General features: G+C 43.8%; 4 protein-coding genes across 5 annotated transcripts; 2 read left to right on the top strand and 2 right to left on the bottom strand.

The window, feature by feature from the left end:
- The first annotated feature begins 33,834 nt into the window (after positions 1–33,834).
- LOC120058106 (synaptotagmin-like protein 5) lies at positions 33,835–78,567 on the top strand. The gene is made up of 16 exons (XM_039006581.1): positions 33,835–33,953; positions 35,698–35,913; positions 36,224–36,457; positions 36,882–37,046; positions 37,718–37,829; positions 46,323–46,461; positions 56,947–57,044; positions 64,127–64,222; positions 72,551–72,619; positions 73,011–73,189; positions 76,504–76,606; positions 77,202–77,363; positions 77,466–77,574; positions 77,698–77,833; positions 77,972–78,180; positions 78,425–78,567. The coding sequence occupies exons 1-16, from the start codon at positions 33,835–33,837 to the stop codon at positions 78,565–78,567; spliced, it is 2,289 nt and encodes a 762-aa protein (XP_038862509.1).
- A 6,115-nt stretch (positions 78,568–84,682) lies between these two features.
- On the bottom strand, positions 84,683–107,370 carry LOC120058465 (sushi-repeat-containing protein SRPX-like). Of its 2 annotated transcripts, XM_039007139.1 has the most exons (10): positions 107,158–107,369; positions 93,285–93,341; positions 90,525–90,719; positions 90,186–90,362; positions 88,781–88,907; positions 88,265–88,383; positions 87,954–88,133; positions 86,766–86,899; positions 85,865–85,986; positions 84,683–85,734 (listed from the first exon to the last, which is right to left on the bottom strand). In XM_039007139.1, the coding sequence occupies exons 1-10, from the start codon at positions 107,276–107,278 to the stop codon at positions 85,551–85,553; spliced, it is 1,416 nt and encodes a 471-aa protein (XP_038863067.1). In that variant the 5' UTR covers positions 107,279–107,369; the 3' UTR covers positions 84,683–85,550. The 2 variants fall into 2 exon arrangements, with proteins under 2 accessions (XP_038863067.1, XP_038863068.1); XM_039007140.1 differs by lacking the exon at positions 93,285–93,341 and having other exon boundaries at positions 107,158–107,370.
- Positions 107,371–110,019: 2,649 nt separating this feature from the next.
- LOC120058105 (transcriptional regulator ATRX-like) lies at positions 110,020–129,650 on the bottom strand. The gene is made up of 15 exons (XM_039006580.1): positions 129,557–129,650; positions 129,134–129,259; positions 128,767–128,865; positions 128,619–128,681; positions 128,362–128,520; positions 128,101–128,250; positions 127,829–127,987; positions 126,810–126,983; positions 126,585–126,709; positions 126,293–126,511; positions 124,301–124,802; positions 124,088–124,176; positions 115,347–115,412; positions 114,714–115,017; positions 110,020–113,852 (listed from the first exon to the last, which is right to left on the bottom strand). The coding sequence occupies exons 1-15, from the start codon at positions 129,585–129,587 to the stop codon at positions 110,656–110,658; spliced, it is 5,463 nt and encodes a 1,820-aa protein (XP_038862508.1). The 5' UTR covers positions 129,588–129,650; the 3' UTR covers positions 110,020–110,655.
- Positions 129,651–132,284: 2,634 nt separating this feature from the next.
- Positions 132,285–143,603, top strand: otc (ornithine transcarbamylase). The gene is made up of 10 exons (XM_039006454.1): positions 132,285–132,578; positions 132,807–132,945; positions 133,053–133,134; positions 133,680–133,767; positions 133,872–134,025; positions 138,403–138,525; positions 141,579–141,632; positions 141,768–141,917; positions 142,089–142,226; positions 143,297–143,603. Exons 1-10 carry the CDS (start codon positions 132,496–132,498, stop codon positions 143,354–143,356), a joined length of 1,071 nt encoding a protein of 356 aa, XP_038862382.1. The 5' UTR covers positions 132,285–132,495; the 3' UTR covers positions 143,357–143,603.
- Positions 143,604–144,179: the final 576 nt, after the last annotated feature.

The following is a 144,179-nucleotide window of genomic DNA, read 5'->3' as shown; positions in this document are numbered from 1 at the left end:
ACCTGTGGATGTATTTCAAGGCCGACCTTCAAACTCAGTGCCTCTTTGCTTGACATCATGGGAAAATCAAAAGAAATCAGCCAAGACCTTAGAAAATAAATTGTAGACCTCCACAAGTCTGGATCATCCTTGGGAGCAATTTCCAAATGCCTGAAGGTACCACGTTCATCTGTACAAACAATAGTACGCAAGTATAAACACCATGGGACCACGCAGCCGTCATACCGCTCAAGAAGGAGACGCGTTCTGTCTCCTAGAGATGAACGTACTTTGGGGTGAAAAGTGCAAATCAATCCCAGAACAACAGCAAAGGACCTTGTGAAGATGCTGGAGGAAACCGGTACAAAAGTATCTATATCCACAGTAAAACGAGTCCTATATCGACATAACCTGAAAGGTGTAAAAGCCAAACTACGGTTTGACACTGTACATGGGGACAAAGATCGTACTTTTGAGAAATGTCCTCTGGTCTGATGAAACAAAAATAGAACTGTTTGGCCATGATGACCATCGTTATGTTTGGAGGAAAAAGGGGGAGGCTTGCAAGCCGAAGAACACCATCCCAACCGTGAAGCACGGGGGTGGCAGCATCATGTTGTGGTGGTGCTTTGCTGCAGGAGGGACTGGTGCACTTCACAAAATAGATGGCATAGTGAGGAAGGAAAATTATCTGGATATATTGAAGCAACATCTCAAGACATCAGTCAGGAAGTTAAAGCTTGGTCGCAAATGGGTCTTCCAAATGGACAATGACCCCAAGCATACTTCCAAAGTTGTGGCAAAATGGGTTAAGGACAACTAAGTCAAGGTATTGGAGTGGTCATCACAAAGCACTGACCTCAATCCTATAGAAAATTTGTGGGCAGAACTGAAAAAGCATGTGTGAGCAAGGAGGCCTACAAACCTGATTCTTTTACACCAGCTCTGTCAGGAGGAATGGTCCAAAATTCACCCAACTTATTGTGGGAAGCTTGTGGAAGGCTACCAGAAACGTGACCCAAGTGAAACAATTTAAAGGCAATGCTACCAAATACTAATTGAGTGTATGTAAACTTCTGACCCACTGGGTGTCACGAACGTCGTCAGGGAAATGACCGGACCAAGGTGCAGCGTTGTGAGCGTACATTTTCTTTTCATGTTATAAATGTCTCCAACAAAACAAGAAACGACAAAAACGAACGTGAAGCTGACTAGGGCTATACAGGCCACTAACAGGCAACTACCCACAACTAAGGTGGAAAAACAGGCTACCTAAGTATGATTCCCAATCAGAGACAACAATAGACAGCTGTCCCTGATTGAGAACCATACCCGGCCAAAACATAGAAACAGAAAACATAGAAATAAAGACTGTAACGGCAGTCTAGCTCTTCCTCCTCCTCGGACGAGGAGAGGAGAGAAGGATCGGAGGACCAATGTGCAGCGTGGTAATTTTCCATGAATTTAATAAACACAAAGACAAGATACTGACAAACTAATACAAAACAACAAACGACCGTGAAGCTACAAACGAAAGTGCAATACACAAGCTACTAACGTTAGACATAGACACGATACAAAATAACCGTCACAGTCCTGTGTGGCACAAACACTGACACAGGAAACAACCACCCACAATCCCCAACACAAAACAAGCCACCTATATATGATTCTCAATCAGGGACAACGATTGACAGCTGTCTCTGATTGAGAACCATATTAGGCTGAACACAGAAACAGACGAACTAGACACACAACATAGAATTCCCACCCAGCTCACGTCCTGACCAACACTAAACAAGCAAAACACATAAGAACTCTGGTCAGGACGTTACAAAGACATTAGAATGCCCACCCTAGTCACACCTAGTCACACACACGTGACACTGGGAATGTGATGAAATAAATAAAAGCTGAAATATATCATTCTCTCAACTATTATTCTGACATTTCACATTCTTAAAATAAAGTGTTGATCCTAACTGACCTAAGACAGAGAATGTTTACTAGGATTAAATGTCAGGAATTGTGAATAACTGAGTTTAAATGTATTTGGCTAAAGTGTACGTAAACTTCCGACTTCAACTGTATTTAGCAGATGTTATTGCATATGTAGCGAAATGCTTGTGTTCCTGGCTCCAACAGTGCAGTAGCATCTAACAAGTCACAACAATACACACAAATCTAAAAGTAAACGAATAGAATTAAGAAATATATCGATATTTGGACGAGCAATGTCAGAACGTTATTGACTAGATTACACTAGAATACAGTATATACTGTACATTTGAAATTAGTAAAACCCTATGTAAACATTATTAAAGTGACTGGTGTTAAATTATTAAAGTGACCGTTGATTCCATGTCTATGTACATAGGGCAGCAGCCTCTAAGGTGCAGGGTTGAGTAACCGGGTGGTAGCTGGCTAGTGACAGTGACTAAGTTCAGGGCAGGGTACTAGGTGGTAGCCGGCTAGTGATGGCTATTTAAAAGTCTGATGGCCTTGAGATGGAAGCTGTTTTTCAGTCCCTTGGTCCTAGCTTTGAACTGTACTGACCTTGCCTTCTGGATGATAGCGGGGTGAACAGGCCGTGGCTCAGGTGGTTGATGTCTTTCATAATCTTTTTGGCCTTCCTGTGGCATCGAGTGCTGTAGTTGTCCTGGACGGCAGGCATTAAGCCTGTCCCTCCTTCTAGTCTGCCAAGTAGACTTGTAGATTCAACTCAGGCATTTCCCAGTCTTACACATAGAGAGATCCCAGAGGATGACAAATACATTCCTTCCTCTCCCTTCATTAATAATAGTGTATATATTTAGACGTTAGGGGTTAAACAGCTCAGCCAGCATCTCCCTTCATTAATAGTTGTGTATATATTTAGACACTAAGGGTTAAACAGCTCAGCCAGCTTGTCCCTTCATTAATACTAGTGTATATATTTAGACACTAAGGGTTAAACAGCTCAGCCAGCATCTCCCTTCATTAATAATAGTGTATATATTTAGACACTAAGGGTTAAACAGCTCAGCCAGCTTGTCCCTTCATTAATAATAGTGTATATATTTAGACACTAAGGGTTAAACAGCTCAGCCAGCATCTCCCTTCATTAATAATAGTGTATATATTTAGACACTAAGGGTTAAACAGCTCAGCCAGCTTGTCCCTTCATTAATAATAGTGTATATATTTAGACACTAAGGGTTAAACAGCTCAGCCAGCATCTCCCTTCATTAATACTAGTGTATATATTTAGACACTACGGGTTAAACAGCTCAGCCAGCTCAGACCTCTAGCCCCTAGGTACAAGATACCCAAACCTTGAGACCTAGCTGGATATACTAGTCTAATTATTTTCATATCACTGGGGGTGGGGTGAAAGAGATAACTTCTTACAATTCTACACATTTTGCCATGGGGCAGAGAGAGAAAAATGTGCAGTTTTATAGTGAATCATGCTATTCTACATATTTTTCAATGAGGCTGACAGTATTTTGCATTTTTAAAGCTAATTTCCTGATATTCTACACATTTTGCCATTATGACATGTTCATATGCTATCTAGGGAGAGGGGGGGGCACCTCCTTTTTTGGGGTTCGGGGCCCTCATTTTTTATAAAAAATGTAACATAATGTGATTTCTGTCACTACTCTGAGCTGAGGTTGTGTGCTTCTCTGGCTTTTTCCGACAGGATTAGAATATCTGACATAGAACTCTATGGATCTATCCTTAAACCAGAAAGAATTGAGTAGGAAATTGTAATGCTGCGCAATTAACTTACACTCTAACCATTGTTGCGCATGATTCCAAATCTCTCTTTGTGTAGTAGTCTGTGGTACCATCTACTGTTGCAGGAGATTCCATCCGTACAGAATGCTGTTTTCTCTGCAGTGTAATGTAGTGTCGGTTAAGTGGGGGCCCTCTGCTGTTTATTACTCTCCTGGGGTGTCGCTGGGTCAAGATGCTCTGACATTCACCATTCATCTGTGTCCTTGTCAGTTTGGCATAAAACCTTTCAGAGACACCGCCTGGATGGACATTCACACCACAAACACAGAGGATGTACTGCATAATAACAGCACAGAATGCAACGGAGCTGAGCAGTACATTATTGTGACACTACACATCACAGTAGAACTGGGTGAAATATATCATATTTTAAGGTATACTGGCATAGATCCACATACCGGGTGGATCTTTACAATACTGTCGATATTATAAAAATATTTTGATGCAGTGCTAAATAAAGCAAAACTTCTACAAATTCGACTACTTAACTGTCAGGTTTGTTCTAGTCTGGGTAAGTATAAAACCATCAGAATTGAGAAAGCCCATTAAAACCACTTAGAATTCATTTGTTGCAATCCTAGGGTCATGCACTACTCGTAAAACATGCTGTATTTAAAACATGTATCATTAAAAAATATAAAATACTGTCAAATACCACCATACTGCTAAAATTGAGAAAGATATTGTGTTATGACTTTATAGCCCTTCAATTATGCCAGAAAAGCTGGTGTTTGGAGGATATATTGGCACGGGTGTTGTTAGGCCCAGTAGCTGCATTTGCATAAGCTGTTTTCTAGTGCCATTTATTTGGATACATCCATATCAATGAACTAATGAGGCGTGATTTCGCCTGGCATAGAAAATGTGCTCACTCGTCAGGACACTGTTGTTCAGAGGAGCTAACCAACAACACAGCTAACACAATCACATCAAACTGAAGCTGGAAAGACTGCAAACTAGCTGCACTTCTTTTCATTTGACCTTTTTTCAAATGACATTTCTTTGTATATATCCATAAAAATTATGCCAGCTGATTCATGATTTCAACTGGCTAAGAAACGTTGCCTGCCTGTCTGTCTCGTCCAGACTCCCGACACTTTCATTACTATGGGACAGCTGCAGATGGAATTTGAATACTGAAACAATGTTGCAAATGTCAGAGAGACAGACAGCAAGGTTCATACAAATCTCTGCTGTTGAAAACTAAGTGTTAGTCTAAAAGAAATGTGAGATGTCTAGATGCTTTTTATAGTGGAGATCAAGTTTATAAATTGCCTGGCAGGGCTGATGAGACAGTGGTTTGCGCAGTCAGATGGAACAGAGTAAAAATAGGCATTTTAACGTCATAGATTTAGCCGGTGGTAAATTGTGGAATAGACACTGGCTGGAATGCAGTTTTAACTAATCAGCATTCAGGATTCGAACCACCCTTTGTATAATACAGTACAGCCATACAGTCAGACAATAATTGTCTTACAAATAAAATAGAGTTATGACAGTTATACATTTAGAACATAAGCTAATAACAATAGAACAACAATAGAATCCACCAATAAGAACATAATCCAGTCATATTTGAGGTATAAAATAGACCTACTACATTAAGAACTGAGTACAGTATACATCAACCACAGTCCATCTACATGAATAGATTCCAGCTTTGCATTATTAGCAGAATCCATCTATACATTAACAGCGGGAAAGAGTAGACTTGTTCAAGGACAGAGTTCTGCATTAAGAAGAGAAGAATGAGACAGACAGCATGGCCCCCAAACTGCTTGTCACAAACCCTTAAGCACAGGCCGTACCCCCGAGAATTACGTTACATCTCAGTGTGTCCACGGTAAAATTATCTTGTAAGATACTGTATACCTGCTTCTCTAGAGATGAATGGAGAAAGATCTGTGAACTGAAATTTATTTTATTTATGATGAAAGTCCCACTGATTTGAGGCCAAAGAAATACTCCAAAGTCTGAGAAATATGTGCTGATCTTAGCTGAAATAATGAGGCTGAGACACTAAGGCCTCTGGGAGATCTGCTGTGGTTTCCATGGGATGACGATACAGGGTGGTCCACATACACGCATATACTGTAGAGGGGCATTTCCATGTAAAAGGACCCATGAGCACCAACATCTGAAGTTCAAAGGAGCATATCCAATTGGGTGTCAAATGAAAGCTAATAGTCTATATTTTGAGGGAATTAAGGCGTACAGTGCCTTTGGAAAGTATTCAGACCCCTTGACTTTTTCCGAAAAAAATAATAATCAGCAATCTACACACATTACCCCATAATGACAAAGCAAAAACAAGTTTTTAGATTTTTTTTGCAAATGTATAAAATAAAATTTAAAAAATACCTTATTTACATAAGTATTCAGACCCTTTGCTATGAGACTAGATATTGAGCTCAGGTGCATCCTGTTTCCATTGATCATCCTTGAGATGTTTCTACAACTTGATTGGAGTCCACCTGTGGTAAATTCATTTGATTGGACATGATTTGGAAAGGCACACACCTGTCTATATAAGGTCCCACAGTTGACAGTGCATGTCAGAGTAAAAACCAAGCCATGAGGTCGAAGGAATTGATTGTGTTGCGGCACAGATCTGGGGAAGGGTACTAAAACATGTCTGCAGCATTGAAAGTCCTCAAGAACACAGTGGCCTCCATCAAATGCAAATTAATTACTTAAAAATCATACAATGTGATTTTCTGGATTTTTGTTTTAGATTCCGTCTCTCACAGTTGAAGTGTACCTATGATAAAAAATTACAGACCTCTACATGCTTTGTAAGTAGGAAAACCTGCAAAATCGGCAGTGTATCAAATACTTGTTCTCCCCACTGTATATCCATAAAAAATATGCCAGCTGATTCATGATTTCAACTGGCTGAGAAAGTTGCCTGCCTGTCTGTCTCGCCCAGACTCCCGACACTTTCATTACTATGGGACAGCTGCAGATGGAATTTGAATACTGAAACAATGTTGCAAATGTCAGAGAGACAGACAGCAAGGTTCATACAAATCTCTGCTGTTGAAAACTAAGTGTTAGTCTAAAAGAAATGTGAGATGTCTAGATGCTTTTTATAGTGGAGATCAAGTTTATAAATTGCCTGGCAGGGCTGATGAGACAGTGGTTTGCGCAGTCAGATGGAACAGAGTAAAAATAGTCATTTTAACGTCATAGATTTAGCCGGTGGTAAATTGTGGAATAGACACTGGCTGGAATGCAGTTTTAACTAATCAGCATTCAGGATTCGAACCACCCTTTGTATAATACAGTACAGCCATACAGTCAGACAATAATTGTCTTACAAATAAAATAGAGTTATGACAGTTATACATTTAGAACATAAGCTAATAACAATAGAACAACAATAGAATCCACCAATAAGAACATAATCCAGTCATATTTGAGGTATAAAATAGACCTACTACATTAAGAACTGAGTACAGTATACATCAACCACAGTCCATCTACATGAATAGATTCCAGCTTTGCATTATTAGCAGAATCCATCTATACATTAACAGCGGGAAAGAGTAGACTTGTTCAAGGACAGAGTTCTGCATTAAGAAGAGAAGAATGAGACAGACAGCATGGCCCCCAAACTGCTTGTCACAAACCCTTAAGCACAGGCCGTACCCCCGAGAATTACGTTACATCTCAGTGTGTCCACTGTGAAATTATCTTGTAAGATACTGTATACCTGCTTCTCTAGAGATGAATGGAGAAAGGTCTGTGAACTGAAATATATTTTATTTATGATGAAAGTCCCACTGATTTAAGGCCAAAGAAATACTCCAAAGTCTGAGAAATATGTGCTGATCTTAGTTGAAATAATGAGGCTGAGACACTAAGGCCTCTGGGAGATCTGCTGTGTTTTCCATGGGATGACGATACAGGGTGGTCCACATACACACATATACTGTAGAGTGGCATTTCCATGTAAAATGACCCATGAGCACCAACAATGTGAAGTTAATAGGAGCATATCTAATTGGGTGTCAAATGAAAGCTAATAGTCTATATTTTGAGGGAATTAAGGCGTACAGTGCCTTTGGAAAGTATTCAGACCCCTTGACTTTTTCCGCAAAAAAAATCATCAGCAATCTACACACATTACCCCATAATGACAAAGCAAAAACAGGTTTTTAGATTTTTTTGCAAATGTATAAAATAAAATTTAAAAAATACCTTATTTACATAAGTATTCAGACCCTTTGCTATGAGACTAGATATTGAGCTCAGGTGCATCCTGTTTCCATTGATCATCCTTGAGATGTATCTACAACTTGATTGGAGTCCACCTGTGGTAAATTCAATTGATTGGACATGATTTGGAAAGGCACACACCTGTCTATATAAGGTCCCACAGTTGACAGTGCATGTCAGAGCAAAAACCAAGCCATGAGGTCGAAGGAATTGATTGTGTTGCGGCACAGATCTGGGGAAGGGTACTAAAACATGTCTGCAGCATTGAAGGTCCTCAAGAACACAGTGGCCTCCATCATTCTTAAATGGAAGAAGTTTGGAACCACCAAGACTCTTCCTAGAGCTGGCCGCCCGGCCAAACTGAGCAATCGGGGGAGAAGGGCCTTGGTCAGGGAGGTGACAAAGAACCCGACAGTCACTCTGAACATCTCCAGGCTGTGTAAGGTCTATTTGACCAAGAAGGAGAGTGATGGAGTGCTGCATCCGATGACCTGGCCTCCACAATCATCCGACCTCAACCGAATTGAGATTGTTTGAGATGAGTTGGACCGCAGAGTGAAAGAAAAGCAGCCAACAAGTGCTCAGCATATATGGGAACTCCTTCAAGACTGTTGGAAAAGCATTCCCGGTGAAGCTTGTTAAAAGAATGTCAAGAGTGTGCAAAGCTGTCATCAAGGCAATGGGTGGCTACTTTGTAGAATATAAAATACATTTAGATTTCTTTAACACTTTTTTGGTTACTACATGATTCCACATGTGTTATTTTATAGTTTTGTTGTCTTCACTATTATTCTACAATGTAGAAAATTGTAAAAATAAAGACAAACCCTTGAATGAGTAGAAGTGTCCAAACTTTTGACTGGTACTGAACATCAAAACACAATAATGTTGACATAAAGACCTATGCCAACTAATAGCAACACATATTTATTTTTGGAGAAATTGTTTACATCTTCTAAGTTTAAGAAATACTGCCTTGTACCATGTAATTCCATTACCAAAAACTCATTTATTTTATAAGGTGTCCAATCAAAAACACATCTTTTGACCATTGGGTAAAATATTAATTGTGTAGATACTCTTAAAAAAAAAACCTATGGGCCAAACCTCATGTCTCTATCATAATCCGTTCAAAAGTTATTGGAGTTTTTACCCTTGTTATGAATGTCAGAATTAGGGTGACTAAATCAATGGAGGCCAGAGGAAAAAAAGCAGAAAGAAATCTCCGTGGGTAGAGACCCTATATCTTTAAGATATTTTCTAATTTCTCTCCCTCATGAGAAAGGAAGATAATGAAAGTTCACAGAAGTAACAAGTAATCACCAATTAGTTATAGTGATTTTACTGATATCAATATTGTTTCTGAATTATTAAGGGATTAAAACTCAGAATTCCATTACCAAATTGGTAACGGAATTACCCAAAAATCTGTACTGGAATTACTGCAACTGAAATGGTAACAATGGGTGATTCATAATCGACACAAACCACAGTTGGGTCACCTGTTGCTGTCCTCCCTTCCACTGGCATGCTGTTATGTTCAGCTCATAACTGTTTTTTTGTCTTTCTGTCATCTGGTAGTCAAACCAAGAGTGTTAAAACAGTCTGGACAACCTCTCCCTCTCTCTCTTCTTCTCTCTCTTCCTCTTCCTCTTGCTGCCTTTCTCAATATCCAGTTAATGTCACCTCTCCCAGATCTTACTGACAACTACCCTGGAGCCCCCTCTCTTTCCATTTACTTTAACCAGCATCCTCACCCACTGAGAACCGACCAACACTGGACATCTTTGGATGTTGGAAAGTAGTTGAAATTTGGTCAGTCCACCCTGGCCTTGATGTTAATGTCCACAGATAAACCAGACTAGATCAAATCTGAACCTATCATAGACATATGTTTCACAAGTTTGGATAGCACAGTACAGCACAGTGAGTACAGCATAGTAGAGTACGGACCAATAAGTACAATACAGTACAGTACTGAGTACAGTACAGTAAAGAAAAGTAGAATATAGTAGAGTAGAGTATAGTATATTGTACTATATCGTATGTTTCACAAGTGTGGATAGCACAGTATAGTACTGTGTACAGTACAGTAAAGAAAAGTAGAATATAGTAGAGTATAGTATATTGTACTATATCGTATGTTTCACAAGTGTGGATAGCACAGTACTGTGTACAGTACAGTAAAGAAATGTAGAGTATAGTACAGTACTGTACAGTGAGTAGAGCACAGTAGAGTACAGTACAATGCAATACAGCACAGTAAAGAAAAGTAGAGTACAGTATATTGTACTGTATTCTACTGTGGTGAACTATACTCTACTTTACTGTACTGAACTCTACTGTACTCTACTGTACTCTACTCTACTGCACTGTACTGAACTCTACTCTACCCTACTCTGCTCTGCTGTGTTGTACTCTACTGCACTGTACTGAACTCTACTCTACCCTACTCTGCTCTGCTGTGTTGTACTCTACTGCACTGTACTGAACTCTACTCTGCCCTACTCTGCTCTGCTGTGTTGTACTCTACTGCACTGTACTGAACTCTACTCTACCCTACTCTGCTCTACTGTACTCTACTCTACTGCACTGTACTGAACTCTACTCTACCCTACTCTGCTCTGCTGTGTTGTACTCTACTGCACTGTACTGAACTCTACTCTACCCTACTCTGCTCTGCTGTGTTGTACTCTACTGTGCTGCGCTGGGATGTCCAAACTTGTGAAACATGGAGAATGACTTTCATATCCTTAATTATGCATTTCTGTGTAGTCAGTGTTGGAAAGCTACTCTGAAAAAATAGTTTACCAAGCTACCAATTACTTCACATAGGAAGAGGTTAGTCTACACTACAGCTACCCTTATTAAGAAACGTATAGTTTACTTACCTAAAGAATAAGTAGTTTACTACATCCAAACTACTTTGTGAAAAATGATCATATCTAAATCAGAAATATCATAGACTACACATTCCAAGAACAGATCACTCTGCAGTCAGATGTTAACATAATGTGAAATGTATCCTATTAAACACAAAAACTATGTTTCAAGTGAGAATTAGGCTGGTTTGATACAGAAAAAGAAAGGAAATCTTTCCTACTTTTCCCATGTAGTTAGTTACACCACTACATGGCAAAAAAAGGATTAAAGATGCAGTATGCATAAATCTATCCTCCATTTCCTGGTTGCTAAAACGAAATGGACAACGCTTTCTAAGGTGATGATTCATTCAAAGCACCCATATGCATATTAGAGCTTATGCATAAGCTTATGAGCCCAAGCCCCCTAAAAAAACGGTATTTTAATTATGATTGTGCCATTTTTGTCACGTCTGCTCCCGCTCCCCCTCTGGCGCTCGAGGTCGCCAGGCTGCTTATCATTACGTACACCTGTCATCATTGTTACGCGCATCAGCGCTTCATCGGACTCACCTGAACTCCATCACGTTATTAATTACCTCCCCTATATCTGTCTATTCCTCAGTTTCTATCCCGAGTCAGCATGTTTCTCAGTCGACCAGACAGGTACTACAGGACTACTGCCCAGCTGTGTGGTCATGTGCAGCAAAGAGGGACATAGGTAAATTGCAGTTAGTCCAGAACAAAGCAGCACGTATCGTACGCTGTTCATGTTTTGATTCCTGTCTGTTTATTCATTAAATATTCACTCCCTGTACTTGCTTCTAGTCACCCAGCGTCTGTCCTTACAGAATTCTGACTCCACAATTTGAAGCATCAGGGAGTTATTTGTTTTTTGTTTTTGTTGGTGACGTCAAGTCCGGTTGGCGCTGCCAAAGCAACCGGAGATGCCTCAGCCGGCTCCTACACCTCGGCCGGCCTGTCAGGCTCGCCCAGGTGGGACGCCAGGTGGTGCCCCTGGAGGGGGGGTACCGTCATGTCTGCTCCTGCTCCACCTCTCATGCGCTTGAGGTCACCAGGCTGCTTATCATTACGCACACCTGTCACCATCGTTACGCGCATCAGCGCTTCATCGGACTCACCTGGACTCACCTCCATCACCTTATTAATTACCTCCCCTATATCTGTCACTTCCTCAGTTTCTTTCCCGAGTCAGCATTAATGTCATTATGTGTCCCTTGTCCAGACGCTATTCGTGTTTTGTTTCCTGTCTGTTTATTCATTAAATATTCACTCCTTGTACTTGCGTCTCGTCTCCCAGCGTCTGTCCTTACAATTATACAATACATAGCCTACCACATTACCATGGCTGAAAAAAATACAACAAAACTGATTTAAGTTGTCTTTGATATATAATTGGTCTAGGTTTTGAGTGTGGACTGTATTATTATACATACTGGATGGACCTTATGCTACACTCCAAAATGTACTGTATATCCATTAGTCTGGGAGAGAACGTATAACCCTAGGCGATGTTGTTGGTTCATTGATTGTTCAGTTAGCCTACAATTAGTGAATATGTATTTGAATAGCCTAGTAACAGGGAATTACCTTTAGCTATACAGAATATCTCACCACCATGCGTTTTCTTATCCTCCTCTCTATCCTTTACTATTTTCTCCAGCGCGCAGATGGGCTGTTAACAGTTTCGTGAAATATATTTGATTGCAATGTTTTCAAACAGATTTTACATGTGTTTCCCAAATTAACTACTGGGTAGCTGCCTGAACATGATCGGAGAGCCCATGGATACAGAGTTTGGGCGGAATATCACCTGTCGGGCAGCGCGAGCATGTTCAAACAGTGGTTGATGCGTGGCTGAAATAAGTGTTGTTATATTTATCTCTCAGCAGCTCATATTAAACACAGATCCACTATAAACCCGAAGTAGCCTACAAAACGGACCGGCGGGAAAGTGCAATGCCTCCTTTCGCTATTCAAGTGCATACAGATTACATGTTTTTCCCCTGCCCCTGTTCCTGCCCATTTGATAATGGGCCATTATAAATTAGTAAAAACGAGATTAAATTGAGAATAGTCTGATACACTCACATTAACATCTGCTAACCATGTGTATGTGACCAATACAATTTTATTTTATTTGACTTGATAGGTGAAAATATGATCACTTGATGAGAGAACAGTTGTGCAGTCTGAGGCAAAGAACTGAGCGAGCTTTTTTTTGCACTTTCTCAAAAAATATGTTAAGTTCAATTATATTCTTAATATAAAATCATCTAAAACAAAATAATGAAACGGGACTTATAAGCATATATTGTCAGCTAATTGAACATCCTATGGCATGGTAGCATAGCCAGAGAACATACAGTAGGCCAACTCATATTCTGTTCTTCTGAAATACATAATGTTTCTTTAGAACAGACTAAAATAAATAACTGATTTATTGTGATGGTGTATAAGAAATTGATTTATTAGACTTTCTTAAATGTAGACGTTCCAAAGGCATGCATCAGCAGCTTGTGTGCTGGAGGCCTGGAGATGCTGAACGTGTTTATGTTAATTAACGGTCAATTACCGTGAGACCGGCAGACTTTTGCATGACAATAACCAGCTGATAAAATTTCATGACCACCACAGCCCTAGTACCGACAACCTGGATGGTAAATTGCTAAGGTTGGTAGCAGAATACATTGTGACTCCTGTTTGCCACATCTTCAATTTAAGCCTAGAAGACGGTGTGCCCTCAGACATGGAGGGAGGCAAAGGTCATTCCACTAGCACCATTTAATGGTTCAAACAGCTGACCAATCAGCCTGTTACAAGTGCTTAGCAAATTTCTGGGGAAAAATGTGTTTGATCAAATACTAAGTTATTTCACAGAAAACAAATTAACAACAGACTTTCAGCATGCTTATAGGGAAGGGCACTAAACATGCTCAGCATTGACACAAATGACTGATGATTGGCTGAAAGAAATCGATAATAAGAAGATTGTGGGAGCTGTTCTGTTAGACTTCAGTGCAGCTTTTTATGTCATTGATCATAACCTATTGCTGACAAAATGTAGGTGTTATGGATTTGCATCCTCTGACTTATTATGGATTGAGAGTTACCTATCTAATAGAACACAGAGGGTTTTCGTTAACGGACGCCTCTCATGCAAATTCAGTTGAATGTGGTGTACCGCAGGGCAGCCGGCCAGGGCCATTATTGTTTTCTGTTTTTACTAATGACCTCCCACTGACCTTGAATAAAGCCTGTGTGTCTAATTACGCTGACGACTCAACAGTATACACATCGCTGCAACAGTAAAATAAATAACTGACAGCCTTAACATAGAGCTCCAGTCAATTTTAGAATGGGTAACTAGCAATAGGCTGGTGCTAAATATCTCAAAAACTAAAAGCATAGGTTTTGGGACAAATCACTAACGCCAAACCTCATTTAGATCTATTATTGAATAATGTAGCAATTGAGCAAGTTGAAGAGACTAAACTGCTGGGTGTAACCCTAGATAGCAAGCTGTCATGGTCAAAACATATAGACTCAATGGTTACTAAAATGGTAAGAGGTCTGTCCATGATAAGGTGTTGCTCTGCTTTCTCAGTCGACCAGACATGTACTACAGGCTCTAGTTTTGTCACACCTGTACTACTGCCCAGCTGTGTGGTCATGTGCAGCAAAGAGGGACATAGGTAAATTGCAGTTAGTCCAGAACAAAGCAGCACGTACGGTACTTAGATGTACATGCATGTCAATCTCTCCTGGCTCAAAGTTGAGGAGAGATTAAGTGCATCACTATTGGTCTTTGTGTGAGGTGTTGATGTGTTGAAGGTACCGAACTGTCTGTTCAAGCAGTTGGCACACAGTTTGGACACTCATTGGTACAACACAAGACATGCAACTAGAGGTCTCTTCACAGTCCCCTGGTCCAGAACGGAGGCTGGGAAACGCACAGTATTAAATAGAGCCATAACTACATGGAACTCTCTGCCCCCCCAGGTAACTCAAGCTAGCAGTAAAACCAGATTAAAAAAGGATAAAATAAGGATAAGAACACCTTACTGCACAAAGGGGACTTTGAAGAGACACAAGACATTTTATATAGCTTGTATTGTAATTTGCACTGTACTGTGTATTAGACCTAGATATTGTGTGTATGTACTGACGTGTAGGCTGTGTGACGTTGTAAATGTATGTATTTCAGTCCTTGACTAATAATGTTCTGTACTATGTATGATGTCATGTTTTATGTGGAACCGAGGAAGAGTACCTGCTGCTTTTGCGGCGGCTAATGGGGATCCTAATAAATACCAAAACTACTGAAAACCCTACCAAGATTTTAATTTAGTTGAACTACCACCAAGCTACTGCAAAATGTAATTAAATGATTAGTTGAACTACATGTAGTTCACTACTTCCCGTAACCGTGTGTAGTACAGATAAGGGACGCATGATGTAATTCCATTACCTTAATTTAATTCTGTTACCGGGTGTAAATCCACTTCACTTACTGTAGTTTAAATAACCAAACTCAAGGCTGACAACCCATTCTTTCTGCCTTTTTTACATTTAATTCGGCGCAAATACACTGTATATACAGAAGTATGTGGACACCCCTTCAAATTAGTGGATTTGGCTAATTCAGCCACACCCGTTACTGCCAGGTTTATAACATTGAGCACACAGCCATGCAATCTCCAAAGACTAACATTGGCATTAGAATGGCTTTACTAAACAGCTCAGTGACTTTTAACGTGGCACCGTCATAGGATGACACCTTTCCAAAAAGTCAGTTTGTGAAATTTCTGCCCTGCTAGAACTGCCCCAGTCAACTGTAAGTGCTGTTGTTGTGAAGTGGAAAAGGCTGAGCTGCGAAGTGGTAGGCCACACAAGCTCACAGAATGGGACTGTGCTGAAGCGCAGTGTAGAAATCAGCTGTCTTTGGATGCAACATCAGCACAAGAAGTGTTCGTCTGGAGCTTCATGAAGCAGCCGCACACAAGCCTAAGATCACCATGCACAATGCCAAGCGTTGGCTGGAGTGGTGTAAAGCTCGTCACCATTGGACTCTGGAGCAGTAGAAACGCATTCTCTGGAGTGATGAATCACACTTCACCATCTGGCAGTCCGACGGCTGAATCTGGATTTGGCGGATGCCAGGAGAATGTTACCTGCCACAATGCATAGCACCAGCTGTAAAGTTTGGTGGAGGAGGAATAATGGTCTGGTGCTGTTTTTAACGGTTCGGGCTAGGCCCCTTAGTTCCAGTGAAGAGAGAGACAGTCTAGACGATTCTGTGCTTCTAACTTTGTGGCAACAGTTTGGGGAGTTTTTAGAAAACGTGGTCGCATAAAAACCTGAGAGATTTTACCTTCATTCCGGTACCAAAGTTTGCATCTACACAGTTCTTCCACTAAATTAGTTTTTGCACATTTTTCAATGTAAATTGTTAAAATAAGTCATTGTGCAAAGAGTTTCATGGTTTGTTCAACTGTGAAATCATTGATTTTTGTTTGACATACATTTTAGAGTAAAATAAATTAATCAAAACGTAATTCAGTTACCATGGATTGTCCAGAGTTCACACACAGGCACACAGTTGCATTGCACACATGCACATGCATGTATGCACGAACACACAGGCACACATACACGTACACAAACACATGCACACACAAAGAGAAGAGTGTGTTACTGTTATCTGTAACGCTGCTCCTTGCTCTAGATCTCTACAGTACAGCGCTGTGCCCAGAGGCTGTCTGTAACGCTGCTCCTCGCTCTAGATCTCTACAGTACAGCGCTGTGCCCAGAGGCTGTCTGTAACGCTGCTCCTCGCTCTAGATCTCTACAGTACAGCGCTGTGCCCAGAGGCTGTCTGTAACGCTGCTCCTCGCTCTAGATCTCTACAGTACAGCGCTGTGCCCAGAGGCTGTCTGTAACGCTGCTCCTCGCTCTAGATCTCTACAGTACAGCGCTGTGCCCAGAGGCTGTCTGTAACGCTGCTCCTCGCTCTAGATCTCTACAGTACAGCGCTTTGCCCAGAGGCTGTCTGTAACGCTGCTCCTCGCTCTAGATCTCTACAGTACAGCGCTGTGCCCAGAGGCTGTCTGTAACGCTGCTCCTCGCTCTAGATCTCTACAGTACAGCGCTGTGCCCAGAGGCTGTCTGTAACGCTGCTCCTCGCTCTAGATCTCTACAGTACAGCGCTGTGCCCAGAGGCTGTCTGTAACGCTGCTCCTCGCTCTAGATCTCTACAGTACAGCGCTGTGCCCAGAGGCTGTCTGTAACGCTGCTCCTCGCTCTAGATCTCTACAGTACAGCGCTGTGCCCAGAGGCTGTCTGTAACGCTGCTCCTCGCTCTAGATCTCTACAGTACAGCGCTGTGCCCAGAGGCTGTCTGTAACGCTGCTCCTCGCTCTAGATCTCTACAGTACAGCGCTGTGCCCAGAGGCTGTCTGTAACGCTGCTCCTCGCTCTAGATCTCTACAGTACAGCGCTGTGCCCAGAGGCTGTCTGTAACGCTGCTCCTCGCTCTAGATCTCTACAGTACAGCGCTGTGCCCAGAGGCTGTCTGTAACGCTGCTCCTCGCTCTAGATCTCTACAGTACAGCGCTGTGCCCAGAGGCTGTCTGTAACGCTGCTCCTCGCTCTAGATCTCTACAGTACAGCGCTGTGCCCAGAGGCTGTCTGTAACGCTGCTCCTCGCTCTAGATCTCTACAGTACAGCGCTGTGCCCAGAGGCTGTCTGTAACGCTGCTCCTCGCTCTAGATCTCTACAGTACAGCGCTGTGCCCAGAGGCTGTCTGTAACGCTGCTCCTCGCTCTAGATCTCTACAGTACAGCGCTGTGCCCAGAGGCTGTCTGTAACGCTGCTCCTCACTCTAGAGCTCTACAGTACAGGCTGTCAAGGGATATCAAAGTAGAAATGAGAGCTGAGAGAGTGGGAGAAAGAGGGTGTGGGGGAGAAATGCTCTTCGAAAAGCTCATTACATTTGTAGGGGAATTGTTTGTCTACCATAATGGGTTTTAATAATTTTTGTGTTGTTTTAGTCGTGTGTGTGTGTGGTTCGTGTTTGCTATAAAGTACTAGATGTCTCATTTATCTCCTGTTCTCATTGATAGTCGGCGTGTTATCACTCTACACATACTTTAATTTGTTTTTTGTGCTTCTTGCCAACTGGGACATGGCCACTCTCCCTCGCTCTCCTGTAGGGGGTAATAGGTAGATAGATGCACCTGTCTGCACTTGCACCTGCTGCAGTGAGCCAAAACGTCTCCTGGGTATCCACAGTCCATTCTCTCAGGTAGAAATGTAGTTGTAAACCATATGGAACCAAAGGAACGAAAACTCCATACCCTTGGCTCAAAGTCACACTGTGATGGGCCCAGCTGATAGTTGATATGTGGTGGGTGAGCAGTCTGGCGCTCACAAGGCTGCCGTGCGTCACCTAGGCAGATGAGATGCTTCACATTGGTAGCGGAGGAGGTGACCCACCTTTAAATGTAAATGGCAGAGGCCTCCGAAATCTGCTACATGAATCCAGTCCATCAGCAGCTGCCCAGTCACCCAGGTATCAACAGGCCTTTCCCTATGATGTAAATGCAGTCGTAACACACATAATGAAACAAGCGAGACAGGACACCTCCCTTCCACATACTGAAGTATGTTAACATAGATTGCCATTCAAGAAGCCACAGACTTTGTGGTGACTCATGCCTTTCTGCCTACCCACCGTGGTATGGAAGCTATATTGACAAACCATTAGTCAGACCATGAACTGTAGCCTTGTGCTACATAATGCTGTAACAAGGGACGAAACTCCCTCCACTTCCTCTCCCACACTGAACCAAGACATCTCTGTATTTATCATATGGTTTGACTCATGACCAAGAGGTATTTAGATCCTGGCCTGCTGGTTTCTATCCTTCACCTCTAATCAGGTACTGATTCAGACCTGGGACCTTGGGTGAGTGGACAGTGAATGGTCAATCAATGACATTAAGCAATTAGTTAATGATCAGAGAGAGAAGTCCGAGAAACAGAACTGAAGAAAACAAAGATGAGGAGACAAGGAAAGAAACAGTAAGTCAAGAACCGGATTTGAAAGGCTTTGTCCTAACCCTTTATTGGTTGAGTGCAGAGTGCGATGCCTCTGGTTAGAGGCTGAGGTTAGACCTTTCTGGACATTGTATTTGCTCAGGGCAGAGACGACTTCAGAGAGGCTGTTACAGATGTAGGATCTTCATTTGAGCCAGTTTTCTACAGCAGGAAAATGATCCTGCAGCAACAGGAAATGTGAATTATTATGTGAATTATAGTTAATGGACATTTTTGTAGGTGTTGAATTTGATTTTTGTATGGAAAATTGTCTGAAATTTCTAAGTGGAAATTACAAACTTTAGAAGCTGTTTTAAACCTCAAATACACTAGAAGTTTTACATTTCCTGCATTTCATGAAAATTCTCCTACAGCAGGGTGATCAAATTAAGATACTACATCTGTAGTGTGTGTAACTGTGTACTGAAGGAGGGCTCCCACTCCCACACAATACCATAGCAGCTGCTGTATCAACAGTCTGGTGTAAAGAGACAGGTACTGTAGACACAGGAGTGCACCACAGCACCAAAATGAATGGCACGAAGTCAAATCAAATAAAAACATGTATTGAATCAATAGACATTGTTGTTCAAGGCTGCTAAAATGAGTCACCTCTCACACGCCATAGATCAAATCAAAAGGTATTGGTCGCATATGCATATTTAGCAGATGTTAACGCAGGTGTAGCGAAATGCTTATGTTTCTAGAATCAACGGTGCGGTAATACCTGACCGTACAAAACAATACACGTAAAAAAAAAATACATCTAAAGAAAGGGATTAAGAAATATAAAATATTAGAACGAGCAATGTCATCATCCGGTATATAAATATATATGTATATAATGGTGTGTATACTCTAGAAATTATGGGCAGTATATGAATAGAAAAGGTGTGTACAGCAGCAGTTATATAGAATAGGCCTTGACTAGAATACAGTATATACATATGAAGTGAGTAAAACAGTATGTAAACATTATTAAAGTGTACATAGGGAAGCAGTCTCTAATGGGCAGGGTTGAGTATCGGGTGGTAGCCGGCTAGAACAGTGACTAAGGTTCAGGGCAGGGTACTGGGCGGAGGTCGCCTAGTGGTGACTGTTTCACAGTCTGATGGCCTGGAGATTGAAGCTGTTTTTCAGTCTCTCGTTCCCAGCTTTGATGCACCTGTACTGTCCCCGCCTTCTAGATGGTAGCGGGGTGAACAGGCCGTGGCTCAGGTGGTTGTTGTCCTTGATGATCTTCTTGGCCTTCCTGTGACACCGGGTGCTGTCGGTGTCCTGGAGGGCAGGCAGTGTGCCCCAGATAATGCGTTGGGCAGACCGCACCACTCTCTGGAGAGCCCTGCGGTTGAGGGCGGTGCAGTTGCCGTACCAGACGGTGATACAGCCTGACAGGATTTTCCTAATGGTGCATCGTAGAAGTTTGTGGGGGTCTTAGGGGCCAAGCCAAATTTCTTCAGCCTCCTGAGTTTGAAGAGGTGCTGTTGTACCTTCTTCACCACACTGTCTGTGTGAATGGACCGTTTCAGGTTGTCAGTGATGTGCACGCCAAGGAACTTGAAGATTTTCACCCTCTCCAATGCGGCCCCGTCAATGTGGATAGGGGTGTGCTCCTACCTTGTGTTGTTGCCTACCTTCACCACCTGGGGACGGCCTATCAGGAAGTCTAGGACCCAGTTGCAGAGGGCGGGGTTCTGACCCAGGGCCCCAAGCTTAGTGATGAGCTTGGAGGGCACTATGGTATTGAAGGCTGAGCTGTAGTCTGAACAGCATTCTTACATAGGTATATATCTTGTCCAGATGGGATAGGGCACTGTGCAGTACGATGGCGATTGCATCTGTGGATTTTTCACCTTTATTTAACTAGACATCTGTTGGGGCAGTATGCAAGTTGTAATCAAATCAAATCAAATTTATTTATATAGCCCTTCTTACATCAGCTGATATCTCAAAGTGCTGTTCAGAAACCCAGCCTAAAACCCCAAACAGCAAGCAATGCAGGTGTAGAAGCACGGTGGCTAGGAAAAACTCCCTAGAAAGGCCAAAACCTAGGAAGAAACCTAGAGAGGAACCAGGCTATGAGGGGTGGCCAGTCCTCTTCTGGCTGTGCCGGGTGGAGATTATAACAGAACATGGCCAAGATGTTCAAATGTTCATAAATGACCAGCATGGTCAAATAATAATAATAATATAATAATACTAATAATCACAGTGGTTGTCGAGGGTGCAGCAAGTCAGCACCTCAGGAGTAAATGTCAGTTGGCTTTTCATAGCCGATCATTAAGAGTATCTCTACCGCTCCTGCTGTCTCTAGAGAGTTGAAAATAGCAGGTCTGGGACAGGTAGCACATCCGGTGAACAGGTCAGGGTTCCATAGCCGCAGGCAGAACAGTTGAAACTGGAGCAGCAGCATGGCCAGGTGGACTGGGGACAGCAAGGAGTCATCATGCCAGGTAGTCCTGAGGCATGGTCCTAGGTCCTCCGAGAGAGAGAAAGAAAGAGAGAAAAAGAGAATTAGAGAGAGCATACTTAAATTCACACAGGACACCGGATAAGACAGGAGAAGTACTCCAGATATAACAAACTGACCCTAGCCCCCCGACACATAAACTACTGCAGCATAAATACTGGAGGCTGAGACAGGAGGGGTCAGGAGACACTGTGGCCCCATCCGATGATACCCCCGGACAGGATCAAACAGGAAGGATATGACCCCACCCACTTTGCCAAAGCACAGTCCCCACACCACTAGAGGGCTATCTTCAACTTACCATCCAACTTACACCAACTTACCATCCTGAGACAAGGCCGAGTATAGCCCACAAAGATCTCCGCCACGGCACAACCTAAGGGGGGGCGCCAACCCAGACAGGAAGACCACGTCAGTGACTCAACCCACTCAAGTGACGCACCCCTCCTAGGGACGGCATGAAAGAGCACCAGTAAGCCAGTGACTCAGCCCCTGTAATAGGGTTAGAGGCAGAGAATCCCAGTGGAGAGAGGGGAACTGGCCAGGCAGAGACAGCAAGGGTGGTTCCTTGCTCCAGAGCCTTTCCGTTCACCTTCACACTCCTGGGCCAGACTATACTCAATCATATGACCCACTGAAGAGATGAGTCTTCAGTAAAGATAAAAGTTGAGACCGAGTCTGCGTCTCTCACATGGGTAGGCAGACCATTCCATAAAAATGGAGCTCTATAGGAGAAAGCCCTGCCTCCAGCTGTTTGCTTAGAAATTCTATGGACAATTAGGAGGCCTGCGTCTTGTGACCGTAGCGTACGTGTAGGTATGTACGGCAGGACCAAATCGGAAAGATAGGTAGGAGCAAGCCCATGTAATGCTTTGTAGGTTAGCAGTAAAACCTTGAAATCAGCCCTTGCCTTAACAGGAAGCCAGTGTAGGGAGGCTGCACTGGAGTAATATGATCACATCTTTTGGTTCTAGTCAGGATTCTAGCAGCCGTATTTAGCACTAACTGAAGTTTATTTAGTGCTTTATCCGGGTAGCCGGAAAGTAGAGCATTGCAGTAGTCTAACCTAGAAGTAACAAAAGATTGGGTTAATTTTTCTGCATCATTTTTGGACAGAAAGTTTCTGATTTTTGCAATGTTACGTAGATGGAAAAAAGCTGTCGTTGAAACAGTCTTGATATGTTCGTCAAAAGAGAGATCAGGGTCCAGAGTAACGCCGAGGTCCTTCACAGTTTTATTTGAGACGACTTTACAACCATCAAGATTAATTCTCAGATTCAATAGAGGATCTCTTTGTTTCTTGGGACCTAGAACAAGCATCTCTGTTTTGTCCGAGTTTAAAAGTAGAAAGTTTGCAGCCATCCACTTCCTTATGTCTGAAACACAGGCTTCGAGCGAGGTCAATTTTGGGGCTTCACCATGTTTCATTGAAATGTACAGCTGTGTGTCATCCGCATAGTAATTGGTCTAGGGTGTCGGGTAAGGTGGAGGTGATATGATCCTTAAAACCTTTTGTCAATATGCAATATGCAATATGCACTTTGTAATAATTTCGTTCCCAAATTAAACTGCCTCATACTCAATTCTTGCTCGTACAATATGCATATTATTATTACTATTGGATAGAAAACACTCTCTAGTTTCTAAAACCGTTTGAATTATATCTGTGAGTGAAACAGAACTGGAGCTGGAGGAATTTTCCTATGAGGATGTGAGAATGCTGAAATCTGCTTGCTGTTCTGAGATCTGTTTATAAATCTGCCTGTCTTCTATTGGTTGAGATGCACTGCATACGTCTTCCCCTGGGTGTCAGCGAATAGTGAGAATTGAAATGGAGTTGCTAGGCAGAACTGGGAGGTTATAAATAGCCTGGGAACTTAGGGTCCGGTCTTTGTTCACTTCGCTCTGACGCAGGAAGGAGCTCTGGCTGTGGCTGTAGAACGCTCCGGTTATAGGCCTTAGATATATCCGGCTGTGTTTTTATTCGTTATAGGTGTTAGAGACATCATAATGTTGTTATATTAAACCGAGTTATATCAGTTTATATCGGTATATTGCGGTTTTCGGATATTCATTTGTACTGCGTTTTAGTGAGTCAGACACGTCTTGCCACATGGCTAATGTTTACAGCTTATTCCAACGTTGAAGGCGACAATCTACAACCGAGCAACGATTCTTTTGGACTAAGGACACCTTGCCCAAGATTCTGATGGGAGTTCATCAAAAAGTAAGAACTATATATGATGTTAATTCGTTGTTCTGTTGAAAAAAGTAGAACTATTATTCTGCTATGAATCTAGTCGCGGTCTCGCTTTAACGCACGCTGTATGTCGTAGTAACGTTAATTTTAAAAATCTAACACAGCGATTGCATTAAGAACTAATGTATCTTTCATTTGCTGTCCAACCTGTATTTTTTAGTCAAGTTTATGATTAGTTATCGATTAGAATAGGTGCCTCTCCCAAGATTTCTCCCGACATTTTCTTTGCAGCTTGGCTACTTTTCTCATTGTATAACCACGATTTGTGCCGCTAAATATGCACATTTTCAAACAAACTCTATATGTATTGTGTAATATGATGTTATAGGAATGTCAACGAAAGAAGTTTGAGAAGGTTAGTGAAAAAATGTATATATTTTGCTGGTTTATACGTTATCGCTATTTTTGGCTTGAATCAATGCTGTTGTGTGTTTGGCTATTGTAGTAAGCTAATATAATGCTATATTGTGTTTTCGCTGTAAAACACTTAAAAAATCTGAAATATTGTCACGATCGTCATAATAAGCGGACCAAGGCACAGCGGGATATGAAGACATCTTCTTTTATTAAAGATGACGAAACACGAAACGAACACTTTTACAAAACAACAAACGTGAAGCTATAGACGTAAGTGCAAACACAAGCTACAAACGTACAACATAGACAATTACCCACATTAACCTAATGCCTATGGCTGCCTTAAATATGGCTCCCAATCAGAGACAATGAATGACAGCTGTCTCTGATTGAGAACCCTTCAGGCAACCATAGACTTACCTAGACAACTACACTAGACACTGCCCCATACACATACAACACCCCTAGACACTACAAAAACACATACCTTCCCCATGTCACACCCTGACCTAACTAAAATAATAACAAAAACAAAGATAACTAAGGCCAGGGCGTGACAAATATTGGCTGGATTCACAAGATGTTTGTCTTTCATTTGCTGTACGCTGTGTATTTTTCAGAAATGTTTTATGATGAGTATTTAGGTAATTCACGTTGCTCTCTGTAGTTATTCTAGTCGCTTTGGTGAGAGTTGTGATGGTGGCTGCAATGGTAAACTATGATTTATACCTGAAATATGCACATTTTTCTAACAAAACATATGCTATACAATAAATATGTTATCAGACTGTCATCTGATGAAGTTGTTTCTTGGTTAGTGACTATTTATATATTTATTTGGTCGAAATTGTGATAGCTACCTATGCAGGAAAAATATGGTGGAAAAAAAAAGTTGTGTCTTTTGCTATCGTGGTTAGCTAATAGAAATACATATTGTGTCTTCCCTGTAAAACATTTTAAAAATCAGAAATGATGGCTGGATTCACAAGATGTGTATCTTTCATCTGGTGTCTTGGACTTGTGATTTAATGATATTTAGATGCTAGTATTTACTTGTGACGCTATGCTAGGCTATGCTAGTCAGCTTTTTTACTGATGGGGGTGCTCCCGGATCCGGGTTTGGGAGGAACTAGAAGTTAACTAGCCTCTCAAAGCACTTTATGATGACAGAAATGTTCTGCTACGGGGCAATAGTACTTTAGTTCTGTAACGGCTGTCATATTCGTTCTCCTCAGACGAGGAGGAGCATGGATCGGACCAACACGCAGCGAGGTATGTAGACATAATGATTTATTAAATGAAGACGAAACACGAAGAACACTTGAATAAACTACAAAACAACAAACGACGTTAAACAGACCTGAACTTGTGAACATAAAAAACAATGAACGCACGAACAGGAAAGAACGAACGAACGAGACGAGACAGTACCGTGTGGTGTAACAAACACAGACACAGCAACAATCACCCACAAACAAACAGTGTGAACAACCTACCTTAATATGGTTCTCAATCAGAGGAAACGTCAAACACCTGCCCCTAATTGAGAACCATATCAGGCAAGACATTGAACCCAACATAGAAACACATAACATAGACTACCCACCCAGCTCATGTCCTGACCAACTAAACAAAGTTAAACAAAGGAAAATAAGGTGAGGAACGTGACAGTACCCCCCCCCCAAGATGCGGACTCCGGCCGCAAAACTGAACCTCAAGGGGAGGGTCTGGGTGGGCATCTGTCCACGGTGGCGGCTCCGGCTCCGGACGTGGTCCCCACCTTAACAATGTCTTTGTCCGCCTCCCTACTCGCCCCCGTGGCCTCCTCCTAACAACCACCCTCCATGTACGCAGCACCGGACTAAGGGGCAGCTCCGGACTGAGGGGCAGCTCCGGACTGAGGGGCAGCTCCGGACTGAGGGGCAGCACCGGACTGAGGGGCAGCACCGGACTGACAGATGGTTCTGGCAGCTCCAGCTCCTGGCTGGCTGGACGGCTCTGGCGGATCCTGGCTGGACGGCTCTGGCTGGTCCTGGCTGGACGGCTCTGGCGGATCCTGGCTGGACGGCTCTGGCGGAGCCTGGCTGGACGGCTCTGGCGGAGCCTGGCTGGACGGCTCTGGCTGGTCCTGGCTGGACGGCTCTGGCTGGTCCTGGCTGGACGGCTCTGGCGGATCCTGGCTGGCGGAAGGCTCTGGCTGCTCCTGTCTGGCGGAAGGCTCTGGCTGGTCCTGTCTGGCGGAAGGCTCTGGCTGCTCCTGTCTGGCGGAAGGCTCTGGCTGCTCCTGTCTGGCGGGCAGCTCTGACGGCTCGGGACAGACGGGCAGCTCTGACGGCTCGGGACAGACGGGCAGCTCTGACGGCTCGGGACAGACGGGCAGCTCTGACGGCTCGGGACAGACGGGCAGCTCTGACGGCTCGGGACAGACGGGCAGCGCTGGGCAGGCAGGCAGCTCAGACAGCGCTGGGCAGGCAGGCAGTTCAGACAGCGCTGGGCAGGCAGGCAGTTCAGACAGCGCTGGGCAGGCAGGCAGTTCTGGGCAGACTGGCAGTGCAGGCGGCTCTGGGCAGACGGGCACACCTGTAGGGAGGAGACAGAGAGACAGCCTGGTGCGTGGGGCTGCCACAGGACCCACCAGGCTGGAGAGACCTACAGGAGGCTTGATGTTAAGAAGAGGCACCTGAAGGACCGGGCTGTGGGGGAGCACTGGAGCTCTGGTGCGCAGCCTTGGCACCACTCCCCCAGGCTGGAATACTACTCCAGCCCGTACCCTCCAGAGTGCAGGCACAGGTTGAACCGGGCTGTGGATGAGCACTGGAGATCTAATGTCTACTACGTGCACCTCTCCCTTAGGCTCCACTCCCACATTTGCCCGGTACGAGCGGAGCGTAGGCAGAGGACGCACTGCACCCTCCCAGCGCCCCGGAGACACAGCACGCAGAGCCGGCGCAGGATACCCTGGACCGAAACTGCGTACCGGAGACCAGACGCGCTGAGCAGGCACAATACGCCCCGGCTGGATGCCCACACTCACATGACACTTTCGGGGGGCTGCCCTATAGCGCACCGGGCTATGGGCACGCACTGGCGACACCGTGCGCTTAACCGCATAACACGGTGCCTGACCAGTAACGCGTTGCTTATAATAAGCACGAGGAGTGCGCTCAGGTCTGCTACCTGGCTTAGCCACACTCCTCTCTAGCCACCCCCAAAAAAAATTCTGGGGTTGCCTCTCGTACCTGTCGCGCTGCCGTGCTGCCTCCTCATATCGCCGCCGCTCAGCTTTCGCTTCCTCCAGCTCAGCTTTGAGGCGGCGATACTCCCCAGCCTGTGCCCAGGGTCCTTCTCCGTTCAAAATCTCCTCCCATGTCCAGGAGTCCTGGGATTTCTGCTGCTGCTGTCGCTGCCCTTTTCCCCGCTGCTTGATCCTTTGTAGGTGGGTGATTCTGTAACGGCTGTCATATTCGTTCTCCTCCTCAGACGAGGAGGAGCATGGATCGGACCAACACGCAGCGAGGTATGTAGACATAATGATTTATTAAATGAAGACGAAACACGAAGAACACTTGAATAAACTACAAAACAACAAACGACGTTAAACAGACCTGAACTTGTGAACATAAAAAACAATGAACGCACAAACAGGAAAGAACGAACGAACGAGACAAGACAGTACCGTGTGGTGTAACAAACACAGACACAGCAACAATCACCCACAAACAAACAGTGTGAACAACCTACCTTAATATGGTTCTCAATCAGAGGAAACGTCAAACACCTGCCCCTAATTGAGAACCATATCAGGCAAGACATTGAACCCAACATAGAAACACATAACATAGACTACCCACCCAGCTCACGTCCTGACCAACTAAACAAAGTTAAACAAAGGAAAATAAGGTCAGGAACGTGACAAGTTCAGTTACCTTCGCTTTCTTGGGTACAGGAATAATGATGGCTATCTTGAAGCAAGTGGGGATAACAGACTGGGATAGGGAGAAATTAAATATGTCCGTTAACACTCCAGCCAGCTGGTCTGCACATGCTCTGAGGATGTGGCTTGGGATCCATCTGGGCTGGAAGCCTTGTGAGGGTTAACTCTCACATCTGCCACTGAAAACGAGAGCTCCCAGTCCTCGTGATCGGTGGTGGCCCACGTTGGCTGCACTGTGTTTTCCTCGAAGCGGGTAAAGAATGTGTTTAGATTGTCGGTGTCCGCGACGTGGCTGGTTTACCCTTCATAATCCGTGATTGTCTGGAGTCAATGACACATACGTCTCGTATCTGAGCCATTGAATTGCGACTCCACTTTGTCTCTGTACTGACATTTTGCCTCTTTGATTGCCTTATGAAGGGCATAGCTGGACTGTTTGTACGTGTTCATGTTCCCAGTCACCTTGCCAGGATTAAATGCGATGGTTTGTGCTTTCAGAATACTGCCATCTATCCACAGTTTCTGGTTTGGATAGGTTGTAATCATCACAGTATGTGTCACGCCCTGACCATAGTTTGCTTTGTATGTTTCTATGTTTTGTTTGGACAGGGTGTGATCTGAGTGGGCATTCTATGTTGTATGTCTAGTTTGTCTGTTTCTGTGTTTGGCCTGATATGGTTCTCAATCAGAGGCAGGGGTTAGTCGTTGTCTCTGATTGAGAACCATATTTAGGTAGCCTGTTTTGTCATTGTGGGTTGTGGGTGATTGTCTATGTTAGTTGCTTGTGTCAGCACATTTCTTATATAGCTTCACGTTCGTTGTTCGTTTATTGTTTTGTATAGTTTGTTCAGTGTTCTCTGCTTATTATATTCATGATGAACACATACCACGCTGCATTTTGGTCCTCCGATCCTTCCAACTACTCCTCCTCAGACGAGGAGGACGACGAGCGTGACAGTATGGCTGTCAAGAAGGGCACTGAATCAGTACGGATGTTGGGATGTTGGAAGATATTGCAGATAAAGTGTAACTACAGGTTACATAAAATGAGGACCTTAGAGACATGTGTGTGTATATACAGTGGCTTGCGAAAGTATTCACCCCCTTGGCATTTTTCCTATTTTGTTGCCTTACAACCTGGAATTAAAATAGATTTTTGGGGGGGTTTGTATCATTTGATTTACACAACATGCCACTTTGAAGATGCAAAATATTCTTTATTGTGAAACAAGCAAGAAATAAGACAAAAAAAACAGAAAACTTGAGCGTGCATAACTATTCACCCCCTCCCCCAAAGTCAATAGTTTGTAGAGCCACCTTTTGCAGCAATTACAGCTGCAAGTCTCTTGGGGTATGTCTGTATAAGCTTGGCACATCTAGCCACTGGGATTTTTGCCCATTCTTCAAGGCAAAACTGCTCTAGCTCCTTCAAGTTGGATGGGTTCCGCTGGTGTACAGCAATCTTTAAGTCATACCACAGATTCTCAATTGGATTGAGGTCTGGGCTTTGACTAGGCCATTCCAAATTATTTAAATGTTTCCCCTTAAACCACTTGAGTGTTGCTTTAGCAGTATGCTTAGGGTCATTGTCCTGCTGGAAGGTGAACCTCAAATCTCTGGAAGACTGAAACAGATTTCCCTCATGAATTTCCCTGTATTTAGCCCCATCCATCATTCCTTCAATTCTGACCAGTTTCCCAGTCCCTGCCGATGAAAAACATAATTTCTCGGGGTGATGATAGGTATTGGGTTTGCGCCAGACATAGCATTTTCCATGATGGCCAAAAAGCTAAATTTGTCTCATCTGACCAGAGTACCTTCTTCCATATGTTTGGGTAGTCTCCCACGTGCCTTTTGGCAAACACCAAACGTGTTTGCTTATTTTTTTCTTTAAGCAATGGCTTTTTTTCTGGCCACTCTTCCATAAAGGCCAGCTCTGTGGAGTGTACTGCTTAAAGTGGTCCTATGGACAGATACTCCAATCTCCGCTGTGGAGCTTTGCAGCTCCTTCAGGGTTATCTTTGGTCTCTTTGTTGCCTCTCTGATTAATGCCCTCCTTGCCTGGTCCGTGAGTTTTGGTTTGCGACCCTCTCTTGGCAGGTTTGTTGTGGTGCCATATTCTTTCCATTTTTTAATAATGGATTTAATGGTGCTCCATGGGATGTTCAAAGTTTCTGATATTTTTTTATAACCCAACCCTGATCTGTACTTCTCCACAACTTTGTCCCTGACCTGTTTAGAGAGCTCCTTGGTCTTCATAGTGCTGCTTGCTTGATGGTGCCCCTTGCTAGTGGTGTTGCAGACTCTGGGGCCTTTCAGAACAGGTGTATATATACTGAGATCATGTGATAGGTGGACTTTATTTAACTAATTATGCAACATCTGAAGGTAATTGGTTGCACCAGATATTATTTAGGGGCTTCATAGCATATGCACGCACCACTTTTCAGTTTTAATTGTTTAGAATATTTTGAAACAAGTAATTTTTTTCATTTCACTTCACCAATTTGGACTATTTTGTGTATGTCATTACATGAAATGCAAATAAAAATCCATGAGGATTGTATTTGCTTCTGTTCCCTCTGAGTCAGAGAGAAACAAAGGCACAGTGCTACCCAAGTCCTACCGCATAAGGGTGTGCACAGACAGCACACACAACAGTGCACGTACACACACACACACACACACACCTTGTTTCCTCGTCATTTCAACAAAAAAATTATATTTGATGACGTTGAATCAACGTGGAAAACTGATTGGATTTTTTTAAAGTCATCAACGTAAGGGAATTTCATATCTTTTTCACCCAACTTGTAACCTAAATCCAATGTCATGGTGACGTTTTTTGGTGATTTCATATTTAATTCATCTTAGTTGACAACTCAACCAAATGTAAGTCGAAAAATAGACATTGAACTGACGTCTGTGCCCAGTGGGACACACACACACAATCTCACTCATCCACACACACACTTGATCTCACTAAGTTGGAATGCACTCACATTTACATTAACAAGACTTATCAGACAAAGTCTTGGCGGAAAACATTTTTCTGAGTGACAAAAAAAATTCCCCACAAGTGAAGCAGGAAATGGTAACTCATGTTGTAGAGTAGACTGTGATGTGTGTAAGTTCTCAGAATGCAGGACTCTGGAGAAATGCTGCAGTGCAGTGAACTGTTTGATACTCAGATTGACTCAAACCAAAGGTAAACCTTGTTGATGTTCACTGTCTGTCGCTTAACCAAACAGCCATTTAGTGTCTCTGGCTGTTGATTCATCTGTCAGTTGTTGTGGAGGAGCAGCGCAGCACCACTTGATATGCTAATCACAAACACCTCAGTGTCTCCTGGGCTGAGACAGATTTGACAGAGGTGGCTGTGCCTCTTCATTAGCTTCTAGTTTATGTAAAGAGGGGGAGTGGAGAGGGCAGGAGAGAGAGAAGACAGGATGAGGATGAAATAGACAGGTATAAATGGAGGGATGGATGGAGGATGGTATTGACACAGACCTTTCTCTTCTCTTTCCCTCTCCTCTCACTTTCATCTCATCTTTCACTCAAATATAATAACAAATCTAACAATACAAAACAATACAAGCAAATCTCCAAAAAGAAAAAGTAAGGTGCAGTTGCCTTACCAGGCGGTGGTACAGCCCGATAGGAGGCTCTCAATTGGAGACGCGCGTGGCCAAGTAGTCATTGGTGAACAGGGAGTACAGGAGGGGGCTGAGTACATACCCTTGTGGGGCCCAAGTGTTATCGATCAGCGTAAAGGAGGTGTTGTTGCCTACCTTCACCACCTGGGGTCGGCCTGTCAGGAAGTCCTCCTTCACACACACACACACACACACACACACACACACACACACACACACACACACACACACACACACACACACACCTAGCACACACACAGTGGATGTGTGTTGATTGTTTTGATAATGTGATTTAAGTTTTTTACACGGTATAAAGAATTGAACAGTCAGGGTGCTTGTCTAGATAAATCACTAGCGGACACGTATTGGTGTTTATGCCTCTGGTGAGGCAATGCATCACTGCTGTAGCTATAATAACTTTATCTGTAAATGTGCTTATATTATACTTATGTCTCATTTGCATAAAGACATACACCATTTTTGGGCATCAGAAACCCCAGTCTTTCACACCTGTGCAATCATGTTAGTCTTGCTTGGTATGATACCATGTCCATTTTGCTTATATTTCCATGGTCTTCACAGACAGAAGACCTAAGTTTTCTCGTCTCTCCCTCACTTGCTCTCTTCCACTCTCCTTGTACCTGTGTTGTTCTCCACTTTATCTCTCCTCTCCTCCCATTCCTGTCAGTCTGTCTGCCCCCTGATTCATTCCTCTTCTTCTATCTCCATCACTCTCCCATCTTTCTCGTCCTCCGTCCTTCCGCCTCTTCGCTGACCTGTCTCTCCTATGATATTTTATCCCTCCGTCACCCTCTCCGTCTCTCTGTGTCAGCGACTTGAAAGCAGATCATCAGCCCTTGAAAAGCTGAATCATAATTACAGGATGAACCAATGTCACTTCAGTCCCTATTATGCTCCGGTGTTATTCAGGGGACGATCAAAGCGGAACATCTGTAAACAAAATCATTACATTGTATTTATTTTTCAGTTTCTCTCTCACTCCAGTAGAGGAGGGTGCATATAGATTAGACAATTAACTATTGATCAAGGCTACTGAAACATATTGGGTAATCACCCAGATTCTTTTAAACTACAGATTTGACGCAGATAGCACAGCTGGTGTATATACAAAAATGTCTGTGTACTTTTTCTTTTAGAACTAATCAAAGAAGACCAACGTGTGTGTGTGTGTGTGTGTGTGTGTGTGTGTGTGTGTGTGTGTGTGTGTGTGTGTGTGTGTGTGTGTGTGTGTGTGTGTGTGTGTGTGTGTGTGTGTGTGTGTGTGTGTGTGTGTGTGTGTGTGTGTGTGTGTGTGTGTGTCTTTGAAACAACAGCAGTACTCAGTGTTGACAGTGGCGTGCAGTAATGAGCCAGTTAGCATTCCCATGGTGCACTGCAGCAGGAGACGGGCTGACATTTGCACCGCCGCTGAAGGCCAAGTACCCAGTGGACTTATTATCGGTTAAGAGGACAGGTGCATACTGTGTGTGTCTGTGTCCAAGTGCATGCCTGCGTGCGTGTGTAGCCATTAGTATTAGCAGCTATTAATTAGACTAATTTGGCAGATAATTTGATAAGATTAACTGGTATAGAGTGATGAAGGTGATGGCATGTGTTAAGCCTGGGGTGTGAGATGTTCAGACTGATTGGGTGAGGGTGGGATTGTCAGGGGCCGTTAGACTGTAGTAGTTACCATGGTAATCCTCCTGACAATCAATATCAACTGTCTGTTCATTAGAGCTTCAACACTGTGGGAATGTGATTAGACCAGAGATTAACTATGAGCTCAATAGGTTGTTAGACCAGACTCTAACATCAAGGGTCAGCTGCAGACTCTAACTTCAGAGATCCCTAACAACAGTTTGTGTTGTGTTGTGTTTTGAACAGGATCCGGTTTAGGCTGGCTGTGGACCAGTCTTTGGGGATACAGTAACTGCTGTGTGATTGGCGGTTTGTCTGATACACCAGAGAGAAACAAGATAAGGAGAAGAACATACTAGAGGAACCTTGGAAAATCTGGAGAACGTCCTGCTTTACACAGAGACCATGATAACGCTAACAGAACGCTAACGGAAACCTAACGGAATGCTGAGTGAGGTCATGTAGCTGCCCTCTGACACCCCTGCATGTGACTACGCCTTCTGCGTCACCTTGGCTTTTCTAATTGGCTGGTTTGGAGAGCGACGGACCAATGGAGAAGAGTGCTGAGGAGCTGAACCTCTCGTTCCTGCTGGAGCATGAGCGAGAGATGATCCTCGGAGTCCTGCAGAAGGACGAGAAACTGAGGAAACTAGAGGAGAAGAGGATACGGTGAGGGCGGAATAAGTCTTCATCATTTTCATCATCATCACCGTACAATCCACTACAATGATACATCTACTACTACAACTTCCTTGATGTTGATGAGGATTTTTTTTATCGTAATCATCATCCTTATTCGTACCTCTGCAATCACAATACGACCACAACTTCACAACAACTGCAATCACAATAGGATCACAACTTCACAACAATTACAATCACAATACGACCACAACGTCACAACAACTACAATCACAATACGACCACAACTTCACAACAACTACAATCACAATAGGATCACAACTTCACAATAACTACAATCACAATACGACCACGACTTCACAACAACTACAATCACAAGAACTACTACAATCACAATACGACCACAAATTCACAACAACTACAATCACAATACGATCACAACTTCACAACAACTACAATCACAATACGACCACAAATTCACAACAACTACAATCACAATACGATCACAACTTCACAACAACTACAATCACAATACGATCACAACAACTACTACAATCACAATACAACCACAACTTCACAACAACTACAATCACAAGAACTACTACAATCACAATACGACCACAACTTCACAACAACTACAATCACAATACGACCACAACTTCACAACAACTACAATCACAATAGGATCACAACTTCACAACGATTACAATCACAATACGACCACAACTTCACAACAACTACAATCACAATAGGATCACAACTTCACAACAATTACAATCACAATATGATCACAACTTCACAATAACTACAATCACAATACGACCAGAACTTCACAACAACTACAATCATAATACGATCACAACTACTACAATCACAATACGACCACAACTTCACAACTACAATCACAATACGACCACGACTTCACAACAACTACAATCACAAGAACTACTACAATCACAATACGACCACAACTTCACAACAACTACAATCACAATACGATCACAACTTCACAACAACTACAATCACAACAACTACTACAATCACAATACAACCACAACTACAATCACAATAGGATCACAACTTCACAAGAACTACAATCACAATACGATCACAACTACTACAATCACAATATGACCAAAACTTCACAACTACAATCACAGTACGACCACAACTTCACAACAACTACAATCAAAATACAACCACAACTTCACAACAACTACAATCACAGTACGACCACAACTTCACAACAACTACAATCACAATACGACCACAACTACTACAATCACAATACGACCACAACTTCACAACAACTACAATCACAATACGACCACAACTTCACAACAACTACAATCACAATATGATCACAACAACTACTACAATCACAATATGACCACAACATCACAACAACTACAATCACAATATGATCACAACAACTACTACAATCACAATATGACCACAACATCACAACAACTACTACAATCACAGTACGACCACAACATCACAACAACTACAATCACAACATCATGACAACTACCGCAATCACAATATGATCACAACAACTACTACAATCACAATACGACCACATCACAACAACCACTACAATCACAATATGACCACAACATCACAACAACTACCACAATCACAATACAATCACAACAACTACTACAATCACAATAAGACCACAACATCACAACAACTACTACAATCGTGGTCGTAATAATTAGTGACAATAACATACTTGATAAGTGTTCTCTCTGTTTCTCTGTTGTAGAAAGCTGAAGAATGAGCTGGTGGAGATCAGGCGTAAGGGTTCGCGGCGCCCCCAAGAGGTTGGGGAGCGTCAATGCGCCCGTTGCCTGAAGGGCCTGGGCCTGATTTTCGACCGCGGGGAGCTCTGTGAGCAGTGTCTACAGCGTGTCTGCAGCGACTGTCGCGTGATGGCCCCTAAAGCAAAGCATTGGAAGTGCTCCATCTGTGCCAAAGTCTTGTGAGTCTGGGCAAAGATATCAGGGGACAGGCCATGGTTTAGCACTACTAACAGTTGGGTGTGTGTGTGTGTCTGTGTGTGTGTCTGTGTGTGTGTGTGTGTGTGTGTGTTTTAATTAAGGCCAGATGGCTCCTATTTGTTGTTTAACCACTCTGTAGCTGTCTTCATTTGCTCTGTCACATGGCCTTATCACTTATCAGGGCCTATTGACGTGAACATAAGAGCCGGTTAAAGCCAGGGTTAAAGTTGAGAGGTCAGTGTACCGTACAGGGGTCAGAGGTCAGGTGTCCCCTGTGTCTCTGATTGGCAGGGAGCTGAAGGTGGTGACCGGGGAGTGGTTCCTAGAGGAGCGGTCGAAGCGGTTTGACAAGGGGACAGTGCTCAGCAGTGATGTGGTCAAACAGTCTATCATGAGCAGCCCCGTAGGAAGCCCCCACAGGAAATCCCCAGCGCCAGCTGACACACCTGAGAGGCCTGACACCCCAAAATCAGGAAGAAGCGCCGTGAGGAACCTGGTGGATGGTGCCAAGAGGAAAGGGAAAGGGTGAGAAACACACATACACATACACACACATACACACAAATACACACACATACAAACACATACAGTATGTACACCAACAGGTTTGGGCTGGATTACTTGAACATGTAATCAGTTGTCAATCACAGTTTGACAATTTACAATATAATTAAAGGACACAGGAGAAGATCACTGCACAGATTTAATATAAAGAGTAATCTACTACACAGGCAAGTGGAGAGTTGAGCTTCCATCAGAGAATGGGTTTCGTATTGCATTCACACACACACACACACACACACACACACACACACACACACACACACACACACACACACACACACACACACACACACACACACACACACACACACACACACACACACACACACACACACACACACCACAGTCTGATGTGTGTGTAGTGACTAGTTCTGTTGGATCCTAGGATGTTGCTGGATAAGAAGGGCAGCCGTCCCAGCCTGAAGCCAGAGAACGGGGTGCAGGGTGGGAGTGTGTGTGCTCCTGTCCCCGACACAGACACACACAGCGTACGCAGTGCCCGGTCTGCACCACGCTCCACAACCCACTCTCCACAACCCACCTCACATAGGTGAGGACAAACCACCAAACCACACCCATGCAACACCCACCACAGGCACATCTCCACTGTCTGAAGGAAGTTCTTTACATCGTCTCCTTACGTTCATCATCTCCTTCCTTGCCTTGTCTCCACTCAGTTGATGTTACTGGATAGGTGAAAGAAACACAAATAGGAAACACAAATAGGGCTCCCCAACTCTGGATTTCCAATTGAACCATCTGTTGATGAATAATCATCTGAATCTCATGTGTTATCCCAGTGTGTGTGATGTGTAATGTAATGGTGTGTATTCTGTCTTGTCCTCAGGGGTAGTGATGTGTAATGTAATGGTGTATTCTGTCTTGTCCTCAGGGGTAGTGATGTGTAGTGTAATGGTGTGTATTCTGTCTTGTCCTCAGGGGTAGTGATGTGTAATGTAATGGTGTGTATTCTGTCTTGGCCTCAGGGGTTGTGATGTGTAATGTAATGGTGTGTATTCTGTCTTGTCCTCAGGGGTAGTGATGTGTAATGTAATGGTGTGTATTCTGTCTTGCCCTCAGGGGTAGTGATGTGTAATGTAATGGTGTGTATTCTGTCTTGTCCTCAGGGGTAGTGATGTGTAATGTAATGGTGTGTATTCTGTCTTGTCCTCAGGGGTAGTGATGTGTAATGTAATGGTGTGTATTCTGTCTTGTCCTCAGGGGTAGTGTTGTGGCTCTGGAGTCTTCAGGGATACGTACTGTACCTAACAACCTGCGCTCCCAAACCCTGGAGAGGGACAGGTCCCCTACACCCAGCAGCAAGAGCAGGAGGGTCAGGGTCAGCAACCCAACAGACACACACACACACACATAGACACACACGGACAGACACAGACACACACGCACAGACAGAAAGACAGACAGACCGACAGACACACACACACGGATAAACAGACACACACACCAATAATCCTTTTACAGCATTATAAGGCTGCGTTGAGACAATAACTTATCAATGACCCAAGCCAAACTCAGCTAATCCCTACCATTGTGACGCAAAGTTGTCATAATGCTTCAGCAAATGTACATTACACCAGGAGCGTTGGTAGACACAATGTAAGTAACATAATTTATGTCCCTAACTGCCCTGAATGTCTCTGCTGTTCCTACAGCTATTGTATGCAGTAATCATGTGCCTATGAACCAGATTTATACTGTTAGCACTGAAACGGTATGCCCTAGGAGGAAGTCCACTGTGTGCAGCTCACCCTGCACTAAAATAAATAACATGAGCATATCTACTTCTGCTAAGCTTCCCAGTAAAGCAATGAAAAGAAGTAAGCATGGCAGAAGGCCATAAGCAAAGAAGAAAATGCTCACCCAGAAGCGGCGTAGTGGCCGGGGACTTTAATGCAGGCAAACTTAAATCCGTTTTACCAAATTTTTACCAGCATGTCACATGTGCAACCAAGGAAAAAAATCCTAGACCACCTTTACTCCACACACAGACATGCATACAAAGCTCTCCCCCGCCCTCCATTTGGCAAATCTGACCATAATTCTATCCTCCTGATTCCTGCTTACGAGCAAAAACTAAAGCAGGAAGTACCAGTGACTCGCTCAATACTGAAGTGGTCAGATGACGCGGATGATACACTACAGGACTGTTTTGCTAGCACAGACTGGAATATGTTCCCGGGATTCATCCAATGGCATTGAGGAATACACCACCTCAGTCATCAGCTTCATCAATAAGTGCATCGATGATGTCGTCCCCACAGTGACTGTATGTACATATCCCAACCAGAAGCCATGGATTACAGGCAACATCCGCATCGAGCTAAAGGCTAGAGCTGCCGCTTTCAAGGTGCGGGAGACTAATCCGGACGCTTATAAGAAATCCCACTATGCCATCAGACGAACCATCAAACAAGCAAAGCGTCAATACAGGATTAAGATTAAATCCTACTACACCAGCTCTGACGCTCGTCGGATGTGGCAGGGCTTGAAAACTATTACGGACTACAAAGGGAAACTCAGTGATGCGAGCCTACCAGACCAAATGCCTTTTATGCTCGCGTCAAAGCAAGCAACACTGAAGCATGCATGAGATCACCAGCTGTTCTGGATGACTGCGTGATAACGCTCTCTTTAGCCGATGTGAACAAAACCTTTAAACAGGTCAACATTCACAAAGCCGTTGGGCCAGACGGATTACCAGGACATGTACTCAAAGCATGCGCGGACCAACTGTCAAGTGTTTTCACTGACATTTTCAACTTCTCCCTGACCGAATCTGTAATACCTACATGTTTCAAGCAGACCACCATAGTCCCTGTGCCAAAGGAAGCGAAGGTAACCTGCCTAAATGATTACCGCCCCGTGGCACTCACGTTGGTAGCCAGGAAGTGCTTTGAAAGGCTGGTCATGGCTCACATCAACAGCATCCTCCTGGACACCCTAGACCCACTCCAATTCGCATACCGCCCCAACAGATCCACAGATGACGCAATCTCAATCGCACTCCACACTACCCTTTCTCACCTGGACAAAAGGAACACCTATGTGAGAATGCTGTTCATTGACTACAGCTCAACACCATAGTGCCCATGAAGCTCATCACTAAGCTAAGGACTCTGGGACTAAACACCTCCCACTGCAACTGTATCCTGGACTTCCTGATGGGCTTCCCCCAGGTGGTAAGAGTAGGCAACAACACGTCTGCCACGCTGATCGATAACACTGGGGCCCCACAGGGGTGTGTACTTAGTCCCCTCCTGTTTTCCCTGTTCACCCACGACTGCGTGGCCAAACACGACTCCAACACCATCATTAAGTTTGCTGACGACACAACAGTGGAAGGCCTGATCACCGACAACGATGAGACGGCCTATAGGGAGGAGGTCAGAGAACTGGCAGTGTCAGGACAACAACCTCTCCCTCAATGTGAGCAAGACAAAGGAGTTGATCGTGGACTACAGGAAAAGGTGGGCCAAATAGGCCACCATTAACATTGACAGGGCTGTAGTGGAGCGGGTAGAGAGTTTCAAGTTCCTTGGTGTCCACATCACCAACGAACTATTATGGCCCAAACATACCAAGACAGTCGTGAAGAGGGCACGACAAAACCTTTTCTCCCTCAGGAGACTGAAAAGATTTGGCATGGGTCCCTAGATCCTCAAAGAGTTCTACAGCTGCACCATCGACAGCATCCTGACCGGTTGCATCACTGCCTGGTACGGCAATTGCTCAGCCTCCAACCGCAAGGCACTACAGAGGGTAGTGCGTACGGCCCAGTACATCACTGGGGCTAAGCTGCCTGCCATCCAAGACCTCTACACCAGGCGGTGTCAGAGGAAGGCTCTAAAAATGTTCATCTGTGGATCTGTTTGGGCGGTATGCAAATTGGAGTGGGTCTAGGGTTTCTGGGATAATGGTGTTGATGTGAGCTATTACCAGCCTTTCAAAGCACTTCATGGCTACGGACGTGAGTGCTATGGGTCTGTAGTCATTTAAGCAGATTGCCTTTGTGTTCTTGGGCACAGGGACTATGGTAGTCTGCTTGAAACATGTTGGTATTACAGACTCAATCAGAGACATGTTGAAAATGTCAGTGAAGACACCTGCCAGTTGGTCAGCACATGTTCGGAGCACACGTCCTGGTGATCCGTCTGGCCCCGCAGCCTTGGGTATGTTGAACTGTTTGAAGGTCTTACTCACGTCGGCTACAGAGAGAGTGATCACACAGTCGTCCGGAACAGCTGATGCTCTCATGCATGCCTCAGTGTTGCTTGCCTCGAAGCGAGCATAGAAGTGACTTAGCTCGTCTGATAGGCTCGTGTCACTGGGCAGCTCGCGGCTGTGCTTCCCTTTGTAGTCTATAATAGTTTGCAAGCCCTGCCACATAAGACCAGCGTCGGAGCCGGTGTAGTATGATTCAATCTTAGCCCTGTATTGATGCTTTGCCTGTTTGATGGTTTGTTGCAGGGCGTAGCAGGATTTCTTGTAAGCTTCCGGATTAGAGTCCCGCACCTTGAAAGCGGCAGCTCTACCCTTTAGCTCAGTGTGGATGTTGGCTGTAGGCTTCTGGTTGGGGTATGTACGTACAGTCACTGTGGGGACGACGTCCTCGATGCACTTATTGAGAAAGCCATTGACTGATGTGGTGTACTCCTCAATGCGATCGGAAGAATCCCGGAACATGTTCCACTCTGTGATAGCAAAACAGTCCTGTAGTTTAGCATCTGCTTCATCTGACCATTTTTTTGTAGACTGAGACACTGGTGCTTCCTGCTTTATCTTAAATTTTTGCTTGTAAGCAGGAATCAGGAGGATGGAGTTGTGGTCGGATTTACCAAATGGAGGGCGAGGGGGAGCTTTGTACGCATCTCTGTGTGTGGAGTGCAGGTGATCTAGAATTCTTTTCCCAAACTGGCTCTAACCAGAATAGAAAGAGGAGTGGAAGGCCCCGGTGCACAACTGAGCAAGAGGACAAGTACATTAGAGTGTCTAATTTTAGAAACAGACGCCTCACAAGCCCTCTTCTGGCAGCTTCATTAAATAGTACCCGCAAAACACCAGTCTCAATGTCAACAGTGAAGAGTTGCAAAGAAAAAGCCATATCTCAGACTGGCCAATAAAAAGAAAAGATTAAGATGGGCAAAAGAACACAGACACTGGACAGAGGAACTCTGCCTAGAAGGCCAGCATCCCATTGGAACACAGAAAATGTGCTTTTCTTTCAAAAACAAGAACATTTCTAAGTGACCCCAAACTTTTGAATGGTAGTGCCTTTGTAAACTATTCAGACCACTTGACTTTTTCCACATTTTGTTAGGTTACAGCCTTAATCTAAAATTTATTAAATCGTTTTCCCCCCTCATCAATCTACACACAATACCACATAATGACAAAGCAATAATGGGTTTTTAGAAATGTTTGCTAATTTATTAAAAATAAAAACAGACCTAACACATTTACATAAGTATTCAGATCCTTTACTCAGTACTTTGTTGAAGCACCTTTGGCAGCAATTACAGCCTCGAGTCTTCTTGGGTATAACGCTACAAGCTTGGCACACCTGTATTTGGGGAGTTTCTCCCATTCTTCTCTGCAGATCCTCTCAAGCTCTGTCAGGTTGGATGGGGAACATTGCTGCATAGCTATTTTCAGGTCTCTCCAGAGATGTTCGATCGAGTTCAAGTCTGGGTTCTGGCTGGGCCACTCAATGACATTCAGAGAATTGTCCAGAATCCACTCATATGTTGTCTTGGCAGTGTGCTTAGGGTCATTGTCCTGTTGGTAAGCGAACCTTTGCCCCAGTTTGAGGTCCTGAGCGCTCTGGAGCTAGTTTTCATCAAGGATCTCTCTAAACTTTGCTTCGTTCATCTTTGCCTCGATCCTGACTAGTCTACTAGTCCCTGCTGCTGAAAAACACCCCCACAGATTGATGCTGCCACCACCATGCTTCACCGTAGGAATGGTTCCAGGTTTCCTCCAGACGTGACGCTTGGCATTCAGGCCAAAGAGTTGAATCTTGGTTTCATCAGACAGGAGAATCTTGTTTCTCATGGTCTGAGGGTCTTTAGATGCCTTTTGGCAAACTCCAAGTGGGCTGTCATGTTCCTTTTACTGAGCAGTGGCTTCCATCTGGCCACTCTACCATAAAGGCCTGATTGGTGGAGTGCTGCAGAGATTGTTGTCCTTCTGGAAGGTTCTCACATCTCCACAGAGGAACTCTAGAGCTCTGTCAGAGTGACCATCTGGTTCTTGGTCACCTCCCTGACCAAGTCCCTTCTCCCCCAATTTCTCAGTTTGTCCAGGTGCCAGCTCTAGGAAGGGTCTTGGTGGTTCCAAACTTCTTCCATTTAAGGATGATGGAGGTCACTGTGTTCTTCGGGACCTTCAATGCTGCAGACATTTTTGATACCTTTCCCCAGATCTGTTCATCAACCCAATCCTGTTACAGAGCTCTACAGACAATTCCTTCTACCTCATGGCTTGGTTTTTGCTTTGATATGCACAGTCAACTGTGGGACCTTATATAGACAGGTGTGTGTCTTTCAAATCATGTCCAATCAATTGAATTTTCCACAGGTGGACTCCAGTCAAGTTGTCGAAACATCTCAAGGATATTCAATGGAAACAGGATGCACCTGAGCTCAATTTCGAGTCTCATAGCAAAGGGTCTGAATAGCTATGTAAATAAGGTATTTCTGTTTTTTATTTTTAATAAATGTGCAACATTTTATAAAAACCTGTTTTCGCTTTGTCATTATTGGGTATTGTGTGTAGATTGCTGAGGAGTTTCTTTTTATTTAATCAATTTTAGAATAAGGCTGTAACGTAACAAAATGTGGAAAAAACTCCTAAGCAATGAAGAAAAAGCTTCAAACTGTAACCAGTGCCTGCAACCTGGTTCAGTTTATCAGTCAACCTACCAGGGTAGTTACAAACAGCACATGAATGAAATCATCAACATGTATTGATCACATCTTTACTAATGCTGCAGAAAGGTGCTTGAAAGCAGAATCCAGATCCATAGGATGTAGTGATCACAATATAGTAGCCATGTCTAGGAAAACCAAAGTTCCAAAGGCTGGGCCTAATATAGTGTATAAGAGGTCATACAATAAGTTTTGTAGTGATTCCTATGTTGTTGTTGTAAAGAATATTTGTTGGTCCGTATTGTGTAATGAGGAGCAAACAGACGCTGCACTTGACACATTTATGAAATTGCTAATTCCATTTACTAATAAGCATGCACCTATTAAGAAAATGATTGTAAAAACTGTTAAATCCCCATCGATTGATGAGGAATTGAAAAATTGCATGGTTGAGAGGTATGAGGCAAAAGGAATGGCAAATAAGTCTGGCTGCACAACCGATTCGCAAACGTATTTCAAATTGAGAAATCATGTGACTACACTGAATAAAAAGAAGAAAAAACTACACTATGAAACAAAATAAATGACATAAAGAATTATAGTAAAAGTCTTTGGAGCACCTTAAATGACATTTTAGGAAAAAAGGCAAACTCAGCTCCATCATTCATTGATTCAGATGGCTCATTCATCACAAAACCGACTGCTATTGCCAACTACTTTAATTATTTTTTAATTGACAAGATTAGCAAACTTAGGCATGACATGCCAGCAACAAACGCTGACATCCAAGTATATCTGACTCAATTATGAAAGACAACCATTGTAATTCTGTAAATTGAGTGTAAAGAGGTGAACAAATGATTGTCTATCAACAATGACAAGCCACCGGGGTCTAACAACTTGGATGGAAAGTTACTGAGATAATAGCAGACAATATTGCCACTCCTATTTGCCATATTTTCAATTTAAGCCTACTAGAAAGTGGGTGCCCCCAGGCGTGGAGGTAAGCAAAAGTAATTCCGCTACCTAAGAATAGTAAAGCCCCCTTTACTGTCTCAAATAGCCGACCAATCCGCCTGTTACCAACCCTTAGTAAACTTTTGGAAGAAATTGTGTTTGACCAGATACAATTATATTGTACAGTAAACAAATTGACAACAAACTTTCAGCATGCTTATAGGGAAGGACATTCAACAAGCACAGCACTTACACAAATTACTGATGATTGGCTGAGAGAAATTGATGATGGAAAGATTGTGGGGACTGTTTTGTTCGACTTCAATGTGGCTTTTGACATTATCGATCATAATCTGCTGCTGGAAAAACGTATGTGTTATGGCTTTACATCCCCTGCTATATTGTTGATAAAGAGGTACCTGTCTAACATAACACAGAGGGTGTTCTTTAATGGAAGCTTCTCCAACATAATCCAGGTAGAATCAGGAATTCCCCAGGGCAGCTGTCTAGGCCCCTTACTTTTTAAAATCTTTACTAATGACATGCCACTGGCTTTGAGTAAAGCCAATGTGTCTATGTATACGGATGACTCCACACTATAAATGTCAGCTACTACAGCAACTGAAATGACTGCAACACTTAACAAAGAGCTGCAGTTAGTTTCAGAGTGGGTGGCAAGGAATAAGTTAGTCCTAAATATTTCTAAAACTAAAAGCATTGTATGTGGACAAATCATTCACTAAACCCTAAACCTCAAAGAAATCTTGTAATAAATAATGTGGAAATTGGGAAAGTTGAGGTGACTAATCTGCTTGGAGTAAACCTGGATTGTAAACTGTCATGGTCAAAACATATTGATACAACAGTAGCTAAGATGGGGAGCACTGTCCATAATAAAGTGCTGCCTTACCTTCTTAACAGCACTATCAACAAGGCAGGTCCTACAGGCCCTAGTTTTGTTGCACCTGGACTACAATTCAGTCGTGTGGTCAGGTGCCACAAAAAGGGCCAATTGCAATTGTCTCAGAAGAGGGCAGCACAGCTGGCCCTTGGATGTACACAGAGCTAATATTAATAATATGCATGTCAATCTCTCCTGGCTCAAAGTGAAGGAGAGATTGACTTCATAACTACTTGTATTTATGAGAAGTATTGACATGTTGAATGCACCGTGATGTCTGTTTGAACTACTGGCGCACAGCTCGGACACCCATGCATACCCCACAAGACATGCCACAAGTCCCGAAGTCCAGAACAGACTATGGGAGGCGCAGAGTACTACATAGAACCATGACAACATGGAACTCTATTCCACATCAAGTAACTGATGCAAGCAGTAAAATTGGATAAAAAAACAGATAAAAATATACGTTATGGAACAGCGGGGACTGTGAAGCAACACAAACATAGGCACAGACACATACATACACACACACGATAACATACGCACTATACACACACGTACACATGGATGTTGTACTATGTGGTAGTGGTGGAGTAGGGGCCTGAGGGCACACAGTGTGTTGTGAAATCTGTGAATGTATTGTAATGTTTTTAAAGTTGTATAAATTACCTTCATGTTGATAGACACCAGGAAGAGTAGCTGAATGGGGATCCATAATAAATGCAAATAAAAACAGACAGAGACAGAGACAGACAGACAGACAGACAGACAGACAGACAGACAGACAGACAGACAGACAGACAGACAGACAGACAGACAGACAGACAGACAGACAGACACACACACACACACACACACACACACACACACACACACACACACACACACACACACACACACACACACACACACACACACACACACACACATTGCATGCACTCATAAACACACACACCTCATAGCACACAAACCTCATTAACACGTGTGTGTGTGTGTGTGTGTGTGTGTGTGTGTGTGTGTGTGTGTGTGTGTGTGTGTGTGTGTGTGTGTGTGTGTGTGTGTGTGTGTGTGTGTGTAGCCGGACGGAGCGGAGAGCGTGGCTAGTTTCCACTCCAGCGACAGCGTGTTCGACAAGATGTCCGACACCGGGCATGGCCGGACAGGGTCTGATACCGCCCCACCCACCATTGCTGTCTCCAGGGCCTCCGTGTCATCAGGTATCGTCATGATAACACACTCTTTACACCTCCAACATGTGTGTATCTGAACACTTATAGAGACAGGATCCTCTCTGTTTCACACCTCCAACATGTGTGTATCTGAACACTTATAGAGACAGGATCCTCTCTGTTTCACACCTCCAACATGTGTGTATCTGAACACTTATAGAGACAGGATCCTCTCTGTTTCACACCTCCAACATGTGTGTATCTGAACACTTATAGAGACAGGATCCTCTCTGTTTCACACCTCCAACATGTGTGTATCTGAACACTTATAGAGACAGGATTCTCTCTGTTTCACACCTCCAACATGTGTGTATCTGAATACCTTACAGAGAGAGACAGGATTCTCTCTGTTTCACAGAGCCCAGACAACGTTACTTGTTTACTTAGTTTGAATCTGACAGGGAAGAAGATTCAGCCTTTAATAAAATAGATTTTAGGGTGGTGTTTCAGAACTTTAGGAAGTGTTCTCTTAGACTGGGAGCATGTGTTAGGAAGTGTTCTATTAGACTGGGTGCGTGGGTTAGGAAGTGTTCTATTAGACTGGGTGCGTGGGTTAGGAAGTGTTCTATTAGACTGGGTGCATGGGAGCATGTGTTAGGAAGTGTTCTATTAGACTGGGTGTGTGTGTTAGGAAGTGTTCTATTAGACTCAGTGCGTGGGTTAGGAAGTGTTCTACTAGACTGGGTGTGTGGGATTGGAAATGTTCTATTTGACTGGGTGCATGGGAGCATGTGTTAGGAAGTGTTCTATTAGACTGTGTGTGTGGGTTAGAAAGTGTTCTATTAGACTGGGTGTGTGGGTTAGGAAGTGTTCTATTAGACTGAGTGCGTGGGTTAGGAAGTGTTCAATTAGACTGGGTGCGTGGGAGCATGTGTTAGGAAGTGTTCTATTAGACTGGGTGTGTGGGTTAGGAAGTGTTCTATTAGACTGGGTGGGTGGGTTTGGAAATGTTCTATTTGACTGGATGCATGGGAGCATGTGTTAGGAAGTGTTCTATTCGACTGGGTGTGTGTGTTAAGAAGTGTTCTATTAGACTGAGTGCATGGGAGCATGTGTTAGGAAGTGTTCTATTAGACTGAGTGTGTGGGAGCATGTGTTAGGAAGTGTTCTATTAGACTGGGTGCGTGGGTTAGGAAGTTGTCTATTAGACTGGGTGCATGGGTTAGGAAGTTGTCTATTAGACTGGGTGCGTGGGTTAGGAAGTGTCTATTAGACTGGGTGCGTGGGAGCATGTGTTAGGAAGTGTTCTATTAGACTCAGTGCGTGGGTTAGGAAGTGTTCTACTAGACTGGGTGTGTGGGATTGGAAATGTTCTATTTGACTGGGTGCATGGGAGCATGTGTTAGGAAGTGTTCTATTAGACTGTGTGTGTGGGTTAGGAAGTGTCTATTAGACTGGGTGCGTGGGAGCATGTGTTAGGAAGTGTTCTATTAGACTGGGTGCATGGGTTAGGAAGTTGTCTATTAGACTGGGTGCGTGGGTTAGGAAGTGTCTATTAGACTGGGTGCGTGGGAGCATGTGTTAGGAAGTGTTCTATTAGACTGTGTGTGTGGGTTAGGAAGTGTTCTATTAGACTGGGTGTGTGGGTTAGGAAGTGTTCTATTAGACTGGGTGCGTGGGTTAGGAAGTGTTCTATTAGACTGGGTGTGTGGGTTAGGAAGTGTTCTATTAGACTGGGTGCATGGGTTAGGAAGTGTTCTATTAGACTGGGTGCGTGGGTTAGGAAGTGTTCTATTAGACTGGGTGCGTGGGAGCATGTGTTAGGAAGTGTTCTATTAGACTGGGTGCGTGGGAGCATGTGTTAGGAAGTGTTCTATTAGACTGGGTGCGTGGGTTAGGAAGTGTTCTATTAGACTGGGTGCATGGGAGCATGTGTTAGGAAGTGTTCTATTAGACTGGGTGCATGGTAGCATGTGTTAGGAAGTGTTCTGTTAGACTGGGTGCATGGGAGCATGTGTTAGGAAGTGTTCTATTAGACTGGGTGTGTGGGTTACGAAGTGTTCTATTAGACTGGGTGTGTGGGTTTGGAAATGTTCTATTTAACTGGGTGCATGGGTTAGGAAGTGTTCTAGTAGACTGGGTGCATGGGTTAGGAAGTGTTCTATTAGACTGGGTGCGTGGGAGCATGTGTTAGGAAGTGTTCTATTAGACTGGGTGTGTGGGTTAGGATGTATTCTATTCGACTGGGTGCATGGGAGCATGTGTTAGGAAGGGTTCTATTAGACTGGGTGCGTGGGTTAGGAAGTGTTCTATTAGACTGGGTGTGTGGGTTTGGAAGTGTTCTATTAGACTGGGTGTGTGTGTTAGGAAGTGTTCTATTAGACTCAGTGTGTGTGTTAGGAAGTGTTCTATTAGACTGAGTGCGTGGGTTAGGAAGTGTTCTATTAGACTGGGTGTGTGTGTTAGGAAGTGTTCTATTAGACTCAGTGTGTGGGTTAGGAAGTGTTCTATTTGACTGGGTGCATGGGAGCATGTGTTAGGAAGTGTTCTATTAGACGGTGCGTGGGAGCATGTGTTAGGAAGTGTTCTATTAGACTGGGTGTGTGGGAGCATGTGTTAGGAAGTGTTCTATTAGACTGGGTGCATGGGTTAGGATGTGTTCTATTAGACGGTGCGTGGGAGCATGTGTTAGGAAGTGTTCTATTAGACTGGGTGTGTGGGAGCATGTGTTAGGAAGTGTTCTATTAGACTGGGTGCGTGGGTTAGGAAGTGTTCTATTAGACTGGGTGCTTTGGAGCATGTGTTAGGGAGTGTTCTATTAGACTGGGTGCGTGGGAGCATGTGTTAGGAAGTGTTTATTGATTTTTATTTTTTTTTTTTTTTATTGACTTGCGTGTGTGGGTTAGGATGTTTCTTTGTGTGGTAAGTTGTTCTATTAGACTGGGTGTGTGGGTTAGGAAGTGTTCTATTAGACTTGGTGTGTGGGTTAGGAAGTGTTCTATTAGACTGGGTGCGTGGGTTAGGAAGTGTTCTATTAGACTGGGTGCGTGGGAGCATGAGTTAGGAAGTGTTCTATTAGACTTGGTGTGTGGGTTAGGAAGTGTTCTATTAGACTGGGTGTGTGGGTTAGGAAGTGTTCTATTAGACTGGGTGCGTGGGTTAGGAAGTGTTCTATTAGACTGGGTGTGTGGGAGCATGAGTTAGGAAGTGTTCTATTAGACTTGGTGTGTGGGTTAGGAAGTGTTCTATTAGACTGGGTGCTTTGGAGCATGTGTTAGGGAGTGTTCTATTAGACTGGGTGCGTGGGAGCATGTGTTAGGAAGTGTTCTATTAGACTGGGTGCGTGGGTTAGGAAGTGTTCTATTAGACTGGGTGCATGGGAGCATGTGTTAGGAAGTGTTCTATTAGACTGGGAGCATGTGTTAGGAAGTGTTCTATTAGACTGGGTGCGTGGGTTTGGAAGTGTTCTATTAGACGGTGCGTGGGTTAGGAAGTGTTCTATTAGACTGGGTGCATGGGAGCATGTGTTAGGAAGTGTTCTATTAGACTGGGAGCATGTGTTAGGAAGTGTTCTATTAGACTGGGTGCGTGGGTTTGGAAGTGTTCTATTAGACGGTGCGTGGGTTAGGAAGTGTTCTATTAGACTGGGTGCATGGGAGCATGTGTTAGGAAGTGTTCTATTAGACTGGGAGCATGTGTTAGGAAGTGTTCTATTAGACTGGGTGCGTGGGTTTGGAAGTGTTCTATTAGACTGGGTGCGTGGGTTAGGAAGTGTTCTATTAGACTGGGTGCATGGGAGCATGTGTTAGGAAGTGTTCTATTAGACTGGGAGCATGTGTTAGGAAGTGTTCTATTAGACTGGGTGCGTGGGTTAGGAAGTGTTCTATTAGACGGTGCGTGGGTTAGGAAGTGTTCTATTAGACTGGGTGCATGGGAGCATGTGTTAGGAAGTGTTCTATTAGACTGGGAGCATGTGTTAGGAAGTGTTCTATTAGACTGGGAGCATGTGTTAGGAAGTGTTCTATTAGACTGGGTGCGTGGGAGCATGTGTTAGGAAGTGTTCTATTAGACTGGGTGTGTGGGTTAGGAATTGTTCTATTAGACTGAGTGCATGGGTTAGGAAGTGTTCTATTAGACTGGGTGTGTGGGTTTGGAAATGTTCTATTAGATTGGGTGCATGGGTTAGGAAGTGTTCTATTAGACTGGGTGTGTGGGTTAGGAAGTGTTCTATTAGACTGGGTGCATGGGAGCATGTGTTAGGAAGTGTTCTATTAGACTGGGTGTGTGGGTTAGGAAGTGTTCTATTAGACTGGGTGCGTGGGAGCATGTGTTAGGAAGTGTTCTATTAGACTGGGTGCGTGGGAGCATGTGTTAGGAAGTGTTCTATTAGACTGGGTGCGTGGGTTAGGAAGTGTTCTATTAGACTGGGTGCTTTGGAGCATGTGTTAGGGAGTGTTCTATTAGACTGGGTGCGTGGGAGCATGTGTTAGGAAGTGTTCTATTAGACTGGGTGCGTGGGTTAGGAAGTGTTCTATTAGACTGGGTGCGTGGGTTAGGAAGTGTTCTATTAGACTGGGTGCATGGGAGCATGTGTTAGGAAGTGTTCTATTAGACGGTGCGTGGGAGCATGTGTTAGGAAGTGTTCTATTAGACTGGGTGCGTAGGTTAGGAAGTGTTCTATTAGACTGAGTGCATGGGTTAGGAAGTGTTCTATTAGACTGGGTGTGTGGGTTTGGAAATGTTCTATTAGACTGGGTGCATGGGAGCATGTGTTAGGGAGTGTTCTATTAGACTGGGTGCGTGGGTTAGGAAGTGTTCTATTAGACTGGGTGCATGGGTTAGGAAAGTGTTCTATTAGACTGGGTGCGTGGGAGCATGTGTTAGGAAGTGTTCTATTAGACTGGGTGCGTGGGTTAGGAAGTGTTCTATTAGACTGGGAGTATGTGTTAGGAAGTGTTCTATTAGACTGGGTGCGTGGGAGCATGTGTTAGGAAGTGTTCTATTAGACTGGGAGCATGTGTTAGGAAGTGTTCTATTAGACTGGGTGCGTGGGAGCATGTGTTAGGAAGTGTTCTATTAGACTGGGAGCATGTGTTAGGAAGTGTTCTATTAGACTGGGTGCGTGGGAGCATGTGTTAGGAAGTGTTCTATTAGACTGGGTGCGTAGGTTAGGAAGTGTTCTATTAGACTGAGTGCATGGGTTAGGAAGTGTTCTATTAGACTGGGTGTGTGGGTTTGGAAATGTTCTATTAGACTGGGTGCATGGGAGCATGTGTTAGGGAGTGTTCTATTAGACTGGGTGCGTGGGTTAGGAAGTGTTCTATTAGACTGGGTGCGTGGGAGCATGTGTTAGGAAGTGTTCTATTAGACTGGGTGCATGTGTTAGGAAGTGTTCTATTAGACTGAGTGCATGGGTTAGGAAGTGTTCTATTAGACTGGGTGCGTGGGTTAGGAAGTGTTCTATTAGACTGGGTGCGTGGGTTAGGAAGTGTTCTATTAGACTGGGTGCGTGGGAGCATGTGTTAGGAAGTGTTCTATTAGACTGGGTGCGTGGGTTAGGAAGTGTTCTATTAGACTGGGTGCATGGGTTAGGAAGTGTTCTATTAGACTGGGTGCGTGGGAGCATGTGTTAGGAAGTGTTCTATTAGACTGAGTGCATGGGTTAGGAAGTGTTCTATTAGACTGGGTGTGTGTGTTAGGAAGTGTTCTATTAGACTGGGTGCGTGAGTTAGGAAGTGTTCTATTAGACTGGGTGTGTGGGATTGGAAATGTTCTATTTGACTGGGTGTGTGGGTTAGGAGGTGTTCTATTAGACTGGATGCGTGGGAGCATGTGTTAGGAAGTGTTCTTTTAGACTGGGTGCGTGGGAGCATGTGTTATTAAGGGTTCTATTAGACTGGGTGTGTGGGGGCATGTGTTAGGAAGTGTTCTATTAGACTGGGTGTGTGGGTTAGGAAGTGTTCTATTAGACTGGGTGCGTGGGTTAGGAAGTGTTCTATTAGACTGGGTGTGTGGGGGCATGTGTTAGGAAGTGTTCTATTAGACTGGGTGCGTGCACATAACCTGTCTTTCCTTGAGAGCCAGGTCTGCCGTCGGCGGCTTTTCTCAATAGCAAGTCTATGCTCATTGAATCTGTACATAGTCAAAGATTTCCCTAATTTTGGGTTGGTCACAGTGGTCAGGTATTCTGCCACTGTGTACTCTCTGTTTAGGGCCAAATAGCATTCTAGTTTGCTCTGTTTTTTTGTTAATTCTTTCCAATGTGTCAAGTAATTATCTTTTTGTTTTCTCATGGTTTGGTCTAATTGTGTTGCTGTCCTGGGGCTCTGTGGGGTCTGTTTGTGTTTGTGAACAGAGCCCCAGAACCAGCTTGCTTAGGGGAGGGGGGGGGGGGCTCTTCTACAGGTTAATTTCTCTGTTGGTGATGGCTTTGTTATGGAAGGTTTGGGAATTGCTTCCTTTTAGGTGGTTGTAGAATTTAACTGCTCTTTTCTGGATTTTGATAATTAGCGGTTATCGGCCTAATTCTGCTCTGCATGCATTATTTGGTGTTTTACATTGTACACAGAGGATATTTTTTGCAGAATTCTGCATGCAGTCTCAATTTGGTGTTTGTCCCATTTTGTGAATTCTTGGTTGATGAGAGGACCCCAGACCTCACAACCATGAATTGCAATGGGTTCTATAATTGATTCAAGTATTTTTTGCCAGATCCTAATTGGTATGTCAAATGTTATGTTCCTTTTGATGGCATAGAAGTCCCTAGATGGAATTTGTATTCGTGGTCCTGGCAACTGGACCTTTTTTGGAACACCATTGTTTTTGTCTTACTGAGATTTACTGTCAGGGCACAGGTCTGACAGAAACTGTGCAGAAGATCTAGGTGCTGTTTTAGGCCCTCCTTGGTTGGTGACAGAAGCACCAGATCATCAGCAAACAGTAGACATTGGACTTCAGATTCCATTAGGGGGAGGCTGGGTGCTGCAGACTGTTCTAGTGCCCTTGCGAATTTGTTGATATATATGTTGGTTGAGGGTGGGGGTTAAGCTGCCTCCCTGTCTCACCCCCCGGCGCTGTGGAAAGAAATCTGTCATACGGTAATTTGGTAAAAAGCCAATATGACATTTGCTTAGTACATTGTTTTCGCTGAGGAAATGTACAAGTCTGATGTTAATGATAATGCAAAGGATTTTCCCAAGGTTGCTGTTGACACATATCCCCCGGTAGTTATTGGGGTCAAATTTGTCTCCACTTTTGTGGATTGGGGTGATCAGTCCTTGGTTCCAAATATTGGGGAAGATGCCAGAGCTGAGGATGATGTTAAAGAGTTTAAGTATAGCCAATTGGAGTTTGTGGTTTGTATATTTTATCATTTCATTTCAACCCCATAGGCCTTTTTGGGTTGGAGGGTTTGTATTTTGTCCTGTAGTTCCTTCAATGTAATTGGAGAATCCAGTGGGTTCTGGTAGTCTTTAATAGTTGATTCTAAGATTTGAATTTGATCATGTATATGTTTTTACTGTTTGTTCTTTGTTGTAAAGCCAAAAAGATTGGAGAAGTGGTTTATCCATACATCTCTGTTTTGGATAGATAACTCTTCGTGTTGTTGTTTGTTTAGAGTTTTTCAATTTTCCCAGAAGTGGTTAGTCTATGGATTCTTCAAATACATTCAGCTGATTTGTGATATGATGTTCCTTCTTTTTCTGTAATGTATTTCTGTATTGTTTTAGTGATTCACCATAGTGAAGGCGTAGACTCAGGCTTTCTGGGTCTCTATGTTTTAGGTTGGATACATTTCTCAATTTCTTTCTTAGGCTTTTGCATTCTTCATCAAACCATTTGTCATTGTTCATTGTCTTAGGTTGTCTGCTTGACATTTTTAGATTTGATAGGAAAGCTGAGAGGTCAAATATACTGTTTAGGTTTTTTACTGTCAAGTTTACACCTTCACTATTACAGGAAATTATCTAGAAGGGATTGAATTTGTTGTTGCCTAATTGTTTTTTGGTATATTTCCACACTATTTTCCTTCCATCTATAGCATTTCTTAATATTATTCAGTTCCTTTGGCTTTGATGCCTCATGATTGAGCATAGCTCTGTTCAAGTAGAGTGTGATTTTGCTGAGATCTGATAGGGGTGTCAGTGGACTGACTGTGAACGCTCTAAGATACTCTGGGTTGAGGTCAGTGATAAAATAGTCTACAGTACTACTGCCAAGAGATGAGCTATAGGTGTACCTACCATAGGAGTCCCCTCGAAGCCTACCATTGACTATGTACATACCCAGCGTCCGACAGAGCTGCAGGAGTTGTGACCCGTTTTTGTTGGTTATGTTGTCATAGTTGTGTCTAGGAGGTTATATGGGGGAGGGAATTCTGTGTCCCATTGTGTGCTGAGGGTGTCGGGTTCTTGTCCATTTAGGTCACCACAGACTAGTACATGTCCCTGAGCCTGGAAATTGTTGATGGAGAAGCTGTCATCGTTAAAGTATGGGGATTCTAGTGGGGGGATATAGGTAGCACACAGGAGGACATTTTTCTCTGTTGAGATCATTTCCTTATTAATTTCTAGCCAGATGTAAAATGTTCCTGTTTTGACTAATTTAATAGAGTGGGTTAGGTCTGCTCTATAGCAAATTAGCATACCCCCTGAGTCTCTTCCCTGTTTCACACCTGGTGGTTTGGTGGATGGGACTACCAGCTCTCTGTAACCTAGAGGGCAACCAGTGGGTCCGTCTCCTTTATGCCATGTTCCATAGTGTCTAGTGTAGTTGTTGTGTGGTTTAGGCCCGGATCATTACAGTAGGTGTGAGCAGAGCATGTTGAGCATCTGATACATACCTCTTAGGGTGCAGGATGGGGCTTGTGTGGGTGTAACAGTGGGGGTTGGGCCTTTTGCTCTGCTCACGGCCTGGGCATATGTCCTGTCATGTTGAGGTCCTTGCCGCATGGGCGGGGGGCATGGGGTGGGCAGAAGGGGCATAGGTCTGATATGGGGGGGCCTATATAGGGTGTGGCCAGGGTTTGCTTGGATCTTAGCTGGTTGTGGTGTGGCAGGTGATGCTGTGATCTGGGTGTAGGTCCTCTTGGCATGTGTTCTCTCAGTGCAGGTCCTTCAGGAGGGGGTCTTACAGGTTTGGGAGGGTGTCTCGCTGGTCTGGGTGGGGTGTCCTTTGCTCTGTTGCTCCTTTGTGAGGTGCTGGGGTTACGGTTGAGGGTGACGTCCTTCACTGTCCTGGCAAAAGTTGGGATTGCTGCCTTGTAGAGGTGGACCTGGTTGTAAAGGCTGTTAAAGTCCAGGGTGATGTGGTGGGCCAGGTAGACATTAGGTTTTGAGACACAGTCCTGGGAAATGCTTTCATTCACCCGCTGTATGGTGGCTGGGTGGAAGTATTTTTGTGGTAGCAGGGTGGAGATAACCACTTGTGCATTGGGGAAAGTGGAAGAAGCTTTTTCAGTCACTCCCTTGAGTGCTGTTGCCACCCTTTCCATCTGGGCCCTCAGGTCATTTTTGCCTGTGTGAATTATGATGTGGCTGGGCGACTCTAGTCTGTCCTCTGACAACAGCTCCAGGGCATGCCTAGTGTTTGGCCACCAGAGTTTAACCACTCTGTGTTTGTGAAAAGGTTTATCCTCTTGAATGTATTTGCCATTTCAGTCAATGAGGAACACAATCTCTGGCTTTTGTGTGTCCTCAGTGGATGTGGGGGGGTTGTCAGGAGGACTATCAGGGGAGCTGACATGGGGGCTGTTAGGAGGGGGTGGGGTCTGTTGGGTTGGTGGGTCCTGTGTTGTCTATCCGATTGTGGTGTTGAGGTTGTGGTCCGGGTCTGAAGTGGGCTGTTCTGCTGGCTTCTCTGGGGGAGTGTCCTGCTCTCTGTTACACCTCAGCTTTCTGACCTCATCCTTCAGTACCGTGTGTGCCTCCATAAGTTCTCTCAACTCAGTCCATATAGCAGCCAGCTCTCTCAGACAGCCGTCCATCTCCACCTTCTGCCCTCCGGGTCTTGTTGAGGGGTTGTTGTTGTGCTGGTCTGTTTTGTGGGTTTGTTCTGTCTGGATTGTGTGGACTAGCTCTCTGAGCTCCACCATGTCTCTCTCCAGCTCTGTGAATTTATCCCTCTCTCTCTCTATTTATTTATCTCTCTCTCCTCATACTCCTTTCTTCCTCACTCTTTCTTTCTTTCTCTCACTCTAGACCTCTCTTGATCTCTCTCTTACACTCACTTACTCCCCTGTTCTTGTTCCTCTTCTACGCTTTCTCTTTCCTCTCTCTTCTCCCTTCCTCTCTTTCTCCCTTTCGCCACTCAAACACTTTTCTAATGTTCCCCTGGTAGCAGCCGGCTGTTGTAGCAGCATATGCTGTCACATGTTAGCATTTCATAACAACAACACCAATTAGTGTCATTAGGCATAGCTGTGAAATAACTGAAAATAACAGTCTTTATGTGTGGCTGTGGGGAGGGAATACCTTGTCACTTCCTCCTCTCATCTCTCTCTCTCCCTCTCTCCATCTCTCTCTCTCTCTGTAGATCGTAGTCATTCTGAGGTGGACCTGTCTATTCCTGGTTCTGCCAGTGATGAGGCCCTCAGTCTGAGGAGCCGCTCCGTTCCTGGGCTCAATGACACGGTACACACACACACCTCTTGTCCACCTCCACACACCACCCACACATCTTACCCCGGAATAAGTCAACATATTTTGTGTCCATCTCTATGGCAACATAACCATGATCTTTGATCCATACAGATAGAGCACAGTACAGTGGACTTCCTCTAAGCTATTAAAAACCCCAAACTACTTTTTAAGTGAGAATAGGCATTGGTCTGAAGCCAAAAAAATAAAGGAAATTCACAAGCACCACAATGCCTATTCCACCCATGTTCCACCAAGGTTTTCCAGCACACAGTTTTGACCTACTACAGTAGCTATGTTTGTATTGTACTATGTGTAGGCAGGTTGCTTAGGATTCAAACCTTCTCAAACAGCCTAATTCATACTCTTCAGAGGGATAATGAACTTTACAGTATCCTGCTATTAAAATTATGTATACCGGTATTTTACCCTTGTGCCCGTTGTGCAGCCCCCAGACTACATTTTACTTTTGCATGGCAATGCTGTCATTTGAGTCTGGTAAATTGATGCTAGCATGCACAACTGAGTGTAACGGCAGATTTCCTCCTCTTCGTCAGAAGAGGAGGTGTAGGGATCGGACCAAAACGCAGAGTGGAAAGTGTCCATGTTTTATTCACAATAAACTGAACACTACACGAAACAAAATAACAAAAGATAATCTAACCGAACAACAGTCCCGTGTGGCACGAACACTGACACGAAATACAAACACCCACAAACACACACGTGAACCCCGGCTGCCTAAGTATGATTCTCAATCAGGGACAACGATTGACAGCTGCCTCTGATTGAGAATCATACCAGGCCGAACGCACAAAACCCCAACATAGAAAACAACACATAGACAACCCACCCAACTCACGCCCTGACCATACTAAATAAATACAAAACAAGAGAAAATAGGTCAGGAACGTGACACTGAGGTTCTGTTTAAATGTGCGTTATGGGTTCAACCATTTACTAAATGAGGTTCATAACTAGCTTAGTTTCTTAACAAAACAATTTTTTTTGTCTGCTATGGTTGGTGTGGTCTTGGTTATTCTTCGAGGAAACGGAGCGTAGCTAATGGCAGTGTTTGTTCTGTCTGAAAACTATCTCAAAAAAATGTTTCACAGCAAGAGAGGCGTTGCTACATTCATCCTTTCCCCATAATTTTATCGAGCGAATTAAGAAGGAATATCGGTTATTTTTAACGATGTAGGCTAAGAAGCAAAATTCGGGTTTTCCATCAAAATAATGATTCTTGTGAGTTTAAGAATATGTGACAAGAGAAAAGATAAATCGCTCTTATTAAACTCTCCAGATCATTTACCATCAATGGATGCCGATTTAACTTGTTTTGACTGCTATGATTAAGCAATAAGGCCAGAGAAGGTGTAATGTATGTATGTAATGTTCTTATGGCATAGCCCTTAACCGTGGTATATTGGCCATATACCACAAACCCCTGAGGTGCCTTATTGCTGTTATAAACTGGTTACTAATGTAATTAGAACAGTAAAAAGTATGTTTTTGTCATACCATGCTTTCAACCAATCAGCATTCACGGCTCAAACCACCCAGTTTATAATTGTAAATAAATCTTGTTTGCGCATGTGCATAACTATAGATAAATCCGACAGGAGAGTTTGAGTGATGAAAGTTGGACAGAGGATCTCAAAACCTCTGTGCAAGAAACACTTGGACGAACTTCAAAAAGCGAATGTTAGGCTATTTTCGGGCAATTGTGTCGTTATTATGTGCCAGATGCTAACACTATAAACTGTTATAAATGGCCTATTTGCAAGACTGACTTGTTATTTCAATAGGCATAGGCTACTGACTAAAATCTGGGTTTATAATTGCAATTAAACTTTGCTAAGCTAATTGCAGGTAGTCTATAGCCCAGGGGTACTCAACTAGTATTTGAGAAGATCCAGTGACGCAAATGTCCTAGGTGGCAAAGGTCCGGATAGATATGGTCCTTTATCGGCGCTGTGGTACAGCGTAATAACAAAGGTCCGGATAGATATGGTCCTTTATCGGCGCTGTGGTACAGCGTAATAACAAAGGTCCGGATAGATATGGTCCTTTATCGGCGCTGTGGTACAGCGTAATAACAAAGGTCCGGGTAGATATGGTCCTTTATCGGCGCTGTGGTACAGCGTAATAACAAAGGTCCGGATAGATATGGTCCTTTATCGGCGCTGTGGTACAGCGTAATAACAAAGGTCCGGATAGATATGGTCCTTTATCGGCGCTGTGGTACAGCGTAATAACAAAGGTCCGGATAGATATGGTCCTTTATCGGCGCTGTGGTACAGCGTAATAACAAAGGTCCGGATAGATATGGTCCTTTATCGGCGCTGTGGTACAGCGTAATAACAAAGGTCCGGATAGATATGGTCCTTTATCGGCGCTGTGGTACAGCGTAATAACAGAGGTCCGGATAGATATGGTCCTTTATCGGCGCTGTGGTACAGCGTAATAACAAAGGTCCGGATAGATATGGTCCTTTATCGGCGCTGTGGTACAGCGTAATAACAAAGGTCCGGATAGATATGGTCCTTTATCGGCGCTGTGGTACAGCGTAATAACAAAGGTCCGGATAGATATGGTCCTTTATCGGCGCTGTGGTACAGCGTAATAACAAAGGTCCGGATAGATATGGTCCTTCATCGGCGCTGTGGTACAGCGTAATAACAAAGGTCCGGATAGATATGGTCCTTCATCGGCGCTGTGGTACAGCGTAATAACAAAGGTCCGGATAGATATGGTCCTTTATCGGCGCTGTGGTACAGCGTAATAACAAAGGTCCGGATAGATATGGTCCTTTATCGGCGCTGTGGTACAGCGTAATAACAAAGGTCCGGATAGATATGGTCCTTTATCGGCACTGTGGTACAGCGTAATAACAAAGGTCCGGATAGATATGGTCCTTTATCGGCGCTGTGGTACAGCGTAATAACAAAGGTCCGGATAGATATGGTCCTTTATCGGCGCTGTGGTACAGCGTAATAACAAAGGTCCGGATAGATATGGTCCTTTATCGGCGCTGTGGTACAGCGTAATAACAGAGGTCCGGATAGATATGGTCCTTTATCGGCGCTGTGGTACAGCGTAATAACAAAGGTCCGGATAGATATGGTCCTTTATCGGCGCTGTGGTACAGCGGAATAACAAAGGTCCGGATAGATATGGTCCTTTATCGGCGCTGTGGTACAGCGTAATAACAAAGGTCCGGATAGATATGGTCCTTTATCGGCGCTGTGGTACAGCGTAATAACAGAGGTCCGGATAGATATGGTCCTTTATCGGCGCTGTGGTACAGCGTAATAACAAAGGTCCGGATAGATATGGTCCTTTATCGGCGCTGTGGTACAGCGTAATAACAAAGGTCCGGATAGATATGGTCCTTTATCGGCGCTGTGGTACAGCGTAATAACAAAGGTCCGGATAGATATGGTCCTTTATCGGCGCTGTGGTACAGCGTAATAACAAAGGTCCGGATAGATATGGTCCTTTATCGGCGCTGTGGTACAGCGTAATAACAAAGGTCCGGATAGATATGGTCCTTTATCGGCGCTGTGGTACAGCGTAATAACAAAGGTCCGGATAGATATGGTCCTTTATCGGCGCTGTGGTACAGCGTAATAACAAAGGTCCGGATAGATATGGTCCTTTATCGGCGCTGTGGTACAGCATAATAACAAAGGTCCGGATAGATATGGTCCTTTATCGGCGCTGTGGTACAGCGTAATAACAGAGGTCCGGATAGATATGGTCCTTTATCGGCGCTGTGGTACAGCGTAATAACAAAGGTCCGGATAGATATGGTCCTTTATCGGCGCTGTGGTACAGCGTAATAACAAAGGTCCGGATAGATATGGTCCTTTATCGGCGCTGTGGTACAGCGTAATAACAAAGGTCCGGATAGATATGGTCCTTTATCGGCGCTGTGGTACAGCGTAATAACAAAGGTCCGGATAGATATGGTCCTTTATCGGCGCTGTGGTACAGCGTAATAACAAAGGTCCGGATAGATATGGTCCTTTATCGGCGCTGTGGTACAGCGTAATAACAAAGGTCCGGATAGATATGGTCCTTTATCGGCGCTGTGGTACAGCGTAATAACAAAGGTCCGGATAGATATGGTCCTTTATCGGCGCTGTGGTACAGCATAATAACAAAGGTCCGGATAGATATGGTCCTTTATCGGCGCTGTGGTACAGCGTAATAACAGAGGTCCGGATAGATATGGTCCTTTATCGGCGCTGTGGTACAGCGTAATAACAAAGGTCCGGATAGATATGGTCCTTTATCGGCGCTGTGGTACAGCGTAATAACAAAGGTCCGGATAGATATGGTCCTTTATCGGCGCTGTGGTACAGCGTAATAACAAAGGTCCGGATAGATATGGTCCTTTATCGGCGCTGTGGTACAGCGTAATAACAAAGGTCCGGATAGATATGGTCCTTTATCGGCGCTGTGGTACAGCGTAATAACAAAGGTCCGGATAGATATGGTCCTTTATCGGCGCTGTGGTACAGCGTAATAACAAAGGTCCGGATAGATATGGTCCTTTATCGGCGCTGTGGTACAGCGTAATAACAAAGCTTGTAGTCTACGACTTAGGAAACATTCTGTTACATAAAATGTCAATTAAATACATTCAATTAGACTAATAAGTACTATTAATTACTACTTCTTTTGAATGTAAGAATGTGCAACATTACATCAACATTGCTGAATTATGAAAGTGGTTGCATCATTGTCTATCTAAAAAGTCCACCATTATACATGGGCCTTGAATTAAACAATGTATTTTTTTATCAAATAAAGTGCATGTTTTCTGGAGAACGAACGAGAGTTGAACAAAAATAAGAATCTGAATGCACAGAATGTCAATGTGGGCCGTGCAATATTCATGTAGAAGTCACTCTGGGCCTTGCCCTTGCATCAATGAAAGAAATGACACTTTCTGTCTACTGCCAATGGTTTGAACTTTGGCACAAATGGTGTGAGACCAACTCTGAGACATTAGTGCAGGTGTTCATTGGTAAACCTGGTGCGGTATTTGTTTTAAATAAAGTTGATTGTGGAGAAGGCTGTATTCCCAGCTGTATGTGGAGCCACACATTGTCAGGGTGTATAGTGCCCATTTCTTGAGAACAGGGACAGCAGCTGCAGGCACCATCTTTCCCCAGAAAGTGACAGGGTCACAATCACCAGCCTGCTCCTTCAAAGACACATTTTCTTGCAGCTCAATCAACAATTTTATTGGGTGATGCAACGTCTACCCATCTGAAGATCTGTTTTGCTTCTTTTGACAACTTTGTCACTTTTGTGACTAAGAAAGGGTCCTGGATGAGCAGCAGCAGTTCTCTTCCAACAGTGAAGTCCTCAAAGCAAGCCTTGAAGTTATCCATCAGCTTCTAGATTAAATCAACATGATTGGGAACATCTTTGTCTCCCTGCGTTTGCACCAGAAGATTGGGGAAGTGGACAAGTTCTCTCTGAAGATCATTCTTGAAAAGCTCCAATTTCTTCTGGAAAGCCCGGACTGCTGTTATCATATCACACACTGTGTTGTCCTGCAGCTTAACATTCAGCTGATTAAGGTGTGATGTAATGTCTGTCAAAAATGCAACTGTTTCCATCTTCTCCTCATCTTCCAAAAACTCAGAAAACTGAGTTGCCTTGTCACTCTTTTGCTCTGATAAGAAAGCTTTGATTTCCTCCTGAATGGCCCAAAAGTGTTCCAAACCCTGCCTTTGCTGTGCCATCTGACATTGTTGTGCAGTAGTAAGTCATCAAAACTGGCATTGACCTCTGTCAGAATGCCTCGTGGCAGGTGGTGTTGTAGGGATGATGTTGCTCTCAAAAGGTTGATCAGTTTCGTCATCATTGTCATGACCTCAGAATACTATTTTCCCAGACTGGCACACAGGACAGATTGATGGATGATGCAGTGATACACTAACCAGAACAGCAATGGACAAGGCATATTTACATTAAGGAGAGGCATGCTTAGCCGAGTGATCATAAGGGTCCAGTGAGTAGTGAGGTTGGTTGGGTTCACGGCGATTCAGACAGCTAGCCGGGCCATGGGTAGCAAACGGGCAGAGGATGGAGGTCTGTTTTTAGCCACCTCGTGCGTTTCCGTCAGTAGATTAGTGGGGTTCCGTGTGGTAGAGGGGACCAATCCAATTGGCAAAATAGATATAGTTATAGTGGCCCAAGAAAATTGTCCGATAGACCTATTCAGATAGCAGCCGATAAGACAGCTAACGATTAGCGGGCCGCAGATGGGCGTTCAGGTTACGTCGCGACGGAGGGGCTAGTTGGATAACTCCTTCGGGCAGATAACGTCGGTAGTCCAGTCATGAAGGCCCGGTAGGGCTCCGCATCGGCAGTAAAACGGGTCCGGATAGGTGATTGTAGCCCAGGAGTGGCTGATGGAACTCTTCAGCTGGCTAGCTCCGGAATAATTGATGTTTGCTCCGGGACCGACGTTAGCCAATAGTCACTCGGATAGCAGCTAGCTAGCTGCAAGATCCAGGTGTAAATGTCCAGAGCTTGCGGTAGAAATCCAGGGATATGGAGAGAAAATAGGTCCGGTATGCTCTGGTCTGAGTCGCGTTGTACAAAACTGGCGATAGCTTTTCGAGCTAAAGGATAGCTGATGATCGCCAACCGTGGTTAGCTGTGAACTGTGAACTGAACAGTGAACTGGCTAACTTCTGTTGTGGATTTCAGATTTGAGGTGAATAATACCTTCTTTTTTTGGGGGTGAGGCGGGTTGCAGGAGAGTGTTTTGAAGTTGAGTTTTTAGAAAAAAATATATATAAAAAGATATGCGAAGAAAATATGTAAATATATATATACACGGGACACGACAAGACGAGGACAAAGGACGTCTGACTGCTATGCCATCTTGGAAAGAAATATGACCTGTCTGATTAAATCCTGACCTGTCTGATTGAATTTGAAGTTGCCACAGAAAACTGTGTTTACACTGTATTGCCTTATTACTGTGAATCTACAGAGAGATTCCATTGGTTGATGTCTCTTTTGATGGTTTCTGTGTTCTCCAGGAGTTTGATGATAATGATAAAGACGAGGACATCGATGCTCTGATGTCGGCACACAGCAGGGCCGCCAGCCGACGCATGAGCTGCGCTGTGTCTACGGTAATACCCTGCCGTATAGTAAACACAGACACACACAAACGCACACACACCCACATAATGGACACAAAGATGCATCTGCCATGCTCTGGCACACAAGAAGACAGACTTGCAGGCATGCTGCCACACACACACACAGCCCATAAAGAGGATTGATGAGTGAGTCATGGCTGTGTTGAAACCATTGTGTGAACAGTGTCAATAGCACCAGTGACCTCAGGGCTGAAGAACAGCAGGGCAGTGTCTCACACACACAGCACAGCTCACAGCACAGCTCACAGCACAGCTCACAGCACAGCTCACAGCACAGCTCACAGCACAGCTCACAGCACACCTCACATATAGACATTTACTAGGAGCCAGGAAAATTTGCCTAAACTCACAGGTGTATATACTGTATATCATTTGTATGTGTGCTATGCTCTGGTAGAACCTGACTTAGAACAACATTTCTGTTTATTTTCTCACAACACTAAACTAAATAATTAGCTGAGTTTTGTGATTGACAGACGTAGGTCTCTTTTACAAATGAGCCCTGCAGAATACAAACATACACACATCCCACTGGGCACAGACTATTCCCACATTGGTTCAACATCATTTTGTTGAAATTACTTGGAAACCACATTGATTCAACCAGTGTGTGCCCAGTGGGATTAAATACCAAATGCAATCAATAAATAGGAAATACCCCCAGAAATATAGAAGAGATAAAAAACACAATCATAAAAAAAGGACAAATCGGAGACATTGTTAGGTTAACAGGTGACACACGCCTGTCTGACATTTCTAATTTCACCTCAGACATGACTAACAACATTAATTCTGGCCGTGGGCTCTGCTCTCAATAACAGCAGAGGTGGAGGGCCATGATTATGGAGATGAATGATGACTGGATTCTCTGAATCTCCCTGCTTGAAAATATTGTATGAATAGAACAGAATGAATATAGGGGTGGATGAGGGAAACACACACACAGTAGATATCTATAGCAGCGATTCTTCCTATAATGTTAATGTACACTGTGAGTAATATTCATCATAACTGAAGCCCGGTGTTCCGGTTCCGGTGGCATGCATTGAAACGTGTGGTTTTCTCGTGGCTTTCCTTGGCAAAATAACTATGAATTAACTGACTTATTTTGAAATAATTGTCAACATATAACATCACATTAAGGCGCGTGACGTTCACTGTATTACAAGGAACAATAGCAGGTCTATTTCGCTCCAGCAGCATATTCTGTCCGTTTACCATTCACCTGTGGGAACATGGCCGCTCCAATGAGTGGGATGGGTGGGGGGGGGACAACCAATGAGTGGGGGGTGGGACAACCAATGGGGAGGGTGGGGTCTGAGTGGGAAACAACCAATGGGTGGGGGGTTTCTGGGTGGGGAACAACCAATGAGTGGGGGGGACCGGGGGATGACAACCAATGGGGGGGGGGGGGGGGGCATTCTGAGTGGGAAACAACCAATGGGGGAAAACAACCAATGGGTGAGGGGGTTCTGGGTGGGGAACAATCAATGGGTGGGTTTCCCTGTGGCTCCTGCTTTTTGTTTCACATCCATGGGGTTATTAACACTGAAGATAACAATGACATCATTAATATTACATAAAAATGGCAACCCTAGCTATTCGTTCCAGCTGTCTTGATATCCTGGCAAGAAACAAGGTCAATATAGCAATGCTCAAAGAAGCTGGGACCGAGAGACTAAAAAACAGCAATCAGACTGTTAAATAGCCATCACTAGCCGGCTACCAACCGGCTACTCAACCCTGCACCTTAGAGGCTGCTGTCCTATATACATAGACATGGAATCACTGGCCACTTTAATAATGGAACACTAGTCACTGATAGGAGAAAACTGAGGATGGATCAACAACATTGCAGTTACTCCACAATACGAACCTAATTGACAGAGTCAAAAGGAGGAAGGCTGTACAGAATAAAAAATATTCCAAAACATGCATCCACTTTGCAATAAGGCATTAAAGTAAAACTGCAAAAAGTGTGAGAAACCAATTAACTTTTTGTCCTGAATACAAAGTGTTATGTTTGGAGAAAATCCAATACAACACATTACTAAGTACCACTGTCCATATTTTCAAACATAGTGCTGGCTGCATCATGTTATGGGTATGCACGCCCACTCTTTGACTGGAAGGAGAGTGAGCGCACTTTTTTTTTGTGAATTGTTTGTTGCAGAAAGTTTAACAGGCTTTAGTCTATTTAGTTTAATTTAAAATGTATTGGGTGTACTTTCAGATGGACTGTATAGGTCCGGAAAAATACAAAAGTTATTTTCTCTTTTTTATTTACATTTTTTACTCTACCTGTAAATCACTATCTCTGCGACATGGAATGAGTATATTTGTTTCCTCCCATGGAGGTTTCCCCGTTAAGAGGAAAAAGCAAGCGTTTCATGCACTGCAGGAGCTGTATTTACTGTGCTCTCTCCCGGGACGCTGTGGACCAACCGGAATTCCGATGCAACAATTGTTTACTCGCGGAGGACTATAGAGAATAAATGGCTACTCTTAGCAAACAGATTTAGAACTTGCACAATCTACTGGGGAACGCACCCCTACATACCTTCTCTTTCTCTACACCACAGGCTGGACGCCGCTCCGATGTGTTGAGAGTATAACCGCCATGTCAACACACCTTGACTGACTGTTAAAACTGCCAAATCCCTATGGGTAGATGATGAATTGAAAAACTGTATTGCCGAGAGGGCTGAGGCTAAGGGAATGGAAAATAAGTATGGCAACACAGCAGATTGGCAAACATTCAGTAAATCGAGAAATCACGTTACTAAACTAAACAAAAAGAAGAAAAAACTATTCAAAGATAGATTATATAAATAATGATAGTAAAAAAGCTCTGGAGGACCTTAAATGAAATTCTAGGCAGATAAGCTAACTCAGCTCCAACCTTCACTGAGGCTGATGGCTCATTCATAACAAAACCCTTTGATATTGCCAACCACTTTACTAACTTTTTGTTGACAAAATTAGCAAGCTTAGGCATTACATGCAAACAACAAATGCTGAGCCTTAATTTTCATACAAAATGGACCAAATAATGAAAGATGAGCACAGTAGCTTTGACTTCTGCAGTTAGTGTTGAATAGGTGAAAAAATGATTGCTATCTATAAATAAGGACAAACCACCTGGAACCGACAACCTGGATGGTAAATTACTGAGGTTGGTAGAGGAATACATTGCGATTCCTATTTGCCACATCTTCAATCTAAGCCTTGAAGACGGATTCTGCCCTCAGGCGTGGAGGGAGGCAGAGGTCATTCCAATGCCCAAAAATAGCAAAGCACCCTTTAATGTAAGGTTCCCCAACTGGGGTTTTCTTAGCAAAAAAATATATATTTAAAAATAAAAAAGTTTTTTTTTTGTTTCATTGTAGAACATAAAAGAAGGTTAAAACACCAGGAAAGTGATTTTAATTTAAGAAATCTGTTCCCAAGTATTCCCACGCATAATAGAGAGACACGTGATCGTATACAAATGTAAGCAAGGTTTGAAATTATTATGTTTTATGCAAACATACACTATATATACAAAAGTATGTGGACCCCCTTCAAATTACTGGTTTGGCGGATGCCAGGAAAACGCAATCTGCCCCAATGCATAGCACTAACTGTAAAGTTTGGTGAAGGAGGAATAGTGGCCCGTGGCTGTTTTTCATGGTTCGGGCTAGGCCCCTTAGTTCCAGTGAAGGGAAATATTAACGCTACAGCATACAATGACATTCTAGACAATTCTGTGCTTCCAACTTTGTGGCAACATTTTGGGGAAGGCCCTTTCCTGTTTCAGCATGACAATACCACCGTTCACAAAGCGAGGTCCATACATAAATTGTGTGTTGAGATCAGTGTGGAAGAACTTGAATTGCCTGCACAGAGCCCTGACCTCAACCCTATCGAACACCTTAGGGATGAATTGTAACACTGACTGCAAGCCAGGCCTAATCGCCCAACATCAGTGCCCAACCTCACTAACACTCTTGCGGCTGAATGGAAGCATGTCCCCGCAGCCATGTTTCAACATCTAGTGGAAAGCCTTCCCAGAAGAGTGGAGGCTGTCATAGCAGCAAAGAGGGGACCAACTCCATATGAATGCCCATAATTTTGGAATGATATGTTCAACAAGCAGGTGTCCACATACTTTTGGTCATGTAGTGTATCTGTTTGCACTTCTTGCTGTCAATTTGCAGTCTACAAATTATTTGTAATTGTGTTCCCACCATCCGCTCAAAAACAAAAAAGAGCTGGCCGCCCAGCCAAACTGAGCAATCGGGGGAGAAGGGCCTTGGTCAGGGAGGTGACCAAGAACCCGAGGGTCACTCTGACACAGTTAATCTGTGGAGATGGGAGAACCTTCCAGAAGGACAACCATCTCTGCAGCACTCCACCAATCAGGCCTTTATGGTAGGGTGGTCAGATGGAAGCCACTCCTCAGTAAAAGGCACATGACAGCCCGATTGGAGTTTGCCAAAAGGCACCTAAAGGACACTCAGACCATGAGAAACAAGATTCTCTGGTCTGATGAAGCCAAGATTGAACTCTTTGGCCTGAATGCCAAGCATCATGTCTGGAGGAAACCTGCCGTCATCCCTACGGTGAAGAATAGTGGTTGCAGCATCATGCTGTGGGGATGTTTTTCAGCAGCAGGGACTGGGTGACTAGTCAGGTCTCTGAATGTCATTGAGTGGCCCAACCAGAGACCGGACTTGAACCCAATTGAACATCTCTGGAGAGACCTGAAAATAGCTGTGCAGCGACACTCCCCATCCAATCTGACAGAGTTTGAGAGGATCCGCAGAGAAGACTGGGAGAAACTCCCCAAATACAGGTGTGCCAAGCTTGTAGCGTCATATCCAAGAAGACTCAAGGCTGTAATCGCTGCCAAAGGTGCTTCAACAAAGTACTGAGTAAAGGGTCTGAATACTTATGTAAATATGATATTTCAGTTTTTTTTATGGGGTATTGTGTTTAGATTGATGAGGGTGGAAAACAATTTCATCAATTTTAGAACAAGGCTGTAACCTAACAAAATGTGGAAAAAGTCAAGGGGTCTGAATACTTTCCGAAGGCACTGTATTTGGATCTGTGGCATTCACTTTGAACTGGACTGTGTTTACAGCATGGGCGGTCATGAGTAGATGTGCATGTTTTGAGATCAAAGCCAGAGCTGCATGTAGCCATGTGTGCAAATTTGTTCATATCCTTTTATAGTTAGTGAGTTATTAGCCCAGTTATAGTTCATTTGTATTCAGCAACAGCAGCGTGATTGCTTCCTACAAGAGCACAAATGTGTACATTTCTAAACATCTTTGAAAAGCGAGTCAGGTAAAGATTTCTTTTTGTCTTAAATGGATAGTGTTTCTTTTCGAGACGTGCTTGAATAAGCTACGTTTCCAATAGGCAGAGGGTAGCAAAATGTGTCTGATTCTCTGTAATAATGGTATGGGAATAATAATGCATTTATTTTGTAAAGTGGTTTCTTGCATCAAACAACACAACAACATTTTCAGTCACCTCCTTGTCTGAAGGACAATGGATAAAAGGTTAATGTCAAGCCCTGAATGTTTTTTCAAAAGTCTCATGGAATGTAGGCCTACATTGAACACCACACATTGGCTGCTACTGTAGACTGAATGATAGAACACCTATTTCCATGTTAAAATGTTATGGGATGCATTTTCTCCATTGTTTTTGATGGTAGGCCACTATGGTAGGCCTACATTATGCTCAAATAGCCACAGTAGCCTACTTAGCCACTGTCTGAAACGGTAACTTAAAGCGGGTACAGCCTCAGTGTTCGCAGTAAACACGCGCTGGAAGTTGCACAGAATTTTCACAACTTTTAAATTTGCGCTCAGCAGACCTGACATTTGCTGAGTGACAAAAATAATCTTAATCTTAATCTCATTATACGCAGACAATATTTTACTCTATCTAGACAATGTATTTCAATCGCTCCCAAAGGCATTGAAGATCATATATACAGTATATTCAGCTTAATCTCACGCTATAAAATCTATTTAACTAAATCAGCCCTACTGCCTCTCAAGACCCTGATGGAGGACTCCATCTCTATTTATGGAATCCCAATTGTTTCCCATTTTAAATATTTGGGAGTATATATACACTGCTCAAAAAAATAAAGGGAACACTTAAACAACACAATGTAACTCCAAGTCAATCACACTTCTGTGAAATCAAACTGTCTACTTAGGAAGCAACACTGATTGACAATAAATTTCACATGCTGTTGTGCAAATGGAATAGACAAAAGGTGGAAATTATAGGCAATTAGCAAGACACCCCCAATAAAGGAGTGATTCTGCAGGTGGTGACCACAGACCACTTCTCAGTTCCTATGGTTCCTGGCTGATGTTTTGGTCACTTTTGAATGCTGGCGGTGCTCTCACTCTAGTGGTAGCATGAGACGCAGTCTACAACCCACACAAGTGGCTCAGGTAGTGCAGCTCATCCAGGATGGCGCATCAATGCGAGCTGTGGCAAGAAGGTTTGCTGTGTCTGTCAGCGTAGTGTCCAGAGCATGGAGGCGCTACCAGGAGACAGGCCAGTACATCAGGAGACGTGGAGGAGGCCGTAGGAGGGCAACAACCCAGCAGCAGGACCGCTACCTCCGCCTTTGAGCAGGAGGAGCACAGCCAGAGCCCTGCAAAATGACCTCCAGCAGGCCACAAATGTGCATGTGTCTGCTCAAACGGTCAGAAACAGACTCCATGAGGGTGGTATGAGGGCCCGACGTCCACAGGTGGGGGTTGTGCTTACAGCCCAACACCGTGCAGGACGTTTGGCATTTGCCAGAGAACACCAAGATTGTCAAATTCGCCACTGGCGCCCTGTGCTCTTCACAGATGAAAGCAGGTTCACACTGAGCACATGAGCACATGTGACAGAGTCTGGAGACGCCGTGGAGAACGTTCTGCTGCCTGCAACATCCGGTTTGGCGGTGGGTCAGTCATGGTGTGGGGTGGCATTTCTTTGTGGGGCCGCACAGCCCTCCATGTTCTCGCCAGAGGTAGCCTGACTGCCATTAGGTACCGAGATGAGATCCTCAGAGCCCTTGTGAGACCATATGCTGACACATGCACATTTGTGGCCTGCTGGAGGTCATTTTGCAGGGCTCTGGCAGTGCTCCTCCTGCTCAAAGGCGGAGGTAGCGGTCCTGCTGCTGGGTTGTTGCTCTCCTACGGCCTCCTCCACGTCTCCTGATGTACTGGCCTGTCTCCTGGTAGCGCCTCCATGCTCTGGACACTACGCTGACAGACACAGCAAACCTTCTTGCCACAGCTCGCATTGATGCGCTATCCTGGATGAGCTGCACTACCTGAGCCACTTGTGTGGGTTGTAGACTCCGTCTCATGCTACCACTAGAGTGAGAGCACCGCCAGCATTCAAAAGTGACCAAAACATCAGCCAGGAACCATAGGAACTGAGAAGTGGTCTGTGGTCACCACCTGCAGAATCACTCCTTTATTGGGGGTGTCTTGCTAATTGCCTATAATTTCCACCTTTTGTCTATTCCATTTGCACAACAGCATGTGAAATTTATTGTCAATCAGTGTTGCTTCCTAAGTAGACAGTTTGATTTCACAGAAGTGTGATTGACTTGGAGTTACATTGTGTTGTTTAAGTGTTCCCTTTATTTTTTTGAGCAGTGTATTTCTTTCCTTAGATAAAACCATTGCCAGAAACTTTAACAGAACGCTCAAATTAATTCATTCCGACCTCAGTAGATGGGATGGGGGTGGGGGGCTAGGGGGTGGGAGGCATGGTTTCTGTAACCCCCCCTAAAAAAAAGACAACACTAAATAAAAAGTTGGTCCCCAAAAAATAATATGAAGCCCAGAAGGCTGATTCTCATGTATCTACTAAAACCGTAAATCCATTGCTCCCAGATATGTTGCTTTGGCTGTGTCCTTCTCTGTTTATTCATTGAGGGGTTCTAATCGGGTCCTGCTTCATCTGATAATCACCATGGCAACCCTGATAGATTCAGTTTTGTGTCGGTGTCTGGTGTCTGGGGTTTCTGCCCTGGTACATGGGGTCTGTCCTCTCGTCTCTGTCCTCTTTACACTTTCACATGTATCACCCCTCTCTCCCTCCTCCTCTCTCTCACCTCTCTACTGCTTCCCTCTCTCCTCCCTCCTCCTTCCCTCTTACCTCCTTCCCTCTCTCCTCTCTTTCTATATCCTCTCTCCTTCACTCTCTCCCTCCTCCTTCTCTCTCTCCTCCTCCCCATGCTGGCTCGGGTTCTATTCTTCCTCTGGCTGCTAGTCTTCTACTCCCGGCTCAGAGAGAAAATGGGGCTACCTCAGTGTTCCTGGCGACTCGGATGCAGAAACTGTGAGTTCTTGCCTCCTTGTGTATGTGTGTATGTGTGTGCCTGCATGTGTGTACCCCACTTATTGTGAATATGTTTCCACCAATCGGTGCCGCTCTGCTCCCATCGCTGCCACTGACTGCCTGAATTGGTCATTCATCATACTGGCTCACTCTTTGACATAAATTAGATCAACTTTAGTGTTTTACATTCCCCAGCCAGACCCATCTCTCACCAAATGACTCAATCTGTCCGTTCTGAATTTTTACCTGCACAAAGACGAAAGGCCCCCCTCCTCTATTACACTCTTTTAATCATTTTGCTCTCTCCCTACCCATCTCTTCTCTCTTCTCCCTTTATCCTATCTATTCTCTCTCCCCCTCTCCTTTCTTCCCCCCTCTCTTCTCCTCACAGAGCAGTCTGAACAGTATGATGAGTATGTACAGTGAGACTGGTGACTATGGCAACGCCAACGTGAGTGGCGAGCTGCTGTTGAACATCAGCTACAGCTATAAGACAGGCGCTCTTAACGTCCTGGTGAAGGAGTGTCGCAACCTGGCCACCGGCGATGAGAAGAGGCAACGCACAGATGCGTAAGGGCACACACACACACTTATTTTTAATTTCACCTTTATTTAACCAGGTAGGCCAGTTATTTCACCTTTATTTAACCAGGTAGGCTAGTTATTTCACCTTTATTTAACCAGGTAGGCTAGTTATTTCACCTTTATTTAACCAGGTAGGCTAGTTATTTCACCTTTATTTAACCAGGTAGGCTAGTTATTTCACCTTTATTTAACCAGGTAGGCTAGTTGTTTCACCTTTATTTAACCAGGTAGGCTAGTTGTTTCACCTTTATTTAACCAGGTAGGCTAGTTGTTTCACCTTTATTTAACCAGGTAGGCTGGTTATTTCACCTTTATTTAACCAGGTAGGCTAGTTGTTTCACCTTTATTTAACCAGGTAGGCTAGTTATTTAACCTTTATTTAACCAGGTAGACTAGTTATTTCACCTTTACTTAACCAGGTAGGCTAGTTATTTCACATGTATTTAACCAGGTAGGCTAGTTGTTTCACCTTTATTTAACCAGGTAGGCTAGTTATTTCACCTTTATTTAACCAGGTAGGCTAGTTATTTCACCTTTATTTAACCAGGTAGGCCAGTTATTTCGCCTTTATTTAACCAGGTAGGCTAGTTATTTCACCTTTTTTTAACCAGGTAGGCTAGTTATTTAACCTTTATTTAACCAGGTAGGCTAGTTATTTAACCTTTATTTAACCAGGTAGGCAAGTTATGTCACCTTTATTTAACCAGGTAGGCTAGATATGTCACCTTTATTTAACCAGGTAGGCTAGATATTTCACCTTTATTTAACCAGGTAGGCTAGTTGAGAACAAGTTCTCATTTACAACTGTGACCTGGCCAAGATAAAGCAAAGCAGTGTGACACAAACAACAACACAGAGTTACACATGGAATAAACAAACATACAGTCAATAATACAATAGAGAAAGTCTATATACAGTGTGTGCAAATGAGGTAGGATAAGGGGGGGAGGCAATAGATAGGCCATAGTGGCGAAATTATTACAGTTTGTCAAATTAAACACTGGGGTGATAGATGTGCAGAAGATGAGTGTGCAAGTAGCGGTACTGGGGTGCAAAGGAGCAAAATAAATAAAATAAATAACAATATGGTGATGAGGTAGTTGGATGGGCTATTTACAGATTGGCTATGTACAATTGCAGTGATCAGTGATCTGTGAGCTGAGTCTCCAGCCTCAGTGATTTTTGCAGTTCGTTCCAGTCATTGGCAGCAGAGAACTGGAAGGAAAGGCAGCCGAAGGAGGAATTGGCTTTGGGGGTGACCAATGAGATATACCTGCTGGAGTGCGTGCTGCAGGTGGGTGCTGCTATGGTGACCAGTGAGCTGAGATAAGGCGGGGCTTTACCTAGCAACGACTTATAGATGACCTGGAGCCAGTGGGTTTGGCGACGGAAATGAAGCGAGGGCCAGCCAACGAGAGCGTACAGGTCGCAGTGGTGGGTAGTATATGGGGCTTTGGTGACTAAACGGATGGCACTGTGATAGACTGCATCCAATTTGCTGAGTAGAATGTTGGAGGCTATTTTGTAAATGACATCGCCGAAGTCAAGGATCGTTAGGATAGTCAGTTTTACTAGGGTATGTATGTTTGGCATCATGAGTGAAGGATGCTTTGTTTGCGAAATAGGAAGCCGATTCTAGATTTAATTCTGGATTGGAGATGCTTAATGTGAGTCTGGAAGGAGAGTTTACAGTCTAACCAGATACCTAGGTATTTGTAGTTGTCCACATGTTCTAAGTCAGAACCGTTCAGAGTAGTGATGCTGGACGGGTGGGTAGGTGTGGGCAGCGATCGGTTGAAGAGCATGCATTTAGTTTTGCTTGCATTTAAGAGAGGTTGGAGGCCACGGAAGGAGAGTTGTATGGCATTGAAGCTCGTCTCGAGGTTAGTTAACACAGTGTCCAAAGAAGGGCCAGAAGTATACAGAATGGTGTCGTCTGCGTAGAGGTGGATCAAAGAATCACCAGCAGCAAGAGCGACATCATTGATGTATACAGAGAAAAGAGTCAACCCGAGGATTGAACCCTGTGGCACCCCCATAGAGACTGCCAGAGGTCCGGACAACAGGCCCTCCGATTTGACACACTGAACTCTGTCAGAGAAGTAGTTGGTGAACCAGCCTAGGCAGTCATTTGAGAAACCAAGGCTGTTGAGACTGCCGATAAGAATGTGGTGATTGACAGAGTCGAAAGCCTTGGCCAGGTCGATGAATACAGCTGCACAGTATTGTCTCTTATCGATGGCTGTTATGATATCGTTTAGGACCTTGAGCGTGGCTGAGGTGCACCCGTGACCAGCTCGGAAACCAGATTGCATAGCGGAGAAGGTATGGTGGGATTCGAAATGGTCGGTGATCTGTTTGTTTACTTGGCTTTGGAAGACCTTAGAAAGGCAGGGTAGGATAGATATAGGTCTGTAGCAGTTTGGGTCTAGAGTGTCTCCCTCTTTGAAGAGGGGGATGACCGCGGCAGATTTCCAATCTTTGGGGATCTCAGACGATACGAAAGAGAGGTTGAACAAGATAGAAATAGGGGTTGCAACAATTTCAGCGGATAATTTTATGAAGAGAGGGTCCAGATTGTCTAGCCCGGCTGATTTGTAGGGGTCCAGATTTTGCAGCTCTTTCAGAACATCAGCTATCTGGATTTGGGTGAAGGAGAAATGGGGGAGGCTTGGGCAAGTTGCTGTGAGGGGTGCAGGACTGTTGACCGGGTCGGGGTAGCCAGGTGGAAAGCATGGCCAACTGTAGAAAAATGCTTATTGAAATTCTCGATTATCGTAGATTTATCGGTGGTGACAGTGTTACCTAGCCTCAGTGTAGTGGGCAGCTGGGAGGATGTGCTTTTATTCTCCATGGACTTTACAGTGTCCCAGAACTTAGTGTTACAGGATGCAAATTTCTGTTTGAAAAAGCTGGCCTTTGCTTTCCTAACTGCCTGTGTATATTTGTTCCTAACTTCCCTGAAAAGTTGCATATCACGGGGGCTATTCGATGCTAATGCAGTACGCCACAGGAGGCAGTATGCCACTGAAGAACATATGCTTACTGTGAAATTACACACACTTCATTATCACACATTCACAATTGAAAAAGAACACACACCTCTTAACATCACAGTTCCTGACCGTCAGCTCAATTTGAACCAATCCATGAGTGACGTGCGACCTCAGCATGACCCACAATAACTGTGACATTCATGGTATGTCAGAGTAACCTTAGCGAAGCCTTGGGGTGATCATATGGATCACGGCACACCGGTCTTCCAATGGAGTGTGGCTGAATGTCTTTTCCGTTGGCAGCTATGTGAAGGCCTACCTCCTCCCAGACAAGTCTCGCCAGAGCAAGAGGAAGACCAGCATCAAGACCAACACAATCAACCCTGTATTCAACGAGAACCTTAGGGTGAGGGAGTGTTTGTGTGTGTGTGTGTGTGTGTGTGTGTGTGTGTGTGTGTGTGTGTGTGTGTGTGTGTGTGTGTGTGTGTGTGTGTGTGTGTGTGTGTGTGTGTGTGTGTGTGTGTGTGTGTGTGTGTGTGTGTGTGTGTGTGTGTGTGAACTTGTGTGTAGCTTGGGAAACAGTAATATTTAAGAGTTTGTTTTTGTGATCATGAGAATGTGTGTCCTTGGATGAGATCAAGTTGCCTGGAGACAGTATGTGTGTCAACAGGAGTGTGTCGGTCAGCAGGTGTTCATACTGATGTAGGAGCTTAACTTGATCAACTTTCCACATAATAATTCACATTATTTATTTTCCTGCTGTGGCAAACTGAATTAAGATCCTACATCTGTACAGTATATAAAGAAATGAAGCCTGCTCCTCCCATGTGTTTTCATTAACCTGTACCACCATACCTACAGTGTATAGCCGTCAATAGACTTCATCTCAAGCACCCCTGCTGTACATGTGTTATTCCTGTAAGAGCATCGGCAGGAACTTTGATTTTTGTACTTAGTCCTACTCTCCTGTCGTCACTCTCTCCTGTGCTGTGTTTGTGTAGTATGTGATCAGCCACTCCCAGTTGGAGACACGAACGCTGCAGCTGTCTGTGTGGCACCATGACCGCTTCGGACACAACAGCTTCCTGGGGGAGGTGGAGCTGACCTTTGACTCCTGGGAGTTTGACAGCAACATGGAGGAGTGGTACTCTCTGCAGCCCAAGGTATCCTGTGTGCAGATGGACAATAGTGTATATGTGTGGATTTATACAGCACTGTATGTTTATCAGTGTTAAATACTGTAAGTATATTTGTTTTATGTGCAGCTGGACAGTAGTATGGACTCCACGCTCCAGTATAAAGGGGAGCTGACCGTGGTTCTGAAGTACATCCCTGCAGAGAAGAACCTCATGCTACCCCTGGACCAGGTCCAAGGTGCTCCACAAAATCCTTCTGTTTTAATTGCTCCAACCCATCACTAACACATATCATTCAACTAATGACATTTCATGAAAGACTGTTTGGAATTTTGCTCATTCACCTCTCTCCTCCCCTCAGTGAAGAAAGGCTTTCTGAAAGGAAAGAAGTCCAGCATCAAGCTGCCTAAAGGAGGTATGGTGGAACTGCTGGTCAAGGAGGCCAAGAACCTGACCTCTGTCAAGTCTGGAGGCACTTCAGACCCCTTTGTGAAAGGGTGAGACCCAGATAGACCCATTCAGTTTCATCCAGCCTTCATTCCTAGTAAGAATGATGGGAAGGACCTACTACCTACCTAATTCCAATTCCTCTGACAGTTTTGTATGTCTTGTTTCCTGTCTCCCCATCGATCCAGGTACCTGCTCCCTGACAACAGTAAGTCCACCAAGCACAAGACGGTGGTGGTGCGTCGCTCGGTCAACCCCCAGTGGAACCACACCTTCACCTACTGTGGCCTGCAGGCCGGAGACCTGAACAACGTGTGTCTGGAGCTCACCGTCTGGGACAAGGAGGCTCTGGCCAGCAACGTCTTCCTGGGGGGAGTCCGACTCAACGGAGGGACAGGTCTGTCTGTCCGTCTGGGAAGAACCAGGGGCTGGGATGGGCTGTTTGGTATTGGACTTCTCTGCTGTTCTCTCTTCTTTTATTCTGTTCTCTGGTCTTCTCTTCAGTTTAACTCCAGTCTTCACTTCTCTTCTTTTCTCTCTTCTCAGAGGTTATGGTGATTTGTAGCATATTCAGTCAGCATAACACTGTAGGGATATGGAGTGTATGGAACAGATAGGGATGATCTATTGTCTCCCTACAGGCCAGAGCTATGGGAACGAGGTGGACTGGATGGACTCGTACGGAGAGGAACAGCGGCTATGGCAACGCATGATTGACAACCCGGAGGTCCCCCAGGAGTGTACACTGATGCTGAGATCCAGCATGTGCAAGCACAACACATGAGATGGAGGGAGGGAGGGAAAGAAGGACAAAAGAAAGAGGGACAGAGAGAGGTGGCAGAAAAGGGAGAAACAGTGGAAGGAAAGAGGGGGAGAGAGAAAAAGAGAAGAAAAGAAAGAGAAGGACATTGGTTGACAGTGCTCCATGTCCAAGCTCTATCCCGCAATACAGAGCTGATGACATCACTCCACTTCCTGACCCTTGAACCCTAACCTCTGAGCTACCCTGATCCTGCACTGGGGTTCATAGTCCTCTATCTGATAAAGAGGTCAACCAGTCATGCCTTACACACACATGGCCATTCCCAGCCAAGACCAAGCGCTGCTGCTACTGCTACTACTACTACTACTACTACTACTACTACTACTACTACTACTACTACTACTACTACTACTACTAATACTACTACTACTACTACTACTACTACTACTACTACTACTACTACTACTACTACTACTACTACTACTACTACTACTGTACATTATGACATGTACAGGTAACTGCTAAAATAATGGAAACACTTGAGTAAATGAGAGATACAAAGTATATATCCCTCCAATAAAGTTCCAGACACTTATAGAAGGTAGTGGCCCAACGCCCTATTAAGACACTTTATGTTGGTGTTTCCTTTATTTTGGCAGTTACATGTATGTAACATAATGAACAAGCACATTGTCATTTGTATGATCTGATCTGACTATGCACAATGCTCTCCTCTCCCTGTGTTGAGACTACATGAGGTAGAAGTTGTTCTTAACCCCAGATCTAGGATCAGATTGCTCTGACCTGCTCTTAACCATAACCATTTAGGGGGAAGATAATGTATCTGACCCTGCATCAGTGGCTCAGGGTAGCTTTTACCTAGGCTTTGACTCAATCAGAACCGACGTTGGCAGACATCCGCTTAGCGGGTGTTTTGTTTCGTATCCACGACAAGCTAACGCATGGAGCCGCTTGTGGATTTTCAGCTCTAACGCAGTTCCACTTCAGACACCGCCAAAACAAACGATATGGGGATCTAATAGAATCTAGTCCCTACTCTCATAAGGTAACTTCTTCAAAGGCACTTAAGGGTTGATGCATGCTGAGTAGATTTAAACATTCCCATAGTATACTGTAAAATTATAATATGGGTGTGTTCAAGATTGCATTGTTTAATGCAATAATGTTATTATGCATCATTTTTGAACGGATAAACCCCAGTTTCAAAGTGTTGCAGAATTGCATTGTAACTAATCCTGAACACACCAATGGTTTTACTGTAGTTTTGATAAAGCACACATTACGAGTAGAGTGGCACAAATAGCCACTTCATCAACAGATATTTTTGGACCTCATTTTAGGTGGAAACAGATTAAGGCAGAAATATAACCAGAGATCCAGCAGCACCAAATTGCTGATAGAAATGTATTGTGTCAAGTGTGGAATAGAGAGTCAGGGGGGCAGTTATATCTGCACCACAGGAAACATTTTGCCCCGGGAGCCTTGTGGAGATGGGAGGAGGATTGCATGTTCCAGAGTGAACCCATGTCCAGGCCACCCTCTCAGTCATAGGGAGAACTCAATTGCATACTCCTCCCATCCTCTCTCCTCGCCTCCTTCTAAAAACCCACTGGAGGAGAAAGTCAGAGGGGAGGGACCTTTGGCTTTTTCATCCAATGGGTTTTGAGAAGAGAGGACGTGAGGAGAATGTAATTGAAATTCTCTCTATGACTCATTGAATAGAACACATCCGTCAGCCTGTCTGTAGCCCAGGCCCCTGTGACCTGTCTGTCCCTACGACCTCATTGGATGAGTAATAGCACTTCTAGTATCCCCCCATAAGTGGTTCTGAAGTCTTGGCATGCACCTCAAATGGCACCCTGTTCCCTATATGGGTGATTCTACAGAAGTGGTGCAAATTGGGGGTTGGGGAAAAAAATCACATTTGTATCTGATTTTTCCTAAACTTTCAGCACACATCTCATATGTTAGATAGACATATCTAATACTCACACAAATTTGTATTGCAAATTTGAAGTATTGTCCTGAATTTCTTACCAGGAAAAAAATGTGTCACTACCAGCATTGATCATTTGGATTAACCTTCTATTAATGTTTTATTTGCATACAAAATTGTGAAAATAATAAAAACATGATTTTTAACCGGACTTTAAAATCCTTTAAATTGAATTTAGAGAAATATAATCTCTATTGTTCTTCTGTAAAATGTTCAATGTTGATTGTAGAATCTAAAATGTATTGATTGATTTAATTACTTATGTATCTGATTCATTATGTTGCTTGAGGTATAAATTGTAACTTTTCCTATCTTTATTTTAGCAAAATGAAGAGTGTCAATGGATATATATTGGGTATATATTTTAGTATAGACATTACCATTGAGGGCTTCCATCATTTTAAAGTAGTCAGCTGGATGGGGATTCTTATGGGTTGGGAGCATTGTCTTCTTCAAATTGAGTTCCCTATGGTTTGTAAACCAAAGACTAAGTTATTGTCCGAGAGCATGAGCCAAGACCAAGATTTAAACCAGGACATTGGTCCCAAGATCCATACCTAGGGAGTTGAGACCAATACAGAATTTATGTGGACTTGAGTGGTCTCAAGACCAAGACCACAAGATCAAGACTCCATGGGCCCTTTCTTCAATTCTAAGAAACTTGAGTGGAGTAAAGTAGAGTATAGTTCACTGGAGTACTGTATAGTACAGTACAGTACATTACAGTACAGTACAGCACAGCACATTATAGACGTCTGTTTGGGCCAAATAGATGTTAATGTTTGGGCTCTTTAAGGATTGGAGCCCCTCTGCTGGCTGTACATCTTAATACACTTTTTCCTGAAGTGTGCTCTTGACCACTACCTACATGGTTGCTCAGGATGTAGAGCATGGCGCTTGCAACTTTAAAATGGAGATAGCCTCAATGGCGCTGCCTGTGCTGGCACAGATGCCATAATGGCACAGATACAAAGATGAGACCTCTATCGATCTCTATGGTGTCAATTGTTTTGGTTGTGACTGCTTTGGTTGGACAATTTAGACCAATTTAGACTTTTGGACAGATGTACATCCCACCAAATACATATTTTGGTCCCATAACCATACTTTACATATTTCTTGAAATATTAGATGTTGAGTAGTGACACTTCTTAAAAATACATGAAGATTTATTAAACCTGCTCACAAATTTGATCCAAAATGCTTGCAGACAGACTACTCACTATGTGGCCATGCTAGAGAGGGGTGCAATCTCATCAGCTGGAGATATATGTAGGGGTGTGGCTTAATGCAGATTCATTCTACAGTCTTTTAATGTGTGTGTTTTATCAGTCTTTAACGGTAGTGACATCAAAAGGTGGGCCAGCATTTTTTTGAAAAGTATGTTTTAAAATAAACAAATCTACTAATTATACCAGTATCTTTCAATGTAATAATAGAACAACTCAATATGTTCTTTTGAAATAATAATACTAAAACTATTTAAAAAATCATGAATTGCTTTATTTTCAAACATGAAGTTTAGGAGTCAGGGTGTGAGACAGACATCTCTCAATAGAAACAGGTATATAAACAATGACTTTGTGCTATATTAATTGAAAAATATGTTTGTTATTTCCTTGACGTGAATTAGAATATATCATGATGTAATGAAATGTCCTAAGTTTGGAGACTTAAATGTTTTTCTAAATCGTTTTTTTTATTTTAAATGTGGGACAGCAATTTACAACACTTCTGTAGAATACCCCAAATACTCTAGGGAAAAGGATGGCATTTGGGCTGCAGGCTTGGTCTTAGTGTAGTCACAGCCTACTATCATAACCTACAGTCTACTGTGGAATGCAAGTCTACATATTCACCATTGTCTGAGTTCCTGTTATACTCTGAATTCTGAGTGTAAACAACCATTGAAAACTACAGAATACAGTAATAATAATACTATTAAAATGGCATTTACTGTGTAGATGAGTTGCGTGCAATACCCTGCTACTGAAGAAACACTAGACGTGTCTAACAGCATGTTACTGTCTGTTTTAATGTCCTCTCATTCAAAACTAGATTGTTCGATTTGACATTGCAATGTGACTGAATCAATCTCTTATTTTGTTTAAAATGTATTATCAGAATGTTTTGAAGAATAAACAACACATATCATTCCTCAGATGACTTCTATGTATGTTGAGAACCAACTTTTCTGTGTGTTGTGTAACTGTCTGTATCAGATCCAGTGTGTGTGGGCGTCTGTAAAAGTGTGAACAAATTATGATCAGTGTTATTTCCTGATAGTTGCTGGTTGAAAATACAATCTATACAGGACCATCTAATCAGCAGGTTTACATGGGCAGGAGTTTCAGCTTTCCATGGTAACTTCACCATGAGGTAAAATGGTTTAAGCTGCAATATGTAACTTTTTGGGCGACCCTAAAACATATTCACATAGAAATGTGAGTTATAGATCTGTCATTCTCATTGAAAGCAACTCTAAGAAGCGATAGATTTGTTCTATGGGCGCTATGTCTATGCTTCCCATTCTTACATTTGGTTTTGTACACCAGCTTCAAACAGCTGAAAATATTTTTGGTTAGTGAAAATATATTTCACAGCAGTTTATATGGTACAATGATTCTCTACACTATACTTGCTTGTTTTGTCACACAAACTAAAATTAGGCGAACTATTAGAATTGTAGCAACCAGAAAATGGGAGCTATTTCTGCATATTGCAGACCACTCCCAACATTCATGCTTAAGAAAAAAATGGTGTTTCTAAAAATCTATTTTTGCACATTTTTATGGAAGTCTATTGCAGTAAGGTATTTCATTGTTACCCAGAAATTATTTGATGGGCCTCTAAAAAACAAACATACAAACTGACGAGTACAAGAATCAATATGATTGTGATGCATGACCCACTCTGCCTAGGACCTCTAACTGCTGTAGTATGCAGTGATGGAAGAGAGTAATATCTCCATTCTAATCATCCTGGTTTCAATGCTTCACAGCTTAAAGTCCAATCAGGTGTTCAGGTTCCAGTACTAATGATTCCTACTTAGCAATGGCTATCACAAACACACAAATAAAAAAAAGATCATCAAGGACAATAACCACCCAAGCCACTGCCTGTTCACCCCGCTTCCATCCAGAAGGCGAGGTCAGTACAGCTGCATTGAAGCTGGAACAGAGAGATTGAAAAACAGCTTCTATCTTAAGGCCATCAGATTGTTAAACAGCCACAACTAGCACAGAGAGGTGGCTGCTTACCTACAGACTTGATATCATATTATTGGCCACTTTAATAAATGGAACACTAGTCACTTTAAATAATGCCATTTTAAGAATGTTTACATATCTCGCATTACTCATCTCATATGTATATACTGTATACTGCATCCTTCACTACCTATTCTTTACTATCTATTGCATCTTAGCCGCTCTGTCACTGCTCATCCATATATTTTATACTTATATATTCTCATCCCATTCCTTTACTAGATTGTGTGTATTAGGTTTTGTTGTGGAACAGTCTTCTTTTCACCTCAGTCAACACCTGATTTAGACGTTCTCCAGCGATGTTTGAACTTTTACTGTTGAAAAGCGATATCCCAAATATAAATACAGTAAAGTACACACACTACAAGGTAAAAAAGCCCATCACAATAGGTGGTCCAGGTATTTCATGACAAGTGGGGGGGTGGACATTTCCTCTTTGGTTCTCTATTGCTCCTCTACTGTTCCTCAACCGAGACATTGCAGATTCACATCAGACCTACTCCTGGAAGTTTGTAGTTGTCTAAAAACACTATTATCAGGAATCAAGGTAAGACCCAGGTGCAGACCGTGTCGAAGTAACAATGTTTATTACAGCAACAGGGGCAAAGGTACAGGACGCCAGGCAGGTTCAGGGTCAGGTCAGGCAGAGGTCGGTAATCCAGAGGTGGGGCGAAGGTACAGGACGCCAGGCAGGTTCAGGGTCAGGCGGGTTGCCATACAGGGTCAGGATAGGCAGAGGTCAAAAACCAGGAGGACGAGAAAAGAGAGACTGGGGAAAAGCAGGAGCTGAATACAAAAATGCTGGTTGACTTCACAAACAAGACAAACTGGCAACAGACAAACATAGAACACAGGTATAAATACACAGGGGATAATGGGGAAGATGGGCGACACCTGGAGGGGGGTGGAGAAAAGCACAAAGACAGGTGAAACAGATCAGGGTGTGACAACTATTTTGCTCAAAAGTTGTTTTTACCCTTCAGTTTGTGTTTACTGTATTTATAGACGGGGAAACGGTTTTCAACAGTAAAACTTCAAACCTCGCTGGAGGATGTCTTTAATTGACTGAAAGGCGTTACATTGGTGGGAAAGGCAGGGTTTAACAATTTGAGGGAGTCTCCTAGTGAGGGACAAGTCGACTAGCTGTGGTCTGATATGGGGAAGTGGAGGATGGGAGTCATGGGTTCAGGTAGTAAGCTTGAGCGACAGTTTGGTTTAAGTAGTAAATTGGGTTTAAGTGACAGAAGGGTCTTTGTTGGGATGGGAAGGACTGTCCCATAGGGGGAGGGAAAAGGGGTGGGGGTGTAAAGAGACAGTGGGGGGCAGAGTCATATATATATATAGAGAGAGAGAGAGTTGGGCCAATGCGCATTGTCTGAACGAAAGCGGCAATTTCTCTTCCATAGCCGTTGCTAAGTGAATATTGACGCTTCCACGTTGTGCTGGTAGTTTTCTAAACCTATGAAGATGTCCAGTGAAAGCAGATATGCAACTTGTTGACGCCACAACACAGTACTGCCTTGGATTCCCATAATTATCCCAAATGCTGATCAATAAAAATGTCTGTTAAACACAAAACACTGCTCTGTTGTGATTGTTTACAGCAAGAATGAAGGCGCTAACATGGCAGCCGTTCTAAAACCTGGCCCCCCTCTCTATATGATTCTGGTTGGGGGTAGGGGGTGTTTTTGGGGTGAGGGCGTTGTTGAGCTGTTGTACTACTGGCAGGTGTGGCCTGCCTCCTGCTGCTGCAGCACCATCTCATCTATGCGTCCCTGCCATTTGTCAATGGTGGTGAAGATCTGGGCTGAGGTGATGGGGTACGTGTAGCGCTCCCTGTCCATCCCCTGCTTGTCAATCATCACCATGTTGAAGTTATTATGGGAGATCTGGAGCAGTAACCTAGACAACAGACATCAACACTTCCATCAGGTCAAGGCTGAACACACAATGGTCAGTCTGAAGAATGCTGTGAAAATTAGTTGTAGGTTTGTTATGAATGATGATGGTGTGTGTGTGTGTGTGCGCGCACCTGAGTTGTAGGGCCAGCCCTGGAGGGATAAGTCTGTGGTGGATACGGCCGATCTGTGCTGGGTAAATCCCCACCAGCTCAATCACTGTCACATGCCTGAGGTCCAGACCACACTGGGCATGCTGGAACATGCACGCACAAAAGCGCACACACACACACACACACACACACACACACACACACACACACACACACACACACACACACACACACACACACACACACACACACACACACACACACACACACACACACACACACACACACACACACACACACACACCCACCCACCCATTAATATCGTAAACACACAAATAACATTGTACACACACTAGCACAGAACATGAAAATGCACTCACATAGACATTTCACTGAATCTATCACATGGACAGTTAAGGGCGAGGTTGGAATGACTCACAACATATGACAAGAGTCACGTCTTTCGTGACACTTTTAAAGGTCAGGCCTTTTAAAGGCCGCTACCCTTTAATAGCTTTTTATGGCAGAGAATCCTCCAAACAGCCTGAATTTACAGAGAGCACTGGCCTTTTTTACTCTGCGCCATGACATTTTCTGTTTAGCAGGAACTGTGGCACTACACACCCCATCAGCACAACCACTTCAAACACACACATTCTGCTGCGGCACTCAATAAGCAGAATTTTACCTACTCTCCCACCCAGTCTCTCCTTTCTCTCAGCCTCCCTCCCTCCCTCCCTCCCTCCCTCCCTCCCTCCCTCCCTCCCTCCCTCCCTCCCTCCCTCCCTCCCTCCCTCTCCATCTATTCCTCTATCCCTCCCTCTCCCTCCATCCCTCTCCCTCTGTCCTCCTTCCCTCTCTCCCTTCCTCTCCATCTATCCCTCCATCCCTCCCTCTATCCCTCCATCCCTCTCTCCCTCACTTGTAGGTCAGTCATCTGGAACCTGTAGTAATGATTGGAAGCAGTGGGAGCAGAGATGATGAGGAGGCGTCGTTTCTCATAGAACTGGTCCAGCAGACCTGAGGCCGTACGCACCCCCACGTTGATGTTCATAGCTGTGACATGACATAATAAAACACTATATACCATTGCATCATATCACATCATCATATTTTATGAACGTAAATTATGTTATTTTTTGAAACAGTTGAATTGCAATTGCCAATAAAAAATATATATATATTTATTTCATTGCTGTTTTACTCTGTACTGGTCTTGTTGCTAGAAACATTGTTAGCCAATTACCCAGAGTGTATAAGAAGTGCTATGTGGAGTGTCACTATATTACACAATACAATAGAAGTATAATACACCTCTATTAGACATTATAAACTGGGTGGTTCAAGCCGTGAATGCTGATTGGCTGACAGCCGTGGTATATTTAAGCAATAAGGCATGAGGGGTGTGGTATATGGTAACCAGTTTCTGATAACAACAAGGCACCTCTGGGGTTTGTGTTATATGGCCAATATACCACGGCTAAGGGCTGTATACAGGCACTCCGTGTTGCGTCGTGCTTAAGAACAGCCCTTAGCCGTGGTACATTGGCCATATATCACAAACCCCTGAGGTGCCTTATTGCTATTATAAACTGGTTACCAATGTAATTAGAGCAATAAAAATAACTGTTTTGTCCTACCCGTGGTATACAGTCTGATATAACACGGCTGTCAGCCAATCAGCAATCAGGGCTTGAACCACCCAGTATATTACAGGCCATATACCACGGGTATGACAAAACATATATTTTTTTACTGCTCTAATTATGTTGGTAACCAGTTTATAACAGCAATAAGGCACCTCGGGGGTTTGTGGTATATGGCCAATATACCACACCCCCTTGGGCCTTATTGCTTAAATAACCCACATGAGTATGTGTGACAGACAGTGCTGGTCGATTTCAGAGCAGGCGGTATTGATCCTCTGGATCTCTGTGATCGATCGACAGCCCACCCTGGCCGAGGGAGACATGCCCATTTTCACCTCCAGTGAACCCCTCAGCACCCCTAACCACCGCTTCACTACTGCTAAACACAACATGGTGGATGTGTCATGTACGTTTGTGTGGTGTGTGTGTGTGTGTGTGTATATGTGTGCACAGACACGTACCTGCACAGTTGGTTTCCGTGACAGACAAGGTGGGACCGTACTGGCACACCCTCGCAGTGCTGCCCTGCAGCTCATACCCTCCTGTACACTTGAACTCACAGGTTGCTCCATAGTTATTACCATCGCTATCACACTTCATAAAACCGTTGTCTGGGGGGGTCATGGGGCTGCAGCGATGCACTGGTGGCACAAAACAGATTCAGAAAGCCACTTTCACAGGAAAAATGTGTAAGTTATGTGATTGTTCCTTCAAATGTTGTCAGAACATTGCCCCAGTAAATTTCAAACTGGCCCTAATGTTGGGGGGTCACCTCGTACTCTGACAGAGAAGCGGCAGCTGCCCTTATTCCCTGCGCGGTCGTAGACGGTGTAGGACATCTTATGGAGACCCTCAGGGAAGTGTCCAGGAGGCTTCCCTTTCAATATAACACTGTAAAAAGCCTCAGTCAAATACTATACTGTCTCAATAGTGCTGAAGCCTAACTTAAGATTTACCCTACTATTACTGCTGCTACTACTACTATTCATTTGGCAATTAAACCTTTTTTACTTCCTGAGAGTCAGATAAACTGATGGATACTATTGTTATATCTCTGCGTGCAGTTTGAAGGAAGTTGCTAACTTCCGCTATGTTGCGCTAACACTAGTTAGCAATGGCACATGAAACTATCTTCAGACTGCACGCAGGGCATACAAATGGCATCCATGAGCTTATCTGACTCTGGGTAAGTAGAACAAGGGCTTAATTGCCAAAATCTCTCAATATTCCTTTAATACTACATGTTAAAGGAAGGGGTTAAGGGTCAGGGGTCAGAGGTCAGACTGACTCGGTGAGGATGCCGTCAGCCGTGTCCTTGCCCTCTGGTGTGTCCCAGGTCACCCTGGCTGTGAGCCTGCTCGGCTCTGCTGTCTTCTCCTTCAGGTTAGGACACTTTATTACTGGGCCGTCAACATCTACCAGAGAGGGGGGGGGAGAAGTAGAGAGAGGGGGAAGTAGAGGAGAAGAGGAGATGTCGGGAGACAGAGACAGGAGAGAAACAGGAAGAGAGAAAAATAAAAAGGAAAACTGTTATCCAGAGTGATCCCCCTGTTCTGTTCCGCGATGTTGTGTCCTGTCTATGTAACAGGGCTGAATCTAGACAAGAGAAGCTATTGTCACCGCAGACCAGGACAATCAATATCATTTCACTAGAGCAGAAAGCACTCTACTCCATCACAGCTATGTGTGTCAGTGTGTGTGGGGGTGTATGTGTGTGTGTGTGTATTACACAACCTGTTCTTCTAAATCACTCAAAAAGTCCAAATCTGACTTTCTTGGATAAAAGAACATGCAATATGATGTATTGTCTTGAACGTCAGTGATAATTTTTGCGTCTCAGGCTTAGCCACAAACACACACACACACACACACACACACACACACACACACACACACACACACACACACACACACACACACACACACACACACACACACACACACACACACACACACACACACACAATTCAGCCATGCTTATAATTACATAAACACAGTCATTGAACATCTACTTTCCCTGTGAGATTGCTAGTTGTCTGCTGGGCGTAATTTGCTGGTGGGGATGAGGAGGGAGGAATCTGAATCTCACCATATCCATCGTCAGTAATGAAGACAAGCTACAGTGAACAATGTCTCCACAACTGCATTAACAAATCACACACCATCTTAATTAAAATGTGTTAGCATACGAGATGCTACTCCAGTTGTTCTGAGACTGGGTCATAGTTCATAGTGTGTCATGCTTGAGCTAGCAGCACAGGCTTATGGTTACTCACCCTTACACTGTGTGTGTGTGTGTGTGTGTGTGTGTGTGTGTGTGTGTGTGTGTGTGTGTGTGTGTGTGTGTGTGTGTGTGTGTGTGTGTGTGTGTGTGTGTGTTTGACTTAGGTCTTAGATCTTCATTAAACTATATTACAGCCTCTTTCCCACAGAGCAGTAAGTCATTAAATCAGTCAGGATTCAGAGTGAATGTGATTTATCATTTAATTGATCCCATATTCTAGAGAGCAGCCTATATGCAGCTGTTAAACTGTGTGGGGGTTGGAATTAGGATGTGGCTAAATTCAATGTGCTTTTGACGTGGAAAACTCAAAAATAATCACATAGCTACAAACACACACACACACCACAAACACACTGTACATCTGTAAATGCACGCACGCACGAACACACACACACACTCTCTGACTCACCCACACAGACGCTCTCTCCTGAGGTCCAGGTCTTGTGGTACTGGCAGGTGACAGTATTGGGCCCCTTCAGACTGTATCCAGGGGAGCAGAAGAACTCACAGCGGGAGTTAAGGTAGGAGCCGTCTGAACACGTATAGCCCCCGTTCGCAGGCATCTGCAGCTTAGGACACCGGATCTCTGACAGAGAAACAAAAATGAATAGTCCATACATGTCTGATTGTCAGGTAGATGGTCAGGTAGCTGGACACAAACCTCTATTTTTGGTGTAGAGGTGTGTGTCCAGTGATGTTGTGTCTTGCCAGTAGTACAGGTGTGTGTGTGTGTGTGTGGTGGTCTCACCCCTGCAGGCGTAGTTCCCTGACCAGTGTTTGCTGGCCATACACACCACCTCTGCGTGTCCATGCTGCATCTCGTAACCCCTCTTACAGCGGATCTTACAGCGCGATCCCATCACGTTACCATAGTATTCCCCGCCGGGACTCCGACAGCTCACATCGCCGTGCTTCACCTTGATGGGGGCGCACCAAGTGGTCCCTAAAAACAGGGGTGGGAAGGGAGTAAGAGGGAGAATTACAGTGCATTCGGAAGTATTCAGACCACTTGACTTCTTCCACATTTTGCTACGTTACAGCCTTATTCTAAAATGGATTAAATAAATGTTTTTCCTCATTAATCTACACACAATACCCCATGATGACAAAGCGAAACAGGTTTTAGACATTTTTGCACATTTATAAAAAGAAATTCAAACAGAAATACTTTATTGACATAGGTATTCAGACCCTTTGCTATGAGACTCGAAATTGAGCTCAGGTGCATCCTGTTTCCATTGATCATCCTTGAGATGTTTCTACAATTGATTGGAGGCCACCTGTGGTAAATTCAATTGATTGGAAATGATTTGAAAAGGCACACACCTGTCTATATAAGGTCCCACAGTGGACAGTGCATGTCAGAGCAAAAACCAAGCCATGAGGTTGAAGGAATTGTCCGTAGAGCTCCGAGACAGGATTGTGTCGAGTTCTGCAGCATTGAAGGTCCCCAAGAACACAGTGGCCTCCATCATTCTTAAATAGAAGAAGTTTGGAACCACCAAGACTCTTCCTAGAGCTGGCAAGCCCGGCCAGACTAAGCAATCGGGGGGAAAGGGCCTTGGTCGGAGAGGTGACCAAGAACCCAATGGTCACTCTGACAGAGCATCAGAGTTCCTCTGTGGAGATGGGAGAATCTTCCAGAAGGACATCAATCTCTGTGGCACTCCACCAATCAAGCCTTTATGGTAGAGTGGCCAGACTGAAGCCATTTTTCAGTAAAAGGCACATGACAGCCTGCTTGAAGTTTGCCAAAAGGCACCTAAAGGACTCAGACCATGAGAAACAAGATTCTCTGGTCTGATGAAACCAAGATTTAACTATTTCGCCTGAATACCAAGCGTCACGTCTGGAGGAAACCTGGAACCATCCCTATGGTGAAGCATGGTGGTGGCAGCATCATGCTGCGGTGACTAGTCAGGATCGAGGGAAGGACCTCAGGCTGGGGCGAAGGTTCAACTTCCAACAGGACAATGACCCTAAACACACAGCCAACACAAAGCAGGAGTGGCTTCAGGACAAGTCTCTGAATGTCCTTGAGTGGCCCAGCCAGAGCCTGGACTTGAACCCAATCGAACATCTCTGGAGAGGCCTGAAAATAGCTGTGCATTGACGCTCCCCATCCAACCTGACAGACCCAATATAATAATAATAATAATACGACTTGAGGCTGTAATCGTTGCCAAAGGTGCTTCAACAAAGTAAAGCGTCTGAATACTTATGTAAATGTGATATTTCAGTTTTTTATTTGGAATACATTTGCAAAAATGTCTAAAAATCTGTTTTTACTTTGTTATTGTGGGGTATTGTGTGTAGAATGATGAGGGGAAAAAACTATTTAATCCAGTTTAGAATAAGGCTGAAACGTAACAAAATGTGGAAAAAGTCAAGCAGTCTGAATACTTTCCGAATGCACTGTATACCATTCATTTAAAAGAGTGAAATAAAACCTACTGGTTCAGCTATCCATCCATAGAAAATATAAATATTATTTTTGCATCAATGTAAATAAACTAGGGTTGTGTGGACATCCATGTTTTCTTACCTTACACACAGACTCTCTTAATTTTAGAGATAGCAGGCACTGACTTACCCATAGCAACATACATAACCTATACCCACTGACCACAGGACAGTGTTTACAGCATAGACTAGAGAGGTAAAAGCTGCAGTGCTAGTGTTCACCCACCAATCAATCACCACAGGTAGATAGACAGATACAATGGGTTTGTCACTTACCATAGTCCACACTGACATAATAAGAAATGTAGCCAGGAAGTGCCGCGGGGCCAAATGGATTACCAGGACGTGTAATAATCGTGAGGGATAAAGATTTGTCAGAAGAAAACTGAAGTTGCCTAATCTTTCCTCTGCCAGTTGGACCACTCTATCCATCCCTCAAACGCTTGTGTAAAGATTCCTTTAGAGAATGTGAAGTTTGAGGGGACACCAGGTTCGTATTCCAGGGAAATAAAATCTGCAGTGCATTTCCCGCTGGCTCGGAACACACACACACACACACGTCCTTGTACGCACACATACACACTCTCAAACACACACTCTCTCAAACACACACTAGCCCAGGCTAATCTCCAGCTGGACAGGAGCTGGTGTGTGTTTGTGTTGGCTATATCTCCTGAGTAAGAGAACACAAAACTATATTTGCATCTCTACAGAGGAGAAAGAGTTTGGTTTGGCCTAGAGGGTAAGGTTCCATGTCCAACTGACCTCAATGAGAAGCTGGAAGTTAGTTTGACATAATTATGTCAGTTTGTAAAACACTGTGAACGGATGCAGAATATCGGCATCTTGTGGAAAGAAAATGAACCCAAGTGAAGACATCACATTGCTCGGCTATTCCCCCATGTTTTTAAAAAGTAAAAAGTTATTGCTTTGCGTTTCAGAGACTTACGTCAACCCTAAACTCTCCTGCATGTTGAAAGCGAGTGTCTGAGAGTGTGGAAAAGTGTGAGAGCATGTGGCAGCAAAGCTTGATCAAAGCATTCACCTCCATTTCTACGAGCATACGTGTCTTCATCATCTCCATAGACATAGTAGGCCGACCCTGGGAAAAGGGAGAAGAAAGCAGCTAGTCACCAGGCAAGGAGAGAGCAAGGCTGTGTTCAGGATGAGAGTAGGGCTGCATTCAAAGGGTTTAGCAACGTTTCAAAACATGACGTAGGCCTCATCTTTGAGCAAGAGTTTGGGTTGGATTTTACTGGTGTTTTGCAAGAGGGAATTATTAAATCAAGGCTATCACTGTTGGAAAACATTGCTGAGCTATTCCTCCAAAGAGAACCCCAGAGGTTGGACCATACGAGAGATCTCTTGAAAAGGGGTGACAGGTAGCCTAGTGGTTAGAGTGTTGGGCCAGTAACTGAAAGGTTGCTGGATCAAATCCCTGAGCTGACAAGGTACAAATCTGTTGTTCTGCCCCTGAACAAGGCAGTTAACCCACTGTTCCCTGGTAGGCTGTTGTAAATAAGAATTTGTTCTTAACTGACTTGCCTAGTTAAATAAAGGTTACACAACACACACACAGAGAAGATAAACCCCATGGGAGCCTTTCTCCCCAGCAGGTTTCCTCTTAATGGAACTTTGCTCTAAAACCAGTGGTGCAATAGCCACCTCACACTGGGTTCACATTCAGTAAGCATGAATGTGACCCAGGGTGTTGTTGTGCGGTCACCAACATACTTACTGTGATATTGGTTTCCTCTTCTTCTTGGTCACTGATATGAGAGAGATAGAAAGATGACAGCAAAGAATGGCCTTCAATTGCTTTTACCTGTCAAGTTCTTTGATAATAGTTGTCAAAAGGAAAGAAGATAAGAGTATTGGGACATCACTTGTCAAGCAGACAATGCTTCGCTGTCACAGCAAAATTACTGCATGATCCAGAACTTTCTGCTTCAAAATTATACATAACCATTCAATGGAAAATAAAAGAAGAGTGACATGGGGGAGAGAGAATGGGTGATAGAAGAGTGAGGAGATGGGGGAGAGAGAATGGGTGATAGAAGAGTGAGGAGATGGGGGAGAGAGAATGGGTGATAGAAGAGTGAGGAGATGGGGGAGAGAGAATGGGTGATAGAAGAGTGAGGAGATGGGGGAGAGAGAATGGGTGATAGAAAAGTGAGGAGATGGGGGGAGAGAGAATGGGTAAGGGGAGTGACCAGCTGAGGACGTCATGGACCCCAGCCCAGTATGAATCTGTCCCCTGTTCTGAATCCTTGAGGGACATAACAGACAGAGAAGAGTTTCACTCCTGCTACAGCCACAAGTTCTCCGCCCTATGGGTGTACACGTCAGCCACATGTCCATCAATGGCTGTCTGATATTCTAATTACATTCTGTCACTGAGACGTGTGTCGGACTTTCCTCTCCTCAACGTGGCTTTTCTGTCAAACGAACACGACCTGTCTGGAACAGAAATCACAAGGGTTTGATGTTCCTCAAGGGGGAATTCTTTCACCGCTGCGGTCTGAGGAGAAGCTAGATGACTGCTGCAGTGCACCCTTCTTTACTTTGTGCCTCCAGCTCTGTCAACACACACACACACACACACACACACACACACACTGCAGTTTTAGCAGTCAGATCACACTGCTATTGAGGACATCCTCACACAGACTTTGATCCGATTTAGCTGGCTGAGGGGAAATCTCAAGCTTGCAGACAATTCACTGCCTACAGTGAGGTTGTATAATATGAACTTACATAGTACAAGCACCCCACACCATGGATATACACATCTCTACTGGGCTTGGTTATGGAGCCATAACAACAGATAATAGAGTCAAGCTAACACAAACATAGGCCTTCATTTCTGTCTCTACCGAGACTGTTCTACATATTGCTATCCTGCTTCAATAATGAAAGTTCTGTTCGGAAAACCTAATTTCCTAGTTTTGTTTTTCCGTAATAAATAGACTCCTACATGGGCCTTACTGACATACACCATACCAGCAGAGCCAGCACAGAGCCTATGGCAGGGGATATTTCCCCAGATACAGAGCTCCACATGCACATCCTTAGAGACAGCCAGGTAGACTGACACTCACATCCCATCCAGGGAACTGCAGCAGAGGGCCTAACACATTATTATAGACTGTCAATCTCTCTCTCTCTCCCTCCCGAAGGGATCTCACAATATCTTACAATAAAGCTGACTCCAGAACAGCCAGGAGTAAAATAACACTTTGATTGACTTGAAGCTATCTCATCCACATCATCAACACGAGCCAGCCTTGAATGCAAGCTGATATGCTGAAAGGTTGACAGTATAAAGGTTCCTTCTATTACTTATTTCCCATTTGGTTAACATCAGTGAGTGAATACAGGCTAGATCCTGATCATACAAGATCAAAGAAAGAGACAACTTACATCCACTCCAAATGGTATGTCTCTCAGATAGCATCCCGACCTTAGCGCTCTCTTTCTTTCTCTCTCTCTCCTCTCTTATTTTTTTTTCTTCTCTCACAGTGAAAACGGCTCTTCAGAGGGTGGAAAGACGTCAGAGAGAACAGAGTGTTGATACAATAGAGAGAGAGAGAGAGCGAGAGAGAGGCTCTCCTGTCAAGCTCAGAGAACAACAGGACCATAGGGAACACAAACGGAGGTTCCAATCAGATCAATAATGTAGAAACATGCCAGGAGGGGAACTGAATAGATAGTACAGACAGCCTCTGTTGTTTTATCTGGGAACAAGGCAACAGTAAACACGGGCCAATTAGTAACAATTATTCAAACGTATGTTGTGTGGATTAATGAGAGAGAGAAAACATATATACTGTATATGCTTGTTCAATGTTTGGTGGGGGACAAACAGTCCCTCACTGTAGCTCAAACGGGACAGGAGACACCAAAAGTATGTGGACACGTGCTCGTCGAACATCTCATTGGGCATTAATATGGAGTTGGTCCCCCCTTTGCTGCTATAACAGCCTCCACTCTTCTGGTAAGGCTTTCCACTAGATGTTGGAACATTGCTGCGGGGACTTGCTTACATTCAGCCACAAGAGCATTAGTGATGTCAGGCATTGATGTTGGGTGACTAGGCCTGGCTCGCAGTCAGCTTTCCAATTCATTCCAAAGGTGTTTCGATGGGGTTGAGGTCAGGGCTCTGTGCAGGCCACTCAAGTTCTTCCACACCGATCTCAACAAACCATTTACGTATGGACCTCGCTCTGTGCACAGGGGCATTGTCATTCTGAAACAGGAAAGGGCCTTCCCCAAACTGTTGCCACAAACTTGGAAGCACTGAATCAACTAGAAAGTAATTGTATGCTGTAGAGTTAAGATTTCCCTTCACTGAAACTAAAGAAAACATCCCCCAGACCATTATACCGCCTCCACCAAACTTTACAGTTGGCACTATGCATTCGGGCAGGTAGCGTTCTCCTGGCATCCGCCAAACCCAGATTCTGGGACTGCCAGATGGTGAAGCGTGATTCATCCCTCCAGAGAACGAGTTTCCACTGCTCCAGAGTCGAATGGTGGTGAGCTTTACACCACTCCAGCAGACGCTTGGCATTGCGCATGGTGATCTTAGGCTTGTGTGCGGCTGCTCGGCTATGGAAAACCATTTCATGAAGCTCCCGACGAACAGTTATTGTGCTGACGTTGCTTCCAGGGGCAGTTTGGAACTCGGTAGTGATGCAACCGAGGACAGATTATTTTTACGCGCTACGTGCTTCAGCACTTGGTGGTCCCGTTCTGTGAGCTTGTGTGGCCTACCACTTTGCAGCTGAGCCGTTGTTGCTCCTAGATGTTTACACTTCACAATAACAGCACTTACAGTTGATCAGGGCTGTTGATGAACTGACTTGTTGGAAAGGTGCCATCCTATGACGGTGCCACATTGAAAGTCACTGAGCTCTTCAGTACGGGCCATTCCACTACCAATGTTTGTCTATAGAGATTGCATAGCTGTGTGCTCGATATTATACACCTGTCAGCAACAGGTGTCCACTCATTTTAAGGGGTGGCCACATACTTGGAATTTCAGTTGATTACCATAGCAACCCCTTGGGCCAATCAGTGTGTCACGTTCTGACCCTAGATCTTTTGTTATTTCTTTGTTTTAGTGTGGTCAGGGCGTGAGTTGGGTGGGTTGTCTATGTTAGTTTTTCTATGATTTTCTATTTCTGTGTTTGGCCTGATATGGTTCTCAATCAGAGGCAGCTGTCAATCGTTGTCCCTGATTGAGAACCATATTTAGGTAGCCTGTTTTCTATTGTGTTTTGTGGGTGGTTATTTTCAGTCTTTGTGTGTCTGCACCAGATAGAACTGTTTCGGTTGTTTCTTTGTTGTTTTGTTATTCAGTGTTCAGTTTTGATTATTATTAAATATCATGAACACTTACCACGCTGCACCTTGGTCCTCACCTTCTTCCACCGACGACAGCCGTTACACAGTGTAAATGTCATATCTCTATGGCAAGACGCATCATTCAATCAAGTTTTGTCAAAATCGGGCCAGTGGTGTCTGAGGTATCGCGTTTGATTAACGTACGTACTATCATACATGCAAACGGACGGAAACAGATCCATAACCGCCCCCCCAATCAGAAACACATAGACTGAAGACAGCGGAATGGTTCTACCATCTCTTTCTCTCTGCCTATGTGCACATGTTCCTCAACCAGTGGCGTGTATTCATGGATGCTAAGAGAAACCAGGCTTCCCCAGTAAAGTTTACCAAGAAAAAAACATTCAAAATATGAGTTTCAGAAATATCTTTCAATTCGCAAGAGGCTGAATATATCTCAACGGAGAAAGCATCCAAGCGAACAAAATTGCGCCCCTCTGTGTCAGTATGTGTAGCGTATCTGATGCTGTCTGATCAAAATGAGTATGACATTGTTGCCGCCTGTAGCATTGAATGCAAGGGAAGCCAGCGAGCATTTGGCCTCCCTTGATAAAAAAGTATAAAATAATAGTCAATCAACTTTGAGCTAAACTGAGTGAGCTTAGCTTTGAAAAAAAGTGTCAAGGAAAGTGCTTCACACCAATCACATCACATCAAAAGCCAAAGGTGGAATTGGAATTGAAAAATTTAATTGTTGCATCATCTCGTTGTGTCGTTGTCCTCGGGTGGCTAGCTAGTTAGCTAAAATTGTCCCTTTCCTAAATTAGTCCTGGATGGAGATAGGGATTTGGACTTGTGGTTTTACTTAATTCTCTGTACTGGCCAATGATTATAACGGCGATTCTGATCCAACCATAAATTCATACATTGTGCCTCTGGCCTGACAGGATGGAAGTTCAACATGTAGCTAGTAGGCTAATGTTAATTAGTTGGGTCATCGTTACCAATAAAAGGAAGTTAGGCTAGTAAGCAAGAACTTTAGCCAGGTAGCCTAGGACAACAAAAACTAAAAGTGTGTACTGTATGACAGAGTCATAGAACGTTTAGGCAACATGAAAGAGAGGAGGATGGCATTGGCATTTTTCAACAAGTAGGGTGAGTCAACATGTTTTTTTTTTCTACTTTCATGCACGCACACACACACACACACACACACACACACACACACACACACACACACACACACACACACAAACACGCAGAAAATGGAAAGGCACATCATATTTAGCATATGTTGATTGGACTAAATCGTTATTGGTATCTTTTAGATGTATCTTTAAGGTGATTAGATGATGTAGAAATGTTGAAGTTGAAATGACGCTGGAATAGTTGAAGCAGCTCGTTTTCTTTGCGACTTGTGGTAACTCTCCATGGTTCTAAATCAATAGTTGTTTAGTATTCAGAAAATGTTGGAAACATTAACTTGATTGACCATGCTGTAGGTCATGTAACTGTTTGTTCCATGCAATATGTTTTGTGGACTTCACCGGACTTCATGTTGCTCTGGTTTTGTGATGAAACAAATGTGTGGTTGAATTTATCATGCCACTGTGTCTTCTTATTGTCTCAGCGTTAGGCCTATACAGTGCCTTCGGAAAGTATTCAGACCCCTTGACTTTTTCCACATTTTGTTAGGTTACAGCCTAATTCTAAAATGTATTTTTTTTCGACACACAATACCCCATAATGAGAACGCAAAAACAGGATTTTTGACATTTTGACTAATTTATATATATTAAAAAAACATGGGTATGACACTACAAGCTTGGCACACCTGTATTTGGGGAGTTTCTCCCATTCTTCTCTGCAGATCCTCTCAAGCTCGGCCAGGTTGGATGCGGAGCGTTGCGCACAGCTATATAATAAGGTAATAAGGTATTTCTGTTTTTAATACATTTGCAAAAATGTCTAAAACCTGTTTTTGCTTAGTCATTATGGGGTATTGTGTGTAGATTTCTGAGTATTTTTATTTATTTAATTTAATCCATTTTAGAATAAGGCTGTAATGTAACAAAATGTGGAAAAAGTCAAGGGGTCTGAATACTTTCTCGAAGGCACTGTATATCATTGTCACAAGGCATATGAACTAACAGGTTAAAGAACAAACTATGCAATTATCACAACACAAAATCGAGGTTGTAATATGGATTTTCCCCCCTGGCTTGACTTCCCTGGTGGTTTTACACACACCGCTACTGTCCTCAATCAACCCCTCACTATCTCCTTCTCTTTCTCTCTCTAACATCACATGCTCACCGACACCTTTCTTATTGCATCAATCACTCACTCTCTCACTGTCATGCACTCTCTTTCTCTCTCTCTCTTTCATCATGCACAATGTGAAGAACCAATACTTCTGCCATTTCAGTAGTATTAAAGGCGTTGCATGGTCAATCTCAATTGGCTGTACAGCATTTACGGTGATAAGGCCTCTGCAAAAGTCAGGGCATTCATACTTCTTGCGCTGAGCAGTTGAGCTGAGCTGTTGTGAAGGATGTTGTCGAGGAAGTGAGTTTGTGTTTATATAGGACCTCCCGCCCCCACCTACCGTCAACCAATCATGTCAATGCTGAGCTATACGGAGTCCTCCACATCATTACAAAATTTGGGAGACACACGGTGATGCGATACAGATATCTATTTGGCCTCTGAATGCCCCCAGAGGCTCCACAATTGCGTTACACCCTCCACATGGATCAAGCATAAAGCATAAATTGGCTTTCAGTAAACTGTCCGGCTTAGAGATTGCCCTAGGTTACATCACACTTTGTTATAACTAGTTATTGGGGGGAAACCGATACAGTTACATATCGCAATATTATTCTGTATGATATTATTTGATACTTTAGTGTTAGGTAGTGCTATTTGTCTCTCTTGTCGTGATGTGTGTTTTGTCCTATATATATATATATATATTTTTAATCCCAGCCCCCGTCCCGCAGGAGGCCTTTTGCCTTTTGGTAGGCCGTCATTGTAAATAATAATTTGTTCTTAACTGACTTGCCTAGTTAAATAAAGGTTAAATAAAAAATAAAAAAATGTTTGGAACATCAAATCGCAATAAATCAAAGTATTGAATCGCAATACATCTAGAATCTTAAGAATCGCGATACATATTGTATCGGCACCTAAGAGACCCAACCATCAAACACTTCCCTTGCCAGTTGCCACCCACCTTCATATAATGCCCAGGAGGTAACATCAACACTCAGCCTGTCTCTCAGTATAGACACCTCAATGTACTGTACACTACCATAGGAAAGAGAGGCTGACAAATAAAGACTAGAAAAACCCAAACCATCCCTCCTCCCCTTCTCAACCCCCTTTAACACACACATATGCTGCCACATAAACAAAGAGTCTAACTAACAACCCCTAAACCAACACCCTTGTTAAATCAACGCTCCATTAACACCACACACACACCAGTGACATCAGTTTCAGCTATCTGAGTCCGTTTGACTAGCTGTGTTTACCCTGTCAGTGTAAATCTACAGTAATTCCAGTGGCGCTTGTATGTACTTGTTCCAGCCTGTGGATCAGACAGAAGTGGTGAGCTGTGCCACCACTGAACAAGACATTTCAATCTCCAACACAACACCCTCACACACTCAATCTCTCTCTCTCTCTCTATTTGACAAACCGCTATCTTTGGTATGGGCATCCATTGCATATATACGCCGTGACACACATACACTAGAAATGGGGGCAGAAATAGATATAGTTACATGTTGGGATGTTATTTTTGACGATATATCGTATCGTTTGGACAATATCACAATACTATTGTTGCGGTCGTTTGCTGTATCTGCACTAAAAGTCAAGTATATCTTCTTATCAGCACTTTTATTTCCATGACTGATCAAAACTCGTTTTCTCATGGCTCTCCCTTGTCCCTCTGCAACAGACAGATGCTCTCTTGTCCTTCTGCAGCAGACATATGTTGAACAATATGTAGTGCTGAACGATTAGTACTTTTTGAGGTCGGTTCGGTTTCAGTTCGATTATTAAAAAATAATCACAGTTTTCATTTAGATTATTATATTTTTTTTTTTTACATTAAATGCATTATGAATCAATGACATTAAAATTATTTTAGAAATTTTTAATGGAAAATCCAAATAAAAAAATTGTGAACATTCAATTGACCAAACATTGAACATATTCCAATGTCTCTGTCTGGTCCACATTGGGTAGACATCAACAAAAAAATAGGAAATTACTATGAAATATTTAAATATTTCAGTTGTGTATATTGCTTAGTTTTTAGTTGATGACTTTATTATTTTTCATTCCTTAAAGTCATCATCTGATCTCTGTGTCACGGTTGTGTGTAGAGACGGCCAAGGCGCAGCGTGCTCTGAGTTCCACATCTTTCTTTTTTTGTGAAATTTACAAAACAAAAGGAAACAAACAACGAACCGTAACATAAGAGGTGCTACATGCACTAACTCAAAAACAAGATCCCACAAAACAGTGGGGAAATGGCTGCCTAAATATGATCCCCAATCAGAGACAAAGTTTGGAGGCCTGATGCGTGGCACCGGACTGGTGACACGCACTTCAGGGCGACTGCGGGGAGGAGGCACAGGACTTACTGGACTAGGGAGGCGCACTGGAGGGAAAGTGCGAGGAGCAGGCACAGAACGTACCGGACTAGGGACACGCACTTCAGGGAAAGTGCGAGGAGGAGGCACAGGACGTACTGGGCTGTGGAGGCGCACTGGAGACCTGGTGCGTAGAGCTGGCACAGATGGTGCCGGGAACGATGACACACTCCGCACGGTGAGTGCGGGCAGCTAGCACAGGACGTACTGGGCTGTGGAGGCGCACTGGAGACCTGGTGCGTAGAACCGGCACACATGGTACTGGACAAATGACACGCTCCTTGGGACGAGTATGGGGAGCTGGCACAGGTGGCATCGGATGGCTAACACGCTCCTCAGGGCGAATGCTGTGCATACTACGCCAAACCAACAGCTCTCTTGCTTCACTCTCCTCCAATTTATCCAACAACTCCTCGATGGTCTCTAACTCACCCCTCCGTTCACTCTCCTCCAATTTATCCAAAAACTCCTCGACGGTTTCTGACTCACCCCTCAACTTCGCCGACCACCCCTTGTGCCCCCCAAAAGAATTTGGGGGCTGCTTCTTGGGCTTGCGTCGTGGCCGCAAACCCCGGCGTTGTCGCTGTCCTTCCTTCACCGCTTGCGTCTGCTTCCATGGAAGGCTTTCGTCTCCTGCCATTATCTCTTCCCAAGTCCAGGATGTCCTTACCTCCTGGATATCCTCCCAGGCCCAGGATACCCTCTCCTCCTGTGCACGCTGCTTGGTCCGTGAGTGGTGGGATCTTCTGTCACGGTTGTGTGTAGAGATGGACCAAGGCGCAGCGTGCTCTGAGTTCCACATCTTTATTTTTTTGTGAAACTTACAAAACAAAAGGAAACAAACAACGAACCGTAACATAAGCGGTGCTACATGCACTAACTCAAAAACAAGATCCCACAAAACACAGTGGGGAAATGGCTGCCTAAATATGATCCCCAATCAGAGACAACGATATACAGCTGCCTCTGATCGGGAAACATACCAGGCCAACATAGACATACAATAACCTAGATAACCCACCCTAGTCACACCCCGACCTCACCAACATAGAGAATAAAAGGCTCTCTATGGTCAGGGTGTGACACTCTGCTCAGGCATTAGCAGCCAGACAACATTCTCTGTGCTTCCCACACTGTACTGTCTTAGTCAGAGCTGTTTGACACGCTGCAGAGCTGTCTGACAAAATCCTTTTACTACTTCTTTAATAAGATAAGGCACACTTTCACAAACTGTCTCTATCCCCCTCTCTCATTGTTGTGTTGTGTATATTCCTCTGTCATGCGGTCTATGCGGCCTGTGTGTATCTAGCCTAACGTAAAAGTGTATCCATCTCCATCCTAGACGGAAAAAAACAGGTGCAATGGATTATGGTCATTGTAGTTAATTACCACGTTTCTGTGTCGAACAAGGTTCGTAGAAAATAGTAAAAATAAAGAAAAACCCTAGAATGAGTAGGTGTTCTAAAACTTTTGACTGGTAGTGTATATGTATTTCCCCCAAAATATATGGGGGATTGAAAGTGATACAGACAATTACATTGATGGGAGCTAAAAATCTATCTGCAATATTAAAGCTGATCTACCCCCTAAAAAAAGTGTGCAAGGCAGTATTACATTTGTCACTGTCTGTCCATGTGTCACTGTCTATCACCTACATGTTTTATCTCACCTGTGTGCACCTACGTTGTAAACTTTCATTCATAGGCTAGGTTATAGCAACCTCATGATGGGTATAGGGCAAATTCGAGTATCATATAGTAGCCTAAACCTATCGATGATACATTGAGCTGGGTGAATGGAATATGAATGACAGTCATCCAATATGCTGTAATAGAAATAAGGCCATGGTCATGGGAAAACAATCGTCCTCCGTCATGTTAAACAGCACCGATGTCACGCCCTGACCTTAGAGATAATTTTTATGTCTCTATTTTGGTTGGTCAGGGCGTGAGTTGGGGTGGGCATTCTATGTTTTTGCTCTATGTTTTCTATTTCTATGTGTTTGGCCGGGTGTGGTTCTCAATCAGAGGCAGCTGTCTATCGTTGTCTCTGATTGAGAACCATACTTAGGTAGCCTTTTCCCACCTGTGTTTTGTGGGTAGTTGTTTTCTGTTTTGTGTTGCTGCACCTTACAGGACTGTTTTGTTTTCGTTTCACTCTCTTTGTTATTTTGTTTAGTGTTTCTGTTCTAATAAAAATAACATGAACACTTGCCACGCTGCGCTTTGGTCCGATGACTACTCTTCATCCGAAGACGAATATCGTTACAACCGACCACCACTGACGTTGGTAATTAGTGGTTAACACCAAAAACACACAAAAAAAAAAATCACAAAGAATTAACACCAAAAAATTAAATAAGTTGGTTAATCACTCAGCACTAACAATATGTTTGGAACATCTAATTGCAATAAAATCCCAGTATCGAATCGCAATACATATAGAATTGTGAGAATAGCAATACATATGGTATTGGCACCTAAGTATCGTGATAATATCGTATCGCGAAGTCCCTGGCAATTCCCAGCCATAGTGTACACCCATGCACACAAACTCTTATCTGGTCCCATCCTGTCTTTGAACTTATCTCAGCTTCTCATTACTCCCCAGTAAATGTTTCACCGCAGGCTACTGTCCCTGCCCTGTTTGCACTTGTCTATCTGAAAGATGTGTGTGTGTGTGTCTGTGCACCCTGCACGCATGGTGTAACCTTCCTAAGATGAAAGAATACTAAATGGCATCACATCCATCAATCAGCATATAACAACAATAATGAGCTCCATCCCATCATGGCGTAGGGTCAGTAGTTAATCAGTGGTATGCTATGGACTGTTGACGGTTTGATTCCATCTGATACATGGTCCTCCTGTCACCCTCGTCTATATGGCAGCCCCCCGCACCTCTCTGATTCAGAGGGGATGGGTTAAATGCGGAAGACAGTTCAGTTGAATGCATTCAGTTGTACAACTGACTAGGTATCCCCCTTTCCTTTCCTTTACCCTCCGGAGACCCTGCAGTCTTACTCTTATCAAACAAAAACATCTAGCACGTTTCAGAGACTGACTGCACATATCTGAAGGGTTCTGTGTGCAGCGAGCTATGAAACATGAGGAGGGAGTCCGAGCAAATGTGCGCTTAGTCCGAACACAGGAGCCCTTGTGTGGCTTGTGACTGCCCCGACTTCCAGGAGCTATGGGCTCTGATTGTAGGGCACTGAAGCTCCAAATATTGTCACACTGGCCTGGAATGTATTTGGGAAATGTTGACTGGAGAGGTAGAATTATCTAGGCTACTGGATCTAAGAACTTCAACGTGATTCGCTTCTGTTGGGTGACAGAAATCACAGACAGAAATCACAGTTATAGGCTGACCACACCGCTCACGTTGCTTGCGTGAGCGTTGTAAAATAAATGTAGAAATCTATGTTATTCAATTATTGCACCCACACTGCTCGCACGCGTCAACGAGCGTCTGCGTTGCCAAGGGCTAAAATAGAAGTCCTTTCTATTTCTGACGCAGATCGTGCTGAAAGTCCTGCCTCTCCCATCTCATTGGTTTATAGAAGCAGGTACCCACGTGCCATGTCCTCATTGGTTATACCCACGTGGGTGATTGAAAGACGAACTGTGTTGCCGGTCGGTGTAGTAATACTATGAAAGTTTAGATGCCAATCACCATATAAGTTCAAATATGAAAAAGCCTGGAAGGAGGAGACATGACTAGAAACGATTCGGTTGACCGTTTTATGTGTGGATTAATTGTCGGAGTAGAGGACTTTGTGCATTTCAGGTAAAATAACAACTCAATATTTATATCCCAGGACAAATTAGCTAGCAACAGCAAGCTAGCTAAATTGGACAAATTAGCTAGCAAGTGCAAGCTAACTAGCTAAATTGCCATAAATGTTTAATGCTTTTCGACCTGTTCCCAAATTAATGTAATTGGTTCAGAGTTTGTTTTGATATTTTAACCTGCGTGTCGTTTGGTGTAGGGGGACAAAATAAATGTATGCACGATGGTGCACGCGCACAGCCGGTTTGGGTTCCGTGTTACGCCTCGATCATACCGATAGTGACACACAAAATGTGACGCATTATCTGGATATGTATGCAACAAAAGTTCAACATTCAACTTCTGCTAACATTTCTGTCAAGCCGTCTACGAATACAATTTGAGCAAACGTTTGATAAATCGAACGTAATCACCACACAGAGCGCACTGCAACTGCCTTTGCAAAGCAATGCTGCAAGGCAAACAGCGTTCCATTGAAAATGAATGTACTTCTGGTGTACCAAAATGCAACTGAAAAAGAAAAGGAGAGCCGCACTCTCTAGCTCAGATGCAATAATTGAATAACCTAATAACCAACGTTTCGACAGACAAGCGGTCTTCATCAGGGTACCAAAATACATCACACTGTCGGTGTGATCGAGGCGTTAGGTCACGACACTGTCGGTGTGATCGAGGCGTTAGGTCAATACTCCTAGGCACGTTTTATTCACAGATCTCCTCGGTAAAATAATGGACTGTTCAACTCATTATGGATATTGTAAAATAGTTACTTTGCATGGCAAAAGAACTTGAAGGATTTCGAATAATAAATGTTTATATAACCTGAGGCACGAAGGTAAACAAAGTCCCCGAGTAGAATGCTGGCTTTAGTGTTAATCCCTCCACGTAAACAGAAATGTGGCTCACCAAACAATAGCAGTTGGATATAGCAGATAATTAATGCGCAATAAACTAATCAATTGCAACAACCGCTACCCAAGTCATTCAAATTCCAACGCAGTCATGTATGTCTAAAAACGTTTAGTTTGTACGGACCATGTCCGTTTGGACACTCGTGGGTTAACTAAATCCCTCTGATCCGCGGGATGGAACATATATGCCATTCCTTACCTTCATAGTCTAAACTGAAGCAGAACTGGACATACACGAACAGAGACACTACCAGCCAGGTGTCCATATTCACGCACGGGACACCCTTCAACATCTTTGGAAAGTATAAGAACACTTCCATCGCATTCAAACTTTCCAAAGACCCGCCTACTGCTCCAGAAACGAGAGGATTTTCCTCCGTCCGAAAGGATCCTAATGGAATCTGGCCTGAGCCTCGTCACAGCTGAGTGAAGCAACACTGAACTATAGCCCCTGCAACCCATTCAAACAAATCAGTAGAAAATAAAACAAAGTGACTCAGAATAGCTTACGCATTTAGGTCTAGTTGCCAGTGTTGCTGGGGCAGTAGCCTACATTCCCCAAGTTATAAAAACACTAAAAGCCCAACCTAATAAAAGCATCTCAAACACCTAAATGATACCTCAATGCTGGACATACAGTATACACAAACACACATACACCCCACTGGGCACAGACATCATTTCAACATCCATTTGGTTGAGTTGTCAACTAACGTGAATTCAACGTGAAATCAACATTAAAAAATGCACCATGTCATTGGATTTAGGTGAAAAGTTGGGTGAAAAAAAAAAGGAAATTCCCTTAACTTAAGTTGATTACATTTTGCAAATCCAATCAGTTTCCCACGTTGATTCAACATCACATTGAATTGTTTTGTTGACATGACGTGGAAACAATGTTGATTCCCGATAGTTGTTGCCCAGTGAGGTATGGCCTTGGCTCCCTGACAGTTCTCTCTAGTGTTGTTAGGGGTGTCTCCACATAAAGGTGTTAAAGTGCTCCTTGTCTTCACAGGAAACAGGAGAGCGGAGTGTGAGCCAAATAGAGCTTCTGTGCAGCCGCCTCTATAATAACATTAACACCCAACCAGGCTGAACTAGCCTGTGAAGCGCCCAATCAGCTCACAGAAGGCCACACCAGGCCAAATCACCCATGTTACTCATGAGTGTGTGTGTGTGTGTGCGTGTGCGTGAGCACGTGTTTGTTTCCTCTACATGTACGGCAGAAATTGATGTTTTAGATTCCAGCAGTGGATCCCGTCTTCTGTTGGCTCCAAGTGTCTTTCCAGACAATCATAGTACATTCATCCATAATTAGGGTATAATGACAGTATACTAACTCTACAGGTTAATCATACCCTATCACCTAGGAATAGAGACAGAACAATCCAATTTTACTGCCTTCGGAATGTATTCAGACCCTTTGACTTTTTCCACATTTTGTTACATTCCAGCCTTATTCTAAAATGGATGAAATAAAAACATTTCCTCAGCAATCTACACACAACAAAATAAAATAAAATAAAACAAAATAAAAAACAGATACCTTATTTACATAAGTATTCAGACCCTTTGCTATGAGACTCGAAATTGAGCTCAGGTGCATCCTGTTTCCAATGATCATCCTTGAGATGTTTCTACAATTGATTGGAGTCTACCTGTGGTAAATTCAATTGATTGTACATGATTTGGAAAGGCACACACCTGTCTATATAAGGTTCCACAGTTGACAGAGCAAAAACCAAACCATGACGTCAAAGGAATTGTCCGTAGAGCTCCGAGACAGGATTGTGTTGAGGCACAGATCTGGGGAAGGGTACCAAAACATTTCTGCAGCATTGAAGGTCATCAAGAACACAGTGGCCTCCATCATTCTAAAATGTAAGAAGTTTTTCCAGAAGGACAACCATCTCTGCAGCACTCCACCAATCAGGCCTTTACGGAAGAGTGGCCAGACAGAAGCCACTCCTCAGTAAAAGGCACTCCTCAGTAAAAGGCACATGACAGCCCGCTTGGAGTTTGCCAAAAAGCACCTAAAGACTCTCAGGCCATGAGGAACAAAATTCTCTGTTCTGATGAAACCAAGATTGAACTCTTTGGCCTGAATGCCAAGCGTCACATCTGGAGGCAACCTGACACCATCCCTACGATGAAGCATATTGGTGGCAGCATCATGCAGTGAGGATGTTTTCAGTGGCAGGGACTGGGAGACTAGTCAGGATCGAGGCAAAGATGAACGGAGCAAAGTACAGAGAGATCCTTGATGAAAACCTGCTCCAGAGAGCTCAGGACCTCAGACTGGGGCGAAGGGTCACCTTCCAACAGGACAATGACCCCAAGCACACAGCCAAGAAAACACAAGAGGTGCTTCAACAAAGTACTGAGTAAAGGGTCTGAATACTTATGTAAATGTGATATTTACATTTATTTATTTTTAATAAATTAGCAAACATTTCTAAAAACCTGTTTTTGCTTTGTCATTATGGGGTATTGTGTGTAGATTGATGAGTAAAAAAACTATTTCATCAATTTTAGAATAAGGCTGTAACCTAACAAAATGGGGGAAAAGTCAAGGGGAATGAATACTTTCCGAAGTCACTGTATATTTATAAACTAGGTTCGAGCCCTGAATGCTGATTGGCTGACAGCCGCGTTACAACAGACCATATAGCACGGGTATGACAAAACATAACTTTTTACTGCTCTAATTACATTGATAACCAGTTTATAATAGCAATAAGGCACCTCTGGGGTTTGTGATATATAGCCAATATACCATGGCTAAGGGTTGTATCCTGGCACTCCGCGTTGCGTTGTCCCTAAGAACACCCCTTAGCCGTAATATATTGGCCATATATTTAAATATCTTATTATATATATTTTACTGTATTTTATTTATTTTACTACAGTATATATTTTCCTAGATTACATCACACAGTGGATTCTTTAAAGAATACATTTTTAATCCTAACTCATGAGTCCTGTGAAGTTCTCAATTTATCTTTATTTTAGAAAAATATTTACATATTACAATTCAGTTCAGTATAGTGTATGAGTACACTTAGTGAATTACCTTACGATACATTACAGCACACATACTGTGTAAATTATATGCATAGGTATTGATTAAATAAAAATGATTTTACACAGGGACAGGCTGTATGAGTGCCTGTATTTAAAATATGGAGGAATGTTGTGTGTAAAGATGTTTTGGCAATGGACTACACATGAGATGATATTTAAGAAATAAATATATCTAAGAAATACTATTTACATCTGCTTGGCCCTGTTTGCGTCAGGCAGGCTAAATGACAAGATGTTACCTCTAATACCTCATGATCTATGCCAAAGGTCATATACTGTATCACATTTTTCCAACAGTCAGGTCAAGGCATTCAATATTAGGTGCACAAGAACAAACTATGCATTCATGAGAATAAAAAGATACAGTTTGTGCAAAGAAAACTCCAAATAAATAAAGACATATCATTTTTTTGGGGGGGGGGGGGTCACAACTGTGGATAAGTGACATAATAGAAAGTACAAGCACACATCCACACAGAGGTTCTCAAACACCTGTACTGTGTTAGTCTTATGACTCAGGTTTCTCAGGTCCAGAATCCTTCCAGCCACTGTTAACAGGCAGGTTTGGGTTCTGATCCATAAAGGATTTGGAACCATTGAGGTCCAGAATGTCTCACTTCAGCTCCAGGTACTGGGGTAAGACATTATTCCAGAACTGTTGGGATTCTTGGGTACTTTTGGCCTGTTTTCCCCCTGTGGTCCTCTGTTTTGTACGGGCCGCTGGTTTGGGTTTCTCCCTCGGGGGATCTTCCATCCCTTTCCTGCTGGGGGGAGCTGCTTTAGGTGGTACGCTTTGTGAGCCTTTCTTTTTCCCTTTTGCAGATTTTATCTCTTCCTCCTCTTCTTCCGCCTCCTCTTCCTGTTCATCTTCTTCCTCCTCTTCCTCTCCCTCCTCTTCTTCTTCTTTACTATCTTTCCCTTCCTCTTCCTCTTCTATACTATCTTTCTCTTCCTCTCCCTCCTCCTCTTCATCCTCCTCCTCTTCTCCTTTTTTACTATCTTTCTCTTCCTCTCCCTCCTCCTCTTCTCCTTTTTTACTATCTTTCTCATCCTCTTCTTCCTCAACTTGTTCTTCTTTAATATATTTTTCTTCCTCCTCTTCTTCTTCTCCTTCCTCTTCACCTTCTTCCTCTCCGGTTTCCTCCACCTCCATCTCCCCTTTCTGTTCCCCTGCAGCTTCTTCTTCTAATTCACCATCAATTTCTTTATTTTCTTTCCCTTCTTTTTCATCTCCCTTCTCCTCCCCCTTTTCTCCACCCTCCTCTCCCTCTGTGTCTTTTCCATCTACTTCCTGTCTATCTTTTTCTTCTTCCTTCTCTTCCTCCTCTTGCTTCTCCCTTTCCTCTTCTTGTTTGTTCGCTTCCTCCTCTTTCTCTTCATCCACTTCTATTTCCTCTTTCTCATCTTCCTGTTTTTCACCATCTTCCTCTCCTTCCTCCTCTTTCTCTTCATCCACTTCTATTTCCTCTTTCACATCTTCCTGTTTTTCACCATCTTCCTCTCCTTCCTTCTCACCCTCATCATTTTCTTTCTCCTCTTCATTATTCTCTTCTCCTTCTTCCTGATCTTTATTTTCTTCCTCCTCTTCCCCTTCACCCTCTTCCTCCCCTTCTCCCTCCTCCCCTTCCTCTTTATCATCATCATCATCATCATCTTCTTCTTCCCCCTCTTCTTCTTCTCCCTCCTCTTCCTCACTGTTTTCATCTTCAAGTTCCTCCTCTCCACTAGCATCTTCCTCCTCTGCCTCATCATCCTCTCCTCCCTCCTCTTCGACTTCACCGTTCTCCTCTTCACCTTCATTTTCATCCTCTTCTTCCTCACCCTCAACTGCTTCCTCTTCCTCTTCTCCTACATTGCCCTCACCTTCTCCACTTTCTGCACCATTTTCCTCATCGTCATCCTCTTCTCCTTTCTCCTCCTCAATTACACTTGCCTCCTCCTCCTCTTCTTCACTTTCACAACCTTCCTTATCCTCTCCCTCTCCTTCCTCATCTGTTCCACTCTCTCCCTCTCCTTCCTCCTCTCCTGACTCAGCAGCTTTACTTTCTTCACTCTCTGCTTCTTCTGCTTGTTCATCTTCCTCCTCTTCTGCTGATGCCTCACTCTTGCTCTCAGCCTCACCTCCTGATTCATCACCACCCTCCTCCTTGTTTTCATCCCCACTCTCGTCATCACTGGACTCTTCTTCACTCTTATCCTCCTCTTCCCCCTCTCCACTTGTCCCAGAACCACTCTCTCCCTCCTCTCCTTCCCCATCACTGTCTTCACTTTTCTCCTCTCCTTTCTCCTCTAGGCTTGCCTCAGAATCACTCTCTTTGCTCTCCTCCCCCTCAGAATCACTCTCTTTGCTCTCCTCCCCCTCAGAATCACTCTCTTTGCTCTCCTCCCCCTCTCCTGTCCCCTCAGAATCACTCTCTTTGCTCTCCTCCCCCTCAGAATCACTCTCTTTGATCTCCTCCCCCTCTCCTGTCCCCTCAGAATCACTCTCTTTGCTCTCCTCCCCCTCTCCTGTCCCCTCAGAATCACTCTCTTTGCTCTCCTCCCCCTCTCCTGTCCCCTCAGAATCACTCTCTTTGCTCTCCTCCCCCTCAGAATCACTCTCTTTGATCTCCTGCCCCTCTCCTGTCCCCTCAGAATCACTCTCTTTGCTCTCCTCCCCCTCTCCTGTCCCCTCAGAATCACTCTCTTTGCTCTCCTCACCCTCTCCTGTCCCCTCAGAATCACTCTCTTTGCTCTCCTCCCCCTCTCCTTTCCCCTCAGAATCACTCTCTTTGCTCTCCTCCCCCTCTCCTGTCCCCTCAGAATCACTCTCTTTGCTCTCCTCCCCCTCTCCTGTCCCCTCAGAATCACTCTCTTTGCTCTCCTCCCCCTCTCCTGTCCCCTCAGAATCACTCTCTTTGCTCTCCTCCCCCTCTCCTGTCCCCTCAGAATCACTCTCTTTGCTCTCCTCCCCCTCTCCTGTCCCCTCAGAATCACTCTCTTTGCTCTCCTCACCCTCTCCTGTCCCCTCAGAATCACTCTCTTTGCTCTCCTCACCCTCCGCGCCCTGGCTCTCTTCACTCTTCTCTTCTCTATCCTCCTCTCCTTCTCTGCTGGCCACAGAATCACTGTCTTCTGCTTCTCCCCCTTCGTTCTGTTCACTGCTCTCTTCCAGACACTTACTACTCCTGTCATCCTCCTCCTCTTCTTCCAGACCCTTACTACTCCTGTCATCCTCCTCTCCCTGTCTCTTTGTGAAATCTTCATGTTCATCATCCTCAGCCTCTGACCTTTGACCTCTACTAGTGTTCTCATCGTCGTCAACGTCGGCCTGACCTCCCGACCTGTCACTAGCAGCCTCTGTGGTGTCTGGGTTCTTCTCAGAACTCCTGCTCCCTGCTTCCTGATCAGAATTCCCGAGAACACTGATGCGGATGGCGGTCCTGTTTCTTTGCGCTACTGCACTGGGATCTGATGTTGAAGAGGAGGAGGAGGAAGGCTGGGTGATGGCGCTCTGTTTGGTGAACCTCTCTACCTGGCTGGACCGCCGAGGAGGGATAGAAGTGGCTGTGTCACTCTCTGACTGAAACCCCCTCACACTTGTCACCGCCTCACTCAAGACCCCCATGGCTACGCCTGCCACCCCCACGGCTGGAAGGAGAGAGGCTGCATCGCTGAGAAATCCTCTCCAGCCAGGCTCCCCCTCCTGGGATTCACCAATGGTATCTTTCCCTGGGACCGCCACTCTACCTTTGACCTGTGAGACAGCCAGTGGCTCTCTAAGCTCAGACTTCGCTGACTTCTTATCCCAAGCATTTTGAGGCATTGCATCTGATAATGACAGTGATGCAGATGGTAATTTGGCCTTTGAGGTAGGTTCTACTAAGATTGGTTGGCTGGAAACCTCTGTTGGCTTGCTTTTCAGTTTCACCGGGGTTCCATTCAACTCAGTCAATTTAGCTTTAACCTCTTCAGGTTTAGGCACATATTTTGTTTTGGTGGGTGCACTTTTTGTTTCTGTGACTTTGCCTTTGCCTTCATCTGCCACGTTGTTCCCCTCTGTTGTCCCTGACTCTTTGAGAGTAATAGACTCTCCAGTCTTTTGTTCATTCACCTCTTTTTCCTTCCTTTGTCCCTTTATTGGAGTGTTTTTACCTTCAGATGGTTTGTTATTATCTACTACCTTCTTAGGAATCCTCTTTACATTCAAAGGAGTGCTTTCAGCCACAGTTTTAATTGGAATTGGCTCCTTTTCCACAGGTTTACCTTTAACTTTGACTGTAGAGGATTTGGCCTCTTGAATGTTACTTTTCACAGAGGTGGATTTGACCTCTAATTGTTTACCTTTAACTTTGACTGGAGTGGACTTGACCCCTTGAAGTGGTTTATTTTGAACTTCAATAGTTTTAGTATCTTCCTCTGCAATTTTTGATTTCTTGTCTTTGGACTCCAAACTTTTAGTTTTGATGGGAGTGCTGGTCGCCTCGGCCTCCTTACTTCTGATCTTTACAGGGCCTTTACCTTTCATCTCTGTACCTTTATTCACCTCAGACAGCTTGCTTTGACCATGCTTTGGAGTGCTGGGTTTAGACACAGATATCTGGATCTGACTGTGTTTAGGAGTGCTAGGTTTCGATACAGATAACTTGCTTTGTTTCCTTGCAGATGTACTTAGCTTAGACCCTGCTTTACCTGTGCTTTGAAGATTGCTCTCTAGTTTACTGGTTTTCACTTTAAGGCCAGCCTTTTCTGTTGTCAAAGTGATGTTCTCCTTGCCCCTGGCTGGGGTTTGGGGGGTCTGAGGGGTCTTTAGTGGTTTGGGACTCTTTGAGGGCATGGCCTCTGCCTTCAACAAACTCAGACTGGAACCTCTCTGGAGCTCGGTGGGAAGGGCTTTATGGGAAGGTAGCTCCTCCTTCCTGCTGGTCAGGGTTTGTTTAACCTCCCTCTCTGCCTCCTTCACAGCTCTCCAAAGAGCCTTACCCTTTTTATGTCCCTGGAGAGATGAGAAAGAGACAAGGAGACAGAGAGAGAGAGAGAGAGAGAGAGAGAGAGAGAGAGAGAGAGGAGGGTAACGTTTTGCAAAGAGAGAGAATATTCAGAGAGTAGAGGAAGAAAGAGAGAGGAGGGTAACATTTTGCAAAGAGAGAGAATATTCAGAGGGTAAGGAAGAAAGAGAGAAGGATTTGAAACATGAAGAGAATACAGTAAAGTGTAAAGCAGAATAAAGGAGCCAAATGTACAGTGAAATAAAGGAGAAAGGAAGACAGACATGTAGATGCCAGTCCTTCTTTCCTGTTCCTTATAGTAAATACACTAACATACCTTATCCTTCTGCTCTGTAGATGTAGTCCCAGTCTCATCGCCAGAATCTCCTCTCGATAGTGATGCCTGCCTCAAAAAGAACGGGACACAAGTCTCACAACCAAACTCAACATCTCATTTAACTATGTTGAGATACGTTAATAACCTACATACAAGCTCTTACATGAAACAACTATAAAAGGGTTACAACACAAAAGCTAGAACCTTCCTTCCATCAGGAATGTAAACAAGTGTGGGTAGTCAGCTTTCCTGCAGGCAAACATGAGCCTGTATAAGAACTGCATAACAGAATAAAAAGCAGAGGCTGGTAGGAAGAACTACGACACGTGACGATGAAATCCATCTATTTTTTCCCCCAATCCCTGCTGGAAATAAATTATAATCCAAGTTAATGAGAGGGTATTGAGGTGTTATGCAAAAGCAGACCGATTCGCTCATTGCCACGGCAACCTTTATTAGAAGCCTTTCCATTCAGTCAATTAACACATCCACCTTCATCATCGGGTGCCAAACTCCTCACGTATTACACCTCAGAGACTCTCTATGAAATGGATGAAACACGTATGCACGTACAGTATACACAGTCTCATAGCACACAAGACACCCTAGCGGTTCTGTGTATAGAATGAACTAAAGTGCATGGGAGAGGCAGCACAGCAAAAATAAATGCCTGGTCTTCCCAGCATTGGTCTTCCCAGCATCATGTGTTTTTCTAGCTGCTCTCTCTCCTCCATGTCGGTTGTTCACACTGCTGGGTTTCACTGTGTGCTACAACAAGAGTAGGCCGATGAAGACCACGATGAAGATGTTGAAAACGTTGTGCATGTATCAGTAATAGCAGTGTTAGGATGTGTGTAGCTAAATACTCTTCTCCTCCGAACACAGGAAACTCCCTCACAGCCTCCCTCAGCAGGAGTCATGGAAAGATGGGCGTGAAGTGTGTCGACATCCCAGTCACGTCAACACTACGGATTAGCTATGAGCCAGGAGGAGCTGTGTGTGTATGTGTGTATAATTACGTGTGTGTATGTTGATGAGAAGAATGGCGGCAGGGACAGCGATTAAGCTCAAACCCATTTGTTTATTGGCATCTCTAGCACTGAAGCTGCAAAAGGAGACATGTTTTCTTGGAAACGCAAATGAGCAGGAGACAGACGGAGAGACAGATGGAGAGACAGACGGAGAGACAGACGGAGGGACAGACGGAGGGACAGACGCATAGACAGACGGAGAGACAGACGGAGAGACAGACGCAGAGACAGATGGAGAGACAGATGGAGAGACAGACGCAGAGACAGACGGAGAGAGACAGATGGATAGACAGATGAGAGAGACAGATGGAGAGACAGACACAGAGACAGATGGAGAGACAGATGCAGACAGATGGAAAGAGACAGATGGAGAGACAGATGGAGAGACAGATGGAGACAGACAGAGAGAGACAGATGGAGAGAGACAGATGCAGAGACAGACGGAGAGAGACAGATGGAGAGACAGACGGAGAGAAACAGATGGAGAGACAGATGGAGACAGATGGAGAGACAGACGGAGAGAAACAGATGGAGAGACAGATGCAGAGACAGACGGAGAGAGACAGATGGAGAGACAGAGGGAGAGAAACAGATGCAGAGACAGACGGAGAGAGACAGACGGAGAGAGACAGACGGAGAGAGACAGACGGAGAGAGACAGACGGAGAGAGACTCAGAGACAGACTCAGAGACAGACTCAGAGACAGACTCAGAGACAGACTCAGAGACAGACTCAGAGACAGACTCAGAGACAGACGCAGAGACAGACGCAGAGAGAGACGCAGAGAGAGACAGACGCAGAGACAGATGTAGAGAGAGACAGACGCAGAGAGAGACAGACGCAGAGATAGACGGAAAGACAGACGCAGAGACAGATGGAAAGACAGACGACTGCGTGGTTGAGCACGACTCCAACACCATCATTAAGTTTGCTGACGACAACGGTGGTAGACCTGATCACTGACAACGATGAGACAGCCTATAGGGAGGAGGTCAGAGACCTGGCAGTGTGGTGCCAGGACAACAACCTCTCCCTCAACAAGGCAAGACAAAGGAGATGATCGTGGACTACAGGAAAAGGATGGCCGAACACACCCCCATTCACATCGACGGGGCTGCAGTGGAGCAGGTTTAGAGTCCACATCACCAACAACCTAACATGGTCCAAACATACCAAGAAAGTCGTGAAGAGGGCACGACAACACCTCTTCCCCCTCAGGAGACTGAAAATATTTGGCATGGGTCCCCAGATCCTCAACATTTCTACAGCTGCACCATCGAGAGCCTCCTGACCGGTTGCATCACCACCTGGTATGGCAACTAGTGATGCACCGATATGTCATTTTGGCCGATACCGATTTCCAATATTTTCTTTCCCAAAAAACCCTAATACCGATAACCGATATTTACATTTTTGCTGCCTTTTAAGCATTCTAGTATAGTTAAATAGTTAACACACACACGTGGACACAGCGGTCTAAGGCATTTCAGTGCAAGAGGAGTCACTACAGTCCCTGGTTCGATTCCAGGCTGTATCACATCCGGCCGTGATTGGGAGTCCCATAGGGCGGCGCACAATTGGCCGGGTTTGGCCGGGGTAGGCCGTAAATGTAAATAAGAATTTGTTCTTAACTGACTTGCCAAGCTAAATAAAGGTTACACACACACACACACACACACACACACACCACACTGACCAAAAAGGTATTTTGTTGGCATTTATCAGTAAAACAGTCAAAACCTATTTCTTTCACTTACTTGCTGTGCTGTTTCATTGTTCATTTGTTCAGTCTTTTCATTCTCAACCAGGATTTCATCAGACATGTCAAGCAGTAAAGTTTCAGCTTTGTCTGTCCGTGGCCTGGGTGCGCACTGTCACTGTGTCCGTTTCCATTTTGTCTAGCTGTGTATGTAACATTTTACGTAAACCCTGTTTCTTGTCTGCATCGAAGTAGCAGTCCTTGTACATAGCATCGAGCACGGTGGCGACACAGTAAAGAGAGAATGCCACCGAATCGTTTGTTCACAGCCTGTCGGCGGTTTTGTTGAGCAGGTGTTTCAATGCCATGACAGAGGGTATCAAGTTTGCTGCAGACGCAGTTGATGAGCTTATTTCTCGAGTCAGTTGTTCGAATGGAGCTAGGAGTGTATTCATGATTCCAAGTTTCAAATATGTTCTCAAATGCCATTGAAATGGCAGCAGCAGTATGACAACCATCATATTCATGAGCATGCAATACGACTTTCCTCAGTACGAAATCCTTGACTATCCACTGTCTTGCTCACTCTCAGCATACTCATTGGGCTGATATCGCTGGTCCAAATGTCAGTTGTGAAGTTAACAGCAGTGACGCTATTACTGTGTAACTCCGGTAGGGCAACATCTGAAAAATAGCTCACTTGGTAGTGTGTACCGGTGTCGGTGAAAGCCAACATCACCGCTGACAGAGAACGGTTGATTGTCAAGGGCAAAGAATTTCGCCTTAGAGTTGTCTCGCTGAAATGTTATGCTTGACTTGTTGAACGCTCGATCCACACAGCAGACATTGTGGGCTAGGTTAGGAATGCTGTGTTGCACGTGTAGTGCAACATTTTACGTGGCGTCATTATGTCATGTACAGTTGAAGTCGGAAGTTTACATACACTTAGGTGGGAGTCATTAAAACTCGTTTCTCAACCACTCCACAAATTTCTTGTTTACAAACTATAGTTTTGGCAAGTCGGTTAGGACATCTACTTTGTGCATGACACAAGTAATTTTTCCAACAATTGTTTACAGACAGATTATTTCACTTATCTGTATCACAATTCCAGTGGGTCAGAAGTTTACATGCACAAAGTTGACTGTGCCTTTAAACAGCTTGGAAAATTCCAGAAAATGATGTCATGGCTTTAGAAGCTTCTGATAGGCTAATTGACATAATTTGAGTCAAATGGAGGTGTACCTGTGGATGTATTTCAAGACCTACCTTCAAACTCAGTTCCTCTTTGCTTGACATCATGGGAAAATCAAAAGAAATCAGCCAAGACCTCATAAAAAAAATTGTAGACCTCCACGAGTCTGGTTCATCCTTGGGAGCAATTTCCAAACGCCTGAAGGTGCCACGTTCATCTGTACAAACAATAGTACGCAAGTATAAACACCATGGGACCACGCAGCCGTCATACCGCTCAGGAAGGAGACGCGTTCTGTCTCCTAGAGATGAACGTACTTTGGTGCGAAAAGTGCAAATCAATCCCAGAACAACAGCAAAGGACCATGTGAAGATGCTGGAGGAAACAGGTACAAAAGTATCTATATCCATAGTAAAACGAGTCTTATATTGACATAACCTGCTCAGCAAGGAAGAAGCCACTGCTCTAAAACCGCCATTAAAAAAGCCAGACTGGCCTCCCGGGTGGCGCAGTGGTCTAGGGCACTGCATCGCAGTGCTAGCTGCGCCACCAGAGTCTCTGGGTTCGCGCCCAGGCTCTGTCGCAGCCGGCCGCGACCGGGAGGTCCGTGGGGCGACGCACAATTGGCCTAGCGTCGTCCGGGTTAGGGAGGGTTTGGCCGGTAGGGATATCCTTGTCTCATCGCACTCCAGCGACTCCTGTGGCGGGCCGGGCGCAGTGCGCACTAACCAAGGGGGCCAGGTGCACGGTGTTTCCTCCGACACATTGGTGAGGCTGGCTTCCGGGTTGGAGGCGGGCTGTGTTAAGAAGCAGTGCGGCTTGGTTGGATTGTGCTTCGGAGGACGCATGGGTTTCGACCTTCGTCTCTCCCGAGCCCGTACGGGAGTTGTAGCGATGAGACAAGATAGTAATTACTAGCGATTGGATACCACGAAAATTGGGGAGAAAAGGGGGTAAAATTAGAAAATATTTTTTTTTAAAAGCCGGACTACGGTCTGCAACTGCACAAGGGGACAAAGAACTGTTTGGCCATAATGACCATCGTTATGTTTGGAGGAAAAAGGGGGATGCTTGCAAGCTGAAGAACACCATCCCAACCATGAAGCACGGGGGTGGCAGCATCATGTTGTGGGGGTGCTTTGCTACAGGAGGTCTCGTGCACTTTACAAAATAGATGGCATCACGTGGAAGGAAAACTATGTGGATATATTGAAGCAACATCTCAAGACATCAGTCAGGAAGTTAAAGCTTGGTCGCAAATGGGTCTTCCAAATGGACAATGACCCCAAGCATACTTCCAAAGTTGTGGCAAAATGGCTTAAGGGCAACAGGGTCAAGGTATTGGAGTGGCCATCACAAAGCCCTGACCTCAATCCCATAGAAAATTTGTGGGCAGAACTGAAAAAGTGTGTGCGAGCAAGGAGGCCTACAAACCTGACTCAGATACACCAGCTCTGTCAGGAGGAATGGGCCAAAATTCACCCAAGTTATTGTGGGAAGCTTGTGGAAGGCTACCCAAAACGTGTGACCCAAGTTAAACAATTTAAAAGCAATGCTACTAAATACTAATTGAGTGCATGTAAACTTCTGACCCACTGGGAATGTGATGAAGGAAATAAAAGCTGAAATAAATAATTCTCTCTACTATTAGTCTGACATTTCACATTCTTAAAATAAAGTGGTGATCCTAACTGACCTCAGACAGGGAATTTTTACTAGGATTAAATGTCAGGAATTGTGAAAAACTAAGTTTAAATGTATTTGACTAAGGTGTATGTAAACTTCCGACTTCAACTGTACCTACGTTATATAGGTATGCACGTCAGCTTTGACATCGGTTTCGCACATCGGCGTTAAACTAGACATCGGGCAGATACCGATGTTGCCATTTTTAGCTAATATCGGCCGATATGGATATATTCACCGATATATCGTGCATCCCTAATGGCAACTGCTCTACATCCAACCGTAAGGCGCTACAGAGGGTAGTGTGTACAGCCCAGTACATCACTGGGGCCAAGCTTCCTGCCATCCAGGACCTATATACTACGCGGCGTCAGAGGAGGGCCCAAAAAATTGTCAAAGACTCCAGTCACCCTAGTCATAGACTGTTCTCTCTGCTATCGCACGGCAAGCGGTACCGGAGAGCCAAGTCTAGGTCCAAAAGGCTCCGTAACAGCTTCTACCCCCAAGCTATATGACTGCTGAACAATTTATCAAATGGCCACCTGGACTATTTACATTGACACCCCCACCCTTTGTTTAAACACTGCTGCTACTCGCTGTTTATTGTCTATGCATAGTCACTTTACCCCTACCTACATGTACACATTACCTCGACTAACCTGTACCCCTGCACATTGACTCGGTACCCCCTGTGTATAGCCTCGTTATTTTATTGTTACTTTTTTATTTTTTGGGGTAAATATTTTCTTAACTATTTTTTTAACTGCATTATTGTTTAAGGGCTTGTAAGTAAGCATTTCACGGTAATGATATTTCATGGTAAGGCGCATGTGACAAGTAAAATGTGATTTGATTTGAATAAGCAGGAATCCGGAATCCTCCAACCAAGATTTCTAGAAAACCTGATATTTTTGGGGAAGTTACTGTAACTTTACAACCTAGACCAAAGTAATGAGCCATTCTGATCCCAGGCCAAAGTCATGGAGCCCACATACCTGACCATAGCAAGACAGCAAACCTAATACACATACAGATCTATAACACATACAATGCCTTCAGAAAGTATTCATACTCCTTGACTTTTTCCACATTTTGTTGCGTTACAGCCTGAATATAAAAAGATTAAACTGAGATGTTGTGTCACTGGCCTACAGACAATATCATAGTGTCAGAATGGAATTATGTTTTTAGAAATGTTGACAAATTAATAAAAAGTCAATAACTATTCAACCCCTTTGAGGCAAGCCTAAATAAGTTCAGGATCAAAAATGTGCTTAACAAGTCACATAATATGTTGCATGGACTCTGTGTGCCATAACATTATCTTTGAATGACTACCTCATCTCTGTACCCCATACATATGATTATCTTTCACGTCTACTCCCGCTCCACCTCGCCGGTTTACTAACCACCGGTCCTGGCAACCCATCATTACACACACCTGCACCTCATCATTAGGCACACCTGGACTTCATTACGTCCCCTTTATTTAGCCCTCTGTGTTCATCAGTCCTTAGGTGTTATTGATTGTCTCTCACGTTCAGTATGCTTCCCATGTTTGTGCTTTTGTATCTGTTCCGTATTAAACTCACCTTCTGCACCTGCTCTCTTGACTCCCGGGGTATACCTAAAATTATCTGTTAGGTCCCTCAGTCGAGCACTGAATTTCAAACACAGCAAAGACCTGGGAGGTTTTTCCAATGCCTCGCTAAGAAGGGATCTGATTGGTAGATGATTTTATATACATATATATATATATATATATATATATTTTTTTTTTAAAGCAGACATTGAATATTCCTTTGAGCATGGTGATGTTATTAATTACACTTTGGATGGTGTATCAATACACCCAGTCATTACAAAGATACAGGCATCCTTCCTAACTCAGTTGCCGGAGAGGTAGGAAACCACTCATGGATTTACCATGAGGGCAATGGTAACTTTAAAACAGTTACAGAGTTTAATGGCTGTTTATTTATTTATTTTTTTTAACTTTTATTTAACTAGGCAAGTCAGTTAAGAACAAATTCTTATTTTCAATGACGGCCTAGGAACAGTGGGTTAACTGCCTTGTTCAGGGGCAGAATGACAGATTTTTATCTTGTCAGCTCGGGGATTCTATCTTGCAACCTTCCGGTTACTAGTCCAACACTCTAACCACTAGGCTACCTTGTGATAGGACAAAACTGAGGATAAAAAATAAAAAAAATTAATTACTCTAAAATACTAACCTAAATGACAGAGTGAAAGGAAGGAAGCCTGTAAAGAATAAAAATATTCCAAAACATGTATCTTGTTTGCAATAAGGCACTAAAGTAAAAGTGGCAAAGAAATTTACTTTATGTTCTGAATACCAAGCGTTCTGTTTGGGGCAAATCCAACACAACACATCACTGAGTACCACTCTTCATATTTTCAAGCATGGTGGTGGCTGCAACATGTTATGGATATGCTTGTCATCGGCAAGGACTATGGAGTTTTTTTAGGATAAAAATAAATGGAATAGAGCTAAGTACAGGCAAAATCCTAGTGGAAAACCTGGTTCAGTCTGCATACCAGCAGATACTGGGAGACAAATTCACCTTTCAGCAGGACAATAACCTAAGACACAAAGCCAAATCTACCAAGACGACATTGAATGTTCCTGAGTGGCCTAGTTACAGTTTTGACTTAAATCGGCTTAAATCTATGGCAAGACTTAAAAATGGCTATCTAGCAATGACCAACAACCAACTTGACAGAGCTTGAAGAATTAAAAAAAATATATTGTGCAAATATTGTACAATCCAGGTGTGCAAAGCTCTTAGAGATTTACCCAGAAAGACTCACAGCTGTAACCACTGCCAAAGGTGATTCTAACATGTATTGACTCAGAGGTATAAATACTTATGTAAATTAGATATTTCTTTATTTAATTTTCAATAATTTTGCTAAAAGTTCGAAAAACATGTTTTCACTTTGTCATTATGGGGTATTGTGTGTAGATGGGTGATAAAATATATATTTAATCCATTTTGAATTCAGGCTGAAACACAACAAAATGTGAAATAAGTCAAGGGGTATGAATACATTCTAAAGGCACTGAAGTACACATTATAATATTTTATAATAAATCCGCTGTACTCACCAGGTTTGACAACGTGTCCTTTTCATCCTCCATATTCTCAATGAGCATCAGGCTGTCAGGGGCTTCTGGCACTGTGTCCTCGTTCCTCTCTGTAAAAACACACAGAGAACACTGGGATAGGTCATAGAATATGGGTCGCAGTTATGCCTACAGCTTGTGGCCATATAGTTTTGCGAAAAGGTAAGACAGCATTGTAGGATTCAACTACTGTACCTGTCTGTGGTGAGGTGGGACTCCGAGAAGGGCTTGGGTGCACCTTAGACAGCGTTTTGGGGGATTGGTTGTAATCTGTGGGCTTTTTAAAGGGGGTTTTAGGGGACAGTGTGGGGTCGGGGATGAGTTTAGGCATGGATTTGAAGGACTGTGAGGGGCTAATGGGTTCTTTAGATGTGGATTTTGGTGATTTTGACAGGGTGGGCTTCTTCTTCTTAGGGCTGGACTTTGAGGAGAGTGAAGGGCTGGGAGGGTCTGGGAATGTGAATTGGGGTGCCCGTGATGGTGTTAAAGGGGGTTTGCCTCTGGGTTTGAGTGACAGAGAGGGACTGGGGGTGTTGTTTGAGGAGGGATTGGAGGACAGTGAGGAGGTGGAGGGGTCTTTACATGGTGTTCTGGAGATGTGGATGTTCCTGGACACAGGAAGGGAGGTGTTGAAGAAGCCAGACATCAGAGGAGGAAGGTTACGGAACATCTGGCCAAACTGCTCTGGAGAACACTCCTGAAACAGACCACACAGAAAAGTAAACTGAACAAAAATATAAACGCAACATGCAACAATTTCAACGATTTTACTGAGTTACGGCTCATAAGGAAATCAGTCCATTTAAATAAATTCATTAGGCCCTAATCTATGGATTTCACATGACTGGACAGGGATGCAGCCATGGGTGGGCCTGGCAGGGCATAGGCCCACCCACTTAGTAACCAGACCCATCCACTGGGGAGCCAGGCCCAGCCAATCAGAATTAGTTTTCCCCCACAAAAGTGCTTATTACAGACCAAAATAATCCTCAGTTTCACCAGCTGTCCGGGTGGCTGGTCTCAGACCATCCAGCAGGGGAAGAAGCTTGATGTGGAGGTCCTGGGCTGGTGTGGTTACATGTGGTCTGTGGTTGTGAGGCCGGTTGGACGTACTGCCAAATTCTCTAAAACGAGTTGGAGGTGGCTTATGGTAGAGAAATTAATGTTCAATTCTCTGGCAACAGCTCTGGTGGACATTCCTTTCTTCAGCATGCCAATTGCACGCTCCCTCAAAACTTGAGACATCTGTGGCATTGTGTCGTGCGACAAAACTGCACATTTTAGAGTGGCCTTTTATTGCCCCCAGCACAAGGTGCACCTGTGTAATGATCATGTTGTTTAATCAGCTTCTTGATATGCCACACCTGTCAGATGGATGGATTATCTTGGCAAAAGAGAAATGCTCACTAGCAGGGATGTAAACACATTTGTGAACAAAATTGGAGAGAAACAAGCTTTTTGTGAGTATGGAACATTTCTGGGATCTTTTATTTCAGCTCATGAAATATGGGACCAACACTTTACATGTTGCATTTATATTTTTGTTCAGTACTGAATAATGGCTACATAAGGGCTCAGTTGCTCCCTCAGGCCATATTAGTACTAAAGTGAAGTGATTGAGACTGGTACACATAAAGTAGGCTACTGCACATGACCATTACCAGAGAGGAAGAGGTGAAGCGAGAGGCTCCACTCCAGTCAAAATCTGTCCACGCGAGAATACAGCTATAAGCAGACCAAGTGGGGATTTTTGGTATCAAAGGCTAAGAAAAAGTGTCAGATTTGGTCAACAAAAAATATGATTGTTAATTTGCTACGTGAGACTTATTTGATCAAATAGAAGTTTAGTAATGTTTAGATTGTTACTAAAATAAGTGGCATCTCTGCAGCTTTGAGAAAAATGTTTTTATATTGGAGTTGTGTCTGTTGTTCACACACATATCTGCCCTTTCATTGGCTAGAATGTCCCTCCTGATCTCGCATCCACCCACCTGCCTTTACGCCTTCATGATAACGACTTCCATTGCTGGGCGGAGACCATCTCATCATTATATACAGTTTCTCTGAAATGTGACGCAACACTGCTCCCTAGTGAAGGCAACCAAACACCACAACTCTGTCACTCCTTGTAATCAACACTCCAATTCTCCTTTCTGAAACGTTCTGATGTTGTGGCCCAGCGCTCACCCTCTCCCTGCGGCGGGCCCTAGCAGACAGGGTCCAGAGAGGAGGTGCAGTCGGTGGGTTGGACATCAGGAGGGAGGGATCCATCAAGAGCAGCTCAGTGTAGGTTTCCAGAGTCTCCAGAATGGTCTCTGTGACATCATCTTCCTCTATCACCACTTCCTCAACCTCTGGGGGTCTGGGCATAGCCAGCACCAGCATGTGAGAGCTGCCACCTGCCACCTGAACACACATGCACAGTATTAGCACATGCACAAACACAAACACTCACACAAACCCACACAGCTTGACTCACTGACTGGACACTGTATTTGAGGAAGCGTGGGCACAGTGTTGGTCTGAACTGGTTGGTGAAGTTCTCTTCCCCCAGTCCTAGTTTACCATGGCGACCATCCCCAAAGGTGTACAGAATCCCACTGTCTGGAGGGTGAGACATGGGGTCTCAATGGAACATGCTCAGGTTTCAAATGTCTGAATGACAACTTCTATTCAACAGTGTATACTTAGTAGAATATATTACAGTAGAATAGAAGCTTGCCTGTGATCACTGCAGTGTGGTTCTCTCCACAGGTGACGTGACTGACTCTGCCGTTCCGGAAGTGGACCAGTGCTTTGGGCAAAGGTGCTTCGAACAGGAAGGTCCCGTGGCCCAGCTGACCATGCTGACCCCGCCCAAACGTGTACACATCCTCCTCTGGAACACGGAGAGGAAGCAAGAGAGAGAGAGATATAGAGGTATAGAGGAAGCAAGAGAGAGAGAGAGATAGAGAGGTATAGAGGAAGCAAGAGAGAGAGAGAGAGATAGAGAGGTATAGAGGAAGCAAGAGAGAGAGAGAGATAGAGAAGTATAGAGGAAGCAAGAGAGAGAGATAGAGGTATAGAGGAAGCAAGAGAGAGAGATAGAGAGGTATAGAGGAAGCAAGAGAGAGAGATAGCAATAGAGGAAGCAAGAGAGAGAGATAGCAATAGAGGAAGCAAGAGAGAGAGATAGCAATAGAGAGGTATAGATATAGAGGTATAGAGAGAGATAGAGGCATAGAGCGAGATAGAGGTATAGAGGAAGCAAGAGAGAGAGATAGCGATAGAGAGGTATAGAGAGAGATAGAGAGGTATAGAGGAAGCAAGAGAGAGAGATAGCGATAGAGAGGTATAGAGAGAGATAGAGAGATAGAGAGGTATAGCGAGAGATAGAGATCGAGAGGTATAGAGAGAGAGGTATAGCGAGAGATAGAGATCGAGAGGTATAGAGAGAGAGAGGTATAGAGAGAGAGGTATAGAGAGGAAGCAAGAGAGAGAGAGGTATAGAGAGAGATAGAGAGGAAGCAAGAGAGAGAGAGAGGTATAGAGAGAGATAGAGAGGAAGCAAGAGAGAGAGAGAGGTATAGAGAGGTATAGAGGAAGAGAGAGAAAGAGAGAGATAGAGAGGTATAGAGGAAGGGGAGACGGTCACAAACTGGAAACAGTAGACAGACTGTGTTATTTTATTAACAGTACTGTATCTATGAGTTAGTATTCATTTTATTTCCCAGTGATATTTACTTGTGAGTGCCACTGTGTGCTCCCCTCCACAGGACACTTGGATGACTGGGTCCTGGATGCCATCCACCTGCTGAGGGACTCTGTGATTGGCCAGCTGGTCACGGAATAGACCCAGCCTTCCGTTCCGACTCTCCCCAAACGTGTAGAGGTCCCCGTCCACTGGAACAAGCCCAAACCAAACACAATAACCCAGCCGAATTACTATATGACAACAGGTTAATGGTATGCACACGGTTCAGCTACTCAATTTAAATGAACCCTGTGTGTGTTACCTGTGACGAACGCTGAGTGGTGGTATCCACAGGACACCCAGGCCACTGACTGCCCCACCATCACCTCTCTAGGCTCTGAGGCGTAGCTCTCTGCCCCCAGACCGATCTGGCCAACCGAGTTATCACCCCACATGAACAGCCTGCCTTCCTCTGTCAACACATATACAACACAGCACACATACTGACAGAGAAGACTGACCAACAGACAGACCGACAGACACACACACAGTAGACAGACAGTCTTTCTGTTTTCAACGTTACCTGTCAGAGCAGCTGAGGTGTTGCAGCCAGCAGCGAGCATTTTGATTGGTGCGTGGTCAGAGAAGGGATGAATCAGGTGGAAGGTGTTTGTGTCATCACAGTGTCCCAAACCAAGCTGCCCCTCCTGGTTACTGCCAGCACCATAAACACGCCCACTCCCTGAGAAACATGGGTGAAAGCCTCATAAGTCATTGTAATGGCACATATTCATAACATGTTCTATAGTAATGTAGAGTAAAACAACTTGGTTCTTTTACATGTGCACATGATTGTGTGGTCTCTTCCACATGCTGCAAACTTCACTTTTTCTGTCTTCAACACTAAAGAAAAAAAACATGTGTTTTAACGTTACAAAACATTGACAAAATGTGAGTCGAACATAATCCTTGTACATGATGGACTGACCTTTCACAGCAGTGGGCTTGTTGATGTTGACGTTGATCTTTAACCCCAGTCCTAGCTGACCGCAGGTATTACTTCCAAACATGAACAGCCTGCTATGGCCTACACATAGGAGAAGACATAATTATACTGTTTTTATGTATTTCTTTGTGTCTTTGAACAAGTAAATACTATACATGTCTTGAAGTTAAAGGCATTTTGTTCATAACACTGTTTGATTACAGGTCCATTAATAAACTGATAATGAACCATTGATAATGATTTACCAGCATTTTATAAACAACAAACGAGCTATGTATTGATCGTTTTAGACACAGTGTCCCCAAGTCATCCAATCATATGGTAGAGTGTAGGTTACATTATTGATCACCTGTTACGACAGCAGTGTGATCACCCCCACACGAGATTTCTTCTGGATGGTCATTCTTCAGCCAGAATTTACTGGGCACATTATCAGCAAACTTGCTCTTCCCAAAGGTGAAGATTGCTCCTGTTTCTGTTAGGGTAAAAAACTACTTTAAGAAGAAGAGAAACTATGACATTTCATAGGAGTTTGAGGAAATATCAGGTGCTATACGTTTGTACTACATGATTTCACTACTAGGCTTTACAGCAGTAAGTAAATCCTAATGCCAGCCGGTTGTCACGTATTTAGGTCGCTGCAAGACAGAAATAGCAACAGGTTAGCTAATGGTCCCTACCATACATTACTGTCTAGTGCTAGTATAGCAACTATTGAGCTAAATAACAGCCATATGCTTCAAAAAAGCGATTCAGACACAGGTTTCCTAACCAGGTATATCATCTTCCGTCTGCCCGGTCATCTCGCCCCTGGTGTCGGCTCACCTCACAGGTGCCTGTCACATTCCTCGGCAGAAACAATCTGCCGATTCGATTATGCAGAGCACCGGTCTATGGCACGTGACGTGACCAGTGTGAGCAACAATAGCGGAATCGGCGGTTTGCCTTCAAAATAAAGGTCTCTCATTGAAACTGATGGAAACGGATCAAAAATTGTGGAATCACGCCACAATTGTATTAAAGGAAAACTATATTTTGGTATTTGTTTAATTAATCCATTGTTGATACAGTCCCAAATGTTTTGCATGTCAGTAATCAAGTTTAGAAGATATGTAACTTTCAAAATACATATGATGAAAAATGCACCATACAGGCCAGATTTCTGTATTTTATGAATGTTCTGGCCGTGGCTCCTCCTTTTCTTTTGCAGAGTACCCTCAGGTGGTTCAGGTGCTTCCTTCCCTCCTTCTCCAGGCAGTCTGTGGGCACTCCAGGACATGTTTTCTTAGAATGGGACCCCAAGGAACTTGGCTGGAGTGCCTTTCCATACAGTTTAAGGTGCACTTGCTTGGGATTAAGCTTGACCGTCCACAGATTTAACCCAGTTCTCGATCTCTGTTATGCTCTTCTGTAGCTTTTTTCCAGCATGGACAATGTTTTTGGAGGAGGCCCAATAACAGAGATCGACTGCAATCTGGGCCACTTGTCCGTCTCTTGGGTGGGGGAAATAAATATCACAGATGTATTTTAAAAACAGTAGAGGACAGACGGCGGAGCCTTGGGGTTCTCCTGCCTCTGGAGAGAACCTGAATGATGTGGCTTCTCCCACCCTCACCGCTGTCTCCCGCTGATTTAAAAAGCTGTTTAAAAGAATGACCATCTGAGTGGGGAATTTCAGGTTTGTATCCTATAGCCTATAGATGAGCCCATTGTGCCACATCTTATCGAACGCCTTTTCAATGTCCAAGAAGACAGCCACCATCACCTCTTTTTTTGTCAGCCTCAGGATGTTGTCAGTAGTTGATATCTTCTTGACAACGACAATCTTTGGGACTGGTAGGGACATCTCAGGGCTTCATGCCCTCTTCTATCCCTCTTCTCCATGTATCGGTCTGGTGAAGGTCAGGTTTGGCAAAGTACAAGGGGAAGGGGGTGGTGGAGTTCTCCTTTATTTATCTCAACTTCATGTAAACAGTCAAACCAGATTTGATGTTGCTAAAATTTAAGCTTCTATCATAGTGCTTATCCTCTTCCTGTTACCCGTAGGTGTGGTCGGAAATATAGTTGGCATGTAGGTTTCTCACTTATGTATGGCACAAATTGCAGTATGGGGGAGGGGAATGGGCAGGGTATATGGAAATGAAAACTGTAGTATAGTTAAAAAAGTGTCGTGTTTTTGCGGACATTACTGTCGTATTTACTTCAGTGTTTTTTGGGGGGGATAATACTGTAGTATTTACTATAGTATTCTACAGTATACTACAACATTCTCTGGTACGTACTACACATGATCGAGTGATACTACAGTGTGTAGTAGAGTATTTTACAGTATACTACAGTTTACTATAGAATTCTATAGTAAACAGTAGTATGTTTTCATGTGAGCAGACACTCACAGAACACAACTGTGACGAGTTTTCACAAATATTAGCGTCGTACCACTTATTGTGGGACAGTTGTGTTCTGTAGGTGTCACTGAGTAGGCTGATACCCCATTTCATGGACCCAAGATCTATAAGTAATTCTGTACATTGCAATATCAAATCAAATCAAAGTTTATTTGTCACGTGCGCTGAATACAACAGGTGAAGACCTTACAGTGAAATGCTTACTTAAAGGCTCTAACCAATAGTGCAAAAAAGGTATTAGGTGAACAATAGGTAGGTAAAGAAATAAAACAACAGTAAAAAGACAGGCTTTATACAGTAGCGAGGCTATAAAAGTAGCGAGGCTACATACAGACACCGGATAGTCAGGCTGATTGAGGTAGTATGTACATGTAGATATGGTTAAAGTGACTATGCATATATGATGAACAGAGAGTAGCAGTAGCGTAAAAGAGGGATTGGCGGGTGGTGGGACACAATGCAGATAGCTCAGTTAGCCACTGTGCGGGAGCACTGGTTGGTCGGCCCAATTGAGGTAGTATGTACATGAATGTATAGTTAAAGTGACTATGCATATATGATAAACAGAGAGTAGCAGTAGCGTAAAAGGAGGGGTTGGGGGGGTTGGGGGGGGGCACACAATTCAAATAGTCCGGGTAGCCATTTGATTACCTGTTCAGGAGTCTTATGGCTTGGGGGTAAAAACTGTCGAGAAGCCTATTTGTCCTAGACTTGGCACTCCGGTACCGCTTGCCATGCGGTAGTAGAGAGAACAGTCTATGACTGGGGTGGCTGGGGTCTTTGACAATATAAGTATGCTCCAAATGCAATTCTGAAGTCTATACATCCACAATGCGACTTTAACTGGTTTTTTGGTGGGTCAAATTAACTCATTATTGTATTTTGTTTAATTTATATAACGACATTCCAACCTTGTTTAGCATTACCTAGTCTAGTCCAATTGTGGCATGATTCCACTATTTTCATCCGCTTGCATCAATTTCAAGTCGGACTTTTATTTTGAAGGCAAACCGCCGATTCCATTATTGTTGCTCACGTTGTTGTTCACAACAAACACGTAGTGACGTGGTGGGAAAAAACGGTGAAAGAGGAGCGCCCTCACATCCGACAGTAATCAGCACAATTTCGGAAAAGAAAAAAAGTAAACTACCAATCTATGTGCGATATTTGATGAGACGAAACCCCACCCACTCTACTCAGTGGATACAGGCAACAACACACACACATGCTGTTTTCACCTTTTTCATTCAACTTTATTTTCTTTCAGATATAAATTTATAAATTTATAGTATTTTAATCTGTCATGACAACAAAAATACTTGCCATGAAGAATTCAGTGTTCTATGGACTGAAGACTCTCCAAAGCGTCCATGCGAGGCATTTTAGGTAAGAGAAGTAACGTTAGTCAGAAACGTTGGCTAGCTAGCACGCGGATTAATTGGCAAAGTGTCAAAAGTGAGCTCAGCTGTCAAGCAAAGTAGTTTACAGTACAATCTATTTCCATAGTTTAACATTCAGAGTGCCACACTGTATTTGTTGTCGTGTTTTTGAGACTTGTAAATGCACCTTTTTGAATGGGGAGTCTGTCTATTTTTATCCTCTTGTCATTTGCAGCATTGGAACATTAGCTCTGTGTCCGGTCAACCTCAAGGGTCGCAGTTTTCTGACTTTAAAAGACTTCAGCTCAGATGAGATCAAACATCTTCTATGGGTGTCAGGTGATCTAAAGCACAGGATCAAACATGAAAAACAGGTACAGTGAGGATCCATGTCACGAACAGAAGTTTTAGTTTCAAATGAAAGATTTATAATGCACTGCTGATCGAGTTCAAGTGAGATAATGGTCACTTCTATTTGCAGTACCTTCCTCTTCTTCAAGGGAAGTCGATTGCCATGATATTTGAGAAGAGGAGCACCAGAACTAGAATGTCCACAGAAACAGGTGTGAGTTACATTTGTGTCAGGGTATGGTCTATCTACGCTTTTGGAGAAGAGAAAAAGCAAAATAGCTCCGCTACTCATGTTGGGTCATGCACAATCACTTAGGGAGTGGTTCAATTAAAAGTAATTTCAAGCCTCTTACATCATTGTGGATATTTAAGATACAGCAAATACAAGTTCCAACATCGCTTTTGTGCTGTGATTTTAAATGTGTGGGTGCATTGGAAAGTTCAGTTGCACTCTTTCATGGGGTCACAACTCTGAATGAGTCAGGAATCAGGACTAATGCAGAACACAATGAAACTGCTGAAAAGACACTCTCCCTCCATTTGTGGCAAAAATGTAACTCAGTTAGACTCACTTCTCCCTACTATTTCAACCACATAGTTTTCCCCTGTTTAGTAAAGAGGAACATTGCATTGCAGATATAAATGCATGATGAATGGACACAACTGTCTTCCATGTGGAATATGCAATTACTTTCTATCAGCAATAGTAACATTTTGTGCGTTTGAATAAGCCCGTTATAACGTGTACTTCCTGCAGGTTTTTCTCTGCTGGGAGGACACCCCTGTTTCCTCACGTCTCAGGACATCCACCTGGGAGTGAACGAGAGCAGCACAGACACAGCCAGGTCAGTCAGTCAGCCACGGCCACAGCAATAGCCAACTTTTTGCTCCTTGACTACACCAGGTTATCATCACCATTGGAATCAAACTTTATAGTGTGTGTGTGCAGGGTTCTCTCTGGGCTGTCAGACATAGTCCTGGCACGGGTGAACAGCCACACTACTCTGGAGGAGCTGGTGAAGGATGCCTCCATCCCCATCATCAACGGCCTGTCTGACCTCTACCACCCCATCCAGATCCTCGCTGACTTCCTCACCCTGCAGGTACTGAAGCCTAACAAACAGGGATGCAAACTACTCACCTTTCGGGGAAATTCGCCGTTTTCAATCCAAAATAGGTGACCTACGGGATTCGTGTAGATCCGAGGGGGTGCTTTGGATGACTATTGGCTGGATTTTTTTTGGGGGGGGGGGGGGGCTTTGGATGACTACTGGCTGGATGCAAAAGAGTGATCCGTGTTTGGAGTAATACTGGCTGGATCTAACATCAGAATGCAGCACGCGGCTGAAGAGAGAAGAGACAACCAATTCGCTAGCTACAGCATCAGCGCGCACTCTGGAAAGAGCTGAGAGAGGAATGGCAGTTTGCCAGTACAGCAGCGCGTCCCCTGAACGATAACGAAGAGGTAAAGTAGGTGAGAAGCCTGACCACGGAGACGGGATGAGAAAGTGAAGCGTACTTCACGAGCTGTAACCGAAAAACAACTGGCGTTTGAGCTGAGGGAAAAGTGTGGTGGAACAAGTATTGTTATCATTGTTAAGTATCTTGCTAACGTTAGTTGGATCGAATTCTCCGTTAGCTAGCCAGAGAAATGTTGAGCATCATTAGCCAACTTAACTGGTCAAATAATTGAGTTTATGGTGTGAAAATTAGCTGGCTCATAAAGTCAGACAGCTAACGTTACAATCAATTAATCAATTTTATTTTATATAGCCCTTCGTACATCAGCTAATATCTCGAAGTGCTGTACAGAAACCCAGCCTAAAACCCCAAACAGCTAGTAATGCAGGTGTAGAAGCACGGTGGCTAGGAAAAACTCCCTAGAAAGGCCAAAACCTAGGAAGAAACCTAGAGAGGAACCAGGCTATGAGGGGTGGCCAGTCCTCTTCTGGCTGTGCCGGGTGGAGATTATAACAGAACTATGCCAAGATGTTCAAAAATGTTCATAAGTGACAAGCATGGTCAAATAATAATCATGAATAATTTTCAGTTGGCTTTTCATAGCTGATCATTAAGAGTTGAAAAACAACAGGTCTGGGACAGGTGGCGGTTCCATAACCGCAGGCAGAACAGCTGAAACTGGAATAGCAGCAAGGCCAGGCGGACTGGGGACAGCAAGGAGTCACCACGGGCGGCAGTCCCGACGCATGGTCCTAGGGCCCAGGTCCTCCGAGAGAAAGAAAGAGAGAAGGAGAAAATTAGAGAGAGCCAAGATTTTCAAAATGTTCATAAATGACAAGCATGGTCAAATAATAATCAGGAATAAATCTCAGTTGGCTTTTCATAGCCGATCATTAAGAGTTGAAAACAGCAGGTCTGGGACAGGTAGGGGTTCCATAACCGCAGGCAGAACAGTTGAAACTGGAATAGCAGCAAGGCCAGGCGGACTGGGGACAGCAAGGAGTCACCACGGCCGGTAGTCCCGACGTATGGTCCTAGGGCTCAGGTCCTCCGAGAGAAAGAAAGAGAGAAGGAGAAAATTAGAGAGAGCCAAGATTTTCAAAATGTTCATAAATGACAAGCATGGTCAAATAATAATCAGGAATAAATCTCAGTTGGCTTTTCATAGCCGATCATTAAGAGTTGAAAACAGCAGGTCTGGGACAGGTAGGGGTTCCGTAACCGCAGGCAGAACAGTTGAAACTGGAATAGCAGCAAGGCCAGGCGGACTGGGGACAGCAAGGTGTCATCATGCCCGGTAGTCCTGACGTATGGTCCTAGGGCTCAGGTTCTCAGAACATCAGATGAGCTAACGTTAGTAACCTAACCAAATCGATATAGTATTAACTGGTATACGACTCCTTGTGCCAACAAAGGGTATCATGCTCTGCTGGCACATTGTAGAACAGATGTCCACAGGCAGAAACTGTACAATGTAATAATGTACAGTGTAGCCCAAATATATTGTTTTTGTTGTGTTGAACTTGACAGTAACACGTGTGAGTGATGGGGGATTATTATTATTTATATTTTTTACCTCTTTTTTTCACCCCAATTCCGTGGTATCCAATTGGTAGTAGTTACAGTCTTGTCTCATCGCTGCAACTCCCTCCCGTACGGACTTGGGAGAGGCGAAGGTCGAGAGCCAAGCGACCGGAGGAAACACCGTACACCTGGCGACCTGGTCAGTGTGCACTGCGCCCGGCTCGCCACAGGAGTCGCTAGTGCGCGATGAGACAAGGATGTCCCTGCCGGCCAAACCCTCCCTAACACGGACGACGCTGGGCCAATTGTGCGCCTCCCGGTCGCGGCCGGCTGAGACAGAGCCTGGACTCGAACCCAGAATCTCTGGTGGCACAGACCACTGCGCCACCCGGGAGGCCCCTGATGGGGGATTATTTAATGTTTTATTCTGTGAACATTTTTGCACACATGTAGCCTTGTGCACTTGACCGATGTCTATTATAGTGGCCCCTATAATAGAGCAAACATAGAATGCCTGTTTGTTTCATTCTACTTTAAGATGTTTTTTTCCCAAGTGCAATATTTAGATGCCTGTGGTCACAAGCGTTCTATTATAAAGGCTGTCATGGTAACAAGCGTTCTATTATAAAGGCTGTCATGGTAACAAGCGTTCTATTATAAAGGCTGTTATGATAACAAGCGTTCTATTATAAAGGCTGTTATGATAACAAGCGTTCTATTATAAAGGCTGTCATGGCTAACTGCAATATTAGTGTCTTGTTTTTTCTCAAGACTTGAGTGTCATTTGCAGTAAAGTCTAGGCAACAAATCACATTGGATTGCTTTCTTTAAAATGTTTAGCTGTGAGTTAGGTTCACATTAACCACTTTTTATTTTACACACAGAGACTGATCATGTAGATCATATTCTTTGTAGTTTAATTAGTTAACCTGCATTTCCCCTTAGCAGGGATTGTTTTGCATGTTTCAGTGCAAAAAAAAGTGTCACCTTTTTTGGGCCCTCACCAGTTTACATCTCTGAACAAAGTATCAGATATAGACCGGTGAAGCTATAAGGACACTCCTGACCTGTAAAACAACCAACATCTAAATCTGACCCTAACCTTAACCTAACAAGTCAGTTAAGAACAAATTCTTATTTACAATGACGGCCTACCAAAAGGTCTTCTGCGATGGCCTGGGATTTAAAATAAATAATAAATACAATATAAATATAGAACAAAACACACATCACAACAAGAGAGACAACACAACACTACATAAAGAGAGACCGAAGACAACAACATAGCAACACATGACAACACAGCATGGTAGCAACACAACATAACAACAACATGGTAGCAACACAACATAGTAGCAGCACAAAACATTATTGGGTGCAGTCAACAGCACAAATGTCAACAAGTTAGAGACAACAATCACACATAGTAGCCACAACTGTCAGTGTCCATGATTGAGTCTTTGAATTTAGAGATTGAGATAAAACTGTCCAGTTTGAGTGTTTATTGCAGCTCATTCCAGTCGCTAGCTGCAGCGAACTGAAAAGAGGAGCGACCCAGGGATGTGTGTGCTTTGGGGACCTTTAACAGAATGTGACTGTCAGAATGGGTGTTGTATGTGGAGGATGAGGTTTGCAGTAGATATCTCAGATAGAGGGGAGTGAGGGTTTTATAAATTAGCATCAACCAGTGGGTCTTGCAACGGGTATAAAGAGATGACCAGTTTACAGAGGAGTATAGAGTGCAGTGATGTGTCCTATAAGGAGCATTGGTGGCACTTCTGATGGCCGAATGGTAAAGAATATCAAGCCGCTCGAGAGCACCCTTAACTGCCGATCTATAGATTGTCTCCATAATCTAGCATGGGTAGGATTGTCATCTGAATCAGGGTTAGTTTGGCAGCTGGGGTTAGGACCGAATGAATGTATTTCAATTGGCTGATTTCCTTTTATATAAGTTGTAACTCAGTAAAATTGTTAAAATTGTTGCATGTTGCGTTTTTATCTTTTTGTTAAGTATATATTTCCACTCTGAGATTAGAATAATATTGTGAAAATTATGATAATGTCCTTTTAGTGTAAGAGCTGTTTGAAAAGACCATCTGAAATGTCTGCCTGTTTTATTGGGATGGAGTTTTGGCATGCTGTAAATGAGTTCATAGACAAATAAGAACCTCTGTCAATAACAGCACATTTTCAGTTTTCCCCTCCACACTAAGACCACTTCCAGACAGTCATAACACATTTCTTGCTTGGGGAAATTGCCATTTGCTAAGCTATTATAGTTTACTTTTTACCATTTTAATTGATTAAAAAAATCACAGTAAGGTACTTAATTGTTACCCAGAAATGATTTGATATTGAGATAACAACAACTGCATTGGCCCTTTAACCCCTCCCTAACCAATTCTGTAAATACTGTTTTGCAGGTCAGGAGTGTCTGTATAGCCTTTTCCAACTGTGCCAGATTCAAAATGTCGCCGCTCTGTGTTTTACAGGAGCATTATGGTTCGTTGAGTGGGCTGACTATAAGCTGGATCGGAGACGGAAACAACGTGCTGCACTCCTTCATGATGACCGCAGCCAAACTGGGTGTCCATCTTAGAGTCGCCACACCCAAGGTACACATTCTCCCCTACCCCTCGCTCCCTTTTCCTCCTTTATATATCAGTTTATTTTTATTGGCAAAGCCACTGTGTTTTGTGGCTAGTGACATGTACTGGGGCTCTCTGTATCCTCACTCTCAGGGTTATGACCTGTATATTACTGGTAGTTGAGCTGTAACTAACCTCATCACTCTGTATAGTACTGGTAGTTGAGCTCTAACTAACCCTATCACTCTGTATAGTACTGGTAGTTGAGCTCTAACTAACCCCATCACTCTGTATAGTACTGGTAGTTCAGCTCTAACTAACCCCATCACTCTGTATAGTACTGGTAGTTCAGCTCTAACTAACCCCATCACTCTGTATAGTACTGGTAGTTGAGCTCTAACTAAACCCATCACTCTGTATAGTACTGGTAGTTGAGCTCTAACTAACCCCATCACTCTGTATAGTACTGGTAGTTCAGCTCTAACTAACCCCATCACTCTGTATAGTACTGGTAGTTGAGCTCTAACTAACCCCATCACTCTGTATAGTACTGGTAGTTCAGCTGTAACTAACCTCATCACTCTGTATAGTACTGGTAGTTCAGCTCTAACTAACCCCATCACTCTGTATAGTACTGGTAGTTGAGCTCTAACTAACCCCATCACTCTGTATAGTACTGGTAGTTCAGCTCTAACTAACCCTATCACTCTGTATAGTACTGGTAGTTCAGCTGTAACTAACCCCATCACTCTGTATAGTACTGGTAGTTGAGCTCTAACTAACCCCATCACTCTGTATAGTACTGGTAGTTGAGCTCTAACTAACCCCATCACTCTGTATAGTACTGGTAGTTGAGCTCTAACTAACCCCATCACTCTGTATAGTACTGGTAGTTGAGCTCTAACTAACCCCATCACTCTGTATAGTACTGGTAGTTGAGCTGTAACTAACCCCATCACTCTGTATAGTACTGGTAGTTCAGCTGTAACTAACCTCATCACTCTGTATAGTACTGGTAGTTGAGCTCTAACTAACCTCATCACTCTGTATAGTACTGGTAGTTCAGCCCTAACTAACCCCATCACTCTGTATAGTACTGGTAGTTCAGCTCTAACTAACCCCATCACTCTGTATAGTACTGGTAGTTGAGCTCTAACTAACCCCATCACTCTGTATAGTACTGGTAGTTGCGCTGTAACTAACCCCATCACTCTGTATAGTACTGGTAGTTGAGCTCTAACTAACCTCATCACTCTGTATAGTACTGGTAGTTCAGCCCTAACTAACCCCATCACTCTGTATAGTACTGGTAGTTCAGCTCTAACTAACCCCATCACTCTGTATAGTACTGGTAGTTGAGCTCTAACTAACCCCATCACTCTGTATAGTACTGGTAGTTGCGCTGTAACTAACCCCATCACTCTGTATAGTACTGGTAGTTCAGCTGTAACTAACCCCATCACTCTGTATAGTACTGGTAGTTCAGCTGTAACTAACCCCATCACTCTGTATAGTACTGGTAGTTCAGCTGTAACTAACCCCATCACTCTGTATAGTACTGGTAGTTGAGCTCTAACTAACCCCATCACTCTGTATAGTACTGGTAGTTGCGCTCTAACTAACCCCATCACTCTGTATAGTACTGGTAGTTCAGCTCTAACTAACCCCATCACTCTGTATAGTACTGGTAGTTGAGCTCTAACTAACCCCATCACTCTGTATAGTACTGGTAGTTCAGCTCTAACTAACCTCGTCACTCTGTATAGTACTGGTAGTTGAGCTCTAACTAGCCCCATCACTCTGTATAGTACTGGTAGTTCAGCTCTAACTAACCCCATCACTCTGTATAGTACTGGTAGTTGAGCTCTAACTAACCCCATCACTATGTATAGTACTGGTAGTTCAGCTGTAACTAACCTCATCACTCTGTATAGTACTGGTAGTTGAGCTGTAACTAACCCCATCACTCTGTATAGTACTGGTAGTTGAGCTGTAACTAACCTCATCACTCTGTATAGTACTGGTAGTTGAGCTCTAACTAACCCCATCACTCTGTATAGTACTGGTAGTTGAGCTCTAACTAACCCCATCACTCTGTATAGTACTGGTAGTTGAGCTCTAACTAACCCCATCACTCTGTATAGTACTGGTAGTTGAGCTCTAACTAACCCCATCACTCTGTATAGTACTGGTAGTTGAGCTCTAACTAACCCCATCACTCTGTATAGTACTGGTAGTTGAGCTCTAACTAACCTCATCACTCTGTATAGTACTGGTAGTTGAGCTGTAACTAACCTCATCACTCTGTATAGTACTGGTAGTTGAGCTCTAACTAACCCCATCACTCTGTATAGTACTGGTAGTTGAGCTCTAACTAACCCCATCACTCTGTATAGTACTGGTAGTTGAGCTCTAACTAACCCCATCACTCTGTATAGTACTGGTAGTTGAGCTCTAACTAACCCCATCACTCTGTATAGTACTGGTAGTTGAGCTCTAACTAACCCCATCACTCTGTATAGTACTGGTAGTTCAGCTGTAACTAACCCCATCACTCTGTATAATACTGGTAGTTCAGCTGTAACTAACCCCATCACTCTGTATAGTACTGGTAGTTCAGCTGTAACTAACCCCATCACTCTGTATAGTACTGGTAGTTGAGCTCTAACTAACCCCATCACTCTGTATAGTACTGGTAGTTCATCTCTAACTAACCTCATCACTCTGTATAGTACTGGTAGTTCAGCTGTAACTAACCCCATCACTCTGTATAGTACTGGTAGTTCAGCTGTAACTAACCCCATCACTCTGTATAGTACTGGTAGTTCAGCTCTAACTAACCCCATCACTCTGTATAGTACTGGTAGTTGAGCTCTAACTAACCCCATCACTCTGTATAGTACTGGTAGTTCAGCTCTAACTAACCCCATCACTCTGTATAGTACTGGTAGTTCAGCTGTAACTAACCCCATCACTCTGTATAGTACTGGTAGTTCAGCTCTAACTAACCCCATCACTCTGTATAGTACTGGTAGTTCAGCTCTAACTAACCCCATCACTCTGCCCTGCCTCCCTCTCAGGGTTATGACCCAGACAGCAGCATCATTCAGGAGGCACAGAGACTCTCCAAACAGGTGAGAATTTCTAGACTTATGGCGTCAGACTCTTTATTAGGATTGTATTACCTGGTTGTTATTATTATTCTGATCAATACTAATGGTGTCAATACCAATAGCACAATGTCCTTCATTTTGTCTGCTGTGTGTCAGCATGGGACCCAGTTTCTCCTGACCTCTGACCCAGTGGAGGCAGCTCGAGGCAGTAACGTCCTGGTGACAGACACCTGGGTCAGCATGGGCCAGGAGGAGGAGAAGAAACAGAGGATCAAGGACTTCCTTGGCTACCAGATCACCATGCAGGTACATACAACAGACTCAAATAGTGAATAAATTGATGAGTATTCTCTTGCTGAATACTAACCCTCCCCCAGGCAGCCCCCCTACCTCTAACCCCTTCATGTATCTGCCTAGGGGTTAGGAGTAAATTTGGAATGAATCAATCATCATGTCTCCTGGTTATGTCCACCCCAGACAGGAAGTGTGGCAAAGCCAGACTGGACCTTCCTTCACTGTCTCCCACGGAAACAAGAAGAGGTGGACGACCAGGTGTTCTACTCCTCTCGCTCACTTGTCTTCCCTGAGGCTGAGAACAGGAAGTGGACCATCATGGTAAACTAAACTGTATACAGTAACACTGTATACTTAAATGTGGACTAATAGTAGTATTTGAATGAAGTTAAAGTTGCCTTTTTAGCAACTCAGTCGGGGTCTCAACTTACTGTTGACAGTTAGAATAGTAGAATACACAAGATGCAGTTTCAAAATGTGGTCGTGCATCAGCAGTTTTTCTCTTGTCATGTCAGTCACTGACAGTACCTCAATAAGCCCATGTCAGCTAAACATTTTGTGATTGGTAAATTAGTCTAGTCAGCTATCTAAACTTGTAGTAATCATGGTCGAATTACTGACCGAGGGCCCACATTGATTTTGTTAGTCAGTCTCACTCAGATATCCTATTAAAAACTGCAAACATTTTTCTCCACCCTATAGCAAAATGTGTAGAATTGCAGGAAATTGGATTTAAAACTGCACATTTTTCTATCCGCCCCATGGCAAAATGTGTAGAATTACAACTTGCTTTAAAACTGCAATATTTTCTCTACATCCCATGTGTAGGAAATTAACTTAACAGTTTTTAAAATCTCTGCTGTCAAGAGCAGGGCTGTCAAAATGTTTTGCTCACAAGATGGGGGGTCCCCCCAACAAAAAATTACTTAGGGCCCCCAAAAGGCTAGGGTCGGCTCTGACTGCATGTGTGGATATAGGGGCGGCAGGTATTCTAGTGGTTAGAGCGTTGGGCCAGTAACCGAAAGGTTGCTGAATCGAATCCCTGAGCTGACATGGTAAAAATCTGTCGTTCTGCCCCTGAATAAGGCAGTTGTTCAGGGGCACTACTTTATTCAGGGGCACTACTGTTCCCTGGTAGGCTGTCATTGTAAATAAGAATTTGTGTTTAACTTACTTGCCTAGTTAAATAAAGGTTAAATAAAAAATGTAATATGGATGTGGGTACACAGACCCACCAGCCACTGCGGCCTCGTGATGAGTTCAGATTTATTACCCTCAGCCCATTTCAAATTTGACCTCTTTATTCTCAAGGAGAGCTTCTTTCTTTCTCTTCTTTTATTTGTGCCTCATGCTCTCTTTCTTTAATTCTTTATTTCTCTCCATCTCTGCAGGGTCTGATGGTCTCTCTGCTGACTGACTACTCCCCCCAGATCCCCATGCCCAGATTCTAACTCTATCCCTACTTGCCAAAGGGATCCTAAGTTTACAGTTTTGTAATACTACAAAACAGCGCTCGGTCAAGTACTTGATTGACTTTGTAGTCTGCCAGGTACATTGGAGCCAGTTTTAAAAGTGCAAACTTAAAATGTGCACTTAATGCATGAAAGTATTTTACAAATGTATTTGAACTGAATCTGAGAGAATAAAAGCTTGTTTCTTTGTATTGGACATGTGATTTGTATACACAATTCTAGTTTGTTTAAGATGTTATGGAATTGATTTTGGGGTTACTAACAAATAAATAAAAGTGCCTCAAAATGAACAGGTGTGCTTTCTGTCCTTATAACACTACTTTCTTAGTCAAATTTGCAGTTGTTGGTAAACTAAGTCTTTGGGGGAAATGCTGCATTCCATGTGGTGCCTCACAGAGATAGCTAGCATGTGCACCTAATGTTACCCTGCTCCGATTTGGCTGGGAATATTACATTTATCCTTCCACATACAGGTTGCATCCAAATAAACAGAATTACAATGTCGTGCACAAATAAAGTTTGTAGAATGTAGGAAATTTAGCACACCATTTGCAACAGTAGTCATGTCTACACGACTTCTGCTATCAGAATACGAAGCTCAATTTGAAAAGACTGGTCTAGATGCATAAAAGTCGCTTTGTGTTTAGATCTCTGACCACTTTAGGAAGTGCTAATATTTAGAAAACCAATTTTTTGTGCTAACTAAAACAATTTTATGCTAACTCGTTTGCAGTCCCTTTAGAATTGCTTGCTATGCTAGCTTGCTGGCTAGCTAGAGGTTCCCTGGTTACTTAGCAACATG

This window comes from Salvelinus namaycush, chromosome 13, assembly GCF_016432855.1.
Source record: "Salvelinus namaycush isolate Seneca chromosome 13, SaNama_1.0, whole genome shotgun sequence".
NCBI classification, from domain to species: domain Eukaryota; kingdom Metazoa; phylum Chordata; class Actinopteri; order Salmoniformes; family Salmonidae; genus Salvelinus; species Salvelinus namaycush.
Note: the sequence above shows the minus strand (reverse complement) of the source record. Positions and strands in the feature narration are given on the sequence as shown.

What these genes read in the sequence shown, in the direction of transcription:
- LOC120058105 (XM_039006580.1), bottom strand. Translation starts at nt 129,587, where the DNA reads ATGACCGGGCAGACGGAAGATGATATACCTG. An exon ending in TCACACTGCTGTCGTAACAG is followed by an intron (nt 128,866 to 129,133) that starts GTGATCAATAAT and finishes TCCTATGTGTAG; the next exon opens with GCCATAGCAGGCTGTTCATG. An exon ending in TCCCACCTCACCACAGACAG is followed by an intron (nt 124,177 to 124,300) that starts GTACAGTAGTTG and finishes GTGTTTTTACAG; the next exon opens with AGAGGAACGAGGACACAGTG.
- LOC120058106 (XM_039006581.1), top strand. Translation starts at nt 33,835, where the DNA reads ATGGAGAAGAGTGCTGAGGAGCTGAACCTCTCGTTCCTGCTGGAGCAT. An exon ending in GGTACTCTCTGCAGCCCAAG is followed by an intron (nt 77,364 to 77,465) that starts GTATCCTGTGTG and finishes TTTTATGTGCAG; the next exon opens with CTGGACAGTAGTATGGACTC. An exon ending in CCGACTCAACGGAGGGACAG is followed by an intron (nt 78,181 to 78,424) that starts GTCTGTCTGTCC and finishes GTCTCCCTACAG; the next exon opens with GCCAGAGCTATGGGAACGAG.
- otc (XM_039006454.1), top strand. Translation starts at nt 132,496, where the DNA reads ATGACAACAAAAATACTTGCCATGAAGAATTCAGTGTTCTATGGACTG. An exon ending in GGATCAAACATGAAAAACAG is followed by an intron (nt 132,946 to 133,052) that starts GTACAGTGAGGA and finishes TTCTATTTGCAG; the next exon opens with TACCTTCCTCTTCTTCAAGG. An exon ending in CTGACTTCCTCACCCTGCAG is followed by an intron (nt 134,026 to 138,402) that starts GTACTGAAGCCT and finishes TGTGTTTTACAG; the next exon opens with GAGCATTATGGTTCGTTGAG.
- LOC120058465 (XM_039007139.1), bottom strand. Translation starts at nt 107,278, where the DNA reads ATGGAAGTGTTCTTATACTTTCCAAAGATGTTGAAGGGTGTCCCGTGC. An exon ending in AGGGAACTACGCCTGCAGGG is followed by an intron (nt 90,363 to 90,524) that starts GTGAGACCACCA and finishes TTTCTCTGTCAG; the next exon opens with AGATCCGGTGTCCTAAGCTG. An exon ending in GGGCTGGCCCTACAACTCAG is followed by an intron (nt 85,735 to 85,864) that starts GTGCGCGCACAC and finishes TCTGTTGTCTAG; the next exon opens with GTTACTGCTCCAGATCTCCC.